Source organism: Catharus ustulatus, chromosome 3, assembly GCF_009819885.2.
Source record: "Catharus ustulatus isolate bCatUst1 chromosome 3, bCatUst1.pri.v2, whole genome shotgun sequence".
NCBI classification, from domain to species: Eukaryota; Metazoa; Chordata; class Aves; order Passeriformes; family Turdidae; genus Catharus; species Catharus ustulatus.
This window is the reverse complement of record NC_046223.1, coordinates 83,076,903-83,221,081: the sequence shown is the minus strand read 5'-3', so window position 1 is coordinate 83,221,081 and position 144,179 is coordinate 83,076,903. Positions and strand designations below refer to the sequence as shown.

Sequence of the window (144,179 nt, the reverse complement as noted above, 5' to 3'; positions counted from 1 at the left end):
GAGAGAGCCAACAGCAGAAGCAGGTGAACTGTGATGGTGTTTGCTCCAGCACAGTGTGGAAAGCACTGGATGATGTTACAGGCAGCGAGAGGAGTTGGCATCGTAATAACAAGCAGCACCTCCATGAATATAAAATGGGGAACCACAAGCCATAGGTGAAGACACTTACCTTACGCTTGCTGTGGTGGGGAAGGATTATACACCAAGCAGTTCCACGATTTCTGGTAATAATTTGAATGTCTATAAATGTTTGCCTCTGCTGTAAGCAAGGTGAGGTTTGTAGAAATGTGAGAAGCAGGCAAACCCCTTAGGGAGTTTTGACAAAACATACAGCTGAACAGGATTTTGTAACTGAGTCATATGTAGTTTTTTGTTTAAAAATCTTGGCTGAGCAGAAGTATGTGGATGGGTGATAATTCTGATGTGTATCAGTTTTCCATTACAAGTTGGGGCTATAACTTTCCATTTATTTTAACTCGCATGAAATTCATTCTAAAGTCAATCTTCTCACATCTGTTTTGTTTTAATGCTGTTACACTCTGCAAGCAGACTGTGGTTTAGAGAGTTAATCAGAAGCAAGAATTGTAATGGGTAAAGGAGGAGAATCTATGTGGTTATTGAATCCCCACCATTGTTTTTCTCTCTTGAGGCCTGCTACAAAGTGAAGTGAAAAAGAATCCCTTTCACTATCTTACTTTGAGCTTTGGGTTTGTCTCCCTTACCTTATTAGTTGTACCAGCAAGAAGACCAAATAAATTAATAGGGATAAGTATGATATTGGTATCAATTCATAGAATTGTTGGAGATGCCACTGAAGATGCACTCTCTAGTACATTTAAGTCATAATGCCATTCAAAATATGAAGTGTAGGTTTTCAGAGATAATAAATAAACCAATATGCTACTTTTGATTTGTTGAGATCTCTGAAAGTATTGGTCTGATTTAAGCTACTTCCAGGTGCTACTGGTGTCCTTCTCTGCACTGCTTGCACAGTGTGTTCTATTGTGTTATAGCTGAGACAATCTAGTAGAGAATTGTGAGGTAGGAATGAACAGAAGGAGAACTTTTCCCCAAAAAACTTCAGCTTACATCATAGTTAATTCAGATCTTGTTTTTCCAATTACCCTCCAGATTTATGATCAAATTTACAGTTTACCCAAGCAACATCAGAAAAACAAAATGATAACATGTTTTCTAATTTCTCTCATCTTTCTTTTTAATTATTCCGAGAAGTTAATGTATTTTGTTAATTTTCCTGCCACAGAGGAAAAAATGCATGCTGTATCTTCTTTCTTCTGTCTTTCCTTTGTCAAAGTACTGCTCCTTGGAGAGAGACCCCTGTGAGTCTTTTTGTGACTGCATGAGGATGTACCTTTCCTGAACCTGGCTGTATCATGAATGACAGTCAAAGGTTGCTAGACAGTCTTAGGACATGTCTTTACTAAGATAAAATTCAAATTTAGGTCAGACTTTATTAGGAAAAAAGGCAAAACCATCCCTCAATAGATATTGCTGTTTGTCTATAGGTTGCCTTTGAGGGTACTTCTGTCTGTAACCTCTTGAGAAGGATTCTAGATCTACAGAAATCCTTAGGACACTAGAATAGTTGGAATAACAGTCAGGAGATGTGATTCTCTTGAAATGCTACTGCACAAATCCGTGCTGAGAAAGTGCAAAGGGGTGTCTGATGAGGGTGAGACATTTCTGCTTTCCCTCTCCTTGTTGAACTATCTACTGGGTTGTTAGCATGTGGAAGTGATTCCAGTAGCAAACTGAAAACCTACAGACAGCTTAAAAACTATCTGAAATATGCAGAGGTTTTGTGATCCAAGAGGGATTGTTGTGAGTGATGACTTCCATCTCCTGTATCACCCACGAGAAAGATCTCCCATTTCTTTAGGTGCAGCTTGCTTTCCCACAGTTACCAACGTGACCCAGTCCTGGAAGACAGAGAAGACAACTACATGAAGTATAAAACAGAATATGGAAGACTGCATTAAAAACATGTCCTGGGCATTGTTTGGTCTTAGTTTTCTATGCCAGGTTCAGAGGCACAAAGGCAATGTACGCTTATCTGGGGAGCAACAAGGCATACTTAGCAACTTAGCAGCCTGGTGCCATATTCACCATGGGTTTTGGCAATCAATATAATGTTTTCCTAATAGTAATTATGGTTCTAAGAGGCATAAAATGCCTGTGTTCATTCCAGTGGAATATTAAGTCTGAAGTCTAAAGTGAAACCTTGAAATTTCCGCCGTTATTAGTTATTACACTGCTAATAATTTTAGCAGAAACAGACAGATTTTCCAAGCTTGTTAATGGAATTTTTAAACAGTGTCACCAGGTTTTCTTTTGATCTGACTTGATATCTACAGTTTACTAAGAATTAAGAAAAAATGTTTGGCATGAGATGGAATAATATTCTGGAAAGTGGTTTAGTAAATGGTCTTTTTAAAGTGTGTTTTTTCCTCTCAGGTTTGTATTAATTTTAAATGTTTGCAGCTATAGTTGAAAAATGGGTACTGTACTCTCCTGGGCATGTTTACAATGCCAGTAAATGGTTTATGGTCACCTTCAGTTAACACTCACAATAAAGACTATATTCCATAATACCCATGAATTAAGGCAAACATCCCCTTTTTAAATTTATTGTTTTTAAATGTAATTTCTGTTACTCTATGTTTCCCTACTTTGTCCATACTTCTAGAGGAATACTGCTTCAAAATTATGTTTGGAAGTTCCAGAGGAACTCAGTTTTATGCTGAATGTCACGTTTTTTCCAGTAACATATTGCTGTTAATTCCTCTGATTTCTCAGACTTTTTAAGATGTGCTTTTCTCTGTCACTTACCCTCTGCTGGTTTGAACAGTGAGATTAGGTGCCATGTCCCTTGCCAGTTCATCTTTCCCTGGATTCTCTTTCTCCTCTCTTGGGTCAATCATGCCGAAGGCAACTAAATTCTAATTTTATTTAACATGTCAATGTCACTCTATTAACTTTCCTCTGTGGTATGCTGTTTCCATTATAGGAGTTTAGAGCCTTGGGGAGGAGATGAATATCCAGCTTTAGCCAGGCAAATTTGGGGTTTCTTCCAAAGCTTCTCCGAGTTTTTGTTCATGCACTTCTTTTCTCCTTACATCAATATGTCATTTATCCACATCATGGTATGCTGCATTAGCATCTGTAATTCACTGATTTTCCAGCAAAGCTGCTGATGGACTGTGCAATGGGAATGCCACTTGGAGGAAACTATTTCTTTCAAAGTAGTATGCTCACAAAAATGGTGTGGGTTGGATTTTTTTTTCCTTAACAGTACCTGCTTGCAACCTGCCAACACATTGCATCCATAAAAACATTTGCCATCTGACACAACTCCAGAAGTACCTCTTCTTGTGGAAATTTTCCTTGAGGAAAATTACAGATATATATATATATATATATATATATCATTTCCAGCATGATACACATCACATAAGAACTGTAGGTTTTGTTTGTTTCGCGATGATGAATGGACAATTGACTCTGCTTGTCTACTAAGTGCACAAATTAGAAGAGTGAGACTGTCCAGCTTCATTTTCAGCTGCTGCTCTAGAGGGACATAAAAATGTGCTAAAAGTCAGGAGCTGGGTGGTGACTGGGCTATTAACTAACTTATTTCCTGCGCAGTTAGAAGAGCTTCTCTCCTGTGGGTCATACACTGAGGCAGAACCACATTTATTTTTGCTTGCTGCCTCACTGAAGAAAAAACCATAGAATCATGGAACAGCCTGGGTTGGAAGCGACCTTAAAAATTATCCTCTTCCAACCACACTGCTGTGGGCAGGGACACCTTTCACTAGACCAGGTTACTAAAAGCTCCATGTGTCTGCTTGATTTGATCACAAACTTGACACAGTTTTAACTCAGAAATGGGATTTCATCTGTTTGTGCTACTACAAAGTGAGGCTTTTTTCATGTCTATTACTTACCCATGTATCTAGTTCCTAAATCCATATTGTGAAAATCAGGTCACAACTAGACACCTCAACTTTTACATCCCTCCTTTTAGTCATCTGTAAGTCCTGTGTTGACAACAGTGCACTTGTGTCTGGCACCACAGTACTTTGTACACCCAATCCTAAGTGGATACCTCGCCAGGCTATACTGTGATAGCCCACTGGTCTATGCAGAATTCTCCTGAATTCTAGCATTTCAGGAGAGCTAGCAATGCTGTTTGTCACCCTCTCTGTCCCCATTGTGTGCACTGCTAAACAATTACGCGATGTATTGCAGTTTTTGCGTCTTTTTCAAGTTCTCAAAGGCAGGGTCTCTAACAGAGGCCTGTTTCATTCAGGGTTTTAGTCTAACCGGTCAGCACTGTGTCACAGGCACCTCTGAACAGCACAATAACCAACCCCACTGGTCCACAAAACAAAAGGGCCTCTGTGGCAACAAGCTGCCACAGAAGAGACACTGCCATGGAGACTATTCGTGATCCTGTAAGAAATATCCATTGTATTTCACATCCCTTTGTTCTGAAAGCAGTAGGAAATATCTCACGTCCATTCATCACGAGCCAATGAGTTATCCCAAGTTTAGAGTTTGGGAACTGGAAAAGTGTTAAAACTCACCAAAAATAGCCTGCCTGGGATAAGAAAAGTAGGAAGGAAGTGAAACATAGATCAGCTCAGCTTGAACAGTACCCACAAGTACTCAAGCTTCTACTTAAGAATTAAGGTATGAAGAAAAGGGAGTTACCTGAACTAACCAAATAATCATTAATTGTGGAATAAAGCACATGGATGCATGTATACATGAGTAGAAGAAGAACTGAAGAGAAAAAAGGAAGAGATTAAAGCTGACTTTTTGTGGGTAATACAGTAACTTTTAATTTGGTTATAGGCATTAGCATTCTTTTTTACATCCATGAACCTTGTTCCAGTTTACCTGAGTTGCACTGCCTGTCTTCCCTTAATTCAATGTGAAAGAATATTTTGTGAGCAGGTGCATTACAATGAATACAATTCTGATGTTGCAGACAAGGCATGTTGTTGCTGTGATCTAACATTTTTTGCATGTGTGCAAGACCCACGTGTTCATCCAGCACCGTAGGGCCAAATGACATTCCAGGAGCAGCTGCCCAGCCACTACCTCCACACTCAGTGTATGTTCCCCACAGGGAAAGTTGAGGCTCCTATCTCAAATTTCTACCTGAAAAAAAAAAAAACAAACCCTGGGAGAATCATACTTGGAAACATTTTGTAACCCATTTTGTGCATTATTTGCCCCAAGATGAGAACACAAAAGTTGTATGAATTCACTCAAACCCAGGCTACAAATCTGATGGTAAAAACTTGGAGTTTTTACTTTATATTCTTTGTGGATATGCAGGAAGAATTTTGACAGAAGCTAGTGCATTCTTGATCTTAATGCAGATTTGGTTTTATTTTTTTCTCTGACTTTGGGGGTTTTTTAAATTTAGGTATCAGTCTTTCAAAGTTCCAAGTGAACATCTCTCAGTTAGTACATGATCTCAATCTTATTTTTGGAACATGTAAAAATACCAAAGGGGTTCACTAATCTTTTGATGAGATAAAATTACTTCTGAAGGATAAAATTAGCATGCTGGAAATTTTCCAACAATTATATTTTTACAACCCTACCATGTATATTATACAGTGGATTTTTAAAGAATCAGTACTCTGAAATATACATTACTTATGTCTTCTGCAAACTGTATTTTGAAAAAAATATTAATATGATAATTATTTTTTAAATGTCTCATTATTTATGAAGAATGATTCATATTGTATGATCTTGTCAGTACAAGGAATAAAATATTAATAAAACAAGCATCCTGCTTTTGGCTAGGATAGAGATAATTTTCTTCCTAGCAGCTGTTTCAGTGCTGTGTTTTGGATTTAGTATGACAGCAATGTTGGTAACACACTGATGTTTTAGTTGTGACTCAGCAGTGCTTACCTCGAGTCAAGGACTTTCAGTGTCTTGTGCCCTGCCAGCGAGGAAGGACACAAGAAACCAGGAGGGAGCACGGCCAGGACAGCTGACCTGAACACAAAGGGATATTCCATACCATAGAATGTCATGCTCAGTGTATAAACAGGGGGGAGTTTGCCTGGAGGCACAGATCACTGCTCAGGGCTGTGCTGGGCTTCAGTCAGTGGGTGGGGAACAATGTGAACAATTGTATTGTGTATCACTTGTCTTTCCGAAGGTTTATTCCTTTTTTTGGTTGTTGTTAGTGATGGTGGGTTTTTTTTGGTTTTTTTTGTTACCTCCATTTTTCTTACTATGAATATTATAGTAGTTATTATTCCTATAGTGTCCTACTTTATTTTAATTATTAAACTCTTCTTATTTCAACCTATGGGTTTTAACTTTTTCTGATTCTCTTCCCTATCCCACTGTGGTGGGGAGAGTGAGTGAGAACCTGTGAGGGCGTTAGTTGCTGGCTGGGGTTAAACCATGACACAGAATTAAAGAAAAAAATATTTAAAATAATTAAAATCTTAAATTTAGATTCCAAAATCAGGAGGGAGGGGGCTGATGGGTCACAAGCACACTGATCCCATCACCCAGAGTTCAATAAACAGAAATGAACCTGTGCCATCCATATTTTCTGAAAAACAGGAAAGTATAGGACAAAGGGATCAGTTTTTCTACAGGTGATAGGTTACCAATAACAACCTGCTTTGTGCTGCACTACTCAGTGTATTCACAAATGGTCTGGAAAAGAGACGAGTAGTCAGGTGGCAAAGCCTGATGAGGCTATCAAATATTTCGGTTAATAAAGATGAGAAGAACTTGATTATCTGCAGGAAAGTTTATGGGATTTACCAAGCAATAAAATGATAGTGGAGTTCAGTGTAGATAAATGCAAAACGCTGCACAAGAGGAAAAGGGCCCTCACTTCAGGTATGAAATGTCAGGATGTGATCTGGTCATTACTTCTCAGGAAAGTGAATCCTGAAGTTATGAAAATGACCCTATGGGAACATCAGCCTGGTGATTACCAGATGAAAAAAAAAATATACTAATAAGTGTTAAGAAATCAGCCGAGAACAAAACAAATAATATCTCTTTTGCTGCCACAAAAATCCATATTTTGCTTGCATCTTCTGTATAGGTCAAGAATCACAGAAATATTGGTTGAGAGGGACCTCTGCAGGTCACCCTGCCCAACCTTTCCTTCGAAGCAGGACTACTGCCAACACTAGATCAGATCAGCTGTGGCTTTGTTTATCTGAGTGTTGGAAACCACCAAGGATGGTGATTCCACAACTTGCCTGGTAATTTGTTCCAGTGTTGCATGTTCCTTTTGGTGAAGAAATTTTTCCCTATGACCACTTTGAACCTCCCTAGCTGCAGTTGTAGCTCAACACAGCTGCCCAATGCAAGAAGATATTGCTCCTTGCTTTCTACTTGCCATTGCCAAGAAGACACTTTTCTGGTTCCTGAACTTCGCAAAAGGATGGAAAACAGGAATGTTTTTGATGTAAAGCACAGCAAATTTAAATAGAATTATTCAGGGTGGGAGAGGAGTTACAGAGTATATGATAGAGAACTAGTGAGCATCAAATGAAGATAGCCAGGTTGAAAAGACACTAAAAAAGGCAAGATTTTGCACAATATATGTTTGACCTGGAGAACTTGTTACCAGAGCAACTTGTAGGTGCTACAGGTCCATGTAGGCTAAAGGGAAGATGGGCAAGTACCTGACAGAGAACTGCAGTGAAGGTTACTAAGGTCATAGAAACTGCACCTGCCTCATAAAATCTCTGAGTCTGAAATATTGGTGGCAGTGAAAGTGCTGGAGGGAACTACTGCCTTCAGTAATGTCACCTGACAAAGCCCTTGGTCTCACCCAGTGTGGAAGCTCTCATGTTCAATAAATTGTTTGTAAAACTTAACTACTTTATCTGCATTTCTCTCTAGCTGAAGAGTTACCAATTAACAAGGCAAATTTTCTCTGGCACATGAATTTTTATCAATTGTTTTTAAGTTGTGCGTACAAACAACAACAAAACCAGAACTGCAAACGAAATCTACATTTTGAAGAAATACGCCTCAGTCTTCAAAATTAAACTGCAGGCTGCAGTTTGCTGGCCAAAGCCTTGTTTTCAACCTGTTTACAAGTTTGGTTCCACTAAGCTTTCGGAATTAAGACTTTTAAGGGAAGGATATGCCTGTGATTAAAACAACGAAGCAGCACTCTGGAGATCTCACTCTAATCTCCAGCAATGCCACAGATTTCATGCTAGTTTCGGCAAATCAATGGGCCTTCATTTAGCATGAAATGAGTTTTCAGCAGATGAGCTCCATGGAAATGCTCGGGTTAAGCACTTGCAGAACCTCTTAGTGAGGGTACTTTTCACCTGGTGCATGGGTGGCAGTGAAAAGCTTTGGGGAGGGCCCCGTTGTAGTGCCGGGGGGTGATCCAAGGAGCAGAGAGCACCTCACAAAGCCTTCTGCACTGGGAGGGGAGACCACAAACACACCGAGGGAAAGGCAAAGAGGAACAAAGAGCGATCAGGAAAGCAGGAAGGTGCTTCTCACCTGGCCTCTGAGGCCCAGAAGAGCGGGATGGTCCAGAGGAGCGGGGCAGGGAGACGGGCGAGGGCAGGGAGGAGCGGGCAGGGCAGGCTCCGTGGGAACGCCATTCCCCGCCGCTGGCGTTCCGCAGGAGCGCTCGGCGGGGCAGGGGGAGCGGCTCTCCGCGCTGCCCCCGCCCGCCCCGCCACCCGCACAGGTGGAGCGGTGCGAGCCCCGCTCCCTTCCCTTGGGACGGGGTCCCGGCACCTCCCCGCTGGTCCCCGCCTCGCCAGCCCGGCAGCCGCTCCCTGCGCGGGTCAGCCCCGCTCAGAGGAAGCGGCCGCCGGGGCGATGCGCCTCCCCGCCCCGCAGGCAGAGCCCCTTCTTCCCTTCCCACCCGAGGAGACACCGGGTTCTGCCTCCGCTCCCCTCGGCCCTCCCCCTCGGCTTCCTCCCTCTCGCCTTCTTTTTCTTTTTTTTTTTTTTTTTTCTTTTTCCATCCCCTCCCCCGCCTGGGAAGACCTGGCCGCTCCCCCCGCCCCGTCCTCAGTAGCCGCGGGCGCTGGGCGGCGGACGAGCGGCGCGGAGCCGGGAGCCCGAGCCCCGGGGCTGCGGCCGCCCTCCCCTCCGTCCGTCCTGCAGGCTGCCAGGTATGACCTAGACCCTTCCCGGTGCCGGCCTCTGGGGAAGAGGCAGTCCCGGAGACCTGGGTGGGCAGGAGCGGAGCTGGGGATGGGGGCTGAGGGGCACTGCCCGCTGCCGGGGACCGGGCAGTGCGAGCGTCTCTAAGGTGATAGTTTTCTTGCGATGTCATTCTTCCTACGCGGGTCGTTTTTTAAAAAAAGGATGGGGTTGAACGATGTCAATACGTTGAGCTGAGATGTTTTGTAGAAAGTTCCTGCCTCTTTTGCCTGGTGGATGTATTTTTGAGAGGACTAAAACGCCACGCGTTTATCTGGTCCTTGTTTTTCATATTTGAAGCCGGTTTCACAAGACGGCTTAACGGGACTGGAGGCACGGGGCACATTTATTGGGTTTTGGGAGGTTTGTCTCTGTGCTGTGCCTTCTGCGGGGAGCAGGCAAGGAGCCTCTCCACCCTTCAAAACAACCTCCTTTAATTCTGATCCATCCCCTCAGTATTAGCGCTACCATCTCCGCGCTCCTCTGGAATTGACACTAATTTCATCCAGATTCGTCACTGCTGGAAGCAGATTTATATTGGAATAGCAAAAACAGAAGAGCCGTGCCAAGGTATTTAACTTGTAGGCTTTGTAGAGGGGGGAAACTCCCTTGGATCAGGCGCGGAAAAGCAGAGCCTCGGGAAAGCAGGACCAGGGGATGCCTAAGGAGAGATAAAGGCTTACTCCCCAAATCCTCCTCATCTTCCAGGATAGCCCTGGGCTTTAACAGGCGGACACACAGGAGCGGTCGGCAACAGCGGAGAGGGTGGAGGGAAGGCAAAGCCCCGCTGTCCCCGCCGTTCCTCCGGCCGGTGGACCCGGGACCCGCGGGGCTGGAGCCGCTTAGCAGCAGAGCAGTGGGCTGGGCGCGATCTCCCTCCCCTGCTGCTCGTCCCGGAGCGGAGCGGGAGCGGCTCCCGGCGGGAGGGGCGGCGGGCGCGGGGCCGGAGCCGGGCACGGGGGCGCTGCCGGCGCTGCGGGAGCGCCGCCCCGCGGCCGCGCCGGGAACTGCGCCGCACGGGAGCCGCGCCAGCGCCGCGCACTCGCGGGCCTCGATTTCCCCCCCGTGCGGGATTTCAGAAATGAGCTGTCACACCTGCCGTGTAAAATTAGCTCTTCCTGTGAGTACTGAAGCTGCCTAAATTTTTGTGGGAGCCAGGAGCCGCAGTGGGTTTTTTCCCGCATGTCGGAGAGGAGGAGAACATCCATACATCACTGTACAGAGTGAGAGCACCTGGAGGAGGGAAGGGGAAGCTGTCACAGATAAAATTAGGGCAATGGTTTCTTCCAGGGAGTGTGAGAGATCAAAAATTTGCACTCTGTTTTGCTTTGTCAGAGTAGAACTGTGAATTCCAACTTTCAGGATATTTCAAGAATAAGGCCAAAAGCGGTTATAGGAGATGGTTACTAAGCAGCCTCTGTTATTTAATGGCCTGGAAATTGCATTTAAAATTGTGTAAGCTTAGTTTGAAATGTGTTGACTTTCCTCCAAGAAGAAGCAAACCCCAGGGTAGAGGCTGTACTGAACAGACCAACATTAAACACTGTCAGGAAGCTGGACTGAATTTTTCTTCTGTCTGAGCTACACTAACATGTAAATTTATTCCATGATAGCCTGAAGAGAAACCTATTCTAGTTCTGCTTGACTATAAGCCTTTATAGCCTTTCCTGAGCATCTGACATGCATTCAGCTGGAGTAAGATAGATTATAATGACAAAATATTTGAAGGATACCCTCAAAAATTAGGCAGTTTTCGTTCAGTGGGTACAGAAAGGTTTAATGTTGGAAGCAAGAAGTGAGAAGAACTAAAAATAGTTTTACTGCCAGGATACGCCTGGCAGCTGGAATGCCACCAAAGTTATCAGCTAAGCTTGGAAACTGGAGGAAGAATTTCAACATTTTCATATAGCTGGGATCTCTCTCTGGTTTCTATCCTGTCTTCTCTCAAGCAATTTGTCATATCTTGAAGAGCTGACTCAAGAATTCCAATTACTGTAAGCCAACCCAAAATCTGCATGGGAAAGGAGTAAAGGAAATGAGAAGGCAGAACATCCTGGGATGCGAAGGAAGAATGGAGAATGGGTAACACATTGTGGGGTTTTTCCTTGCAATCAGTTTGAAGCCTCCTCAGGACATTTCCTCCTCCCCCTGGAGGCTGTATTCTCTCCCCTCTTCTCCCACACTGCAAAGTTACCTTTGCACCACCCATCTACACATTTACATCCTCATCATCTGGCAAGAAGAGCTCTGTGTTTCCCTTTTGCCAGCAGCCTGTACTGGGCCATGGCAACTGCTGACATTGCCTGTGCTTGGAGCTGGCCTCCTCTGAACAGCAGAGATGGGCTTAGTAAACAGATCTTAAATGCATGGCTGGAAATGACAAAAGTGCCTAGCAGCTTCACTGCTCTGGTCTGTAATGAGAATTACCATGTTTATCAAGTTCCTTGAACTTGGTCCAGTTATCCTGAAGTGTAGTTAGTTCATTCCCAGTGACAAGTGGTTCATTATAAATGAAGAAAATCTTGGCTTCCAAGACTGCCTTTGTAAGTAGTGAGCACTTGAGTGTCGTGTTTCAAATGGAAGGCTCCAAGGCAACTATGGAAGGTTCTGTGCTTTGACTGTTTGTTTTTTTCTTTCTAAAGAGTGGCAGAAGGGAGCCATAGTACTTCACCCATTTGCTTGCTCTCTATAAAGCAGAGAGAAAAAAAAAATGGACTTTTCTATAAAGTTAGTTATGAGATCATCTGGGAAAACATCAGCCATCACAGCAGAATGACATCAACCCCAACTTTCTATGTGTACAAGCAGTTAATAACTGAACTTTCCTTAGGGCTCACAAAGTTCAGCTACAGAGGAATATCAAATATCCAGACTCTGAGGAAAAGCTGAGAAAGGGAGGAGTATTCTAGGGAAAAATAGAAAAATCATTCTCAAGCTTGACATTAGAACTATCTTGTTTCAGCAGCTATATTAGGGCAAAGCAAATTTAAACCAGCTTTTCTACATTAATATCACATTATTTATCCTCAAACCATGCTGGTTTTTGTCAGGCTGAAAATAAAGACAAGGAGATGCTTCCTCCTACAACATGTAGCTAAACTGTGTGACTCCTGGGTGCAGAACATTATGGCTACAAAATCCTATATATTCAAGGGAAGACTGTCAAACTATGGAAGAGAAATGAATTAAGGTTTCCTTACACTACAGAAACTACCTCTGCTCTAAAGTCCACCAGGTACAACTGGTTGTAAGTAAAGAAATTGTGAGGGAGGAGGGGCATACATGGTTGCCCTATTCCTGTCCTTATCCTCTACCTTAGGCAATCACATTTAGTCAGTATGAGAAACAGGATTTTAGGACAGGCAGGCCAGGAAGGTATTTTTGTGTTCTTATTACAATATTTTTTTTATTTTGGCACCTTCTAACTTACCCACAGATGTGTAAAATAGTAATTCCTCCTCAGATTTAGTGCTGATTGAGCAATAACTGAACCAACGCTTTGAAGGTAACTTTGTATATCAAAGTTAATGTTTAAATGTGCATATTTCTGCTATACCAATAAGCTAGACTGGTGTTAACAACTGGTGTCCCTCTGCAAAATCTTGTGCCTGGGGTGGTTCCCCAGCTCTGCTTTCAAAACTTCCAGATATCTTTTCATATGACCCCAGAGCTCAGACATGTGAGTCACTGTAATCTCCAGATGTCTTACGAAAGTCCACACATCTCCAAAACCTGAGTTAGCAACTTTAAAGCCAAGGGGGCTTTTCTTGTGTTGTAAAATGTGATATATATATCCTAGTAAGTGGACTCCAGCTCAAAGTTGGTGTTCCATTCTGGCAAAGGTGAAATGTGTCAAAACTATGCTAAAACAAATCACCCTCTGAACCTGGCATCAGAAGCAACAAGCTGTGGTTGAACTGTAGTGCTTACTTCACTAAAAATTATAAATATTACTTATTATAGATAACAAATATGTCTATAGGGTAAAGATGCCTCAAAAACCATAGGAGTCATTGGTCCATTGTCCAGATTTGAAATATTCCCATTTCTTTTTCCATATGCTCCTATTTTTCATGCTAGATCTTCAGCTAGCCTGTAGCCAGGCTGTTTCACTGGAGAGCACAATCTCTATTATTCGAAACTAAAATTAAGGAAAGTGGTTATGTTTGCCCTGGCCTACACTGCCGTTGCAATGTAAACCAGAGCACTTAACCACATACAAATCCTTGAATTGCTTGGCTTTTAAAGTTTGATCATAGACCCCTTCTTTCTTCACTGCTGAGGTTTCCCTGTAATTGGAATGAAGCATGTTGGAACTGAGTACAAGTTTCCCAGTGGCAGCTGCCAGTAGTTGGATAATGCCACTGACATCAGTGCTGCCAAAGGAGAAAAATGGTCTTTTCAGTAATGTTTTGAGCTCAGAATCAAGAGTTCTGGGTTCAGTTTCTGGCTGTGCCTCAGACTTCTAACAATTTTACATTTTTCCTGCGTGTTTCCCAACTACAGATGGGAATAATGCTTTTTGTCTTTCCCATTTAAAGTATTAGCTCTTGGTGTGGTGCATCATCCCATCTAAGTGGGGCATTCCACATGTGACCATAAGGCACAAACAGCACAGTTCCTTTGTGGGATGCTGAAAAAGGCATGTCATGAGTAACCAGACTTGTCCCTCCTACTTGGCTGAGCTTTGCTGCATGTGTATATAACCAGCAACCTTCCTCTTTCCTCATTTGCCTGTCTATCCTAGAAGACCTTGCTTCCTTGGGATAGCAGTTAGCAAAGTGCCATTTTTCACACAGGCAGATTCATAGTTCTCAGCTGGGTGGGTAATGGAGAACCACTGGTGACTTTTCAGTCAGCTAAAGCCACGTTTTGGCCATTACATGAAGGAGCTCAACTGGTCTGGTTTCCCAAGGGTTTCCCAAGAGTTCCTGAGTCTCATGAGCATGGTCTGTCTATCCATCTCTGCTTGGATCCCAGCTTTTCAATACACTGAGGGTTTTCAACTGTGTTTTGCTTTCAGCCATACAGCTATAGAAAAGTGAAGCAGAAACATAATAGGTAACTGCAAACTTCTGGAATAAATAAAACCAGGAGGCTCTACCCAGTGGAATGACTCAGACTGCTGTCCACTGAGGGAGAAACAGGTAAAACTCAGCTGGTTTCATCTTCCAGTAGGCAGCTCAGGATGGATGCTGGCTGAATTACCTGCATCCATCTTGCTAGAAACAATTGGAGGAGTCAGAGGCAATATGGGAATATCTGAAGTATTTCTATTTTGAGCAGATTGTAGGATTCTGTTCCACTGATGTCAGTTCTAAAATTGCATGATTATACTTAGAATATATTAAGATAATCGTGTATATTTCCAAAGTGTATTTTCAAATCTCTCTTTCTTGTTTTAGAAAAAAAAAAATAAAATGGAGCACATGTTACTGCTATTCATATTTTTCATACCTATATTGGGTCTCAGTAATGGCACAGAAACTGAACAAGATTTTACTTGGCACTTAAAGAAGATTCCCCAGATTGTGAGAGAAAGAACTTTCTCCCTTGACAGCCCTAAATTTGAAGCAAAAACCAAATTAGAGCTGAACAGTGTGTGTGGAATTGAATGTCAAAGAAAACTACCAGTGCCAAGCTTGTCTGACTTGAAGAACCTCTTATCCTATGAGACTGTTTTTGAAAATGGCACACGGACCCTGACTGAAGTGAATGTCCTCGGGGCAGTGCTTGACCCAGCCGCAAACACAACCACACGAAGGCCCTCGAGAAAGAAGAGGCAGATATATGGAACAGACAGCAGGTTCAGCATCTATGACAAGAGGTTCATGACCAACTTTCCCTTCAACACAGCTGTGAAGATCTCCACGGGCTGCAGTGGCATTCTGGTTTCCCCCAAGCACGTGCTAACAGCAGCCCACTGTCTGCACAATGGCAAGGATTATGTTAAGGGCAGCAAAAGACTGAGGGTGGGACTGATGAAGACGAAATCCAGAGGCAACGGCAGGAAACGCAAAGGTGCTAAAAGGAGTAGGAGAGAAATTTCTGCGGCCAAAGAGGATCCCAAAGCTGCCACAGAATTAAGGCGACAAGCCAAAGGGGATGAGAGAAAGCAGAGGAGATCTGGGAGGAAGCAAGGAACCTCAGATGGCATGCCCTCCTTCCAGTGGACCCGGGTGAAGAGTACGCACATCCCAAAAGGCTGGTTTAAGGGTGTCTCTGGGGATATTGCCCTAGATTATGATTATGCTGTTCTTGAGCTCAAGCGTCCCCACAAAAGGAAGTACATGGAGCTGGGAATCAGCCCAACAATCAAAATGATGCCTGGGAGCATGATCCACTTCTCAGGTTTTGACAATGATCGGTCTGGGCAGCTGGTCTATAGATTTTGTAGCATTTCTGATGAGTCCAATGATCTCTTTTATCAGTACTGTGATGCTGAGCCTGGCTCCACAGGATCTGGCATCTATCTCCGTCTGAAGGAGCCAAACAAAAAGAAGTGGAAGCGCAAGATCATCGCTGTTTACTCAGGCCATCAGTGGGTGGACATCAATGGCGAACAGCAGGATTACAATGTAGCAGTACGAATTACTCCTCTCAAATATGCCCAGATTTGCTTCTGGATACATGGGAATGATGAGAATTGCACACAAGGCTGAAGAGAGCCCAGCCTCACCTGCTTAGCACCCTCACTGCCATAGAGTGGACAGTGCACCAGTGCCTGGAAGAACATCGTTCCACACCAGAACGTTTCTGAACTCAAAGCTTGCAAGTAGTGCTGCGGTGACTTAAGGAATGCTGAATTGCTAGGGGAGGGGTAGAATTGTCAGACAAAATATTTCTAATTGTAATCAACCTAGATACGCACTTAAAATCCCAAACTATATTTATGTTTGCAATTGTGATAAATTCAAGTCATTCATGAGGAGAAAAATGGCTGCACCTGTTAGTCATTTTTTTCCCCAGGGAAAAGGTTGAAACATCTCAAACTGGTGTTGTTAAACAGTATCTATTTTTTTTTCCAATGGATTTACTTTTCTCAGGGTTCTGTTCCAATTCTTCAAATGCAAGTTGTGCGTATAGCATGTTACTGTATGTGCAGAATGATCCAGAGAATTGCATGAGAACAAGACATTATTCTGGCATTCTCTAAAGACCACAGGTCCATGAGAAGCAGCACTACAGTTAATGATTGTTAGTTTGGAAAACTTCCTCTTCTGGTTGCTGCAGGAACACTCCCATGGAAATTCCAAATTTATGTAGCTAAGGGTTACACCTTACAGACAAATTCACTTCATGGCTCAGTAAAAACAGCAGAAAAGAAATTAAAAAACATAAGTTTCCATGTTTGGAAGAAGAAGACACACCTGGACATAGTTTAATGCCTTTAAAGGTTCTTTGAGAAGCTGTAGAAATCTTAAACATTTGCATTTGCTTTCCAATTAGTATTTGGAGAGCTGTAGGTTTAGTTTCTAGTCAAATGTTTAGCTTTACCATTGGGAGAAGTCTCTGACTTCTGAAGTGGCTACTTGACAATCATTTGGAGCTTCACAGATGATATATTTTTTTGGGTGCTAAACATTTCTTCAGTTTTTATAAATCACTTTTATACGAGTTCAGCTTCATAGATAGGATAGTATGTATTAGACTGGGAGTTGAAAATCAGTGTTTTAGTTTGGCTTTATACAGTTTTGCAAAGTGTGTGGTTTTAATCGTGTTATATTCAGTCCGCCTCAACATGATTCACAAGGTTAACTAAACATTTCTCCCAACTAAATTATAGCACCTTCTGAATGGTAGAACTATCCTGTGCATTATAAAAGGTATCTTGTTAGATAGCAGCAGTAGTTAGCAAATAATTTGGTTCAATATGTTTGCAGAACCATGTATTTAATGAAGACACAAACTGAGCTTGACTTTTACACACCTTTAAACACAAACCACCTTCTTAAAAAACTGTTGTTGATTGCTATATAAATGTATATCTTTTATTTTATGTCAAGATTTTGAAATACACAATTGTTATGGTGCTACATTAATATAATAACATAAAAAGATACTGTGCCTTTCTGATCATATCCTTTGGGTTTCAGTACTTTCAGAGTATTCACTACTGTAAAATTTAATTTTTTTTACTTTAAATTTATGCTGACCAAAATACATTTTCTTCCTGTGCAGGAGGAAAAAATACAACAAGATTTAAAAATATTATTTCATTGTTAGAATCTTTAAAACATGCTTGTAATATCTTTTGATGAAATAAGATGATTTTAAATAACCCTTTTTTTGGTAGATGGTTGAAAGTATATAACCTGACACACTGAATGTGCAGGCAACTTTGTCCTATTATTGCCAAAGCATAAAAATTTAAGACTTGCTTCCATATCATAACCCTAACAAGATTTCATTCATTGGAAGAGATCTCATTTTAAAGGAAACAACTACTTTATGTCAACCTTTCCAGGGAACACTCAACTTCCCTTTCTTTATTATGTTTTAATTTTATTTTGTATGATTGTTTGCAGAAAACTAATGATAATTTTTTAAATTTAGAAATAAATCTCTAAGATTTTAGGGTTAATTATTTTTTATTGTTTCTAACATCTCTATTAACAAATGTGGCTTTGCTGTCAGTAATTTTGAATCACCTCAGTCCAGTATTTAATACTCTGGCTCTATGCAACAGATTTATAGTATTCTTTAGTCAGGTCTGTAATGTTTTTATCAAGTGCCTTTTTCCATAGTTACTGTGACAAATAACATTCCACATCATTAATCTAGTACAAGACAACCGAGGTCCATGGATGTTTTTACAATTATTGTCATTGTTGATTTGGGTCCAAAACTGATCAAGATAAGGGGGCTTAGTAAATTCCTTGTTTTGTTGAGCCTTATTTAGGTGTGCTCCTCAGGAGAATAAATAAAATCTATTTCTTTATCACTTTGGGAATTGGTAGCAAGGCAAGAATGAAAAATGTTTGATGTCAGCTTCCAAATGGTCGTGTTATAATAATCATCTGTTGTAAATATCTCAACTGCAACCTGAGGTTCCCGTACCAGATTGATAAAAACTCTTTTTTTTCAATGAATAAATACTAGATGCTCAGTGCTTCATTTTGTGCTACTAAGAGATTAAAGAGTTTGGCTTGGCCAGAGCAACATAAAAATTAATTTAAAACAAACAAATGAACAAACGTGTGTGTCTCAGTGGCCATGCACAAAGACATGCAATTATACATGCTTGGGGAACAGGTATTGTTTTGATTTGAGTTTTGGTGTTGTCAGCATCTTCAGGTCAGGGGATGCAGGTAGAAGAAGGCACAGACAAAGTGTTTTTCCTCTTGCCTCAGTACGCTAGGCAACATTTTGGCCTTCCTCTTGGCCTAATAGAGAAATAAATGCATTATGTAGGTATTGGGACTGCCTACTACAGTGACTACTGGAATAGTTCATAAATCAAGTACTTACACACAATCCCAGGAACTCAATGCTCTGCACAGAGCTCTTTGAACCCACCACTGTAAATGGAACAAGAATTTCTGAGCCATCTCAGATTTTCTTTAAAAACCTGCAATTACTCTCTACTTACCAATGAGAAAATATGAGGAGGAAAACATTATCTCAGTAGAACAAATCTTGCTGTTGTCTAGGACACCAGCAACATGGCTGGGTTTCCAGCCCTTGTGACGTACACCATTTGTTTTCATCAGAATAATTCTTTTCCATAAGAGTTGGTATAGTAGATCTTTTTATTTAACTGTATTCCTGGCTTTAGGAAGAAACAACCCCAGTCAAATCTCTTTTCTCCTAGAGGGCTACTGGAATTTGTAAAGTCAACAAGTAGATTTTTTTTAGGGTCAAAATGCAAGCCATTAACACACCCAGACCAGCTTCTGCAAGGTATTTGTGCATGTGTTTAAACTGAGGCTCTAAAACACACGGTGGAAGTCAAGGGGGTTGTCTGCAAGGTGAAAAATTAGATCTAAGTTTGTACTAACAAAAGCAAAGCACAACATTATGTAGGGAAATATGAGGTGTAGAGTACCCAATGCTTAAATGATTGCTTAAAGAAACTCCTTGACTCATTAGGATATACCATCTTAATTTTGCAGATTTATGTGTCTATATGGAATATGAATCAGCATGAATATGGCTTAAATTAAAAAAAAAAAAACAAAACTTGCCCACGTGTGGAGGAGAGAAGCAGCTGGGGAATTCTTTCTATTCTGCTGATAAGGGATGACCTGGCAGCAAACAGAAAATAAAACAGAAAGAAAGAACAAGTAGATGATATGGAAGACCAGGAAGATGGATGTGCTATGCAAGGGATAAAGGAAATGTGCAAAGTAGCAGATGAAAATGGCTGCAAGGTAGCAGAGGCAACTATTGTGAGAAAGAGTAGGCAGATGGTAGACAATAGTACAAATTAAAATGTGACATTCACAAGTTTAATACACAATTTTTCACTGTTAAAGATAAGGCTTTTCTTCCCAGCGAACAGAAACAAGGAAAGGGCTGTGAGAGGACTCAGGTTGTGGCAGGGACCAGTAGCAGGCAGGGTGTTGACCCTGATCTACAAACCATGCCTGAATTCGCAGGGGTTATGCTTCTGTTCATTCAGGGTCCTTGGAAAGCACCAGATCCATGTTCTGACCAAAAGGCTTGGCAGTAGGAACCTCCCAGTACACTGGATCACCAAGAGTGTAGTGAGTAAGGGGAGTTCCTCAAACCTGACCTTTTGTTGGGATTCCTGTAAAGACTATTCTCCACTGGAAAAAAAAAAATCAAACAAAAAAAATCTCAGATTTAAGGCGTTTAAATGTTGGCTCCATTTTTGCATGTATCTATAAATTCTAGGCAATAAATTTTTTCAAGTGTCTTCTGTTTGTGTTTTGCATCTGTAAGAATTTAATCAACTGTTTCTGATTTTAAAGCACAGATTATTGCAGATGGTTCCATCTACAAATTCCTGGATTAAAGAATGACTGGGGGGAAGAAGAGAATGTTATTAAATTGAAAGCTTCAAATTTCACTCTAATCTCAAAGGATTTGGAAGTATATCTGGGTCCCCTTTCACCAGCCTTTTGCTCCAAATGTCAGAGCATTTAGGTTAAAAATCTCCAGAAGTAGCTTTGAGGATTCTTTCATGTTCTTAGCTTTTTAAAGACCAACAGAGAACAGTATAATATTTTTAACTGTGCAAAATGACAAGCCATTTGATAAAATAAATGCAAACCTTTGCTCTGATATTATATGATGCACTTATTAATAAATGTTTTCTGTTGTTTTTCTTTTCCTCTCTCATGATGCAGTTTTTTAGCTATGGTTGTGTTACACAAACTTCATTCTCTAAGTGCCTGTAATGATTTATCAGTGAATCATCTGGGACTTGGTCTTACAAGATATTAATGTCTCTTTAAGCTTGCTCTGGGAAAAAAAACCCTCCCTGTCTTCAAGATAATTACAGTAGTTTCACGAATACAAGCCGCACGGATTATAAGCCGCACCCCCGGTGCCTCGACAATGTTGCTGTCTTTGTCAATAGATAAGCCGCACCCCGAATATTAGCCGCACTTTCGTTCGTCGCGAGAATCCGTGCGCAGCTTTCACAAATTGGCCAATTAGTAAGAGGATCGCGGCATAGCGGGCTTTACTGGCTCGGGGCGGGGCCAGGCAGGCTCGGCCCGCTCATGGTTGCCGACGGGGCCGGGTGGCCCAGCTCAGCGCCACGGCTCGGCGGGGCTGGCCGGGTGGTGCTGCCGCCGCCGCCGGGCTCGCTGGCCCCCCTCTCCCGTCAGCACCGCCCCGCTGCCGCGTTCGCTCGCCCGGCTGGCAGGGCTGCCGCCGCCGGGCTCGCCGTCCGCCCCGCTGCCGCTTTCGCTCGCCCCGCGCCGCGCCTCGCGAGCGCCGCGCCCGCCCCGCGCCGCGCCCGCCCCGCGGCGCTTTCGCGGCTCGCGGCGGCGCTTTCGCGGCTCGCGGCTCGCGGTTCGCGGCTCGCGGTTCGCGGCTCGCGGCTCGCGGCTCGCGGCTCGCGGCGGCGCGTTCGCGGCTCGCGGTTCGCGGCGGCGCGTTCGCGGCTCGCGGTTCGCGGTTCGCGGCTCGCGGCTCGCGGCTCGCGGTTCGCGGCTCGCGGCTCGCGGCTCGCGGCTCGCGGTTCGCGGCTCGCGGCGGCGCTTTCGCTCGCCGGGCGCCGCTTTCGCGAGCGCCGCTTTCGCTCGCCCCGCCGGCAGGGCTGCCGCCGCTGCCACCAGGCTCGCCGGCCGCCCCCTCCCGTCTGCACCGCCGCCGCGTTTCCTCGCCCTGGCCGGCACTGCAGGCCCCCGCACCGCCGGGCTCCCCCACGCTGCTGGCCCCGATTATGCTGGGCTTCCCCCGCTGCCAGGCAGCCCCACCCGCCGGCCTTCCTGCTTCTGCCATGCTCCCCTGCACTGCTAGCCCCAGTTCTCCCGGGCTCCCCCGCCCTGCTGGCTCAGGCTCTGCCGCCCGCCCCCGACACTGCTGGCCCCGCCTCTGCCAGGCTTTCCCACCTCTGCCGGGGCCGGCCGGGCTCCAGCTTGGCTTGGGGCTGCCGCGGGCTCTCACTTCCGTGTTGGCAGCTTTTAGAATTTTGTTAATAGATTAGCCGCCCCGGAATATTAGCCGCACTTCCGGGTTTCCACCAAAATTTTGGTCAAATTGGTGCGGCTTGTATTCGTGAAATTACTGTACTCCATGAGCAAATTTGATGAGTAAAAAAAAATTAGGTTCAGCAAGGAAATGACTCATAGTCCATGCTGCAAGTTATTAATTCTAAAATAAGTAATTAGTTCTGTTTCTGCTATTTGCTGTAGCTACACTTTCTGCCTTGGAGAGCTGTTGAATTAGGCCAAAATAGAAGTATGTAAAATATTATAATCTTGGTTCTCGGAATTATCTTAACTCTGTGCCCTTGAAACTGGTGCTGATTTTATCTCTGAGGGTAAAAGGCAAGATTTTTGGCAAGGTCAAGAGCTGCTGGAAATATTTAAGGGAAAGTTAAGAAATTATTACAGCTATGATTAACAGTGTGTCTAATACAAGCAATATTTACCAGGGGTCTGGCAAGGGCTTACCCACCAGCTCTTATATGGGTCTTCACATGGTGGAGAAGTAAGTGCCATAGGGAAATAAATAGGATTGAAAGGTGTTTGACCTGGAAAAAAGTCTTTTGAGGGCTGGTAACAGGATCTAAGTCTTTTCATTGCTGAAATCTACTTTTTGCCCTGATCTGGGAGAATGTCTTGGTGCCTGAGAAATGTTTCTCAGCTTTTGTTCAGGGGACACAGAGACCCAGGGGTGAAAGCTGTGTCCTCTGCAGACCATTCCCAAGCCACTGACACAGATGTGGTTTCTTTGGTGGAAAATATGTTCCAACACATGTTATGGATCACATACTCCCATGGGCCCTGGGGGACTTGATCTAGAATCTTATCCAAATGTCTATTCAACCCTGAAATGTCCCCATACAACCCAGATCCTTGAGCAGGTATTTTCCAGTCATATTCCCATTTCCCAGTGTTTAACAAATGCTCAAAAGTCTTCACCAAATAACAGACACTCAAATCCTCCCAAGAGGTGACACCTTATGCTGTTTATGATGCAGGTATTCCTGATGAATCATTCATACCTTCTGCTTCAAATCTATCTCTTGATCTTGATAATGGCTAATCCTGGAGTTGTTATTGCTAAGAAAAGAAATCAGATATACTGAAAAAAACACGCAAATATTTACTTGTGCTTCTTGATAATTATGTACACACCACACTTTTTACAGCTGCTATGGCTCTACTTTTCCATGTGAAAGAGCTTGAAAACCTTGGATTAAACCATATTGGGCTGGTTTTCAGACAAATTACTCAGCTGCCCTTTGGCTGCAGTTGCAGCACTCTCCTACCCCTCCTCTCCAGTTTAATTTCCAAATTTACGGATAAAATGCTGTTTAAAGCTTTGCTTAATTAAGGATGAAAGCACCCAGGAGACAGCACACAGCAGTGGACCCTTCCTGGCTGTATTTCTCTGTGGACATTTTGAAGCAGGGAGAAGAGGACAAGACAAGGCAAAGGTGAAGCCCATGAACAACTGCAAAAAAGCTCAGTGCCTTACTGAGTGGAAGAAAATGTGATATCTACTTTTTCCAGCTGTCAAAGGCAACATTAGTTTTTGTATTTTCAATTTCTTTTCTTGACTGTGTTTTCTTGAATGATTCATCACTAAATATTTTTGGCTTTGTACAGGAATGAATCAGCAGTAGTGGGGATACAACATGGCCTTGAATGCCAGTAGGGACTTCCCCTCCTCAAAACACACACAGTAAAAGAGAATGTTAAATTACCCCAAAGGGAATTGCTAGTAATACAAAGAGGGGCAAAAGTCACCTCTAAGAAAAGCACCAATGAGATATTTGGGGAAAAGTTTGTGCATAAAGGCAACGGAGACTTTATAGCTACATGGGGCACATGGGTTTTCCTGCCATGGTTGTCTGTGCAGGACCTTGATGAATTCCAGAGCTGTGGTGAGTTACATGGTGAAAAAAATTGACCTGCTGGCTGTCTATCCCACCACCACCCAGGCAACAGTGACCTACTGTACTACCAAACTCTCTTTGCTTATTGTGAGTTTGAGCTCCAACCTGGCCTTCATAAATGGTGCTTGTGAACACAGGCTTCCAAGGATGTGGTCCCTGCCATTTCAGGTTTTATACATTCTGCTCTGCATCTACGTGGAGGATGTATGAAGCCATTTTTAATAACGGTGAGTTGAAAAAGTAAGCTCTTGTAAACAAATGGTGCATCTCATTCTCCTCTCATTTACAATGCTGAGTCTTGAAGGCAAACTTGACCCTTCACATAGTATATACATTTATTGTTGTACAACACTATACACTAGCCATTTGTGACCTGTAAATTTCTTTCAGGAAGAAATAAAAAGGAAGCCAATACTCAAAAGGGAAAGTGGCTTTGTCCATGTTCAATTGGCTGCTCAATTTACTTCCTTGCTTGCCAATTAACCTGGTACAACAGTGATCTGTGATCCAATAATGCTGCTCATTCAATTGATATACTTGAAACACACAAACTTCACTTCTTGAAACGATTTTTCCTTACCAGTTCACACTAGATAATATCAGGAATCTGTGTGAAAACAGTGCTCACAAGTCTAAAAAACCCCACAAAATCAGCTGCCACTAATTGTATTTCATTATTTCATATCAATTTCCAATTTCATTCCATTATTTCCTGCCTATCTTGCATTCTTTTTAAGTGAGAAAGAATTCCACTTTTAATTTTTTTAACTGTGCCCAGTTTGGATTTTCACCTCATTTTCTTCACTAACACCAAACACCTAAAATTACAATAAAGGAAATAATCCCAAGCATTGCTGTATAATGAGGAGCTTGGGTTACTGTTTAAGAGAAGCCACTTCAAGTTGCTATTAAGGTAACAGCTGCAAACAGAGAATGAAAGGCAAAATTACTGAAAACAAACCAGTGTTCATAGCGCTAAGATAACACATCAGATCCGGAGCTAGCCTTGGGAAACGCTTTGAGTCAATGCAAACACAGGCTGCCAGTTGAAGGAACAACTTTGTGACATCCTTACAAAACAGCTATGGAAGCCCTGACAGCTCCTCCTGCCACAGATGCTGATGGAGGGAGAAACCACCAGCTCTGGACCCCAGGGGCAAGCACAGGGTTTAATCTCCTAGGCACATCCTGCTCTCCAGAGGAAACTGATTTAATTTCACTGATCTAACTGACTGCAAAAATAGCAATGATTTGATGCTATTAATCAAATTATACTAACTGGGCTGCAAATGGCTCCTGTCACAAGATCCACTCTAACTTGAGTTTCAAATAAAAGGCGAGTGATCCCTGACAGGGAGATCTGCCTGTGTGGGATCCACATCTGCTCAACACCTGCAGAGATTTGGCAGAAATGCTGTTGGTAGCTGGCTGAGGGTGAGGTTTATTGCACCAGCTATTTGAGCCTACTGCTAAGGTTATGTCTTGTTGCAGCAGCATGGCCTTCTAGGGCTAATCCAAGGACAAAGCCTGGAGAAGGGCAGTTACAGATGTTTCAGATAGGTCTTGCAGAATTTCTTTACATACCATTTGTGAAAGAGAATATCACAACTCTACAGAAAGGACATAATCTTCATATTCCAGTGTGTTGGTTTTGTACAATGCACCTTCCCTTCCCTCCCCTTCTCACCATGCAATTAAACAGCACAAATTAAAAGCTGTTTAATTGTGAAGAACTGCAAGTATTGAAAAAAACTTAGGAAATGCCATGCTTCATTATATCCCTCTTCCAGCCCTTTCTTTAATACTCAAGGTGGAGCCAGGGCTGTAAGCACAGCCAAACCCATGCTGGCCCTCATCTCTTGCCACAGCTGTCAGAGCCCACATACAGAGCCAAGATTACAGTCCTGGGTCAGAGGGATGCAACCACCTACTTTTCAAGGCCACAATGTAATTTTCTTTCTTTAATTTGGCAAAGACTAGGCTTCCAGGTAAGTATTTTTAGACACATAAGAAGTCACATTTCTAGATGCAGAAGCCATCTCCCTGTTCCTAATTTGAAAGCAAATTTTTTTGTAAATTTTTAGGCTTTTTCGGCAACATCACTGTGGAATCAGTGCTGGTAGAAACAAAAAAGATAGAGCTCAGAGATACAAGACACGGGAAACAAAGTTACTTATGAAGCAGATAATTGCTAAAATAATTGCTAAAATAAAATAAAATTAAATTAAATTAAATAACAGTCGTTCTTGAAAAGATCTGACAGGATTTTTTTCTACTACCTATTGACTATGTACATAGAAAAAAAATAGTTTTGTTTAGTTTTTAATTTTAGTGAGATTCCAATGTCATATCTTAGCAGAGGGCCTTTTAGGCAGCTCAACCAATTACAGTATTAGGATTTCAGCAGACAGTGTTACATGTCCTGGGACAATCCAAAGGCAGTAGGGAGAGTGGTGATGATCAACTAGCGATCCAGATATTATGGCCATTAATATCCACAAAACTTTCCATGAGAGCAGTTTGGACTTGTGTTCTGCCTCTCACTATTGTCCATTTCCATATTCACAGCTGTGGTGGTTTGAAATAGTTTTGGTTTTGGTGAGGATGGTTCTTTCTCTTTCACAGGTTTCTTTCCCTTGCCACTTGCCACATACATGTGCCATGGATGAGTGCAACTAGCAAGGAAAAGAAATCTGTGCTCTCAACCTGTTAATGCTACCCCCATCCTTATCTGAGAGGCATCTAAAACATGTTGTGTCCTGTCTCTTCCCTCACCTCTCCATCATCCCCCAGAGACCTGCAGCTGCTTCTGGTTTCTGTCTCTCCTGCAGGTGCATGAGCAAGCCACAGGTGGGAGAAACAAAGTTTGAGGATCCTGCATTTGAGGGTCTGAGGAGGGTGGATAACCCCATCTCTTCCAGAGCTCCTCTGCCCTGCCATCTTTGCAGTGTGCTGAATTCTCCCAGGACAGTTCCTGATGCACAGAGGAATACAACCATATGAAAAGCAGCATGTGGAGAGACATTGAGCCCACAGCTTCCCTCTCCCTACCCAAATTTCTTATTTTATAAAGATTTAGCAGTGCACTGAATCTTATTTATGTCACAGAGAGTCCAACAGTAATGCTCTATACCCGCTATTATTGAAACAGTCAAATTTCTCCCTTTTAAAGCTTTTTAAAATTACTTCCTTTCAGAATTTTCGTTTCTGTTCTTCTTTCACCTTTTTTTTTTTCCTTCCAAAATGGCTACACACTATGAACCAATGTATCCTGAAGGACAATTGTTTAAACTACAGTTCTTCAGGAACTAAGAGCACAGAGGAGCATAGGCTGACCATGGCCCAACAATGCAATCCTGCTGGGAAGGCACAGGTGCCACAGTTGAACATAGTGCAGAGAATACCAGGATTGAACTGATACCTAGAAAAACTTGATTGGCAAGGAAAGTGTGAAGACAAAGGGTATAAACCAAAAGCATGACCATGATAACTGTACAAATACTATCACTGCCACTGCAAAGAACAAAGAGGGTATCCCTGTGGACAGAAGAAATAACAGCTCAATGTGCAGCAAGGATGGTCAGGTAATATAGTAAAAAAACCCCAGCAACTCTTTCAGGGTGAAGGTGATGATGTTCTTCAGTGGTGTTTGGAAAGGCTGTGGAATGATGGAGGTCTTCTAGAAAAATCTCCTTTGTACTACCCAATTTTAGTTTTAGAGCAGGGAACTAGAGTAGATATATGTGATTTCTATCTTATCACCCTGCCAACAGTCTTAAAGTGGAAACTTCATGTGCTCTGAATGCATTGCCTTTGCAGTGGAATGCAGAAAGCTGTGTTGGTCTTGTTTATCTGCAGCAGAAAGCCAAATTTTAAATGGAACAGTATGCATAGTTATACTGATCTTTTATATTGGCAATAAAATTCTTTGGCTAAGAGAAAAATATTGTATTTCACACCAGAGTCTGTCCCAGGAAAGCATAGATTGGATCAGCTTAGGTCTTTAGTTTGGCTAGGGAAAAAATATTTCATTTCAGCTGCATCTCTCCTCCATCTCTGACAGATCAATCAAAGTACTGGATTCACCAGTTCAGGTTTCCAGCCACTGTAGGTTCAGTTTCAAATGGAAAAGCGTGGCTGGCATGCTGAAGTCTGCTACTAGAAAAATAATATTCTCAAAGACTGCCAACTATTTTAAAGGTCATTAAATGACAGAAGCACATCCATGAGAGGCTCTTCATGCAAACTGCTGAACTGGGTTGCAATTCATACATGAGACCAGCTACTTAATTTTAAGACTTCCACGGCAACCACTTGCAATAGTGCAGTGGTTACTAAAGTTAAATTGGTTAAAACATAAGTTAGGACTATTCCTATGTTAGCCTCAAAGGGGTAGAGGGTAGAGCAAAGACAGCAGTGCTGGTTTGAGATGGGGGAATTTTCTTGCTAATGACAGGGGCAGCCTGGCTTGGGTGTTACTGCTTCCAGGGCTTGCAACTCTTTTGCAGTTCTCTGCTTCTCTGAAATATGCAGTTAAATGGAATGTAGATGATTTGTTCATTTCCCAGTACACACTCCTCATCTAAACAGAGATGGAGCTTGTTAGTGATATGTTTGCAAATTCTTGGAGGTATTTTTAAAAGCTGTTAAAAGCACAAACCACCCAAATCCAGCCTTCGACATCTGTTGGAGGGGGGAAAAAATGAAGCTGTCTGAAAAATCCACAAGCCAAGCTTAATGACATAGTAGGATTAGAGTCAATCTTGATGATCAGTCATGAAGTCAAATGTCTAAAGAAAGAAAATATTTTAACGGATATAAAAGCCACTTTATTAGAATAAATAATTTCCAGGATTCTAAAATCCCAGGGAAATCAATCCTAGATACAAAATACTATACTATATGGACAGAACAGTGTAACACTTCTTTAAATTGCATTTTTTTAAACTGAATCTATATGTGCAAGACATATCTATCAAGACCTAGCATTACATCTTAGTAACCATCAGGAATGTAATCTGTCAGGCTATGTTTTAAATTCTCCAGAAAACAACTCTCCATTAAGAACCACAAGGTGCATTTTTTTGAGATAACTGAAAATATTGAAGAAACCAGGTAGGCTTAAGTATTACCTGTAACTATTACCTCTCCTCCAGCAGCATGGTTAAAGAGCTGCTCATGAGAAACAGGTTTACTTGGTATCTCAGACTAAAGAGTGTGCAGAGCACTAGAGGATTATACACACACACACACATTAGCTTTATCATTGCTACTTACAATACTAAAAAATAGCTGAGCATTTAAATAGAAAAATCTGTTTACTGTCACTATGTAATCTTCTCTATGTTATTTTGGAAAAAAATACCAGTATTTTTTTGTATAGTCTCTATTAATCACTGGGGATCAACTCTCATGTCTGTACAAGGACTATGGTAACAAGGTGCTTTCATCTGCATATTTTGGATTTTAAAATACAAAGTTAAAAAGAGAAAAAAAATAGCCAAAAAAGTAGCCTCATTTAATTTTACAAAAGTTTAGGAAGATGCTTAAAAATTGTCCATGAACAAACCCAGATGCACTGCTGGATCATGCATATACAACTGGAATTAATGAAGCTTTTATGACAATTCAAAATTAGGTTCAGTGTGTTGAATGCTGCCTTGCCTCTCTCCCTCTCTGGGCCTCGATCATGCCTTAGAGAACAAAACACTTCAGCCACCCTACAGGAATCACAGGCAGTCAAGCATTTTTGAGAGAGAAGCACATTTCCAGTGCGATTTGCCTTGGAGCCAAAGGTTCTTTGGGCAAATTCTACACACTCAAATCTTGAAGAAAACAAAAAGAGGCAAGCAGCTGGATTTCCATCAATACCATTTCTGAAATGAGAGTGACAGGAAAGTAATTCGGGCGCAACATTGCAAACTTTCACAAAGAGAAATGCAATACTTGGGACCCAAGCAGCAAGGAAAAGTCAGCAGCTACCTGCAATGTTAAATGTTTTTAATTATCTACATTTATTTGTATATTTAAATATATATTTAAAATCAGGACAGCTCATGTCCCACGAAACACAGAGCTGGGAAAGCTCAGTGTGTCTGCTCACCCCTGAGCAGCAGGGATGCTAGACAGGTGCTGGATACTGTCATGATGGGATGGAGGTGAGCTGGGAAGTGGGGATTTCAATTCACTGCTGAAAACCTCTCTTTTCAAGCACAAAGTGAATTATGTCCTCTGTGTCCCAAAGGCATGTCCATAGAAATAGATCCTAAACCAAAATCTCAAAAGTGTCTGTGAAATTCTGTGCAAAGGCAGATTCAAAGATGCTCTATTACCTAGGCCAGAATTCATATAGTAAGTCAATCTTATTCATGTAGTATGCTGGTCTCAGTGTTATTACTTTCCCCCCTCTTTCTTCCTTTGTTAAAAACTTCGTTTTTCCATGTTTCAAAAGAGAAGTGATCTATTTTTGGTGTTGATGTTTTTCAAACAAATTCAATACTGCCCTTTCAGTTGGCTGGAGACAGTGTGGGATTATTACAGAAAGGAAGAATGACTAAAACCCTTCTTGATTGATCAACCCAGACTGACAGGGTGTAATTACAGAATACATCATAGACACAAAAAAGGTATAATCTTAAAATTAACTTGAGAATTTAGCTTGTCCTATGCTTGTATTTCAGTAGCAATTTTAAAAATCCCTTTTATTTTTACGCAGACACACAGAGTACAAAAGGCTATTTCTTTTAAAGCTTGGTGCCTGCTTGTAGCTGTAAATTGTTCCTGTACACAAATTCTTTTTGCTGACATTGAATACCCACACTGCAGGCCTGCAGCAGCTTACAAGGCTGAGGGCACAGAGCTGCCCTCTTCCTGGGGTCACTCTGTACCCACAATGTTCCAGTGCCCATCCCATTCCTCAGTGACAGACAGCCAAGAGCAAGAGCACACCATCTATCCCCCACACCATTCCCTAGTGCATCCATCTTCTCTTTCCCCTCCTTAATGCACTACCCACACAGTCCCTCTCTCCCAGTCAGCTTCTTTTCAGTCTTGGACAGGCAAAAGTGCAGACAAGGACTATGGAAAGGTGAAGTGCCTGGGAGGGCAGGGGAGGATCCCTCCTGCCCTGTGTCAGCAGATCCCACCAGTCCCTGCACTTTCCTGGAAAACAACTAACCTGTCTCCAAATACCAGCTGAAGTCTGAAAGATTGGCTCAGATTGTGCAGGGTGTGCCTTCACTGGTGCACTTAGTGGTATGAAATCTCTGCTTCCTACAGAGCGGGATAGTGCTTTGTCAGGACCTGCAGGACCTCTTAAAAAGATGGCTACTTTAGAATTTTAGGATATTGAAGTAATCGGAGAAATCTCTTCCATCACAATTAAACTAGATTATGAAAACATGGCTCAAACTTGGCCATGTTCAACCACGAGCATTTTAATGTGGGTGCTTTTCAGCGCTGTGCAGGGAGGACACTCACCAACCCTTCCACAGGTTCTCCAACACCATCCGAGAGCAAGTTTGCTCTCTTTAGTCCTCACAGCAGATGTCACACCCAGACACACATTTCTTCACTTGTTTCAGTTTCTGTTTCTGGTCTGCCGCCTTTGCTAACTCCCAAAGGCTGCTATTCTTACACCTCTAATTGCATGCAGAGATGTCTTGGGCAATGAAACAAACATTGGGCTTCTGCTGACCATACCACTTACAGCGTTTAATTAAGGGAAAGGGAAGAGGTGGCGAAGCTTTAGGAGCCAAGATCTGAAGCAGAAAAAATAGCAATGCTGCCTGCTTTAAAATATGTGTAGCCTCTCTCCTTCTGTATTCCCATCTCTGAAATTCTTATTTCAACCCCTCATTACCACTCAGTGTCTGTCACTTCCCACACTGCTCACAGCACTAGGAGTATATAACACATGGAAAAAAGATTTTCTATTTTACTAGCATTTCTGATGTATTTCAGGTACTGGAAGATCTGAACCACAAACTCAGTGTAACCTTTGTGTCACTGCCACTCCTACCACAGCAAGTTTCACTTGGCTTGTCTAGGCATTGAGAATTACTGGGATTTTTTTGCTTCCCCATGCAGAGTAAGTTATCTGAACATGCAGCCCTAATTCTGGGATGAGAGCTGGGGAAGGAGGGGCAGGAGCAAATGTTCATATCACAAAACAGTGTCAGCTATGGCTACTGGATATTTCACAAACTAGATGCTGTCTGCCCCCAGTAAGTAATACCTCATAATATCAAAACAAATTGGAAGCAAATCTTCCTTTCTTTCCCTCTCTTTTTCCCCCCCATCCCAGAACAGCTTTTGCTCTTGACTCTCCTGCTCATTCTTAGGGCAAGTCACTAGCCTTTGCAGCTGCCTTGCTAAATCTTAAGAATGGAAATTCAGGTAGCAACCAGCCTGAAAGGCTAAGGTGGTCCCCAGCATCTTAGCAGACAACTTAACTTAGAGAATTACTTCTCACCACGCAAGATTTCATCTGTGCAAACACTGCATCAATCCAGAACCCATCAACTTAGGCTACAGTACATTTACAGCTAAAAATTTCAAATAAAGCCAATTAAAATTAATAAACAAATTAACAAAGTGGAGTAGGAGGCAAAGATAACTCCAAACATTCAAAAAAAGAGTCTGTTCTGCAGATTGAGTTGGATTTTTTCCAAACCTCTGCAGTAGGCTGAATTCAGGTTCTCCAGGTGTTTACCACTCCTTAAGGCACTCATGGCTTAAAGGGGGAGCTACAAAAGCTTCATGTGGCCAGAGGTGCCAGTTTTTAAAGAAGTCAGCACATAGGTCAGCAAGAACTTGGATAAGAGACATATCAGCTGTCTGAAATCTGTCCTCCCCTCATGAAAAATGCAGGGGAAGGAGACAGTTTCTTCTTTCCACAGATGGGAGCACTCCTTCCCACCCACTCTTCCCTAGAGCTTGTATTGAAAAGTGGTTAGTCATAGCAGGACACAGACACGTTCGTGCCTGGATGATGAAACTCAGATGATAACAAGAACATGTTCTTGTCTACAGGCCAGGAGACAACCACGTGGTCCCCTTGCAAGCCAGATTTTATAATTCCTTTGCACCAGGGAGAGCAAGTCACTTTTGTTTAGCCTTAGTCAGCATTTGGGAAATACACTTTTTACTTCCCACAGTGAACAAGCTTCTAGATGCTCTTTTGACAAATTTCCTTTTTGTCAAGGCTTCTATTTGCTCACAGGATAACAAATCACTCACACACAAACACACGTACACACACACACACACAGCTCTTGGCCACGACATCTACAGAAAACTAACCAAAATCAGAACCCAGGGTTGCTGCCATGGATAAAGCTGATGCAGGAAGTCACTCACTCTGTGTCAGGGGCATGCAAGGAGAAAACCCTCACCCTGAGGTCTGGCCCCATGAAACACGTGACATTCATTTGCAATTCAGTGAGTAGTAGCTCATCATCTCAATTTGAGTAAGACACTAATGAACTGATCTATATATATTTACTTGTTTGGTTATGATTCTCCTCTGAAAATGCTGTTCTCACTCTGAGAAGGCATGCACAGCACAGTGTATTTGGAAAGACACAGTACACAGGAGGGTAAGAAAAACCATGGTGAGTCTGTCTGGGGGTGCAGTTATGACCTTTTGAAGGTCTTCATGCTCAAATAGAGAGGAAACACAGTGATTTGCTGAGCCTTACCCATTTTTAATCCAGAATATTGGGATGCACTGTGAGTTCATCATCATAAGGCTGAGCTATAAGAACAATGTCCCCTTTATGCTGCCCTGGGGCATTGTGAATGCTGCAGTGCCAGGTGGTGGCACTGTGACACAAGGGTTCTGGGGTCCACCAAGGGCAGCCCTGCTCCCCATCCACCTTTCCACCCAGCATCCTTCCAAGGAAGGCCTTCAATGGTCCTGGGAGAGTCCCTGTGCCCAGGAGGGTGGCCTCAATCGTGGTTGCCATGCACTGGGCACAGCTGAAAACAGCTGGGAATAGTAGCAAGATGAAATTACTGATAGGGTTATTCAGATACATAAACTATAAAAAACAATCCTCTAGCACATGCTTGGTAATTCATTGATGCAATGAGTGCAGAAAGCTGTAGATGTGGCCCTTAGAGACATGGATGAGCAGGTGGTAGCGTTCGGTTAACAGTTGGACTCCATGATCTTATATGTCTTTTCTAATCTAAACAATTCTATGATTCTACAAAAGTCATTTCCACATACAGCAGACTCATCAACCAGTGTCAGGACCTAAACACATTTTTCCCCTCTAGAAGTATATTATTGTGGTCAACATCTTATTGAGTATAAAACTGGCAACAATATATTTACTTTGATCAAGGTGTTTATTGCATCTCAGAGGGCACACATGCACTGGGGATTTTTGTTTTTTGGGTTTTGGTTTTTTGGGGGGATTTTTTTTAAACTGAAATACAAAGAAAAGCCATTTTGAAATTAACTTTTTATAGAACTTTCCCATTACAGTGTATGTTATCCCCACAGCAAATTCAGATACAACCACTTTTAATGGTACCATACATTGATTAAATAGTTCATTTGAAAGACTTTAGGTGAATATCTTTCCAACCCAATATGCTTTTACAGAGAACTGCCAAGCCACTTGTAACACTGATCAACAGTGACCTCATTGAAGAGTCAAGATCTTACACCAAGCCATCAGCAGAAACAGTATGAGAACAAATAAAAATTAAAGAAACACAGTATGTACAGTAAAGGGCATGGATCTCTGGATCAGAATTAAATCTAATCACCAATAGTACAAAAGCTACTCACAGCGCATTCGGGGCAATGAGAAAACACTATCCTAAGGCATACACAGGTAAGCACTAAATTAAGAGATGTACAGAAGAACTGAACAGAGATGAGTAACATCACTTGTAATGTTTTGACTACAGATATACCAAAAAGTGCTCTCATATTTGAAATCCCTTAATGCCAGCACAACCATGGTTGCTTTTTTCCCAACTACATGGAGAGAAACTGACCCTTTACTTATTTTCAGTGCATTTAGCAAGAACTGATAAATATGCCAATTATAAATGCAAAAACTTAAACAATTAAAATAGATTTAAAAATAAAAACAGCAATAAATATGGTATTCTTTCAGATATGATTTTTCATTCTTGGTAAATCATTGAAAAAGTATTTGTTATGGAAGTTATCCTTTATATTACTTTAAATTATTTTAACATATACAGTGCCACAAAAATAAAACATTTTTTTCACGACAATTGAGATTCCTGTGACTGGGGAAAAAAAAAGTATTCTGCACAATTTTGTAAGTATTTTCTTTACTATCTGGTATTATCACACTATGTTTTGTAACAGATAAAGGAGAGATTGAGTCCTAGGGAAACTTTGGGTGTCCTCAAAAAGTTATATACATTGAAACCTTCAAAAACCACAGACATTGCTCCAAATGGCTCACCAAACAACAGCTGCATAATCTGCACCCATGGGATAGGTTCAGAAAAGCACTAGAAGGCATCAGAAACATACATCCATTGTTTAAATTGTAAAACACAAATAACCCAAGTACACAAATTTCGAGAGAGTAGGGATAACAGCTAAGGTAGTACACATTCCTAATGTTCACTTTCACAGCTGTGCTACACGTTTCAGGAGGAAGAGAAAGTCTGAGTAAGCACTGGGTTTGGTACTGGTGGCTCACTGAGAAACTCTGAGCATCCATTTGTAGACTCCAAACTCACGTTTTTAGCATCCAGTCAGAAAAACCGCAGCTGTGAATACAGAAAAGTATTAGATGAAAACTGATACAAGGAGTTAGTAAAGCATGTTCTACAAAGAGCACCAAATCAGCTCATCTCTTCACACCTCAAAGGATTTGCTATCAGATTCTAGTGAAGTAGCAGTCTTCTCATAGCCAGTGATGAATCTCCCTATTACAAATACAAGTTGAAAGCAGTGAGTTCCAGCAGTGAAGGTGTATCTCCACTCCTGGCTCTCTCTGCCAAGTGCCAGGTACACCTCCCTGGGGATGGGATTTGGAGAAGGGTGAAGTGGGACTGGGAGATGCCTGCTAAGAGCAGCCTGAATCATTGCTGCCAGCTCCAGCGCAGAGTGGGCACAGAAAAAATTTTAGAATTAAGCTCTAGGAAGGAAGAAAAGTGACTCATGAAGAAGGCTTTAAAGTTATGTAATGATTGTCCTCTCCTCACCTCATTCTAGACACATTATTCTAGTTTTAGTTATAAAATGCATACCTTATTTCTGCATTATTATTTTTAAATTGGCATAAGTGTTTAATTCAATTTTATATTCCTACTTGCTCCTCCAGAACCATCAGAATAATGTTTTGGCCTTCATTTCCTTCCATTATGTAGTACTCTTTTTTTGCTTCTTCTCCATTTTTCTTTTATTCCTCTCCATTTTTCTTCTTCCCCATTATTGCTCTATACAGCACTGCTTAGGACCTCATGGCCTTAGCACTCAGAAAAGCAGTGCCTTGAAAAATTGTATTGCATTAGCTGGCAGCACTAAAGAGCTGCAAACAACTTTCCCTTGATGACAAGAATACACAAGTTTTTCCCCTTTTGATACCCTCACACCTATGATACCAAATCTGTTTCAACACCCACAAGACCAAAACAAGCCTCTTCAGCAGCATTTCTCCTCCCAGTATTTGTACCCTGTTATCATTCTAGTGTTTCAGTAACAGTTTCAATAAAAAGACCAAACGTGAATGCTTGGACTGAATGGAAACAAGGTAAAAAAGGAAGTTATGCATTGAAGATACTATTTTTTCTTTTTTTGTCAAAAGTAACTTCAAGAAAAGTTATCTGTGAGTCAAGCTTTCAATTGTTATGAGTTACGAGTGTGGACAGAGAATTTGGTTTTTGTTACAGTGCATGTTTCTAGCTCTGCAGATGTGATTTTATCTGTCATATTCAACCTAAACAACATCTGTGTGCCAGATATGTACCACAGTGTGACATGCTCGAGCAGGCAGCCACAGAATACCTTATCATTTACAAGAAATCCTTGATGTTAAGATCCGCTAATGGGTCCTTTGTTGGAGGTTTCTTGGGGCTCTGAGTTGCAGGAGTTGGGCTTGGAGAAAGCTGACAGACGCCAGCCAGGAAGGCAGGAAAAAAACAAAGCAGACAAGAATACACAAGCGTTAGATAGGCATAGGCAGTGTTCACACAAGCACATTGCAAGCATACAAAGTTCTGATTTGTCTGCAAGCTCAGCGCAGTGCCTTTTTGCTCAAGCATTGTTTGGATTCCATCCTTGCTACAGGGTTAACAATGTTTGGCAGGCTTAATGGACAGAGCTACAGACACTGCAGATTCTAATTAGCATAACTTCAGATCACTCCCTCCCTGTAAGTCAGAATGGTGTTAGGATCTTCAACCCAGGCAGAAGACACAGAATTGTTAGATGTTAAAAACCAAAGTTCAGAGCAAGCAGAGCGCATCCTGCAGGGTACGACTGAAAATCCCTATGACTGGCACTTAAATACAAATTATTTGACATTGGTAATGTAAAAGAGTCCAGAACAGATGGGAAATATGACTAAATTATACTAGGTTCCTCCTTTGATAGGTATAAATAAACATCAGTTTTGAAGTTCCGCGCAACACTTCTGACTAAGCTGGTCAAATGGTTCTCTCATTCTTAATCCTCCCCATTCTTACCTCAGCTAAGGGCACAAGAGATATTTTATATGCAGCCCTGGCACCTTGATGACCACTCTTTAAAAAAAAAATCTTCTGTGTCCCACAGTATTATTCTTAGTAAGTGCAGAGATAGTTTAAGGTGGGAGGAAAAGCAAGACTAAGTATATTCTTACTCAAGAGGAGTTTCAAGTTATTTCCATTTCTACTCAGGAAACCTTGGCGAGATTCATTGGGAATGTAGTTCCCTTCTTTAAAAAGTGTGGTTTGCTATATGTTGGTTGCTTAGTTTTTTGCAAAAGAAGGGAGGTAGCCTAGTTTCCAGGGTTACCAGTGAGATTTTACAGCTGCAGCATCAACTTCCATCTCCCTCCTTACTTGAAACGCAAGATGGACTTATGACTCACAAACAACAAAATACTATAGCTAAATAACATCCTGCCTCTCCTCTGGAAAGGCCTTTCCATTTCAGTGTTGTTACAAACCAAACTCTATTTGAAGTACAGTAATTTCACAATTATAAGCCGCACCATTTTGACTAAAATTTTGGTCCAAACCCAAAGTGTGGCTTATAATCAGGTGCAGCTTATATATGGACAAAGAACAAAAAGTTGCTGTTTTAGTTTGGAGGACAGGTGTCTGCTGAGAAAGGCAGGAACTTCTCTTTGAAATGGAGAATATAAACCCCCTCTCTCCAAATTATTACAATTTGGAAATCAAGGAGCTTTCAGGCAAAAATATGGAAATTAGGAATAATAGTTCTTTTCTAGGGAAATCAAAATAGAAATACAGTACTACAAAGAAACAAACTCCAAACCCTGACAAAGTCAGAGTACAACCTGACACCCTGTCAGGCAGGGTGTTGGTAGCAGTCCCATTAAATGGTGGCTGCATCCTCCTGCAGTGACAGATGTGATTCAGTTGGAGCAGTGCTCCTGTAGAATGTGCAATTTTCCTCTGGAGGCCCAGTGGTGATGTGGAGAAATCCGGTTTTCCTCTGGAGTTCAGTGGAGAAAGGGGCTCCCTTAGTGTCCCAAAACCTCTGTTTTTGTCTTGGTAAGAAATGTTGGGCTCTTCCCCCTGGCTGGAGCAACTTCCAATGAGATGAAGTAATTTTATCAGTCACACAGTGGGACTCAATGGGCCATTAGCAGACAATGACTCGCTGGAGGAAGGATGGGTTGTGAAAAGATAAAGAACAATGCCCTGCCTGGTTTCAATGGATGGCCCATTAGCAGAATATCTGCCATTGAGATAAGGATCACTGCCCCCACCCTCAACAGATGGTGATAGAACAGATACCTTTTATCACACTCTGTATTGTAACGTGCGGCTTATATATGGACAAAAAACCAAAAAGTTGCTGAAACCCAGAAGTGCGGCTTATACTCAGTGCGGCTTATAATTGTGAAATTACTGTACTAGCCTGCGACAGGTGTTACAGCTTATGCTGCATCACCTGCTGAGTGTAGCTATAGTAAATTTTGGTAGGCTGTGAACAGAATAGCAATGCCTGAAAGTTCCACTTGGAGTTTTATTCAAATATCCTCCAAAACCAGATCTTGGATGTAGTTAGCTGTAGGAGACTTTTCAAACCTGTTCCATGGGTCTCATACAAGGCAGCTGAAGTAAAAAAATCAAGGTGGTTCATGTGATTTGCTGCAAGGATCAGACAGCTCATCCTTTACGACATGCCATTTACAGACCTAGAGAGCTAGAGTTGAGCTCAGCTGATGCACACACACAAAAGCTACTTCCTGGAGACACAGAGAGCAATTAAACATTCATGTAGCAGTACTCACCTGTACACCAGGGCCAGCGGTGGCTCCAAACGGGGGCCTCATCATGGGCTGCCCGTACATCACCGGCTGCTGGGGCATCATGGGCACCCCTGCACCTGCTGGGGGCTGCAAACCAACACCGAGTCAGCAGGGGCTGGCTGGGGGAAGGAGAGCAGGGTAGCAAAAGAGACTCACCATCCCAAATGCTGCTCCTGGCTGAGGGACAGGTGGAGTACCTCCTGCAGCAGGAACAGCACTTGCTGGAGGCACAGCTCCCGCCTAAAAAATAAATTAAAAAAAAAAGAGAGAAAAAAAAGAGGCAAAAATCTAACAGCAACGATCTGGAAACCATACAGAGTCTCCAGCATTCTCAGAGCTGTTCTGGAAAGTAGGACTGTTATGCAGCACATATGCAGCCTCAAAACCACAATGCTTCAAAGGATGAGGGAGCTGAATGAGTCCTTATGCTCAGCTTGTTTCTTCATAAGAAAGCAGCAGTGACAGACTCCATTCTCTTCATGAGCAGAGTCCATTTACTGACTACAACTCAAAATAGACCTGAGAAAACCTGAGTTTCCTTCTACATAGTGTAAGAAAGCATCCCAATTTCATAACAGCTCATACACTTCGATATTTATTGTAGCATTATTTTAGTAAAAGCTTAAGCAGATTAAAGCTAAAGGAAATAGCTGCTGTAATTAGTTTCAGTGAAGAAAACATTATGCACCAAGGTTGAAGTTAAAGAATAAGTTCACACGCTTAAACCACAATCAGAATCATTGCATACTTTACTAAAGACAGTTTAGTTTATCTTGCTATGATTTTCATTCATATGCTTGACTTGTTATGATATTCATTCAAATAATAATAATAAAATAAAATTTAAATAATAACCTTAAAAAAAGGTTATCTTCCACTAGAATTCAGGAAGAGAGAACTGTTAGTTGAATAGTCTGACTGGATATGAAGCACAAGAGCACCTTCAAAATGGCAACCCCACCTCACTTATCCAGCACAGCCTACACAACATCCCTTTTGGCTCTCTTTTCTCTAACTTCTCATGCAGTCTTCTTATAGCCTTGAAGGCATCTAAACGTTTCCTTTTCACAAAATATATGATCAATCAATATATGAACAATCCAAATTACTAATAATTCTGAAAAGAGGCAGAAATCATTCAAGGAAGGGATGTAAAAATGGCAGTAGGATTTCATTGCTGCTCTTGTCTGGCCTAAGCATACTGGCAAATTTCTCAAGCTATTACAGGAGCTGTATGGTCGTGCCTGTGCCTCCACATCCTTGAGTCAGTAGCATCCCACAACACTTGGAGAGTAGCTAGCACACTTACAGTTCAAAGTAGAGTGTGTCTCTGGAGATATGCTGGAGCTACTCACTGTACAGTCCACTTCTGCATTTTAGTGCCTTTAGTTCATCCTTGCTTCCAGACTAAAACATGCCAGTTTCTTAGGAAGTGGAGACAAGCCAAATAACCTGTCCCAGACTCATTATTCAAAACCACTTCATTTTCTGGCTAAGAATTTATGAACTCTATTCCAGTCTGAGGAGCATTTCAGTTAAAAACTACTGTGCTAACAGAGTCCCCAAACTAAAACCAAGATCTGGACATTCCGGTGTGAAAAGCAAGAAATTAAACCACGCAGGTTAATGACATCAGATGCAGTGATCTAACTGCTTTTACAGGAACACATCGTAGTTCAACACCCAGCTGGGCAGATGCCAAGAAAACAGCCACACAAACTGAACCCACTCTAAGCACAAAGTCATTCGAGGGAATGGGCTTTGATGTGATTCTGCTGATTTTAATCCTGGAATTGAAAGGTCACAAGAAAGGGAAGAAGTGACCAAAACTTAAGTGGTTAATCACTGACATGAAAAAAAGCTTAATTTTTGTCTTCCTATTTATTTTGCCTGCAGACCTGGGTTTCTTTGTATTCAAAAAGTACCTAAGTGCATGACCTTTAAGAAATACATGCAACACATACATTTCATGAAATGCTATCAAATCTACCCAGCTTCCTGCAAAAACTAGTTACTTATCAGATGGTAAAATCACTACAAGATCAGGTTGATGCTGCAGAAGCTTGAAGTTTCAGGCAGTACAAGTCATCAGGTAGTTCACATCCAAGTAAAGCAATAAAGAGATAATTTTCAAGCTTACAGCACAGAAATGGTTATCACCACTGCCATGTTCAACCCACTGGCTGAGAATTGTCTGTTGGACAGATAATCCAAGAAGAGGCATGTTAGAAGCTTCTAAGTAGTTTTAAGCCAGCAGTAGTTACTGTAGTGCAGGTGAGGTGCTGTTAGTATCTTCATGTTTAGTAAGAGCAGTAAGAGATAAAAAAAAATAGTTCACTTACACTGTACAGTATTGCCCAGCCTTTCTATTAAGAAAAAAAGTTGATGTTACAACTAACACATTAGGCGAAGGACAGAGAATTCTTGTATCTTCCATATATGGAACATGCTCAGAGTCATGTTAACACCTGGATGTGGCAGCAAGGAACTGAACTGGTCATGGTCCCCCTCCAGAGTTCTTTCTTTCCTTTGCCAAATCAGCCTCATTCAAATGGAGGCTGTTTTCAGCCTTCTGAGATATTTGATGGGGTGAGGTGTTACCCCTCTTCAGATTACTTTTGTAGACTTTTCATGATCAAGTTGCTCATGTGCCAGGTTTAGATTTTTAGCTCAATTCGACCCTCTTCTCTCAAAATTAGAGCCTTCTGATACTTTTTAAAGCATAATCTTACCTTTTCCAACTGCTTTACCCAGCTAAATAAACTACCCACTCCTGATCTAACATCAGTTACCTGATCAATATGAACAATGTGCAGTTTTTGATCTACTTAATTCAGTAAAACTTGAGAAAAACCTATTTATTTTCTCTCCTTATAGTTCATCAGCTTTGGATCAATAGCATTTTGTTTTGGGCACTTGATCTGGATCTGATCCTGGCCAGTAATGACTAATCACACACTTGGAAATGCCCACAGGTATTAAATGTACAGGTGCAGCAATATCTTAATACATAAGCTAGTGTATGTATTTTTTTCATTACTACTCAATGGTTTATTTATACCAGTTTTAATTCTGTTCTTTAAAAAGTGACTTGAAATACTCATATAATTTACACAGAGGCAAACTCTTTAGCCTCAGTAAAGTGGAGCAGTCCCTACAGGTACGCTTGCACACTCTCACCAAATATTGGAAGTCCGATACCAGTGTTATCCATGGATTAACCACCTACCAATGGACCACCTGGGACACCACCAGTTGACCATGTTGCAGGTGCTACTTTTGGTTGCCAGTTTGCTCCTCCTGTTAACTTTCTCTCTCCAGCATTCCACTGAAGGTCTCCCCTAACAGAGAGGGAGAGAGGCAGGCTATTATTTGCATACTTCCACTGTGAAAATGAAAACCAGTCACAGCATACATTAGCATTAGACGTGCAGCTACATTAGCTTATGGTGTATGTAGTTATTAACAGAAAGATAGACTTATAGTGACACTCAGTTTCAAGGGTTGTTAGCAGTAGACACCAGAACACTCTAAGCTGAAGTCAGTTACATGGTTATGGCCTTTGTGGTGAGAATTAAAGAGTTTTACTTAGTATTGACTGAAGGTAACATATGGCATATACCCTTGCAAAGTAGGAAGAGGGACTGCTACTGCCTATTCTACTGGGGCCAGGCAGGAGAGCTGCCTGCTAGATGTCTTTGAAAGGCCATTTCAGTGCTGGAAATCTTGCTCAGACAGCTGAAGAAGGAAAGCATTCAGTTCTGCAAAAAGTTGATAGATACAAGAGAAACAAATCATTCACAGAATAAAAGGGTTGTTGCAAAACCAGATTTTGTTACAGGCTGCTCTACCCAGAATAAAATACCAGTTGAAAAAATGTAGATTGAAGGAAGCTACATTTTGGGGCTAAACCTCATGATGTGTTTGTACATATCCCTCCATATCCCTTCAGTGCCTCCACAGAGGCACAAAACATTCTAAAGTCTTGCATACAGAGGAGGACTCAGGGCACAAGCAGGCAGTTAGATTAGGAAGATTAAAAAAAATGCAATGTTGTAGGTATTTCTTTTTGCAAAAAGAATCTTATCACTGCATGGAATGAACCTCTTTTCTATTTTGGAAGTATTTCAATGCCTATACAATAAGTACATCCAGTATCTGTAAAAATACAACAAAACTACTACATATTAGTACAGATTACTGAGGGGAGCTATACAGTTTATTATCTGGACTATTTGTTCATTATAAGCTGTTTGGAAATCAGCTACTCAACATGAAGACAGTAATTTACAGGAAAAAAAATATTTCTAACATTCAGATTCAAGACCGCAAGTTTATAAACTATATCAGGAACATTGAACCTTAATTATTCAGGGAGCCTGTAAAGAATAGAATACTTGCTTCAGAATTTTTCTGGATTGGGAAGTTGGGTCATATAACCAATCCATTGTTTCTTAACAAACACTGAAATAGATGTAGGGCTACACAGAAGAGTAGAAAACTTCCTTTTATCTTTAAGTACAATTGAACTTACTTTTTAGAAGTAGTACCAGAAATTCCAAGATCTGAAAATTGTAAGGAAAAAAAAAAGGAAATAAAAAAGAAGCCACATGTTTAGTAAATTGAAAAGTGTCAAAGTAACAGCTTACATTTAATTGCACCTGGCTGATCAAGACAAAAAAGTTTTGGTTGTCTTCATTTAGACAGTATCAGAGGACTGGCCACATCTACCTAATCTTTAGAACAAACATCTGAGAAACCTTGCAGATATTTTGCACTTGAGAAAGTAATTTTTGCTTCATAAGCAAACCAAAATACAGTAATTTCACGATTACAAGCCGCATCATTTTGACTAAAATTTTGATCCCACACCAGAAATGCAGCTTACACTCAGGGGCGGCTAATACGTGAATAATTTTCTGACATTTCCAACCCCAGAAGTGCAAACCGAGGTGCTGAGCTGAGCACCGGCCAGTAAAACCCGGGTTTACGCGATTGTTACAAATTGGTCTTACAATTGTAAGGATCCCCGCTGGCAGCGCAGGAGCGGGTGGGAGGCAGGGGAGCTCCCTCCTTCCCTCCTCTCCCACAGCCTGGGGGAGGCAGGGGCTCCATGCTGCTATCCCCACAGCTCGGGAGGGAGGCAGGGGCTCCGTGCTGCCATCCCTGCGGCTCGGGAGGCAGGAGGTTCCCTCCTGATGGCTCCCGCCGCTGCCGTGGGAGCAGGGGGGGGCTCCTTCCCCTCCTGCCGCTGCCGCCATGGGTGCCGGCGGGCTCCGTGCCCCCCTGCCACCGCGGGGCAGCGCCGGGCCAGGGTGAGTGAGCCCAGAGGTGGCAGCCGGCCCCAAGCGGCTCTGCTGAGCGGCATCGCCGAGCTGGGGCACCCCAAGCGGGCCGAGCCCTCATGGCCTGAGCCGAGCCCGTAAACCCCCGCCCCTGATCCCGCGATTCTGTTACTAATTGGCAACTTTGTTGCACGCCTGTCCTCGTTGCGAACGACAGAGCGGCTTATAATTGGGTGCGGCTAATTTATGGACAAAGAATGAAATGTTTGCCAACACCCGGCGATGCGGCTTATAGTCAGTGCGGCTTGTAATCGTGAAATTACTGATAGCTCTACAAAATGTTATTTAAGAGCACCAAACTGTTTACCATGAGTGACAAAACTAGTTTCTGTTCCCCATTACAATATGGAAATAAAAAGCTGTATTCCACATATACGTAAATGTATTGCCTATAAGTGTTGCATTGTTTTATCTGCTCTGTCATACACAGAAACTCCAAATAGTTTCTTTCATTATGGCCTGGAAGAAGTCTTAAGTTAAATTATAAAAAAAAAAAAAAAAAAAAAAAGATTTCTCACAGGATCAGTATAAGTCCTGTAACTCATAAATTACTGTTTGATTTTCTCTTCCAAACTTGGATACACCAGATGACTTGCAGAAGATGTTTCAAGGGATTAAGAGTCTTGGTTACTTCTAAGCACAGTATTTTCCCCCACACCTAACAGCCATGTCTGCATCATACATCTTTGTTGTGGTGTGTTTACATATAGTAAGGGAGAATTCCTTTTATACAACTTCAGCAGGATTACACCTTAGCCTAGGAGGGTTTCTGTTAGGTTTCTTTGGCAGTTGCAGCTACTGATCTCTGATTACAAAGGCTCTAGCCCATTTTCCAGCTACAGGAAAATACATATTTAAATGTAGCATGTCAGTAGCATGTTTGGTAAGTTCTCTGCCTGAGAGAAGGCCTGTTCTTGAGTGCACTCATCATCCACTGCAACTCCTTCTTTCTTTAAACACCAAGTCACCTATTTGTGTCCATCAGCTTTGCTGAGTTTAAACTGCCATCAGACACTTTGGGCAATTTTCACCTTTCCATCTATTACAGAGGGGCACATCCATTAAGGGTCTAATGTGCCTCTGAAATGCTCATGGGATGGTCACACATTACAGATCATACCTGCCAAACAAATGCCATTATTTGACTCAGATCCTGGCTCCAAGAAGGACAAACCTAGACTAGAGTGAATCAGCTATCTGAGCCAAGCCTTATTCCTGCTGATAGCTTCCCTAGTTTCCACAGTAGAACAGGAGGATACTGAAGCAAGCTCAAATAGACAGGTATTTGGCCCCATGAAAAAGCAACATGCATACCATGCCACTTAAACCCAAAATTTGTCACTTACTGCCTACTAAGTTTGCAAGAGACGAATCAAGATCACTTCCAAGGCCTTTGCTTGCTGCTGCAGCAGGAACTGTTGCTGTGGCTGTAGGTGCTACAGGTTGACCAGAAGGAACCATTGTTGGCATAAGAAGGTCGCCTAAGCCATCAAACACTGGAAGTGAAAGCAAAGTGAGTTAGAAGAGCAGCTGTGATTAAAAATACACTGCCTGCTACTCTGCTGTTGCTCAATGAACACAGCACAGACAACCACATCACAAGTCTTACCCAAACAACATTTGACATTAAAAGTAATGCCAACAAGGGCATGCATGTCATTTTACTAGACACTGAATGTACAGTAATCCTCAAAAAGCTATACCAATGAAAACTAATATGAGAAGACATGCCTAAAAGGGATTTAATTGGAGTGTTGAATCTACATAGATACAGCACCACTTACACATGACACTATTTTTCTTACAACCATCCGTACAGAGATGTCAGATGCACACATTTGTCAGGAGATATTCATTTAAAGATTTTTAAAATGAACATCTTGTGGCAAATACCAGTCAGAATTACTGTGGCAACGGCAGACTTATACCTTGACATCTCACAGCAACAGGATTGGCAGTCCCAAGATGTTACTATTCACTTGCAAGCAGCAGGGAATTGGGAAAACCTACTAACATCTTTTGAGATCAGAAGGAACCAGAACCATCCACACAGACAGTGCTATTCTCCTTAGTCCAGTCATCTAACTCAGAAGTTCATTTTTTAGATCCCTTGAAGTCAAACTGCTTGGTATATCTCATGCCTGAGTTCTATCTTCTGATCTGTATTTGAGGTACATGCCAATGTTAAGTCAACAGGGAGGGGTAGCATGTGCACTGGCAAGCAACCAAATAACCAAGCAGCAGTACTATTTCCAACTTTTTTTTTCCCTTGTACGGTTGTAGAACTCACCAATTTTAAGTTTGTAGCAAGGACCCAGCATGAAAAATATAGAATGGAAGAGATGCAAACAAAATGATAGCAGTGATAAAAGTTTAAGCTTATAGTCAGGCAAAGAACTCTAGGCCAGTTTCTGTTTTATGTACTCTCAGGTGCCATGCAGGCTCCAGAGCAACATCAGCAGCAATGGCAAGATGACTTGCCTGTATACTTGATACACAGAGTATTGTTTTCCTTGTGTAACTCCTGGTTCAAGCTATCAAGCACATGCAAGGATGATGTTCTGCTAGTTTGTTTTTTACTGACATGGTAGAATAAAAAATGGGTACAGAGAGCTCTTGGGCACACACCAGCCTCATCACCACCCTAAGGTTCTTCCAGCAAGAAAGAAAAAGGAGGTCACTGATATTGCTTGCACTCAGAGCCTTAACATGGTATCATTAACTCATCTACCACACAAAACACATTAGAAAATTCACAGGAAGAAACCCTGTGGCTCACCTGATGCATCAAACGAACTGCCAGTTGTTGGAGCTGTTGTCCCAAAAGCTGCATCAAAGTTAGGCTGTAGTAATCCAGTTTGAGCTGGAGTGACTGGGGATGGTGATGGAGAGGGAGCAATAAAAGAACCTCCAAAGCCTTTTAAAAAAACACATAAGAGAGGTGAGGACATTACAGACAGCCTTGTTAGATAGACTGTGTTTACCAAAATCTCAGTCTGTAGAGGGCAGAATAAAGACAATTCTTACTAGACCATTTTATATCAAAGAACATTTCAGCAGCCTGTGTGAGCTTCTCTATGTTTATTAGGCTTACTTCAGTATAATGGAACCAAGAAGCCCTCACAACCCAAATCCTAGCCCACAGCAAGTCTCATGCTCACAATTGCTAACCCAGAATATGGAATAATGCACTGGGATCAGAGGTCTGCCCCACTCTGTTTTCACCATGAGTTTGTTATGGAATCATGTAGGTTGGAAGGGATCTCTGGAGGTCAGCCAGCCACACACCCTGTTTAAAGTCAGTCTAATCAAATCAGGTTGTCCAGATATTTGCCTTGGTACCTCTAAGAGATTTTACTGGCACTCTGGGAGGCCTGTTGTCATATCAGACCATTGCAGTATTTAACGAGTTTCCCACACACATTGCCTTTTTTTACTATCTTTGTGCACCTCCAAGAAGAACCTGGATAGTCTCCTCTGCATACTCCTGTGAGTTTAGACATCTAAAAGGATTCCTTTTGGCCTTCTCAAGGCTGAATGAGCCCAATTCAGCCTCTCTACATATGCCATATGAACAAGTCACCATCTCTGTGGCTATCCACTGAACTCACTCTGGTATGCCTTGATCCACATCAAGAGATTCTCTAATGCATTCCTGACTACCCATGCCCAGCTGCACTCCCTGTCTCCCTTCCAGCACATACTGTGGTGGTTCCAGTTGCCCAAGTGCCAAAGCTTGTGGTAGTGATGCTTTCTCTAGCTGCCTAAAAAAGGCTTCTTGTGCTCGCCTCCTCTTGAGGAGGTGGTCTGCAGCAGACACCTGCTAAAACATGACTGATGCTAGATCATCACCTGCCCAAGGCAAAGCTCCATGCATTCAACCATCTGCACAAAAGTGCTAATCTCCACAGAATCAGACCAGAAGCATGTTGACCAGATCCAGAGATGACAAAGGCAGTTCCCTGCAGCAATTCCTAAAGCACAGGAGCCATCTAATTAGCCTGCCTTTCCACTTCCTGAGTGGGAACAAGGAGCCTGGCAGAAGGGTGTGATCCAATATCCATTAATAAGATTCTGTTTAGAAAGTTCTCTAACCTTTTGCAAAGCCCCACAGAGTCTTTTTTCCACCTGCAGAAGAGAAGACTCCTCAGCTTCTGGTAAAAATTTGTATGATGACTGATCCTAATTCCATAGCTTGTAGCCTTGCACAACTTAATACCAGGCACAGAAGCCATAAAAATTCTTTAACACACCAAGTTCCTAGTTGTCTAGAGTTGCACAAGACCCCAAGAAAGTCTGCAGAAACAGTAGCAACCTCAGCTGCCTGATTTTGAAGTTGCCTTTACACAGTCAAGTAAGATTTCATATAAGAACACATTATTAGAATACATACCAGGACACACATGCACACAGTTTAATTGGATAGAAAGATCTAGAAATTAAAATGGCTAGACTTGTATTTATCAGCATAGTTCTAGCTTTGTCTGCTGAAAGGCATGGAGTAAACATTTCTTTCAAATTTCCTAAGCAAGCCAAGAGCAGGAATTTTTCTGACAGCAGAACACTTGAGACAATTATGAATTGCATACTCATAACACTGTGCATATAAACACTTAGTACAACCAAACACTCATAAACCATGAAGGACAAGCCTTGAGCCACAATATGAACTCCAGACACTCTTAAATTTAAAACTGGATTACGCTACAGGCTATACATCTGCCATTATCTAGAGTGAACAAATGCTTAGCAATATGCTGCAATGTTTATAGATTCCTTTTGTCTCAAAAAAAAATAAATCAAATCTACTTAGAGCCCTTTGGAATGTATATTCAAAGCATAAACAAAATAATTTTTAAAAAATCATCTATTTACCTCAACTGCTTCAGATCTGCTTGAGTATTTAGACTGAGAACATCCCTTTTATAATTTAGGTTTTGATTTAATGCCACTCATCACATTCAGAGAGCACATTGCTTAAAGTTTAAAGCCATCTGGAGCACAATTCCTACTCGCATTTAGGCTTAGTTATGGATAACAATATAAAATATTTTATATTGTAGTGTTTGCATAAGCAGAATTAGCTTCTGTCCAACAACCTTGTTGCACCCAGTTTCCTGATATCACAAGTAACTGCAAAAGACAGTCATGTTCCAGAATCTATTAGTTAAAACCTGATCTATGGCCTTAAGCCATCCATAAACTAATACAAAGAACTATTGAGGCAATATGAAAAAAAGGTGGTCTTCTACCTTAAAATCTGAAGCAGTGTGTCCTAAAGCTTTAGCATGCATTTATACATTATATCCCAGTTTAAGAATCTGGCTTGCTGATTGAGAATGGATGTACACCTTATTATCTAGACAACTTCTTCCTTTCTGTGGCACAACTAGGCAATGTCCACACTCCAAGCAGGTACTTGAAAATGTATTGATAAGCTACCCATCAATTCTACCAACTGTGCTGGTTTTGGCTGGGGTAGCATTAATTTAAATCATGACACAAATTCCCCTTTCAGAAACATGAGAGAATTTAAGACAAATCTCCAAGCCAGAAGTGCATGTGTTGGGATTTTACTCTCTACAAACTTGAAACTGGGATGGGGACAAGTCACAGTGTTTAGCTCAATCACTGCAGCTACTACAATACACGGTATACCACGAATTTTGGAGAACATTACACACAGAATTCAGCTGAAGCTGCTTGCCTGTAGAGTACAGACTAAAATACAGTTATCCAACCTTTGATATAGGGTGTGACAGTGATGCCACATTCAGCACTAGCAAAGACCCCATCTCACCCAGTACAAGGAGAGGGTCTCTATCACTTCTCTGCCCTTGTGCTCAGAAAAGCATGCTCTTATCATCCCACTCTGCTAAATGCAAGACTGCTACCAAGCCAGTCATTCAAGCTACTAACATTTAGGTGTTCGACCCAATTAAAGAAGCCAAATTGAATGAACTCAAAGTTTAATTAGCAATAAGGAACAAGAAGTATAGACTGAAATATTGCTTAACTTTAGTACTGCTACAGAGAGCCAAAGAAACTTTATGGAGACATTCATACTCAGTGAACAGTACAAAAAAATAAGGCTGTGGGGGAGGTAGGAAAACAAAGAAGATAATCTAGGAAATTAGCTTGTAATTCAGTATATTGCCTCCATTATAAATCACTCTAGTTTTAATTAAAACATCTAAAGTACTAAGAAATCTTGTTAACAAGTATTTTATTCCACTATCTACACCCAAGGAACATAAAATATCTCAAACACCATTTCTTAGTATTGCTCTAAAGTAACAAGTTTTTAGAAGTTCTTTATTACCAGCAAGTAGGTCTGCAGAAGCTGAGGAACTAGAAGCAGCCTGGGTGGTAGGCTGGGGTTCAGAAGCACTACTTCCAAAAGCATCTAAAGGGAATTCCAGAAAGCATCAAGAAAAAATGAGGCATTCAATATTAAATACATCAATTCATCACTTATCAAAAGATGACAAAAGAATAGCCACCATACAACAGAAGAAGAAAATGAAACTGCTTGGCCATCCTTTTTGCAGAGCAGTACCATGGAAGCAAAGTTCAGGTGGAAAAAAGGATGTACCACAAACCAGCACTTGAAAGAAACCTCTTCTCTTTCATTTGGACATTGTCTCAGATACAAACGACAGCATTCAAGACAACAGGGCTTTGGAGATGAATGCAGTGGTTGGAAGCCTGGAGAATTCCAGCCAGAAGCCAGTAGCTCAAATGAAATCTTTTTAGAGGAATATCTCACTGTTTGAAATTCACTGCTTCTAAGCACCACTTCTGTTCTTCAGCATGCCTGGACCTGGTAGTGCCCATCCTAATTTCCACCTTGTCAAATCCTGTGATTCAGATATACCCAGTTTGAGACAAGTTACCCTCAAAACTTCAGCTGCTTTGAGAAACGGAACTGAGAGAAAACAGCATGACCATGGAGACGGGCAAAGAAGGAAAAAGGACAGAGCAGAATTTCACTGGACATCTGAGGAAGAGCCACACATGCACTGACTGGGGACAGAATGGCAAGTGTTATAACAACAGAACGACCACACCGACAGCTTATTTGCAGTTCTTATGGCGCAATTTAAGGAACCAGACATGCCAGGCTTGGCCCTAAAGCCACACAGAAAAGTTGTGAGAAGGGGAAACCCGCAGCTTTAGCAAAGCGCAAAGGTAATTGAAATGAAGTGATTCAACTCTGAAGTGGTGAGGAAACAAAAATACCCACCACCAAATAGGTCAATCACACCTGAAGAATCCACCTTTGCTGGAGAGGCAGTGGGTAGAGGAGAGGGGGCTGCAAATGCATCCACTGCAGTAAGCACAGGATAAATAATATTTAGTATCAGCAAGGCAATAATGATAGCTAAATATTTCAAAGCCACATGGGCTCCAACACTTAGAACCACAGGTTTGGTAAATTCAGGTAATAGTCTCCAGAACTGCAAACAGAAAGTGTTACATTTCTCACACAGCAACCGAAAACCACAGTACTTTAAAGAAAACATTGCATATTTTCTTATGCTTAGAGGAGGATTTCCTCTCTCAACAACCACATCACTTACTTAATGAACTTCAGTGTCAGCCACTTCATTACTTGCTTCTTCAACAAGTGCACATCTTGTCACCAAAGCAGCAAACCGAAAACTTAATATTTCTTGATATTTCAGTTTAAAGAGGTAAATTGGCAGTAAGTTGATTATTTCTTTTACTTTGGAAAAAAAATCCAAACCCAGGAAGTATGTGGAATGGCCTGTGAAAACAAGCACTCACCAGACAAAAGATCACCAGTGAGAGAACTCTCAGGCACAGGAGAAGCTGCAGGTTGTGGAGACGAAAACGTATCTTCCAGAAATGAAAGAAAAAATGAGAAGTAATTATCACTCAAATCAGTTTACGCCATTGCACAGCCACAAAGCAGCAGAGTATCAGAAGAATTCTCTCATTACCTGTACCAAAGAGATCTATGCTAGGAGTAGCATCTGGTTTAGGTGCTGCAGGTGCATCAGGAGCAGACTCAAATAAATCTAAGGCAAAGAACACAACACATCTTTAACTCATTTTTGAAAGGCAGGACTGAAAACAGAAGTTTCCAATTTTGCACATCATACTTGAAATTAATAGGCTCTCTAGTTTGAAAGCCTAGCACACATCACGCATGCAACAACAAATTGTTCATTTGGTACTCCTGACAGATCAATCCACCAGAATCAAAGAGTTAAAAACAAAATTACCACCAAATATATCTAGAGCAGGAGGAGCGGAGGTGGTGGCGGTAGCAGAAGTGGTGGCAGTAGTAGTGGTAGTGGCAGTAGCTGTAGTAGCAGTAGCAGCAGCAGCAACAGCAGCAGCTGGAGAAGGAGTTGTTGCAGGAACTGGAGTGGCTGCACTAGTTGTAGGGGTAACTACAGGAACAGCAGTCTCTGTTGGCTTCATAGCAAAGAGGTCCAGCTCAGGAGCAGCCTCTGCACTACCTTCGGATGGGGCAAAGGGGTCTTGTAAAAAGGAGAGGGGAAATATATGTGTATGCATACTTAGGATCAGTGAGGGAGGAAGTCAAGAACACAGCAACTATAGGCAATGCACATACTGCAAATACACGCACGCACACAGAGGAGGTCGCTCTAACATCTAGTTTATTTATCCATAAACGTTACTTAAGTTTGTCTAAAATAAAGGCCGCTGAGCAGTCTAGTTACTAGAGGGGAGAACTTTCAAAGGTTCTTTTTCAAATACGACAAAGGACTATCCAGACTACTGCTTTACAACTCAGCACTGACGGAACTATTCATTAGCACTACCAAATAAACACAAAGTCACTGTGACTCAGGAACAGGCAGTTTTGTTAAGCATGCTCTTCAGTCTAAGGTTTGTTTTTACCAGTTGCAAACAGTATGAAATTTTCAGAAAAACACACTGCCATGTAGTTTAAAAAAAAAAAAACCAAAAAAACCAAAAACCAGCAAAACAAGAGACTATCTAATGACATAAAACCCACCATTTCCTGAACATGCATCAAGAGCTGCTGCTACAGGGGTTGGGGTAGCTGGTGCTGCTGCCCCTTCAGCTGCTGCAGGGGCTTCCCCAGGAGAAGCTGCAAAGGCATCTTGGGTGCAGTTTAAGAACAGAAATTAAAAAAAAAAAAAGAATAAAGAGAAGAAAAATATAGTAAAAGAACCAAGTTAAATTGCATAGGTAGATCCCCTTATACAACATGAATGTAACTACTCCAACAGCAAGACAAGTCATGCAGCGCAAAACGCTTTGTCTCACCCCCAACCCCACACAAGCAGGTTCTAGACAGGGTTTGCAGATGGAGCTTCTTAGGTTGCCCACAATAAGCACAGTGAGTATAAAAGAAGGCATTATTCTCATTGTATAAGGGTTCAGAGCAGCATGCTCATGTACTACCCCAAATTAACTAATTAACAAAATTAAGAGCAAATAGTAACAACTTGCATGCTCAAAGCCTGTATTACACGTGATTAATCTGCAACTGAGTTTACTTGCATAGTGCTTTGCACTGTTATGATAACAATCTGATTACTCTGGTAGATATCTGCATCTACCATTTTGAGTCTTTGAGCCAAGTCAGTCATGCAACATCTGAAAAAATGGAACTTACTTGTTTCTTAACAGTATTCCAACTGGATCTTTCTGAAGCCATAACCTGATGCATAGGTTATATTTACTCAGCTTGCTTCAAACAGATCAAGACTGTTCATCTTAACTGATGGTTGGTGAGCCATAACATGTCTGTCCTTTTAGGATCACTTCTAGGCCAACCAGCCAAGTTAGGGAAAGCAGCTAGTTTGGTGTTTTGGAATGACTTGCTCATGAGGTTTCTTTGAATGTTTTTTTTTTGGTTTGCCACTTGCTCTTTGACTGTTTTTTTCTTTTTGTTTGTCAGTTCCTAAGTGGCATGCTTAAATTTTAAACCATGAACAGCATTATTTCTAGGCTTAAACCAGCATTTGAGCTCTTAATTCTATGAAGTAGTCCTAATGGATAGTGCCATTTGGACTATCCTCATAGGCAAGCATTTTCTTCACAAGAAAAGACTGCATGATGAGGACTATGTACTTCCAAGATGCTTGTAAAGGACATTTTTCTACTGCTACAACAATTAGCAAATTAAAAAAATCTTTTGGGGAATACTGCAATTGAACTGTCAAATTAGCACAGGAAAAAGCTTAACATGCTTTAACTTGAATGTCAATTTTAAAATGAAAACAACCATTTCAAAAACAAATTCGTGCCAGATAATCTAAAAAGCTCAAAAGAACATGCATCGAAACTTCAACAGAAGAAAGCCCACTAGTCTTGTACAATAGAATTAAAATGAGTTAGTAGCAAAAAAGGCCTGCTAATAAGCCATTTCAAGTATAATTCTATTTTTCAAGTAACAGGGTTGTTCAACAACAAAACTGGATGGCAGTTGTCCAAGTACAAACATCAGAATGAGTCAAACATCCCAGTGCTGTATGTGTACCAGACACTGGCATGCACCATGTGGAAGGAATTCAGCACAGAACTGAAGAGTTTTGCACCATCTTGCTTGAGAAGATGCTTTGTGTAACATCATGTGTGTTCAGTTTTGCAGTACAAGGTGCAAGAGATGTTTCAGATGAAGGGGCACCCTGGGCTCTTTCAAAAAAACGTATTTGTGCCCACACAATCTTGTAGGCCAACAGCACAGACATTGGTAAACCCTACTTATAATTATTTCCCAGAATGAAAGGAAAGACTCCAGATAACATGTAAGGCAGAAATTCCGTATGTATAGAGCTAGTCATTAGTTCTGTGTTGGGATCACTTCAGCCTCAGAGCGACACCTATTCCTGTCCAGATGTGGGCTGTTCAAGTTCCACATGTAACAGTCATAGATATTCTGGTGGACACAAGTTCCTTCCAGCCCACAGATGCAAGGAAACAGTTTGGCACCAGCTTTATTTTTTACTGACACTTCTGAGTAAGGTTCTTGCCAAGTAAGGTAATTTTTTTTGGCATCAGACTTGTGTTAAATGGCAAGTGGGATAAACACCTAAGTTCATACTGGAATCTAAATGAAAAATGTCATAGTAAGAGCTCCTAATATTGGTTACTCTGATTAGTTGAAGAAACCTATATGAACATAGAGACAAACCAATCTGAACAGGTGACCCTACAACTCACAGCTTAAACCAAGGGTTTGCTATTGGGTTTTTCCTAAGTTGGTGCTTATTAACTTCTTTCCAAAAGGCTCTGATGCTCCTGCACAGTTGCCCTCTGCTAAAATCTAGTATAACATGTAAAAATGGATACAATTGAATCTGAATATTTTATTTTTTTTTTTAATTAATTTTTGTTCCTCCATATTGGTGTAGTAATGCTACATTTGCACATTCAGAAGTGGAAGAGATTTTCTCCCTTTAAAACAGTTACTGTATTCTTTATATTTTTGCATCTACTGTTTAAAAAGTGAATTTGTCTTTTGACTTCTAGAATCAAGTAACATATGGTCCTCACTTGATTTTCCTGACATCCTTAAAACTCAAAGTGATGTTGCTGAAACATTTGCAAGTTCACACTTCATGGAACATCCACCAGGAGTGATGGGTATAAATTATGTGCTGAATTACACCTGAATTCATAAATATAGTTTTTACTGAAATGATGTGCAAATAAGGGGTTTTCAAAGTTGTTACACTCTGAAGTAGTGCTTCAATACATATTGTCTGCTGCAAAATAAGTGCTCCTGCAGAGTGATCACTTTCATCTCATAAATTCCGCCTTTATTTGATGCCACGGCATCAATACATTACAAATTTACTCACATAGGTGATACAACTAACTTATAATCATTAATGTATTATTAAACATGTGACTTCCACAGGATTGTTTCACAAGAAGAGGAAAGATCATAGAAACATACATAAGAAACTGTTCCCAGACTTTTTTCCCCTCTTCAGTCACCCTTCATTACTTTTTGACATAGAAAACCTGACCTGAGTTATAAAGAAATATTTCACTATGCTCAGAGCTAGGAGATAATAATAATTATGCAAAGTGTTTGTTGTTTGTTTTATATTTATTAACTAAATGCTAGCTTGCTATACCAGCATGTACCAGCATAAGGGACACTCATTAGCCCTTAACTGCCAAAACTCTTCATCACTTTGCCTGTAGTTTCTTTGCAGGAAGACCATAGGTCTGCCCACTTACAATTCAAGTCATCCTAATAGCTGACATTTGCACAGTGTCTGCCGTAACTTGTTACTTGCACTGATTACAGAGTAATGCCACAAACAAAATGTAACTCAAGAACACATTACACACGTCCAGAAATACTGTGCCCAAATTCTACTACTGAGTGGCATCTCAAGGCATTTTGCCTTCTTCTACTTTTGCATTGCTCTTTCACAGGAATGATTCCAGCTGCACATTGGAAACAGCCTCTTCTTGTTTATCTCTGAAACACGATTAGGAGTTCCTCAAGTTGGCCCAGGTAACTGAAAGCTTGCCTATTAATCAAATGGAGTTCTTTAAAAAAACTATGCTGGATCAATCCTGAATTTCTCATCTGCTTTCCAATACCATATTAGCAACGAACACATAATGCAGAGCTTATCTCTGACAAAGCCCAGTCCTAGGCAGCATGCAGACTCTTATGAGCTGAAGTATCAGCCATACAGTGCAATCAACAGTTAATGCAAAGCCTCCTCTACTGCTTCTTTCCTCAGCTTGGCTACCTTTTCCCTGCAGCTTTAAGCTTCTTTCCCTACACAGACACTCCCTGAACACTCTTTACATTCTTTCCCCTGAGATAACTACTTCTGTACCTTCTCCTACCATACCTGACCACAAGAAATCATGTGAAGCAACAAAGCACTGGCAAGCTGCAAGAAGTAAAGGTGACCTTAGACTGTACCTCCAGCAGACCTCAAAGGTGAAATACCTACTTAATAGGATTAAGTGTAAGCATGTCTAGCATCACAAAACCTAGGGAGCAGCAGTGTCTGCCCAAGAATGACCTCTTCTTGCACTGGACATAGTCTCAAGGTTAAAAGGAATGTTAGTATATGATGCTAGAATATATTTACAGCACAGTCTTCAGGAAAAAAACAAAACAAAGGAAAAAAAAACCTCAAACAATGAATAGAGAGATGGAAGTTCAATACAGACTCATGGATCTTAGTCTGTCCACTAGGTATCTTGAAGGCACTGCAAAAGTATCTTTACTGCTGAGTGTGTTTAGAGATTTTTCTTATTGAGAACTAGAGGCTTTCTGCAACCATAAATAATTGAACCTTGCTTCATTCTGAAGTGTTCCAGGAAAAAAAAATCTGATGTATAATCCAGTGGAGATCTATTGCATTTGAGTGACAAAATACATTCTCTTTAAAGGAAGAGATCAAGTCACAGAAGTCTGCATACCGTAAGAGTGAAATTCTTTCCATACTGAAGGGTGAAGCTCCATTTCTTAACATGCGTCACTAAGTTATCTAATGATCAGTTAAATCTCTAGAAACTAAACACATCCAGGCCTCTGCCTGACAAGCCTGGAAGCAGGCACATGATTTGGCAGTAGCTGTTTTTCCAGGCACAGAGAAGTGGAAAAGGTAGAAAAAAAAATTGCACCTTGTTGCTGTGGTATGGAAGAACAAGCACAGGTAGTTGTTTTTCTAATCCTGTTTCAAGTTCACAGTGATTTCTATCCATTTACCTATTCTTTCATTTTTCAAAAAGCCATATACCTATTACTAAATTAATTAATTACTAAATTACTAAGTTAATAAATTAATAATGCAGTTTGAAGATGTAGTATCCAAGACTGGCTCAACCCCAGTGCTTACATACTGTTAAGTTTCACACTCTATGCATCTGCAGGGTTGTTAATGAGCACAGGCCCCAGCTTCTGCAACAGACTCCTCTCGCTCCTAATGGCATCCAGAACCTTGCCCATGACAATTTTGAAGATGCTTCTCAATTGGCTGATCTTGTGGCACTTGGATTATTACCAGTCTTTGTAAAAGGAGGGGTAAGTAGCAAGTACCAGTTGTATTCCTTTCTTACAGCTTTACAGCACTTTACCAGGGGATATTTTGGTGCTGTCTGTTGAAGGCAGCCCTAAAAAAAAACTTTCTAACTGGGAACTTTCAGTCTTAAGGAAACACCTTTGTAGTCAAACTGCTTATTTATGAGACTTCTCTGGCACTCCTGTCAGTAGAAATGATAGATAAACATACCCCACAGAGAAGATACTGGATTTCAGTCTTGATAGCAAATAGGTTATTACCTATTCCTGACATCCCCTGTCATGCTGGCAGTATGCATAAGAGAAGAGAAAACTAGAAAAAACACCGTGGTCAGGTGATCTTAAACATCCATTGTAAATGAGAAGATTTCTCCATTATTGGGCTGGTATATTGTTCAAAAGAAACATAATTTCTGGCATGCTCTTGGGAAGCCTCCTGCTCCACAGGACTACCAAGAAAACTGACAACATACAGTGGGAAATGTATTCTTACTCAAGTGGATAGCAGATAACATTGGAAATTGAATGAGCAAGACTAAACTCTAAGAATATTTTTTCCTTTACGTATGATTATTTGCATAGCTGGCATTTAGTACAAGTGTCAGTACTTGAAGCACCCCTTCAATTTACTGCAGGTATTTGTGAAATAAAACCCAGATTCAAGATTGCTGAAATACAGTCATTTCAGCTGGCTTGTTACTCTATTTGCAGGAAATACCCAAAAGAAACACAACAAAGCACAAGCATGACAAGTAACGAAGGGAAGGACATCATCACATCCATCCTCTTCAACTACAAAAGCACAGCTGCTTTTCTCAGAAATTGTAGTAGAGTGCATAGTTATTGTATGATGTGGAAACAATTCCTGCTTATCCCCATGTGGACCTGAGAAACACTTTTCTTAGTTACTCAATCATAAGGTAACTCAGTTTTAACAGTTACAGTTTTCCATATATTTTTCCATATATATATGTAGAGGAATCTATTAGCTAAAAGCACAGCAAACAGAGGTAGTTGGGCAGTTTATATTTCCTGTTCCATCTAGCATCCACACAGGCACTTCTGGAAACCAGAGGCCTTGTTACACAGCTGAGCTCATTATTGCTTTGACTGCATCATGAACTGCTGTAGAGCACTACAGCAACCAAACTAACCTCCAAAGAGATCCACTTCAGCAGTGGCAGCAGTGACAGTGGTGGCTGTAGCAGCAGCAGCCGTAGTAGTTGTAGTATCAGTAGCTGGAGCAGTAGCTGCAGTAGGCTCGGGGGCAAATGGATCTGAAATCTGTGGCTCAGAGGTAACACCGGAAAGTGCAGCCAGGTTATCTATATGCAACCGGGTAAACAGGAAAGGTAAGGGGAAAGGCAAAGACCACACTGGCTCAGCTCCAGAAAGATGGAGCTTTTAGTAAGGAGTCTTAACCTACAGAGGTCTTAGAAATTGAAAATACTACTCACCCTCTCCCAAGAGGTCTAATGATTGTCCATTAAAATGACAGCAGAATAAAAAAAGAGTAATTAGTAGAACTGCCAGATTGAAGATGTTCATTAGCCAAATGTACATTCTAAATCACATGTCTAAGTTATGTCTAGAAACATAATTTCTACACTTGCTTTTTCAACATTCAAGCAGTTATTCTGGCATGACAAAGCTCATTCTGTTTAATAACTCTTCAAAAGAGAAACAGTACATCTCTAGAACCCTTCACAGAACAGGCACTAAAGCAAGGGTACTTTATCAGTGAGCAGCTTGCAAATAGTGTGACTGTATAGGATGTGATACAGGATATGATACATGGCATCATTAGTCCCCAAATACATTCTGAGAGACAAAACAGGTGGTGGTTCTTGGACTTGGGACAACTGTTAAGTGCAAAATAAATAAATATATCGATAGAGCAGCTCCTCTTCAAGAGCTTTTTCTGCATTTATGATAGAGCAAACATGCTCTGCAGGAACAACTAACTCTTTTAACACTTGCTACGAGGAGTATGAATGTTGACAGCATAAGCATAAGCAGACTGGCTGTGCTCCAAGTTTGGCTCCTCAGTCAACTGTTTCTGGAAGCCAATGAAGCATCTTTAATGACAGACTTTCCTACAATCTGATGTCCTCTAAGATCAGCCAGATTCAGCTCAAACACAGAAGTTTTGCCTACATAAAAATCAACTACAAGATATAAAAACATGTAAAAGCTAATGAGTTTGTCCTATTAAATTTTTATTCTGTCATTAGGATAGTCTGAGCTCAGTCACTACCTATTTACTAACCAGTATCTCAGTGCTGCTCCTAGATTCTTTGTGCACCTAACGGGGTCATGGGTTCATCTGATCCACACCAGACAGCAAGCAGAGTCCTGATGCTTGACTGTGGGTCACCATTTGGAAGCAAAATGATTGAGCAGGCACAGACCTATCTTCACAAAATTGTCTTTATTTTAGAATACTTGTAAAAAAAGGCAGCAAAACCCTACATTTTGGATTTTACAGTTTTCATATTTGGTTCTTTGGGCAAGCTCTACTTGAGACTGATGGCACAAGCTGAGCTAAGTCAAAATACCATTCTGAAAGAGCAGAACAATACATTAAAAATGCAGTACTCTGGTATCCCATTACTGCACATCAGCTGAATGGCTCACAGCTAGACTTGAAATAAGCAACTGTTGGCAAACTTTTAAGTTCTATTAGCTTAGTCTTCAATGTCTTTTTGTTATTCAGTTATGCTATAGAACTCAATACAGTGAAATTACAATTATCCAGCACAGCAATCTACACTTAGTCTTAACGTGGGAATGATTAAAACCAGTGGTTTTTTTGTAGAGTAATATTAAAGTAACAATATTGTTAGCAAATCCATGTTCTAAAGCACTCTAAGGGAGTTCAGAGCAGAAATTCAAGTCAGCTTGCTTTTATATCCAGGAGTAAAACTCCACAAAGACGCAGACTTTGACCTACTGTATTTTTTGTAATACTATAGTCTACTCTACCTGCTAAATGGCTATCTATTCTCCTTGCAGTATGCTGCAGGCACCATATTACCCTTTCTTGATGGTCTCCTGATAGCACAGAAGTGTAGATTTTCACGAGTTACAGTTCATTTGCTAGATGACATATTGTGTATTCAGAAATACAGTAGGTATACAACAAGATGTGTAATGTACTGTACATAACCCCAAATATAATCCACTATACTGAATATACAGCACATGCCAAAATACATAGAATCTACACTGCCAGTGAGACTAAGAGAAGCAGGATTGTTTACTGTTGATATATATTGATGCTGCAACATGAAGTATGTGATATTCACATTTTCCTGGCTATTCTGAACTGCAGCACTTCTTCCTGGGTAGAAGGAAGGTCATCTTGTCCAGCCTCCTGCTCAGAACAGTGCTCCCAACATCAGATCAGGTCAGCCATGGCTCAGACTACCCAGGACTTGAAAAATCTCCAGCAATGGAGAGTTCACTAGCTCGCATTAGGAATCTACCTCCTACCCTCCAGGTGAAATATTTTTATTCTTTCAGAGAGTTAAAAGAGGAAAAAATAAAGCAAGCAAGATTCTAGTGCAGTAACAGCTCATCATATCTGGATGGCTGCCAGCAGTAAAGCAGACAAAGTTGAAGCTTACTAAGTTACCAAAATGCTATTCTGTAAGATAAAACTGAAGGTACTTAATGGATAGTAACAATTCTGGCCATAGGAAAATAATTAGCTGTCCATTTCTGTCATGGAGTAAAAGTCCATTACTAGCCAATTTTAAAGTTTTTAGTAATTCAGAAGAATAAAAGCATGTAATTTCCAAACTATGGATGTTTTGTTTAAAAAAAAAAAACAAAACCAAAAAAAACCCAGCTTTCAATTTCTATGCAAATCAATACTTTACAATATTACTAGCTGTTAATTTTTACTTCTATTTTTGCAGGAATGAGCAACTGCTTAAACAATTTCATGCTTTCAAACATCTCAAAAGCTTGTATTTCAATGCTTGGCAATGACAAAGTAAGACAAATAGGACACAATCAAAATACTGCAGAATAATTAGTCCCAGGCACCCGAGAATAGATCGCTCTTTGGTCTTGCTGTCTGGGTAAGACTATAACTCTGTTAATAAAATTGACATTTGCAGGGACAAAAAAAGAAATTAATTCAACAGATTAAACTGGAATATGCAATACAATGTCTACATCACAGCCCTAGCTATCATCTCATGAGGAAGTGGCTGAAATACAATGTCATCTTTAATGAACTACAACTAAGAGCAGAAACAGGGACTGCAGAAGCCACCAGTACCCAGTATGAGCACTGACAGCAGAGTCAGCATGACTCAGTTTTGCATTCCTGCCGGGAGAGGGCTGATGAGTTCATTAAGTTGCCACACAGGATCTCTTCAGATTATACCACAATGGGTTTCAACTGTGTAAATTAAATCACATTTACTGGCCTAATTCCTTGTTTTAACAGGAGAGGAGTGAGCACTGCCTACATTTACTGTGGTCCTCCAGATCACCAGCTGCTACTGCTGCCTGGAACAACAGGGTCAGATTTCAGAGCACTGGTGAGTTACTGCTGTTTGAAAGCAGTTAACCCTCTACTTCTATTTCCATATTATTATTCTAAGTGCACAAGGAAGATACTTTATTAAAATATGTTAAGACTTGTCAGAGGAAATCACACTTGCAGCAGAACTAAATTGCCACCATCTGCTTTACATGCATTTTTGTTGCTCCTCCTATTGATCTGTGGGGGTTTGCTGCATGAACAGAAGAGCTGGTTTCTGCCCCCACCTTGCCAATAAGCACATAAGAAGTTCTGGTTCTTCTGTTTTGAAGTGCCTACCCTACCTGCTCACCTTCATCCATCCCCTTCCTGCTCACTTTTAGTCACATAATCCTGGCTCCCTCAGCTTTGCAGTCAGGCCCTTATAAGCAGCTTATGCTATTATGCATATCCCTGGAAAGAAGTAGCCTTGTGCTGCAGAGGGATGCCTGACTGTCAGGTCAGCAGAAGCCTGGGAGTGAGTTGGGAACATCCTGTGCTAGCAGAGAAAGAGGCAGATTTCAGTTCAGCCAGGCAAGGAGATGGAGACTGCAAGAAGGGATGCTGATAGTGAGGTTTCTCTACCTCCCCATGAAGTGCCTCCAGCAGCAGCAGCAGCAGCAGCGCCCGCAGGAGCAGGTGCTGGAGCTGCCTGCCCAGTACCAGCAAAATCTGGCTGAAGATCCAAAAGATCACTGGATGGTTTGGAAGAGCTGCCAAGAAAAGGAAGAGACACATTAAATACTGGAGGAATTTGTATCAATTTTTTTAAAAAAGCTCATGATTGGATTAAAGAACCAACCTTAATTTGGATGAAATAGAGATCTTTTTTTCAGGCTTTAGGATTAGAGTGGTGGCCATAAGCACCTCTAGTGTAGTGAGTCTCAAGAATATGCTACAACCCAGGATAGGAACCTTAACTTACTTCCATTTCCTGATGATGGCATTGCAACAGATCTATGAGACTTAAAATTTTTAACTCCTCCCCCAAATAACCTAAACAAAAAAAAACCCAAACCCAACTAAACAAACCAAAAGAATCCCCACCACAACACCCAAAACAGAAAATACAAAATGTCAGGTGGTCCTTAAAAACAGAGAAAATAATTGCTGTGACTGAAACCAGTACCATTCTACTTCCATACTTCATTATGCCATGTTAGAAAGCAAGAAACCTGCGTTTCCAGGCAATGAAATTTAGGTAGAAGAGAACTGGCAAAACTTCGATGGGTTAAGCCTGTCAGGTATTTACTTAGGAAACCAGATCTTGTTCATCTAGAGCATTTAAATAACAAACAAGAGAGGCTCTTTCTTAAGTTCTTCACTTGACACTTAAATTAGTTATATCTTACAGACTTTTTGTTCAAGTTTAAGAGTTTTTACATCTCTAGAGTTCAATCACTGCTGCTCTTTACAATGCGAAACAGTGCTTTGTTCTGTTTGTGACTTGAAAGCAAGGTTCAGATTTTTCTCATGGTAAATGTTTATTTTTTATTTCAATCTTCAGAAGTTCATTATCTTTGTGTTTCATTAACTGATTTGAAAAGAAAGAAAAAGGAAATATTAATTCAGCAGTTTTACAAAGAAAATTCTGAAGGTCAGCAAACACTCCTCTGGAGTCGCATATTACTTCAATCTATTCAATTAGAAGTTTACGTACAGCACTTTTGTGGCTTTTTGTGTGTTTTTTTGTTGTTGTTTGTTTGTTTTGGTTTTTTGTGTTAGAATTTATTTGTGATCTATACTGGTAGGATAATGTATCCCTTTGAAAACTGATGTAAACTACCTGTAAAATAAGCAAAGCCTTTTATGCAAACCTCCTCTTACAAGTATGGCTTTGGTACCTACATCAAGCTCAGTAACTCAAATACACTTTTTAGCTTACCTGACTGGAGCAGCTGTAGATGAAGTTGCAAAAAGATCGACTGGAGGAGATGTATCAATAGTTTTTGCTGGAGTAGAACTAGGAGATGTAACAGTTGTGGCTGGAGAAGACTGGAGAAATATTTTAAATATACATTCAATATACCAGCATTTCTCCCCAACCAACTCATACACAGATGCACATACTTTAAAAACCCGATTTTGTCATCAGGCCATTTTATCATGAGCTGTTTTCTCCTCTGAAAGAATTTAAGGAAGACTGGGTTAAGTTTTCAGATGGTAGTAGAGCTGAGAAACCCCACGGTGACTCCAAAGAAGGAAAAAGGGTTCTATAAAGGTTTATTCTAAAGCAGTTGCTTCTGTAACTGTCAGACTCTTCATTTTGTCTATGGAACGACATAGTTGTTTTTCCACAACAGCATCTCAGCACTCTAACCACAGAAATGGTGAGAGGAGAGAAATGGTTAGAAGCTAGTTAAAAGTGTGTTTGTAAATGTTCAGAAGAGAGTTTAAAGAGCCATCAACAGCACTCAAGGTTAAGTCCTTGGGAAGATACAAAAGACAGCTCATCCTATGACTTTGCTTCAAGTATGGCAAGGAAAGACACCCAGGAGAGTCTATTGCAACTCCTCTGTGAACTTGAAGACTCAAGTTACCTTGCAGAGTGTCAATTCTAAAAGACACTGTAAGCTTTGGTACAGCATCTCACATGCTAGAGAGATTCTTTTCCTAGCAACTGAAAACAAGGCCTAATTTTAGTACTTTTTTTCCATTCTGACCACTTCCAAGAAGGAAAAATAATGGTAAATTTGAAGAGATTTTCTCCTGAGTTCTTCTACTGCCTTCCCATCATCATAAACTAGCAGATGGGTGTAAGCTTTTTAGACTCTCCTCAAAGCTTGAGTAGGTTTGAGACTACAATGGTCCCAATCCCTCATGTGCATCAAGGAAGATGTGGCTAAAGCTGTAAGAACACTTTCTGAGCCATCACATAGTTCTCACCAGCTGCTCTTGTATTAAACAGCAGACTTGTGGGGGTTACATTTTGTTGAGGTTTTTTTTGTAAAGGGATTTTCAGAAAATAAATTTAAGAGCTTTCTCTAGAATCAAGCATTGAACTCCCTGCATTAGATTCAGAAGATTTTATTGAGTTTTTCCTTCACAACAACCATTATGAGACCAAGCTATGGCACCTGGCAATGTTCCAGGGATACCAGGAGCTACTATTACTAACACCATAAAGCTCATTAGTTTATCTGACACTCAAACCAAGGCATTTTCACTGGCAACTCTTGCTTTGAATTGAGGTCAGCAGTCTCACTAAAGAAGGTCATTTCTGAAACTAGGCATATTGAATGAAAATCTTCTTCCTTTCTTCCTGGCTCTTCACACGAATATGGTTTTAAAAGAGCCAGAACCTCCTCCTAAAAAGCTGTGGAGGGAGTGAGGATTTGGAGGAGAAATACCCTGAAGCAAGCTTCTTGGTGACATGAGAATTAAGGTGGAGTGAAAGCAAAAAAACCCAAAAAAACAAGAAGCTGAGATAAAAATATGTGTATCTTTTATGCTTTCACAGGGAGCAATCATCATATCCAAGTGAAGTTCCTTTGCATCCTGACTGGTTCAAGCACTGCAGCCCTTCAGATCAGTGACACACTCTAATGGGGCCACTGTTTATGAAGCCATTAAAAGATAAAATTTTGTCAATTAGGTGGCAAAGTCTAAAAAGTAGATTAAGAGATTGAAATTCAACTCCTAACAATATTCTAAACCATACTACCTGAACAATAATTATCTAGTATAGCAACTGATAGTATTTACCTTGCTCAGAGGAGAAGGAGCCCCAGATCTAGAAAAAAAAGTGGGTTTTCAGATAAGTACAGCTTTAAAACTATGTTTCTGGTCATCAAAACTCCTGCAAAAAGACCAAAAGCTAAGCATGAAAGCTTTCTGAAGATCTCTTCAATTGCATGCCCTCTACATTTCTCAAACTTCCATGTGCCACTTTAGACGAGGAATACAAGTTTTACTTCAAATCTTAAATTAATTTTTTTGAGATAACTGGCATCACAGGATTATTCTGCTTTTTAAATAAGCTCTACTAAATGGAAGAAATGCAGAGATGCATGCAAATACCTTGCCTTGGGGACTACAGGACCCAGCAGGGAAGAATTACTGGGGCAAGATGACACCACATTAGAAAACCATGCAACAGCAGCAAAACACCACCAATACCAAAGCAGTTATCTAACATAAGCCTTCTGAGGATGTGTCAGCAAATTTACAAAGTCTACTTTCTTTTAAAGAAAGTCAGGGTTACTTGAAAATAACTACACTTTAAAGTATGAAAACAGTGAGCTTGGAAAGTTCAAGCTGAAAGTTCTCCCACATGCACAAAAATCACACTAACAGTAACTGACAGAGCCTTAATCATAACTTAAAATGCACGTCAGTGCATTTGTTTGCTTTCCTTATGAGGTATGAAAATACTGCTAAAATATTTTTAGAGCTGCTTTGATCTAAGAGATGAAAGGAGGAGTTGAAGATAAAGCTGCACCAGTATTGAACTAGCATCCACCCCATAAGTTACTTGAATTGGATAAATCCTAGGGGCTGTAGAACAGATTAGAAGATTTCCAGATCTTCTAATCACAGAAATGACAAAAAAATAACTTAATGACTATATACAAAAGCAAAGAACAGTTAGCTCAATTCAAAGAAAATGTCTATTTCTAAGTGTTCAAGAAAATATTTTAAAAATACACATAACTGAGGCTACAAGCAAGTGATATGTAAAGGTATGTACTTACCCTTCGCTAAATTGCAAGGATAGCAACAGTAAAAGAGAAAACAGAGGTTTAGCTTAATCCTTCCTAGACTTACCCATGGCAAGTATCTAGTATGAAGATGCAAAACCATTAGAAAAGAAAGAGATTTTGATGATAAAAGCCTTAGCAGCATGCAAACCCTGAGTTTCTTCTAGTTTTCCTCAAGTAATTGTAGTTCATTTTGGAAAGTGTCTGGTTGTTCTGTGTTTTTCCCCCACCACCATTAATTAAACAAAAGTTGCCATTAAGATGACTTTATAAAGGAAAGGAAAAGCCTTGTCTTATTTTCTAGCTAAGTGACAAATGGAGGTTGGGGGAGGCAAATCTAAATATCAGCTAATCTCATACTGTCTCTGTTATGCCTAGATACATGGTGCAACATATATACCTACTTGTTGCCAGGTTTTTTTCCTTCCAGTGAGTTTAGATGTTGCTCAAGGGTCTCCATGAGACTGCTGGGAGCCTTGAAAGCAGAGAGAAAGATACACACCTCAATGTACTGCAGTGATCTAACCATACTTTGAAATCCAGCATCAACTTCCCTGAAGTCCGTGATGTATGTGCTCGTGCAGTTACTTTATTTACATCAGTGTGGAAACAGTGGGTTTCCATGCTAGGAGTATTCGGGCAAAGCCAGTTTTAAAAAATATATTACTGCATCCAAATTTGCAGATGGAAAACGTTTACCTCCACTATGCAGCACCTGAAGCCCAAATCCAGGATGTGCTGCTCATCATACTTTAAATCACTGTTAAACATTGACAACAACACAGGCATACACAGGCTTGATTTTAAGGTTCATAGGTTCAAGGTCACACTTTCAGTTTTGCTTGTAGTCAGAGCCCTCAACACTTCTTTCAGGACCAGAGGGCTAGAAAGCATTTGCAGCCTAGACAGAATAAATTCCTTTCCAATCCCCCCCAAGAGGGAGCTACCTTTGGCTCAAGGTTCCCAACATCACAAAACCTTACAGCTGTTCTCAAAATGGCACCCCGGCACAGGTTACTGTGCAGCTAGCTTGAAATGCAGAAAGATTGCTATTTTAGACATCTAAAAAACACTAGGCTTTTACAGACATCCCTGGTCTTAGGTTTTATTTTAAGCAACCTTTTTGTGGTCAGCAGCCAATACCCACAGGCACTAGCTGTTACAATGGCAGATAGGAAAAGTAGTTGTAAATGCACACTGGGCTTAGTATATAAATAGAGTCTGGATAAGTAGACTCAGAAGATCAACAAGCAGGGAAGGAACCCTTGAGAGACATACTAGCATATAATAATTGAATATCAGGGTTACAAGTTCATCAGTTCCTCAGTCTCTAAACAGGGAATTCTTTTCATCAGTCTCTTTCAGATCAACCACAATTCCTGACAGCAATACCTATGAAGTTTTAATAAATAACATCTTTGATTTCAGGGCAGACATAATTATCAAGCATTCTTGTTAACAGCCTATACTGCTCCTATACTGAAAAAACAGCTGGCTGGCTGAATCAGATATTTCAGGATGCACAGCACCTGCTAGTACCGATGCACAGTTGTGTTCTTGCAGTGCCTGCATATTGATTTCAGCATTAAAACCAGTAACTTAACACATCCAGAAATTTAAAACGCTCAAAATAATCTTAAATGACAGATTGAGTTTAAATACATCCTACGTATATAAGCAATGAAGAGACATCTTGACCTTGCTGCTTTCACAGGCATATTTATTAACTTTAAATTCATCTGGGCATAATAAGAATTGGTTAAACACAAGTGACCTAGTTATAATAATTCTCCAGCAAAAAGTAAAACAAACTAAAAAATCCAGAGAGATTCAGACTTTTACGTATTTTAAAAGGCTATATTGTAAGATACCCATTGTGAGACTAACATGTAAGTAAAAGTTATGTTAAAAAAATTAACAAAAGAGATTGCATGATTTACTGTTACTAGTTACCTCTAGACATTTTAGATAGCTTTCCAATACATTCATCAATGGTTTCTTAAAAACCAGAAAGGTCATATAAAACTTTGCTATAAAACAGAACTCAGAGACGAAGCTTCAGAAAATTTCTACCCAGACACAAACATTTGGAAAGGAAATACTATCTGGTACCTAATTTGCAACACTGAACATTGTTTAATTTCTTCTAGATACTGCTTTAACATTAGATAATCTATCTAATGTTAGATAATCCAGCATTGTGCTGGAACCTTAGATATGGATTCCCCACTAGCTACTAGGGGCAAAACTGTCATAGTTTAGGAAATGCTAGTAGACAAAAATGAGTCACTATTTTTAGCTGCTAAGATGCCTTCTCAGCCTCCAAAACTTTGCAGCCAAACTAAAAAGATGACAACTATCAACTTGAATTATACCACTTGTCTAGATTTACTGAGTATGTACAGTAATTTCACGACGATAAGGCGCACCAGACTATAAGGCGCACCTCCGGGAATCGGCAAATTTCGCAACTTTGTACATTATATAAGGGGCACCAGACTATAAGGCGCATTTTTTTTTTTTTTTTTTTTTGCAGCGAGGATCCACCCCCGGCTCCCCCCGCACGGTTTCTGGCCAAGGCCCCACCTCCACCTGGCAGCCGTGGCCCTGTTGGCTCCCGGCTCACACTTCCAGGTTGGCAAATTTCCAAACTTTTGCCCATATATAAGGCACACAGGACTATAAGGCGCACTTCCGGCTTCGGGCCAAAATTTTAGTCAAAAGGGTGCGCCTTATAGTTGTGAAATTACTGTACACACAGAGTGTTAACACAACCAACTTCTTGCACAATACCTCTTACTAATGCCATGGCTTGCTGTAGGAATTTAGGTATACAATTGATACTACATAGAATTATGTACTATTTGTTAGCTGAAATTCAGTTTTATTGTTCACTTTTAATTTTTTTCTCCCTGAAATATGCTGTCAAGGTCTTATACATAGGCTATACAGCATGTTTCAGGCTAGCCTTAGCAAGTGAGTCCCAAGCAGCCTTTGGGAGAATGCAGCTGTGAGGGACTACCTGAGCAGAGACTGAAGAGGTCAGGAAGTTGGATGAGATGGTCATTGTAGGTCCCTTCTTTCCAAATGAACTGTTCTATTTTAAAGTGTTGGCTCATGGGGTGGAAAGCACCATCCAGCAGCAGTAACTTAGGTGCTGCTGAGCAACTGCAGCACTGACTGATGACACAGAACAGGTTGGGTCAACACAAGCACAAGCAGATAAAAGTGCCACAGAAATGTATAAAGTATATTTCATTAACTGGGTTCCAGGTGATTTCTCCTGGTTTAAGGACTTAGCTCATCACTGACTGCACTGTGTTAAAAAAGACCTCCTGAGGGACAGAGGTAGGGGAAGATATTATGTCAGCTATTTCAAGATTAGGTTTGGTATTGCACATGCTGATTTTGTCTGCTGAAAGAGTGACCAGACTTTATAGCCTCATTGTATCTGAAATCCACAAAGATTATTAATCTCCACCTTTTCATAATGTCTCACTTTCAGAATTCTTAAGTGGCATTTAAGTGAGAGAAACACCATTCTGATGTTGATTTAAACCAGGCTTTCAAGAGGCTATCAAAAACTGCATGAACAAAAACTATATGAACGGTTGGGGTTTGCAGCTGCTAAGCTTCTGGGGTTGCTCTTCTGTTCCAATTTCACTGGTATCAAAAATACCATAGGTGCATTCAGCATGGATCTCCTCTAAGTAAATACCCTCTTCACATTAAACACAAAGCCAGGCACCCCAGCCAATTTGGAAGTGATACTTAAAATGGACCTGCAGCTACAGCTTGTTAGGTGGTATGATTTCACCAACGTTTGCATCCCTGGTGCGCTTCCCTAATTACAGAACTTTCACTTATTACATGAATCCAAAAAGACTACATGAGAAGCTTACCTGTGTAAGATCAGGGATGTCACCTTTGTCAATTCCAACTTGCTGTGAAGATAAAAGAGTAAAAGTAAAATATGAGTGCATTATTCCACTGCAGCAGGCATTAATTTTGAGTAGAACTGCTCTTCAAGTTATAATGCACCCTGTCTTTAGAAAAATACTACAAAGTTAGAAAGATGTCCATCTTTCCAGTAGCTACCTTCAACAACCTACAGCGGTCTTTTTTTCCCCCCCACAAATTAAATATCCATTTAAAATAAAAGGATAAGAAAATGGAGCTTGATTTCACACACACGAAACTCACACTCTATACCGAATACACTGGTCATATACCATTGTCTACCATTGTCTCAGAGGACAGCAAATTAAGGTCTAAGTCTACAATCTTCTATTAGCAGCCCTGTTGCTTCACACTATGGCTCTTCAGAGTGACTGTTAGTTTAGCTTTTGCAGAAGAGCAAGCACCTCACAATCCTGAAGTAGTCATTATAACCCCTCTCCAAAAAGCTGATCTGTGTCTCTAAAGTATTCTACTCCCTCAAGTTCAATATTCATATCTGACATTACAAGTCATTAAGGAGTCTATCAGGCTTCTGCATAGATAAGTGAATTAGCAAAGAAACAAAATTTTTATTCAGCTCATTACTACTGTCCATTATAATGAAGTATGAAATGTGGAAAATGTGCACCCTGTGCCAAAGAGCCAGCTACCACAAATGAGAGCCCAGCAAAGGAGTTAATTAACCATGTAATATTCCTATTATCCACATAAGAGGATGATAACAAGGAACAAAACCGGGAAAATCTCACATTACAGTTAACTTAATGTTGGCTATAAAGACTAAAAAAAGCAGACTTAAAAAACCTGCATGCTTCTATTACCAATTGCTATATCTTCCTCTAATGTTCAACCCTGTCCTAGAAGCATGCATTTATCACATTTCTCAAAAACATTGGAACGTTTGAGGTCATGTCATCTGTTAATTTAACCAGGAAAGTTGAGTTTGGCAGCACCATAGAGACATGTGGAAGTCCTAACTGGGCTTAACTACAAGACCTGAAGAAGCAGATCCAAGATCCAGATCCGCTTGGATGGGTCCAATGGACCCAAGATCCATTGAGACAGATGCTTAAAATATGCAATTAATATTTTACATTGGTGCAAAAAACCAATCAACCAACCAAAAAAACAAAACAAAAAAAAAAAAACCAAAACAAAAAAAACAAAACAAAACAAAACAAAAAAGCCCCAAACCAGACAAAATCACAAAAAACTTAAGTGCCAGCCTCCAGAAGACCGAAAGCCACTTACCTCCGCAACTTTAAGAAACTCTGATACTCTGGTCATTCGAGTTAGAAACCGTTTGTAGATTTCAAGAGCATCTTTACATTGTCCCTTTTTCATTTCAAAAAATTTCTCTAAAGAAATAATGTGGTAAATTTCAGTTAAGATGTCTTACATTAGGTCTTATACCTGCAAGTCTCATTTAAAGAAAAATCGCATGTCAAGAATATGATACTATATTAACATTTACTACTTGGACATTAATCTAGTGGCATCTCTTGCCTAATGCAGTTTAGAAGTTGGGCTTTCTGAGCTGCTAAAGAATTATGTAGACCATAAAATTGAACCCCACTAGCTACAGCATTGTGTGTGATGTCAACCACTTTTTTAAATGACCAAAAAGTAAGCAGGTGAGGTAGTCACCCAACTGAAGTTGAAAATAATTAAGGATATAAACATAAACATATGTCCTCTCCAAATTATCTTCACTCCAAAGGACTGTAATTTTTTCACTTAAGTAGGTCTCTAAAGTCCATTTCTCTCCATTATTAAACACAGCTGCCATGTATTTCAACCCAACTTCAACAGTGAAATTTCAACTGCATTTTTATGCCCAACCCATTGTGTCATGCTGGTGATCCCACCAGGCTGCCTGAACTTCAGAATATGTTCACAGCCTCCTTTACACTTCGTAGGCTGACGGCAGGTAGGGTTGTAGAGAGGATTCAGTTTTGGCAGTCATGCTTTCAGGCAGATCAGGAATGTTATTCAGGAGTATATTACTCCGTACAAGGCTGTCACACAACAATGTCACTCTCTACAACTACCTGAATGGAGGGCACAGAAAGGTGGGGGTTGGTCTTCTCCCAAGCAACCAGCAAGAGGACACAGTAATAAGCTGTGCCAGGAAGGTTCACGTTGGACATTAGGAAGAAACTCTTCACAGAAGGGGTGATCAGACATTGGAATGGGCTGCCCAGGGAGGTGGTGGAGTCACCATCGCTGGAAGTGTTTAAGGAGGAGCTGGATGTGGCACTCACTGCCGTGGTCTAGGTGACAAGGCAGTGTACAATCACAGGTTGGACTCAATGATCTCAGAGGTCTTTTCAAACCTAATTGATTTTGTGATATGTAACAAAAGAATGTGGGTATCTTAAAAATGCAAAAGCTTCTGACTTTGCAGGGCATATTACACAAGCTCACACAGCACTGTACATTTCTTTAAGCACAGAGATGGTCACTGTCTTTAAAGTATCCAGCTACACACTTTTAAGGACATGTGATGATCCTCTTACACTAATGTAAGAGGGTACAGCTTAAAATTTTCTCTCGCTTCAGACTAGAAGAGTCAAGAAATATGCAGCTTTAATGAAAGTTTAGTAAAAACTGAAGCAGATCTGAAACTGATTTTTCACTCACGTATGGTATGTGAGATAAAAGCCAGGTTACTTACCTAGTAAGTTAATAACCCCATCATTGTAGCAAGCAAAAAGTTTGATGAGATCTTTAAACAGTAGCATGAATGCAGCATTTATGACACCATTTGTCAGTTCATTTGGATGAACCTACAAATAAAATATCAGTTATTTACAAAACAAGTGTCGAATGCAATCAAACATTTTGGCTTACACCAGGTATTTGGTGCTGTTATAGACAGAATCAAGCAGTGAAGTTTTCATGCTAAGACACTAAACAAAAGCTTTGGTTAGCAGATCAAGGATTGCTTTCTTCACAACTCCAAAACAATCCATTACAGCAGAGGATTATCCACATCAACAGTAAACATTTTAAGTCTTGTCTCCTTCACTAATAAAGAAGAGGAAGGCAGAGATGCTGTTTACAGTTTTAATGAAATGGATAAAACATGTCAGTTTACAGCAGAGCTCAACAAAAACTTAATAGTCGATGAGATAATGTATTTATCTCATAATGTATGACATAATGTATTTAATGTATGACTAATGATGTCAAGATCCTTTCCCAAATTAACTTGGGAAGAAAATATGTGCTCATTTATTAAAAGGGCTTTCTTTTCTTAAAAATATCTCCTCTTCTGAGAGCACTATCACAATTCCTATGCCATTTAAGGGATGAGTGAGACATGCATTTCAGAGCCTTTCCTCTGAGAGTGGTAGTGGGCTTTGCCTTCCACCTCAAAGTGTATCTTGCTGGCCACCAACAACAGAACCAATTCCTTCAAAAAACTCTTTGAAACGTTACACTGTGGCTCCTACAACTGACTCCTGTTTTTATCCTTAGTTCAGATAAATAACCTACCAGCATTCATGATATGATAAATATATTGTAAACACTTACTTCTATGAACATTCTAGATTAAACTTTAGCCAGTTTAGTTCACAGCTGAAAACCAGATGAAGATTTTGGGGAAGCCAAACAACATACATGTGGCATTTTAATGGGGTTTTCCCAGCCCCCCCCCAAAAGAAGTTGATTGCCAAGAGACAGAAAATGGAGTGTTCAGTCTCCTTGCTTCGTCCATTTCTTCCCCCTCACTGATGCAGAAGATGAAACTCCAAATTCTCTCTCCACAAAACCGAAAGTACAATCTTTACATTTCATACATATGGGCAAGGGCCATCCTTGGCCACAATACCTCAGTGGGACTCTGAAAAGAGGATTTTTTGGTCCTTCCAAGGAATGATGAGTAAAGCATTACTTACAAGGTGATATGTGTTCATTATAATGCATCATTTATAAGTCACTGCCCAGTGTAAATCCTAAGTCAGCTTCAATACATACATCAAATTCAAGTAGTGCATCGATTTGTTCCTGTAATATTGGCATACTCTTCAGCAGCTTTTCAGGAGCCATTGTTCTCATTACACCTTCAGCTCTGAAAGAGGAAATACAGATTAGAAGCCATGCTGTTTCTTCTCTCCCTTTCCCCAAACTGAACTGTTGTCTAAAATTTATGCTTGAAGTACCTGTAACTCATTTCAAACCATTTCAAAAGCACAGTATGATTCTCCTACTTCTCATGTCATCCTGAGAGCTGGCATGAAAAATCCATTGTCCAGCCACCCTTCCTGACAGCAAGTGAGAAAAGGTTTTGTCTTAGAGTGATGAATTCAAGAGATTGATATCTCTATGGAAAGATGACATTGGGAGCTTAAATGACTAACTAGAAATACTGCCACAGAAGTACTTAGAGAACTGATATAGTTTGTGCACAAAGTTTGTTATGAATAACTAATGACAACTCGTTGCTGACATGTCCATGGATGTGTAGCACTTCTTAAGTGTCATCCATAGTCTTAGAGCAGTCTTCAAGCATGGTCATTTTTATCTCTGATTATGACTAACTTATTATGGTCTACACAACCATCATTATGTATTGCCCTGTCCTGGCTGCAGACAGGTGTATATATGCTTTCTGGAAATGCATACCACCATTCTTACTTATTTTATGCTTTATTCTGAGGCAGCACACCTTGTTCTGAGAAAACAATAGGAATAGAGGCCTTTCCAGGAATTCAGAGCAAGGCAGGAACAGTAGGATCCCCAGCAGCCCAAATTTAACTTTACTTAACATCAAGTGTTCAAGACTGAACTTGTATGGTCCCCACTAAGGGAATGGCATCCAGCTATACAGCAAGGCTGCCATGGTAGACCCTACATTTTCTGTCTGTTTGAGAAGCAGGAGAGAACAGCCTGGTAGTGATGCCTGCATTAACAGGTCAGAATCCCAAGCTGCAGAAAACACCAGAACTGCCAGAAGGATCCTGTATGCAACTCATAATCAGCAGGAGCATCTTTAGTATGCACTCAATTAGGCTGCACCTTCAGTGGGTGTTAAGCCACATGCTGTGCCAACTGTGCTTCAAGAGAACAACTAGAGCCTTTAAAGTCCCAGTAAGAGGAGTTAGAGACCAGAGAAGTATTCTCGTAAATACCAACACACTACACTAGGCTGGGTCAATTTTTTTGAAAACACAGTTCTTGTGGGAAATAAACCCAGCAGTTTACAACCTTATGCTGTTCAGTTTATAACTGTTTGCTCTGTTGCCTGCTAAGAACTTCAGGCGTTCACTTCGGGCAATGTTTGCAATCCGCCATCTTTCTTAGGGAAAGTCACTGGAGAGTAATAAAACTGTTTCAGAGTGTTTCCTTCCCCAAATCCTAAACACAGTCTCACTGCAGCAAAATTTAATTAGGGTAAGAATTAAATCTAGCACTAAAAGCTCACAGTTTCGCAAGGCACCTTATTTTAGTCTTCAATATTTGTCTTTCTACCCAGTATTTCCTCTCATCTTTGGGCAATTTTTAACCAATTACAAGTACTTTAAGAATCAGGTTTTTCATTGTAGTTACATGAAGCATATAACAACAGCGTCACTGAGAAACTAAAACAAAGTGTAATGCCCCAAATAAGATTTTCATGGGTCAGACAATCTTGTTAATTTACATATCTAAATTTTGCTTACCCTTTCTTCACTCTTGCAAAGTCAAATGCCATTTGTCTGTAGGAAAATGCTTTTTCATTCAAGTATCTACTATAACGCCTTATGAAGGTGGACATGTCATAACCTGCAAAAACAGTTTCACATTTATATTTAATTTTCATGCTTGTTCAGAAGTTCTTCAGTAAATGATAATATACTGCCAACAGACCCCAAGACTATGTGGTTTCTGCTACACTATGCAATTTCACATACAAAACAGGCATCACAAGACGTCTTTCAGCTTCTGAAGAAAAATCAGTAGTGGTACACCAAAACAATCCACCACTGTCCTCTGTTTCCAGCAGATTCATGCAATGCACCAGTGGCATGGTTCCAGGGGAAATCTGCTAGAAGCCCATACAGTTATGGGGTAACATTACTTGATGGCCAGAAAGTTACCCCTCTATTAACAGGCAAAAATACCAATTTAACAAAAACTTTTTACTGAACTGGTGCATAACTTCCAGGACAAAGTTCAAGTTCAGTTTAAACACTCTTGATGTTTCATGTATGTTAGCCACTCTGACTCTTACATGGATCTTCAAAATTTCCGACTTCGTTTACCAGAACAAGGAAATCATGATGACACCCCTCAGTTTAGTCATTGACTATATTTTCCCTTAATATCTCTCAGCATTAAGCATCCCTGCCAACTTAAGCATAACACTACCAAATCTGATGCCTCATTGTCTATGATACTCTGTGTATTATCTATGAAATGGTAATTTAACTTTAAAGAAAGTAGTGAAAAGCACAAATACATGCTTTTAATAGAATTGTTGCCAAACACCAGTGTCTTTGAGCATATGTATATATACACATATATCATGCTTAGCTTGGATGAACACACTTTTAGTATTTATTTAGCTTTGTTCCTTCTGTTACTACATCTAAAAGATGCTAAACTTTTTTTGGTGTCACATGTCTACACTGAGAGATGAAATAATGTAGCATTGCCTTGAATTTGCCCATTATTGTAGCATGTCTGTAGTCTGCATACAACTTACAAATATTCTCTGACAGCTGAAGAATTATATTTTCCCTCTTTTCTGGTAGAGCTACCATGGAACAAGTTTTTCCTCTGTTAATTGAGGGCACAGGAAAATTCACTAACAATTCCAGAGGGAAAAGTAGAAAAGCAGGCTTTGTAAGATTCAGAGGGAACAAGTCCTTAATTTCTGCCTAGACCTTTCTAAATTCATTACTCAAATCAAATCAAAACCAACCAGTTCTTTTGGTGCCAACAGCCCTACCATTAGGAAGTTATAGACAATGCCTAAAAAGCACAATGTCCCCAGGAAACTGAATTACCATTTAAGACTGAGTAAAACCCAAAAAACTAAATGGAAAATTTTCCATTTCAACTTTTAACACCCATAAGATTTAAGGAGATAGCTGAGATTTCAACCAGCTCTTAAAGGATTTGTACAGTTTCATCTTTTGAGTAAAAATATGGCAGAAGATGAGAAATAGTGTTCTGAAGTTGTTCATCAGTTCACTTCTGCTCCTGTATTTAAGTACTTATGAAAAGGCTTTAGTAGCTCATTTTATATTATTTATATCTTACAAACTAAGGAGCAAATTAGCAATAGTATCTTATTTAAAATCTTGTTAAGATTATAGACATAATTAGGCTTACCATGAGATCCACTTTTGTCCAGAAAATTGCTGAGGTTGAACAGTGTGTTTCTAGATGCCAGGTACTGAATAAATCTCTGCAACAGAAAGTAATTTTTCTTATCACAGGCTGTATCTGAAGGCTTTGTACCTTCTAGCAGCAAGATTACCAGTCTACTTTCAGCATACAACATGAAACCACTGATTTTTAGCCCACAATACCTTCCCCAAAACATTTTGTCCATTCAGATTAACTACTTTTAGTCAGAATCTCTACTAAATATTCTACTGTATATATAAAAAATAGATTATGCACAAAAACCAAAAAATATTGTGAAAGGAACAATCAAAATGTTTAATTCTCAGGGATTTGAGGGAGCTCAAGATTTATCTGCTTACAAAGCACATATCCAGGCTAGTCCTAGACTTCTCAATCCAGCAGCCCTCAGTTTCAGCCAAGCAGAGGGCCTGTTTCAATAACAAGCAAAGCCCCTCATCAAATATAGGGACTAATGGCCTGAAACAGTTAGAGAAATTGGATGAGAACATGGACCAAAACTTGGAAAAGAAAAATAGGACTAAGAATTTACACTGTGAGAAGTTCATTGCATAAAAACACTTTACATACAGCCGGGGAGGAATGGTTTCACAGTCATACTGAAGTTGTTTCACAGTCATACTAAAGTTCTTTAAATAAGCTGTCTCTTTTTATGCAGACATACCTGTCTATACAGGTCAAAAAAAAGCAAGGATCAGGAGAACTTGATCTAAAAGGCTATCAAGTTAAATTTACAGCTCTAGGAAGACTTTAACACTCATGCAGAGAAGGCAACTATTTGGATGGCAATATACACGTGCCAGAACATCAAATTTCACCTTAGTCAAAAAATCCCAGGTAGTGTTTTATACTGTGTAGCTGTTTTCAGATTCAGTGCATAAATTGCCACCATCCTGGCACAGGCTGCATCTTGGTCTTATGTTACAGTTTTATATATGGAGAGACAGTTGAACAGTCCAACTCTGCTGTTAACAGTAAGTTTTCTTTTCATCAAGAATCATTCTCGCCCTTTGTTCTCTCGTCCTTTCTGGATCAGACAAGATGCCTCTGCACTACTAGCACTTTTGGTTTGGAGTGTGCTCAGTGCCAAGGTGGCCTTGAGAGAGCTGTTCACACTTACCTCATTGCCATGGACCATTAGATGATGTGTAGTGACTAAGGCTTTGAATACGACCACCCAGCTACTATTCGTTGCTCGCTCAAAAAGTGTATCGGCCATCTGAGGGATATTCACGTTTGTTTCATTAGTAGCTTGGATCAAGTCTGCAGGGGAGAGAAAAGGAAGGTGTTAGGTGCTACAAGTACGATAAAAAGTTTGCAGCATGGTCAAGTTCTCAGACCACCAGGCTGCAGGCCATGGTTGTGACAAACAGGAAGTTCAGCGCTTACATTCCACATTAAAAAAAAAAGGAAACAAAACACCACCGACAACAAAAAACCCAAACTGAGACTATATTAGTACATGCTGACAGCCACAGTGGTCTCTTTCATCCAACAGTACTAGTTTTCCAACAATTTGTCCCGAGCTATGACCAAACATTTCTCCATCTTTATCCCAGATGAACCTAGGGTGCACAACATCATATGACTTTACTGTTTACAGGTGTTTAAGTTAATTGTCACAGTTCATTACCTCTGGGTTAGAGAAATAAGTACAGTAGTTTCACGAATACAAGCCGCACGGATTATAAGCCGCACCCCCGGTGCCTCGACAATGTTGCTGTCTTTGTCAATAGATAAGCCGCACCCCGAATATTAGCCGCACTTTCGTTCGTCGCGAGAATCCGTGCGCAGCTTTCACAAATTGGCCAATTAGTAACAGGATCGCGGCATAGCGGGCTTTACTGGCTCGGGGCGGGGCCAGGAAGGCTCGGCCCGCTCATGGTTGCCGACGGGGCCGGCTAGCCCAGCTCAGCGCCACGGCTCGGCGGGGCTGGCCGGGTGGTACTGCCGCCGCCGCCGGGCTCACTGGCCCCCCTCTCCCGTCAGCACCGCCCCGCTGCCGCGTTCCCTAGCCCTGCCGGCGGGCTGCCGCCGCCCGCCTCGGCGGCCGCGCCGCGTTCCCTAGCCCTGCTGGCGGGCCAGCCACTGCCGCCGCTGGCACGCATGCCGGCCGCGTCGCCGCTGCGTTCACGTACTCGCCCTGCCGGCGGGCCAGCCACTGCCGCCGCTGGCAGGCATGCCGGCCGCCTCGCCGCTGTGTTCACGTACTCGCCCTGCCGGCGGGCCAGCCGCTGCCGCCGCTGCCAGGCTCGCCGGCTGCCCCCTCCCATCTGCACCGCCGCCGCGTTTCCTCGCCCTGGCCGGCACTGCAGGCCCCCGCACCGCCGGGCTCCCCCACGCTGCTGGCCCCGATTCTGCTGGGCTTCCCCCGCTGCCAGGCAGCCCCACCCGTCGGCCTTCCTGCTTCTGCCATGCTCCCCTGCACTGCTAGCCCCAGTTCCCCCGGGCTCCCCCGCCCTGCTGGCCCGGGCTCTGCCGCCCCCCCTGCCCCGCCCTGCTGGCTCAGGCTCTGCCGCCCGCCCCCACACTGCTGGCCCCGCCTCTGCCAGGCTTTCCCACCTCTGCCGGGGCCAGCCGGGCTCCAGCTTGGCTTGGGGCTGCCGCGGGCTCTCACTTCCGTGTTGGCAGCTTTTAGAATTTTGTTAATGTATTAGCCGCCCCGGAATATTAGCCGCACTTCCGGGTTTCCACCAAAATTTTGGTCAAATTGGTGCGGCTTGTATTCGTGAAATTACTGTACTATTGAATTCTTTACTTACAGGTAACATGTCAAGCACACCGAACCCAGTCACAAAAAGAGGCATAAACAGAAACAGATACCAGACAACCAGTCACCCCAGAGGTTGTTTTAATCAGCAAGCTCCAGCACACCTCCTGGAGTTTCTACAGACCCAGAAAGCAGAAGAGTGTCTTCAGCCATGCATTAAGACCTCTTCAACAGCAAAAAAGAACACGAGGAATGACACTAGTGCATACTGAAGCAACTGCACCTTACATAGAAGAAGTAAGATGTTAGACTGTCTCAGGGAAAAACAACAACGTACAGTTTGGTGTCCTGTACATTAAGAATGTGTAAACTTGCACAGAAGAGTGCATGAAATGAAGGTAAGCAGTTAAATCATAAACAGTAGGGCAGCAAGCTTTCCACTATCCTCTATATCCCACAGGATCTGTGATTCCTACATCCCCTGTTATCTATTGACCTCAGTTAGGCAGTCAGCAATTACCTTCTACAAGCTATCACCTATTTTTGAGACACGGCTGGAAACCGCATACTGCAACTGCATGCCCAAAACCTGTGTAGTGCCAGACACAGCCCTAGCAAGACTCAAGGAGCTGACTTCCTGCAACACAAAGAACACAAAACACAGATCTAATTGTAGGGCTGATGCTTAATATTTGAAGACCTAAGCTGCAAAAATTTAAAAGTTTAACCACTAGACTAAGCATTATCGGAAGCAAAAATGCTCATCTTTTACTTTCTCTCAGGGGAATCATTGTTAATGATTTCTTCCCCACCTCCAGACTAGAAATTTTCCTCCAACTATTCAAGTCATTCAGTGATGACAGATATTCTACCTCAAAAGCAGACAGGATATTTTGTGACTGATCCTTACACACTTAAACTATGCAAGTCTACAGGAGTTCGATTCACTTGGGCAGTAGGATCACCACTTGGCAGACTTTCTTTCCCTCCCCTACATAATCCCAGGCAATGGAGAGCATTAATGTTGCTAAGAGTGGAAAGTCAAGGCTCAGCATTAAACTACTGCTTCTGCCTTTGCAGGACAGGAAAATTCCAGAGGACAAATCTGTCTAAATAGATCAATGAGTCACATCAGTGACTGAGACCCACCTGGTGTGTACAAAACCTCCACTGTACCAGAAGCATTCAAAAGTTCAGGTTTTGGTTGGTTGGCTTGTTTGAGTCTTTTCAGAATTCCTGGCACATAATCTTCATGGGTTTTTTACCTTCTACTACAAACACTTATTTTATTTAAGATCCAAGAAATCTCTAGCTCACAGTCACAAGCTTGGGAAAGCCATAGTCCTTGCTTGCATATGAAATTGTCTATTGTATGGGCATAAAAGCTGCAAGTTGTCCTCAGTTTCAGGCCAGAGGAATGATTTTCTGGGATGATACAGGAGACAAAAATTATGTGATCCATTTGCAAAGTTTGAATTGAAAATGTATGTTGTCATGGCATTTTGTTGTCTTGGTTATGGAAATTGGGTCTGAAGTTTTTTGCAAACACCTTCTGAAATGTGGTTACTTCTATAACCTCAGTAATACTACCCTTGAAGGAGGCAGTTCTGCATACTTTATTATAGTAGCAAAGCCATTCTATTGAATGACAGCAGCTCAAGATCACAGAGCTCCAAGGATTCTCCTTGATCTTGTGGTACAAACAGGCCAATGATCTTTTATTCTCTGCTGCTGTTTAATGCATTACATTACTAATGCATTAGTAAAGACAGTGGTTTGTAAAAGCCTAGAAGCAAGTCACAAGTGGCTTACTCACTGTTTACCCCGCTCAGAGATTTTACTGCAGGTAACAGCATTTGTCTTATTAATATAAGGAAATACATCAAATTTGTAAGCTTTCAGTCTTGGTCTTCAGTATGTAGATTTCTGTGAAAGAGGGACACTAAAAATTGTGCACCATTGGTGCACTTTAGATAATGAAACCTCAGAGGAGTCCATCCACAGAAATATTGGCAATGGAGGCAGCAAGGCACTGCTGTATGATGCCACAGCACTGCTTCTGAAGTCACTCAGTCATTTCTGTCTCCTCTCCAAACTGCTGGAGGGTACAGCATCTCAGTCTGCAGCTCTGAATGTTTTAGGACATGAGTAATTATAGTGCGCAAAACAGAAAGGCATGATTAAAATTAAGTCTACTACTTTCAGTGCACAGAAAAGAATTAAACCATGCATGAAGATGTCACTTGTCATCTGAGGCCAGAAAAAGGAGATTGGGGGTGGGGGGATAATACTTGCAGAGCTGTTTCCCATTTAGTCACACCACAAAGATAAGGTATTCAAATTTCCTGGGTTTCTTTTCCCAGGGCCAGAGAGTCTCAGCTTCACCAGCAACCATCAGCATCTGGAATGAAGCACCAGCACAGCTAACTTTAAGAAACTGAGAAGCAGAGTTTGGTGGCTAAGCTGAATTTTAAAGTAAGAGTTGGAAAAATTAATTTTACTTCAATGTATTAATGAAAAACTGATACAAGGAAAAAGAAATCATATGCAAGAAAAAAGTCTAGAAACTACATTTTCAAAATATACAGATTCAGATATTTTCTGGGTTGACAAGAGACAATAACGCTTAGTCTTCCAAGGAAGTCACAGGTATATTTGCTAATACAAAATAGTTAATATTAATAAGTAACAGATGAAGAACCCTACAGAAACCATACGAAGCAATCTTGAAAAGTTGATTCCATTTGGGGCATATGCAAGTAGGGCAAACAAGGATTAAAGGCACCTTCCTGAAGAAGTTTCTGATACTGGAGGCATCCAGTACACTGACAGCTAAACCCCAAACCCAGACACTGAGCTCAAATATAAATTACAGGCACAGTCAGAAATCAGAATTGTACTGCAGTAGCAGCAAATGCTTTTACCAAAAATTTCACAGAAGTTAAGTAATTGGGCAATGAAGACCTATATACTCTTTATTTAAATCCATTTGTTTACTGTGGGACTAAATCACAGTTGCCAAATCACCTCTTTTACTTCTTCTACAAATCTCCTACTTCCTCTCTTCACATTTCCATAGTTGCTATTTTAAAGATTTCTTCAATTAAAAAAACTTTTAAAAATTACAATTTTACTTCAGTGTAGTTTTTCTAGTTAAGCTTTGAGATGGAAAATCAATGCAATAGAAGAAATAAATGGTTATCAATTCTCTGACACCTAAATTTAAACCTAAACAGCAATCTTCAAGCTCTTGGGCAGGCCAATTTTTTCACCCAGACTTAAGACAACTGCAACTTAATCATACTCTAGGTTTACTTCTCTTCCCTAATTAACACCTCCATCAACATAAAGACAAACCTGAGAAATAGAGGAAGAATGGTGGAGGGTTCACTGAGGGAGACTGAAGTAAGTTAAGAGACCTTGGCTCTCCATTTTGAAGAGCCCACTAAAAGATGGGGCTAGCTTTAATGTTTGCTAGGCTCACAGGTTAAAAAAAGGGAACGGTAAGAAGGTTTCAAAGGTTTCAGAATTTCAGACTCTTTCAGTCTTATTAAAAACTTGTTTCTAGTTCTTTTTTTTTTTCTTAATGAGAAAGATTATACAATACTTTAAAGAATCTCTAGTCCTTTACCTTTCCAGATGGTATTCTGGATCTGGGCAGGGTTTTTTTTCCTGTTTTGTCCCCCTAAATTCTTTAATAAGCAAACCTGGGATTTCCCAGTTCATGCTTAATTATTCACTATTTACATTTCAGTATGCAGAGAAACAGCAGCAGAGGACAGGACCTCTCTGTTCAGAGGAATATCGGTGCCAGCTTCAGAGCAGCTGTCATTCCAGACTGAATTAACACACAAGCTGCCTCAGCATCTGAGCTGCATTATGCATTCAGTTCCTGAACCTTGCTAAATCTCCCCAGCAGAAACCCCCTTACAGACCCTCCTCACTATTACTCAAATGCTACAATAGTCTTCAGTTTTTTTCTCACTTGTAAGTATTTAAATAACCTATTGAAAAGGAAATGCAGGATTGTTCCAAATCAGAACAGAGTAAGAGTTTACAAGCCTCAACCAAGTAAGTTAAATAGACAAATAAGAGTTCAGTCCCTCCCCTGCAAGACAACTGTGTAAGGAAGCTACTAGAGCACTGTGCTAACCAATGCAAGAGCTGAACTTCCCCATCTACAGAAATCTGACCATAAAACAACATCGGAAAGCAGAACAAAGCCACTAGTTTCTGCTTCTACAACAATTACTCATAAGAACATTAGATAATTTGAATGTTTTTGGCTTTGGCTATGAGGCAATTCCATTCCAAAAAGAGTTTGGTATTAGTTTCTGAGGTTATAATTTATCATTTATTCTTTTCTCTTCCAGCTTGCCCTGTCTACATAAACATGTACCTTGATCTGGCTTGTAACAATCACCCCATCAGCAGTGCATACTCTCTCCTCCTTCCTCCCCAAAAGTCTGCCTCCAGGCTGGCTGTATCTCACCTTGATGCCAGCAAGCCTACCCTTTATCAAAGTCCAGCATCTTTCAGATATTGCCTTGGAACTTCCCTGCCTATGTAAACTCAACGAACCTAAACACAATCTTCCACTGAGCACGTGCTCTCCAGGTTCTTTAGACTCCCAATAATGCAGTTGTAGCTCTCAGGGGCTACCTCTTCACTCCAGACTTACTTCAAATACCTCCTCCTTCCAAAATAAATCTCAGACTCTTGTGAGGACAAATACCTGCTGCAGTTTGAGAGGTCACAATCAATCTTTGAACCACACAACAGTACCTCACACCAAGACAAACTTTTATATTCAATTTCCTCCTCTCTGCCTATTCACAGGCATATTGTACTACCTGAAGTTTTAAGTGTTTTGCAGAATCTATCAATCACATGAAGGGTCTGCAGAGAGACAGGGTAAATAACTGAGTACTAGCAAATTTCTCTTGAAGCATCCTCCAATTTCTCAACCTGAGAGTTTAATTAGTCCTAGAATTATCTCATTATCTCCTTATAAATACAACAGTGCACCACCTGCTATATTATCAAATACCTCTTGTGAAACAAAGTGAAAATCTACTGCCCATACACACTGCTGGATCTTATTCCAGCATGCTTCCATATGGTTTGCACCCCTCCTTAACCAACATATCAAGGAAAGATATTTGGCTTTAAGTCTTCTACAAAAATCACCCTGGCTCATTAGCAGTGTTACATCAGTTATACTGCACTTGTGTCATGCTGCACTTAATTATTTATATGTATGGCTTTTCCTCCTGAGAGGTTCAGGTTCAGCTCTCTTGGAAACAGGAAATAAAAGCCAACCATCAGATGGCCTTGTACTGGATCTAAAAGGGTGCAACTACAGCAGCTCTCTCTGTAAGTACTAAAAATGGGGGGAAACTGTAATTACATTGCGTTAAAAAAAAGATTGATCTTGCTTTAAGCAATTCCTTTAAGTTTCATGAACTATGAATATTTTTTACATAAAAGTTCCCAGAACTCAGAGCTTCACTGCCTCTGGGGGAGAACACTGTGCACTACCTTAAATGTTTACATTGGAGTTCTCTTAAGGAGAGTAGTAGAACTGAAAGGCAACATTCAGGCCAGCTGCAAAAGCTCAGTGTTAATGAACAGTCAGTGAGGTTTTAATTACAGTCTTTAAGACTGCAAATTAATTAGCAATCAATCTATTTTATGAACAAAGTCTGAGACCTTTCTGACACCTGTGATCCAACCAGTCAGAAGAATAAAAGTTCCCTTTTTACTCAGGAATTACATACCTGGAAAAACAGAAGATAGGCTACACAAACTTTCTAGAAAAAACATACTATGGAAAGCATCTTTTTAGGTTCACATGCAAAGCCAGAACACCAAACAAAGGGGGACAGGACCCATGGTCCAAGAATTCTGCCTGCTTTCTTCCCCACTGCAGCTACCACAGCTTTTTAAAGCATCTTCACTATAGGAAAAGTACTAATCATCAAGCATGAAATCTTCTCCTTGTCCAAAGTCATAAGAAGCTCAATATTGAACCTCATTCATACAGAATTCACTCACTTTGAATACCAAATAATCTGTCTCAGGCAATAATACGAGTTCAGCAAAGTACAGGAAAGATAAGCAATCACAGCTTTAATGATCTTTTCCTTTCATCCACAGAACCCACTTCCAACCCTCTTTCCACACAAATCCTGCTCCACAACTTGCTCAACAGAAACATGCATTTTTCTGCTCAAATACAAGAATTACGCATTTCTGCTTAAGTTGATGTGAAACACCAAGTAATTCTGGAGCTAAATGTGCCACTTCTGTTTTAATTTACTGGAAGTAAGAGCTGAGCCACAAATCATTATTGTAGTGCCTTTTTTGCATAGCTCTTAATAGTTTAAGATATGCAAAATTCTATTTGCAGTTGGTGGACACCAAATAGTGGTTGTAAGGTTGAAACATAACAGCAGTTGTCTTGGAGAAATGCTATTTTCCACCCTATTGTAATATGGCATCTTAAATGCCAAATTCTAGGGGAAGAAAAGACATGGAAAAACCCTGCTAGCTTTTGACCAATAACTTTGCATGAAAAGGAACTTTTATCCTGCATGGTGAGTCTCAGACCTCATTCTATAAGACATTTCCTTCAGCACTTCAAACCCGGACGCCTTAACCAAAATACACATTAATTTAGAGACGAAACTGCAACCACCAGCCAATCTTCTGCCAAGTCTTCAAAGCATTTATTCAATTTCCTCTAAGGGAATTGTTCTCCCCACCAATGCAAGCATTAAAGTGACAGTTCTCTTGCATCTCAGCTCTGGCTGCAAACAACAAAGCAATTAAAGGCATTATAGAGTTGCACGATTATTGCTTAGAAGGAGGACAGTCAATAAAATCTACTTAAATGACTACTGTCAATTGGCTATTGACATTAGGCACATCCACAATCTGACACCAGGATGCCAGCTGTGGCCTGTGATTATGCTTCCATGGAAGTGACCAACCCCTAACATTACCTGTTGGTTGTATCAATTCATAACTCATCCCTTGGGTGCTCTCTGGAATATCAGTGACAGGATCAACTGCAGCTTTTAGGCAGAGAGTACAGCTACACTAGAAACACAAGGATTTCACTTCCGCCACAACAGCACCAGGCCATTTACTGTAATCTCTGCACTACAGCAATTTCTAATCCCAATCAGCCTTTACATGCTGGGCTGATCTTACACTCCAAACAATCTGGCAGAAAGTGGTAATCAGCTGAGGGATGGTACCTGAGCTCTTTCAGTTGCCATGCTGCAGTCTGAGAAGAATTCTACCCCCAAATTATCTCCCTAACCCAGAAAACCATTTGTTTTTAATAAACTTGTAGAAATGAAACTGTCGCTAGACTATCAACTCTGCCCAGAACAGCAATTTAGAATCCACTAAAAAGCTGAACAAGACTGAAAATAAATTGCAAGAAACCTGATGTTCCAGCTCCAGTACTTAGCTGTTACATTTTGGGAATACATTAAGAAAAAAAAAATTGGGTGGGGATGAGACAACATGCAACCTTCAGTGACATGGTAATTAGCTACAGCCTTTGTGCTGGAAAGATATCAATTGAGTAGCCAGCCTCAGAAGCTGACAGATCTGACTCAATATCCAGAGCATGGACCATGCTTTTACTACTCCCTCAACAAGGTTATTCTCAGAGTCCAGTTTTTTCATCAGTGGATGCCACAATAATTACACAACCCGAAATTTTTAACGAGGAATGAAATGACCACAAGCATGTAGGCAGCCCTGTTGAAAACATGAACATACGTGTGGGAAAAAGAAGCCAAGTGTAATGCAAACCTCTGTACAAGCCAGTGCAATAGTATGACCTCCTGGAAGCACACTGAAGCAGCTCCAACCAAGCAACAAGTACTTTCTTACATGGCTGCTATCATTTCAATCCATTGCCTTTTATCTGTGTATCAGCCATAAAGCAGGAGAGTTCATAAAAACAGATGGCTGCCTTGTGAATGTTGTGCCTTAAAAGAGTCTTTTTAACAAAATTACGGATATCCTTCACAGTTAGACACAGCTTTATTCTTTTCTTGCTGAGAAAAACAAACAAAAAAAGGTAAATTATGAAACTGCAATTCCTTTATGTGCATTCCTTTGTACTACATCAGTTAAATGATAATCCTTTTCTTCTGCCAGACAGACAGGTGAGTTTAAGTCACAAAAATCTTGTAAAAACTGAAGTCTTCTTCCAATAGACTTGACTCTTCAACATGAGCCAGCAGCCTTTCACATACTGCAGATTTCTTGATGATGCAAAAAAAACCCCAAAATGCTTAAATTCAATGGAACATCCACCTGAGTGATAGAAGGTGCAGTAAGGACTACTAATGTTTAAAAAAACCTGACAGGACTAAGTTGCTATCAACAGTTTGAAGTCAACAATGCCTCTGGATGATGCATTTGCCACTGGCAGTAGAAGTCTCCTATCAAGCTACTGATGAGTGAGGAACTTGGAATCCATCACTCAGGCTCACATCCAGGCAGCACAGCTTTGTGCAGAGTCAGATCTCCAGACTGGAACACCCAGAAGTGTCAATTTAACTCTTAAGCATGATATGGAGTATGATATTTGAAAGGTAGTTTCTCATAATACTGTCTAAGCAATTTCCAGCTGTCTGATGAACAAGAAGTAGTTCTTTAAACTCATATATTACAAATATAGCAAACCTTGACTTAACATTCTTGCCATTCACCAACAACAAAGCAATCAGAAGTTTAAATAAACTTAGCAAAACCAGAAAAACTTGAATGTAGAGTCTTTCATGGTCATTTCATATGAAATGAAAGATCTGAAAGTTGCAAGTAAGGCTCACGTATGAAAATACCACTGTTTCACTTGCCAGCAACAAAACATCACTCATGATAAAATGTACATATTTTCAAAACGCTGGCACACTAAATATGCTCAGCTGCCTCTAGCTTGCTGTCCCTTAGCAGAATGTACACTCTCCTATAAATACATTTAGATTAATCTATAAAACTTAGATTAGGAGCTACAGGCACAATAAACATACTATAGATTCCAGAGTCTGCAAAAGGATCCAAACCCAAGTCTCCATTTGAAAAGGCTGGATTTGAAAACTCCAGGGCTGCTAAAGGACTGATGTAATGATAAGTTAAAGTTTTCATCTATATTCGGCCTATATGTAATGAGAAACAGCAGCCTTTAGAGGCAGGAAACAGGCCAGCTGGCTTGCCCCTTCCATACAAGTCCAACACTCCCTGAAGCAAGAAATGAAAGGAGGAGTCTTGTGAAAAGCAGTTTGAACTCTCACTGAAGTGCATCTAGGTTGGCCCTTCAATTTTATAAGACATGCCCCTCCTAGTTCTGTCCTGCACTGTGGCAGGATCACCAAACACTGCCTTACTCCAAACTTGTAAACTTGCATACATTTAAACAATGTGGGCGACAAGTCAGCATGTTTTATTCATGCTTCAAGCAGTCATGTCTTTCTCTCACTTCTGTGGAGGGCCATTTTAGCACATTCTGGAAAGTATCACAGTGATTTAAGATATATAACAAAACTATGCCAGAGGCACCAGGAGCCTTCCAGGCTCTGCAGGCTAACCCCTGACCATCTGCTATGGAAGCACCCGCTGTCACCATGTCACCTGTGCTTGTGCCAAGCCAAAAGCCAGTTTGCACTGTATTGTCAGCAGTCAAGCCACAGCCTCGTATCACTTATTAGGACAGAAAAGTTTAAGACGCTCTCTTGAAAATACCTGTATTTTGGTCCTTTAATTGTATGGTAGCTCAAGTGGACACCAAACTCTCCAATCGACCCTTACCAGTGTTTTGCATCTCAGCCATAACCCAGTCTCCTAAACACCTAAAAACAATGAGCAAAGAATGCTGTTTTCTTTTACATTCCTTTTTTGAGTCAGTAAAGCAACCTCAAAGCATATGGCTCAACTGTTTTGTCAGAACTCTGCAGCCCAATCGCAACATAGGAGTTCCTGCCAATTTGTTTTTCACCTGTGGTAATGTTGCATATTGGCTTATGACCAAAAGGAGTTGATTGCCACAAGTCAGATCCAAGCTGCAGACACGTCCTGTCAGCAACCTGCAGCTCTCAGTGCACGTGAGAGGCAGGGTTTGGTGGTCTTCAAGCATGATCATGTTTATCTACTCACAAAATGCCCTCTTACAAAAAACACCATAACACATCTGAGAGTTAGCAAAGGTAACCAACTGACGTGCTGCCTCTGATCAGATGGCCAGAGTAAAAATTACATTAAGACACAACATTAGCATAACATCAGGACTAGCATTCAATCCCTTTCACTAAACTAAGATACAGATATAATCTACAACCAAGCATGAGATCACATTATCTCAGGCAGAAAAGAGAAACAGAAAGGTGCTTAGAGTTGGCTGGTCCAGAAGTCAGTGGTAATATTGTGTACTGTCATTTCCTGTGCCTATAACTAAGCTGTGAGCCTCAGATGCCCAGTGAATGTCCCATTTGCCAGCAGCCTAGAAAATACTGTTCTGGTATTCCACCTACATTCATTTCAAGGCTGATGTCCAATATCACTTGCGATGTTAGTGCAGATGGATAGTATAGTATATTCCCTCTCTTAGAACTACAAGTCTCAACTGCTTTAATAATGTGTTTCACAACCTGAACAGAAGACTTTATGAGCACCAACAAAACTTGTTTTGTATTGATTTTGAGTATTTTCAGCCAGCGCTGAAGCAAACATGATGAAAATAGCAAGGTTAAAATCATTAAAAACTGTTTTAAGGGTCTAGCATATGGTTTGCAAGATTCCAGAAAAAGCAGACTTTATCATACTCTGCAAAGTGACAAACAAGCCTCTGCCAAGCACTCCAATTGCCTTCCAGCAATTGCCAACATCTGGTTTATTCAGGTTAATTTAAGCCACCAGCTTCTCATCCAAGCAAAATTTTGGACAGAAGGAAAATCAAGCAGCCGTGCTGAGTCTGATGGGGTGGGATACTCTAGTATCAGCTTACCAGTGAGGCTTCACACTGCAATCTTGCTGATACTGCTGACTCAGAGGAACAAAAGTACTGCTGCAAACCCTGCGCTACAGATCACTGCCTGCAACGCTACCAGGAAGGCTTCTTCTATCTTCTCATTTAGCCCAATTTGAGGGTTCAGTCCTGTGCCAGATGACCCATCCTTTTCTTTATATGTCCTGCAATGAGATTCAGATCCTTTGCTTTACTCCTTGCTTTTTTATTTTCACGGTATTTGAAACTCCTCTCTCCAAACCAGCCAGAATACGATTCCTAATCTGCATGCCTTGCTTGGAGATGCAAGGCTTACCACTTTTTGGTGAGACTCCTGTATTTACCCAAGGCACACAACAGAACTTGTGCTTTTCCACCCTTACCAGTATCCCAATCTGCGCTCCTAAAAAGGAACAGGGCATGGCAACTTAAGGATACAGTTTGGTACTGTTTGCTATAGTAAGGCTAAGGGATTTTTCCCCAATTTTTCCCCATCCTCAGAAATACTGGAGACAGCCCTTCAGCAACACTGTATGCCCACAGCTCACTGAGGAAGGTGTATCCCTTTGTTTTCTTTGGCGGCAGGGAGTGAACTCGATGCACCTGGCAAGGTTTTGGTGGCACTGGGAAATGCTGCAGCTGTGACTTTTGAGAACAGGGGTCTCCTCCAGAGGTTGCAGAGGATATCTGCTCCAGCATCATGGACTGCATCCTGTACCTCCTGCTCCATCCCTAATCTTGGTGTTCTCTCCACCACTTCTTTTTCCCACTTCCTCTGTCTGTCCAGTATTTTCTGTTTTTTCTTAAGTTTCTTTACCTTGAGGTGCCACAAACTTGGTGGATGGGCTCAGCTGTGTATTGGCACACAGCATGTCCTGTTCTCTCACAGAGGCCAGCCCTGAAGCGAACAACTTGTCAGGAACACCCAGCACTGGGGGAAGGTAAGCAGGGCAGGAAGAGCAAAGTAGTCTCAAGAATCTTGAGCAGCAGTAGAAAAATACTAAAAGCAGTGTGCCCTTACTACACTATCATTTCTTCAAAAATGGGAGCTGCAAGAGGAGGAATTTCTCTTTGGCGACAAATCTCTCAGTCCAGCAAGAAACAGAGAACATGGGCAGTCTTCAAAATGCTTTATGCCCTTCAAAGATATGCTGTCATCTACTTTTAAGCAAGGATCCTTCACATGGCAGAGACACAGAAGCATGGACTGACCATACCTAGAGAGAGCATTTTCTCGGAGACTTCACAGAATTCCTCACTTGTGTGACAGGACCGTGTAAGGCATGCACAGAAGATAAAGGGTTTAAGAGTGAGGCTGTGAAATCAGAGACACAGATGAAATCAAAACACAGAAAATCAATCAAACCTGGAGATTTCTGTTGTAATTTAGAAGATGTTCAATTGTTGCCAAGATCTAAGTGAGCAACACTATGAGACTGTTATGAAACATACTCAACTACTAAATAGAAGTGATTAAAACCATGCTCTGGTCGCTGTCATCCTGACCATCTCACCAATAGATACTTCATTATGAAAGTCCACAATAGAAGTCAGTACAAGGGAAAGACTTGACTTGTCCCAGAATTTGTCATCCATGACCTTGACAAACCATGTTTAACAGCAGGATCTTGCTTACTCTTGAAAAAGACTAAGAATACCTGCCCTCAGGACTAGTCAATCTTTATCAAGTTACACTGCTTACATGAAAAAAAGTTTAATATTACAGTGCCTACTCATTTTCCTGTTCTCTCATCTTCGCTCTTCCTTTCCTTAGGCATTGCACCACAAGACAACTTACACACAGAACAGCTGAAATGCACAGGATCAAGTGATCCTGCCAGTATTTCAACATTTGAGTCTTAAAATGAATTCAAATTTCTACCCTGATTCAAACATATTTTGAAGAATTGGCCAACTCTTAGCTTGATTAGAAGGGCAGTCTTTCAGTATGGGAATGGGGGGAATTGTAAGTTAATGCCACTTAAATACTCAAGAATAACTACTCTAAAAAGTGTTCTTACTACCTTTCCTTACCCACGACAGACATTTATTTCTACTCCTATTCAGAGATCTCCATGCCTCCAAATGAAGTGTGTCCTCCACACCCTTTTGGGAAAGAACAAGCCCACAGAAACAGCCACTCAACATAAAAACTGATGATGAGTCCTTACACACAGTAAATGTGCTAATCCAACATCAAATAAAGAAGAAAATAAGTGCTTGCTTGGATATTTTTTTCTTTTTGGATGTTAGAGCAATTCATTGGGATGACAGAGGAGTTTACAGTGTAAAGCCCGCACAAGCTATGACAACAAAAACCGAGACAAAGTATTCCAGCTGATATTCAATGGTAACATATAAACACATAGAAACTGCAACAAATTACTACAATACAAGATACAGTGAGACATAAAAGCAGTTTCATTAGTATAGTGTGAGCATTAAGCCCAGAGTGTAGGGGGACTCTGTTCTTGGCAATTTTCTTGAAGGTACTGCCACAGCTGTAGAGGCTGAGTGTCACCTGGACTGCAGAGCAATGCAGTACATCTGCACTACTCCCGCCAGGAAAGGGCCACAAGTGCCAGCAGTCTTGGAACACTCCCCAAACCACTTCAGCACCAAACAACTTCTGAAATACACACATCCCAGTTAACCTCATCCTTTAACCCACTGAGTCAACAGACACTGAAGTCTAGGGGCTCAAGGTAGCTCCACCGACCCCCAACTTCTCCCAAAAAGCAGGGACAGACATATTCCTCAGGAGTAAGACAGGTTTCTAAGACTAACCTGTGGGATCCAGCAACATCATCTTTACTGAGTCTAGACAAAAATGTTTCACATTGCTTTTGGTCAACAGAGACTTCTGTTTCAACACTAAAGACCACAGTGATTCAAACCTGTTAGGTCAACACCAGAGACTGCAGAAGAGAGGTAGAACACTGCAGGAAAGAAGTGTCTGTACAAGCAAAATACTGACACCAGCCCTGCAGTTCAGTTACCACCATGAATTAAACTATACATTTATTCCTAGAGCCTCTGCTTGCTTGCCAGGTACAAATACACAAAATTAGACTTGGGAGGAAAATAAGTTATGGAAGATAAACGGGTCATCTCCACAGCCATAGAAAATCAAATCCTGATATTCATCTGCTTTGTTTTGACTTTTCACAAACATCTCTCAGCTCTTGATCAGGCTTCTGGGAAGGTCCTCTACCTTATGAAAATTATTTTGAAGAAGTAAGGAGACACATGTGGTCTTTTCAGAATACTCACTGCAGAACTTCCTCCTGCTGCAAAGCAATTGACTCAGCAAAGTAAGTCAAGGAAAATCCCAGCCATTTCTGTCATTTTCACAAACAGGAACTTGTTACAAGCACCTGCAGATGCAACAATCTCACTAGTTTTCAATTCACTTCCCTAAATGAAAGCTTGATAGTCTGTTTCTGAGTGAGATCCTATAAAAAGAGCTGAGTTGAGACCTACCTACTTTTCCCTCATCTGTCATGTGTTTTCACACTTGAAAGTCATGTTATTTCCCTTCTCCAAGCATCTCCCCATTGATACCATCAGAGACATTCCCATTTGAAGGTGGAAGCAATCTTTTACTTGGCCCACAAAATTAAACCCTGGGTGAAGCCTTAACACATCTTTCAGAACAATTCTAAGAGTCAAACTCCCATGCTGTGCACAAGTATTGCCTTCCCACTTGAATTATCAGTTTATATATCTTAATGCGACCCATATGCCTCATTCACTCACTCTGCAAAGGCCCTTCTCACTGCATCAAAATAAAGTTGCTAATCCCCCACTTCTTCACAGAAATAATAATTTAGATAACGAACATGGGTTAGCTGAGGGATAGGAATCCATATCATTGTGGTCATTTTTAGACTACTTTTGGATGACATCAGTTTTGTAAGCCAAAATGGTCAGAGCTCAACTGTCCCAAACCATCAGAGCATCCTAGATTTACATTCCTTTTCCCACCACAGGGACTTGAGAAGCTAATTTAATGCCATCTGGCACTACTTCCAGCAGTTGAAAATTCACTAGTAGGAGATCTGGAGTTCAAGAAAATGGTAAATGCTGTTAATGACACAAGATAGCAGCTGAATGATACTTTAGCTCTCCTTCACATGACCAGCCTGTCCAGCACTGAGGGCCCATGCCAAAAGACAGCAGCATCTATATTACAGCCTGTATTTGAAAGCTATACCAAGTATAGAAAACCACACAAAAGTAAACATTTAGCAGCTCAGCTTTTCTACACTGGAGACATTAATTCTGTTATTTTCTCCCTTCTTCACACACCACCTTTCATCTTGTCACCTAAGATCTCTGCATAACCCGCTGGAATTATTGTCTTCTGCAGAAAACATATAAAAGCAGGCATCATTGCGTCCTATCCTCACAGGACTACTTAACCCATGTTAAATAGTTGATCTCTCAATTTAATTTACAAAGCCCAGTTGTTAAGTAGGGCAGTGGAAGACAGGTTGTGTGACTTGACACCTGGCCACTAAGACACTAAATAAAATTATGGAGTTTCCCTAAGGACACAGATCCCCAGCATCAATACCAGAATTATAGTTCTTCATAAGGCATCACCCCAACCATCACTCTGTGAAATCTGAATTTTTAATCATCTAAATCCTTTATACTTTGTCATAAAACTTATTGTAAAGCACGTGGAAGTTTTACCTTTCGTCACATCTTCAAATGCTACTTATCCAACTTGAAATGCACCCAGCTAATTAAGCTCTGAACTGCTGTTTACAGTTTGTAAAATAGAAAAAAAAAAACAAAAAGAGCAGGCATTTGTCTTCCCAGGAAATGATAACTATTTTTCCTCTGTATGAAATTCTATGGAATTCTACTGGCTTCTGTCTCCAGTACACCCACTTTTTTGAGTAGTAATATTAGCACCAATATCCAAACACAAATCCTTTACACTCCTTACTATAACACAGGTAGAATACTTCTACCTCACTTGAATCCTGCCTATGCCAGATAGTACTTTTATTTTTATATGTATATACACACAGAAACACAGAGACACATAGACACAGCATGCTTTCAAATACATGATCTATGCTTTTTTTAAGCTAAAGCTTCTAATAACAGATACAGTCTGCATAGGACAGTTCAGACACAGCCTACAGATTAAAAAGTGTTGACGGCTACCAAACAACATAGAAGAGACATCAATAACCAAGATGATTTTTTTAGATATATAAGAAAACATGACAGAATACATGATATCAAGACGAATTATCTACTTAAACAACAGTTTAGACTCCAGTCAGTCTTCAGTCGATGCTGCTTACATCAGCATTTCTTGGACATACATGCAAGAGCATCTAGATATACTAAAAGTCCAGCCTGCTGTTTGTCACTTGGAGGGTAAGCTACAAAGTCATTAGAAGTGAAATCTGGAATTATTTTCCAGAAGTAATGCTACCTCCTTTTAACAAATACTGCATCATCAGAACTGCACTTACAAACACCTGCACCAGCATTACTTAGTAGTGGCCAGCAGCCAAGAGACTGCCTGGTATAAAACCCGCTGATCTCCACTTGAATGTATTTCTTACCCTGTCCAAAAAAACCATGGGAAACCCACTTAGTTTTAGATATTAACACCTGCTGTTGGTCTGCCAAGTTCAATGCTGGACAGAGACACTACTGGTAAACAAGGTCAATCAACATCACGCCACCAAATGTTTTCACCATTCTACTACTTGGTGTCTCCAAGCAGGGGCTGGCAGTGGAAATGAAATGGACAGGATGAAACACCACTAACTCATTGCTTTCCAATTAATGCCTTGCCTCAACCTTGTTTCATGCTTAACTAGCTAATGTCAGTCCAGAATACATCAGAAATCTGAGATAAAGCCAACAGCTATCTTTAATAAAACGATGCAAATTACCGGACAGCTCACAAAGTTGCTGTCAGATATCTGGAACCTGAACAACAGCCCTTAAACTCTCCAAAGGTTGTCCCAATCTACAGCACTGTTATCCCAGAGCCATTTAAACACACCGTCATCCCAAACCTCTTCAGAAGTGGAGGCACATTGCTGTGAAGATGGCCCCACTCATATTGGTTCTTGGCCAGCTCTGGGAATATCTTTTATATCATGTATATCTCATCCTATCTTAATCCTGACCGAAGTAGGCAGTGACAAGAGTGTGTCCATCTGCCCCGTGTCTGATTCTCTCCCCTCTTCCCAAGCCCCTGCTCCATAAGGCGCTCTTTCCACTGTCTTTCTGGATAAAAGGCGCGGGGTCACGAGCAAAAAAATGGCCGAAAGAGCAGTATTATGCAATAAGAGAAGAAATGCAATAATAACTCATCCTCTCCTGGAGATTTCCCATCACCCTCATGCTCTGCAAGCTGGATTAGAGCAAGCGTGACAGGCAGCCGGCTCAAAGGCCCACTCAAGTGCCCTGCGGGCAGGCTGCTCAGCCCCGGGCCTTCGCTGGGGAAACAAAAAGGGATGCTCACAGTCCAGGTGCTTTTTCTTGGGCCCCATCACTTCATGCGTGGTGGCTTTGCAGACGGCTCTGGCTACGGCCGATCCCGTAACGCTGTACTGAGCAGCTGCGATGCGATCTGTCAGCGTCTGACCCGACATCTTCGAACGGCGTGCTGGCTGCTGCCCGCTCTGCAGGGGCGAAACACACGGGAGGGGAGGCGGGGATGCCGGGTCTGCGGCCGGGGGGAGGCACGGCAGGGAGGCGCACAGGGCACACGGGCACTCGCGGCCCCGCCACACGCACAATGGTCCCTCGGGCAGCCCGGCCCCTCCCGAGGCGCAGCCCCCCCGCCCCGTTGTGTAAGCCTCTGCCTCGCTAGAAGCCGCCTGGGGCAGGAAGAAGGGTATTTTAGGCGTTGCGCGGAACGCACGAAGGGGAAATAATGACGGCAGCTGCAGCAGGCTGCACACGAACAGGGTGCGAGCCGCCGGGATGGGGGAAGGAAGGGCAGCCCTCCCGCACCTGCCTGGGCAGCGCCCGCCCCACGAGCCGACCCGCGGGGGAGCCTCCGCCGCGCCCCGGCCCCGCTGCGGCGCCCGCGCCGCCGCCTCCCCGATGGCAGATTATGGCACGGTTGCGCCATGTTCTGCCCTCCCGGTGCCTCCCCCACCGCCGCCACCCCCGGCCCCGACAGGGACCCCCCCCCCCCGCCGCGCCGGGAAGCGGGGTGCCGCTGGATGCGGCGGCGCCCAGCGCCATGCAGCATCCCGGCGCGGGGAACAGCGGGATGGACCGAGCGCCAGCGGCCGACCTGTCAGCGCGTCCTTCCCTCCCGTCCTCCTGCCGCCGCTCCGGGGAGGGCACTGCCGGCCCCCGCCGCCACCGCTGCCCGGCCCGGCCCGCTGGCGAGGCGCAGCCGCCCCCCCCGTCCCCCCGGCCCCGGTAGCCCCAGGTGCCGGGCGGGCCGTCCCCTCCCGCCGCCGCCGCCGGGGATGCGCTGGGCGTTCACGCCCGGGAGCCGACGCTGCTATTTCCAGCCGGCGGCTTAATCCTCCCGCAGCCTAATCCCCGCGCTACTGCCGCAGCAGCGCCGCCCCCAGCCCGGTGCAGAGGGCGGGACGGAGCGGAGCGAGCGGCGCTGCCGCCGCAGATCGCTGGCCCGGCGCAGTCAGGTGACCCCGCTCCCCGCCCGCACCCCGGCACGGCCCGAGCTGCTCCCGCGCGGGGCTGTCCCGGTGGGATCCGCGGCTGCATCCCCACCCCGATGCTTGCCCGGTCTGCGTCAGGGTCCTGTCGTGAGCGCTTAAAATAGTGCCTTGAGGGATCCCAGAACCGCACATAGACTAGATTTCTCCGGAATGTTATGATGCTATTATTATCAAAACATCTCAAATATGTCCCCAGAAGGGTTTTCTCTCTGTTATCTAAGGTACCCTAAGTGTCTTGGTTACAACCCAACCACACTCGGGAGGATATATTGCTAACAATTTTATTGTGCAATTGAAGCCTCCGGAGTGATCCGTGGAGTATTGGGAAAGGTGGTGTACATATATTACCATAAATTGGCTGAACTTAGTTTTGGAGTAAAGTGATTTAAGTGGGTGGGGTCTAAACGAAATGGCACTGGTAGCAATTAGTTCGAGCCGCCGGTAGAACAAATTTCAGAAGACGGTGTCAGCACATGTTATTAATCAGCTTGAGAAAACACTACGTACAGTCAGTATTGAGGAGTTGATAATTGGGTTGTGTTGCATACAAAGACATACGGCACCATTTTCATTTGTTATATCAGGAGCAGAACATAGACAAGGGATTGTGGTCTGTGACAGTATGAAACAGCAGGTTTTTTACCGCTTCGTTCTTTCTTATTTTCTTTTTTTTTGTTTGGTTGGTTTTTTGTTTGTTTATTTTTTACCTAAAACCACGGAGATTTTAAAGTCCTAGGTAGCCTGAAAGCTTGGGAATGACAGTTAAAATAATGTTCAAAAGTTCAAGGTATCTTTTCTGTGGGAAATCTCTTCCAAAATACTGGTAAAATGGTGCCTTGGACCACTGAAGACAGGTGTTCAGATTTGAACGTTTTCGATATTGGTTAAGTTTCCTTCCTTTTTGCAGAGCAGATAGAGATTTCTGAATTTCAAGACTCACAGGTTTTCTCAAATATAGTGTTTGACTATGGAGAGGGATTTAATTTCAAGAAAAGATGTAAAGTGTATATCACTGTTAGCAATCAGCATTAGGAGTCTGCAAACTTCAAATGCTCCCACAAGAGACACTCTCATATGTGCTTCTCACCACTATTCCATAACGAGTAGCAAATAAATAAACCTTGGAGTTGCACAGAAAAATAATACTGTGCTCTTTAGCATTACTATAGTCCACTGTTCAAGTATGGACAAATTTTAGTAATACTTAGAAATTGTTTCTGTTTCCACAGAAATGTTAACTTCAATGCCTGGGAATTTGTCAGTAATGACATGACATGTGGCAGCTAGAAGCATGTCTTGGCAGAGGCACACAAACAATTTTTCCTCTGTACTTCACAACCAGTTAGTGGGGTCATACTCCCAACTGATTTCAGAGGTAAGGAACAGTTGGGATCTATTGATATTTCATGTTCCATTACTGGCATTAAGAGTGACCCTGAACATTTCTTGGTAATACTGAAAGGAGTTTAGAACAGCTTGACTTTAAAAGAGAAACTACCTTTTTAACTGGTATATTACAGAAGAAAGAAACAAAACTACCCAAACTGTTTTGGAATTTGTTGGCTTCACACAGCAGAAATTTAGAATGGTTTTCATTCCTGCAAGCAGGATAGTTTTCAACTTTATGCTAGCAAAGTATTTAATTAGTGATGCAACTTTTATTAAATCTAGTGTACATCTTCAGTGTGAAGGTCTGGATACTTTCTGAACTAGTCTGTATTGTTATCAGTATTCACATCAGAACTGCTATACAAGATTCTCATCTGTGTCACCAAAAGTTTTGCTTGTTAATACTCAGCTAATTTTATATTTTCATATTGCCAAAATATTAAGCAAAAGATAAGTCAGATAATCTGTACCACTGCCTTAAAATTTATGCAGTTTCTTAATGAAAACCTAAGGTGCTTTAAGAAGGTAAGACATTAGTACTCTTTAAATTGAGAGTGAAGGGATGTGATCTACTGAAGCTGTATCGCTTTTGGATTTAAAACCAACCACCACTCCCCCAGAAATAACCCAACCCCAGAAAACAGGAGTTCATGTTTGTAATGAAAGAAACTCAGGACGTAGGAATCATCTTGAATAAGGATACATCACAGGACTAAACGGATGGAGAGCTGGGGATTGCCATTTCACAGGGTAGTTTTAGATGAAGTCCCCGGAAGTGGCATGGTATGCTGGCTCTGTGAAACCCAGGTTCACAGCTTGGCTGGTGGAAGTCTAGATGAGGGCCATATAAGTTGCTGGAAAGGGTTCTTGATGTTAAAAATAACACGGAATCAGTGATGTCTTTCTTCAGTCTTTGTAACTATGCTTTCAACTTAGTAATGAAAGCCTTAAAGAAGATATATTAATGACAAACTGAATTGCCATTTTGAGGCACAAAGATAATTTGAAGTGAGAAAAACAGAGTTGGTCTGTGTTAATCTCAATTCAAGCACACTTGGAGGGAAAGAGGCATGTCTAAGGGCTGATTCATCACAGCTCTCACCTGAATTCTGTCCCAGAGATGCCCATGTCTAGGGTGATGTAAAACATGTAGACTCTATTTTCGTGCACTTAGGTGCATTAAAAATTTGGGGTTTCGTACCATAATTCTGCTTTTTTCCATTTGTTTCCCAGTTTCTCCTGTCACGTCTTCCAGTTCTTCAACCAGCTTCGATGCCCTTTCCTCCTACCTTCACAGGCCAGGCAGAGATTTAGAGCCCACCCCGTCTGTGTCTGGGTCTGCATCAGGCCCAGTGCTGTTGTTCTGCTTCTCCCTCTTACTCCTAGGGCCAGTGGTACAAACAGAGCTCCTGGAGAGGCTGGCTGTAACCATAGTGATAGCAGCAGTCCTGAACAGATCTGTCTAGCTTTGGGGAGGGGGAAAAACAGACTTTTCAAAGGAGAAGCATCCTCCTGACTTTATATCAGGTGGATGGAGCCAGATAGTTTGCATTATGCTTTCTGTACAGCACATGCAACAGAAGTTGCAAAACAACAGTAGATACTCAAATCATGCAACACTCAGGAGTTTCTGTGCTTCTGCTTTTAAATATAACCTCATTGCTTGGTCTTGTGTGGGTTCTGTCCACAGATATTTGTTCAGCCTCTGTACTCATTCTCCTTGGTGGCCTTTGTTTCAGTAGTTCCTTTGGTTGCTTTGATATAAAGCAGCAACGTGAAATTAAAGCAGTTTGTCAATTTTTCAGTCAGAATGACGGTCTGAGAAGAATGTAGCCTGAATATGTTTGTACATCCCAGGCAGAAGATTCATTACATTTTGGAGAAGTACTGGAGCTACTGAATCTAAGAGAACAACCGTACACAGGGGTAAGGGTAAAGGCTTGGTGGCGTGAGTGTATACTCTACATCCCAAAGGAAAGGCCTTTTTTGTGCCTTTAAAGAACTTTGAAATTAAAAAGTTAATTTAGATAAGAGAGAGAATTAATAGAAAAGTTACACGAATAGCTAATGAGCTCTTTTACTGCTCGTTAAGCCATGTCAGAGTGAGGTCAAGTTCTGCAGAATATGGAGTGACTGCATATTACAGAGTTGATGGTTACAGAAAGGTGGTAACTGGTGTATTGTGTACAAAGGAAAAATGCTGGTTCCCACAAGGACAACCTTAAACTGTGTAGTATCTTAGAGACCTCTGTTGACTGATGCTTTAATGCACCCCATCGTCCACATCACAAGGACAGCTTTTGCTGCTGGAGTAGTTTTTGGCTTATGTCTGGCAATAACATTGAGGTTAATAGACCAGAAAGGGGACAGACGGACATATGTATCAGAAATGGAGTCAAAGTCCTGCAATTGTCAAAGTCATTATCTGTGAAATTCCTCACTATTTAGTATTCATTTTGGTCATTAATTTTGTAATGCTGATAGACCTTCCCATGCGAAAGTCTGGAGGTATGAAGTGTATTGCACTTCCACACAACATATTTAGACTAGGCTTAAATTTCTCTTTTTTTCTTTGTTTTTTTCTTTTTTAACCTTTCCTTTTACACAGAGGACTAATCTTTTGCAGATTTATTTTAACAAGTCTGTGTACCAAAAGCAACCTAACTTACTGTTTCTATAGGTAATCTGTATTCTAATACAGTCAATGTGGAAATAGCAGCTTTCTATTGATATTAGTCAGAGGGGAGAATTAATTTAAGAAAGTTGCAAGTCAGCTTCAATACAAATGTTTTGCAATCCATTGAAGCTGTTGATACTGGAAAGGGGAACATTAATTAAAAAATTTAGGTGAGGTCATACTGTGCTTCACAGATCTCATAAAACAGATTTGCAGGATTATACAGACAATTGAGTACTAATTGATGTTTAAAATTTGTTACTTCTTGACTAATTGACAGTCCTGTCCTTGATTACAAAATAACTCTGAAGGCATTCACCCTAAGTGCGTAATTTCCTCAACGAGGGCAAGATGCTGCCTGAAATAAAATCCAAATTTCATGTACCCTAGAAATTTTGATCCATGGAAAGACAATAAGCTTTTAAGCTACCTTGGCTTTGTGGACATTCAATTTTCCTTTTCAAGCAAAGCCAAATTTTTTGGTAAAGATGAATTATTTTGGTATTCATATTTTGGTATTCATTCATAGCAGCATTTTGCTGTAAATGTTGAATTGTTGTATTAATAATAGTAATAACTGTACAGCTGTAATAATTGTGTTTTATTACAATAGTGGCTGTATCCTGGCTGTGACCATCATGTATAGAACCAGGAATGCTTCACTGAATTCTGTCTGCTCTGCCTGTGGAAGCATTAAATGCTGTATCTTACATTGAGCACAACCGGTACAAGCTGGACCTGAGAAGCAGATAGCAATAATTTACAAGGGAGAAGGCCTCTCCATATTCTTCCAAAGAGAAAAGGTTTTCAAGAGAAGGAAACTCCATTTCTTTGCTCTTCTGAATCAGTCAAGGCTGCCCTCCTGAAGTTGAAGCCTGGTCTCTCACCTGCTTCTCTGGCTCTTGGCAAATTCCCCACTTCTGCAAAAGCAGGACTGCTTTTAGCAGTAACTGTTAACATGCTGAATACTCTTTGCAAATGATGTGCATTTACAGCATTTTTCAGTTTTACATGTTGTCCAGTATCTGCAGGAGCTGCTGGACAAAGAGAGTTAGGCAAAAGCTATTAAGACAGTGGGCCTTCAGCCAGGTCCAGGAAGGGTGACCCATCTTCTTTTTAAGAGCTCTGCCAGGTGATGTGAACTGTTTATTTGAGCTTTTTGATGTCCTAGAAGAAGGTTTTAAACACAGAAGAATTTGGTATGTCTTAGAATGAAACTACAAGAATGACCAACAAGAAGGGGGCTGTAGGGATGCAATAATAATTTTCCTCATGGTCCACTTCAGGACTGAGCTTTCAAGCATTTACTGCCTGCCCCGTCTGTTGCTGCTCTAGGCTCAGAAATCCTCAGCTGTATAGAAAAGTGACAGTCAAAATCTCCTAGGAAATTTCTGAAGTTATAATTTCCGTGACAGATTTGTTCAGCAGAAGTTCAATAGATGCCAGATGTATGTCAAATAAGAGTACAACTTTCAACCCAGAGGGTAAAATAAATTTTAAGCAAAGAAAGATAAAGATGTATTTAATAGGGAAGGGAGATTATGAATTGTGATACCTTATGACCATATATGACCTCTGCTCACTTGAAAAAACAGCTGATTTATGCAATTAGATATATTGACATATGCTAAAACTTATATATGCAAATATGTATATCATAGTAATGTTTTTAGCAGTAGTTAATTTCTAGTATTTTAATAGTTTTGTTATTTTCAGTACACATCATAATTTTGCTAAGGACTGTGAGCTTAAAACTCAGTCTGCTAATGTAAGATCAAATTCTTCAGCTATTATGCTTTTGAAGTGGTAGTGTGACTTAGTGACTTCGCTTAGTGAGTTCTCACTTCCTACTCTTCCAGGCTTGAAGTTGCTCTTTAACTGAGTCTGTACACCCACAGAAGGACATTTTTGATTGTACTGGCCTCCAGTGGCATCCTAAGAACAATTTTGGTTGTGAGATGTAGTCAATCAACTCCTTCACGCCTTCTTCTTGACTTTATGACTCTCACATTTAGTTGGTCTTGCTTGCACAATATTGACTGTGTCACAACTATGTAGAGGACTAAGCCCTTCTGATTTTGGATTACTTGATAAACTAGGATCATAAACTACACTTTAATGCAGTCAAGTGCAGATATCTAGAAGCAAATCCTATAAGATTACTTGCTGGAAAGCTTTTACTCTGAAAAAGGATTAGGGGTCATTGCAGGCAAACAACATATTTGAACTTTCAATGTGATGTTGTGTGGAAAGACCTTGTCAGGCTTAAGACTTTGTAATCAGATACCCCCAACAGGACTGGGATGTCATTTCTGTTTCTATATATGACTGGAATGACACTGGAACTACAAGACTGCTTAAATTCCTATTTTCATGTCCTCTTTATGGAATTTTGAGAAAATGCATTAGAGTTTTAGAAGGTTCTTTCTGGTCTCCATATAGAGAGGTCCATGCATACCCTCATGATAGATGTATATCATGGTTGTAGGCTGCTTTCCCTAAAGGGGAAGAACTCTTCTACTCCTCTAAATTGGCTGAATTATTTGATAAAAGTGGAAGCAGAAGAGGACAAATAATCTTTGTCAGGAGCACCTGTAGGAGGTGCTTTATTTTTCACTTTTTCTTTTTTCTACCCAGATGTAGACGCTGCTATTAGCCCTGTGGAGAGAGAGATTTATCCTTTTGCTCAGAGTGGTTGGTCAAATTACACCCAAGCCAAAAGATTTTCCACTGGCTCTCACAGCGTCAGGACTGAACTCCGGCTTTTTTGCAGCATCCAAACACAGACAACTGTAATGAACTTACATGTTAAGTTCCCCTGCCCATTCTTTAGCTCACTGTGCAGTCTGATAATGACCACCTAATGGGAAAAAACATTCCAGCACAGAAAGAAAATCGGCCGCTTCTATGTCCACACACACCTCATGCAAATAAGTATTTGGCATAGGCTATACCAGTACAACCCTGATGCTCATAGCTGCCCTTCCTTCAGCACTTCAATCTAGATCACACCCTGAGACCCTTCTTTCTTGCCCATGGTGTATTCCTCATTTCTTTCCAAGCATCTTCCAGTTGTGTGATGATTTTCTAGGTTCATCAAAACTGCTTACACTTGAAGAGAAATCCAGAAAAGCCATCCTCAACTTCTTGAAAATTTGGACTATAAAAAAACCAGTGTCATAGATGAGGAGATGAGCTCATTTTATTCTTAAAACCGTGGTAAGAATGTTTCCTCACACACTACACAGTAAGGTTATCACAAGAAAGCATAATTTCTACAGGAGGTACAACAGCTGACCTTAGTGAACTAAATTACTACTTAAAGAATATTCATCAAAGTTAATTTCTTCTTGAGTTTAGTGCAATTGGGTAAGCATATTGTGGAAAAATACTAATTATCATAAGAAGTGCTTAAGCATCATCCTTAACAATGCCAAACTGCTTTATCCTGCTGCTGTGGAATACTCAGTGTAGGAGGAAAACAAATTACCTATTAATTACTTTGAGTAAAGAAAAAGGGACAAATATTTCCTGATGACACGTTGAGTTAATCCTGTGTGAAGAATAAGCACAACATTATTTATATTTTTCAATCTTTATTTAGTTATCTGATGAGACAGTTTTCTAGAAGCACTGAGCGCCAGCACTCTCCCTGAAAGTGATGGTACTTACGAGTATCTTGCAGGTTTAGAAAGTGTTTTTTTAAGATCCAAAGATTGACAGGAGCAAGTTATTGACCCTAGCTCAGATTAGAAATTACATGTGTGAGAGCTAATACTGTGCTAAATTTGGGGTGACTTAGAGAATTCAGTGCTATTACTAGAGAAATGCAACGTTCTTTTAGCATGAACACTTTCTATGTAGCCTGCATGGTCTGATCAAGAAATGCTTCCACTGGGCAGAATAGTGAAAATTATTGCCAGGAACTGTGATAAAGGAAGTGATAATCCAGTACTCCCAGAGCAGAGCAACATAAAAGGAAGAATAGCAGAGCTTGCAAGAGCAGGATGTTAGATAACCACAAATTTTTATGCTTGAAAGAGAGGAGCAGCCTCTAGAAGTAAACATGGATTGAGATCAATATGTAGACAGACTTTGCCTAACAGATCATGTTTACTGGGCTACTTATTTATATCCCTGTGTGTACAATCAAGTGCCTAGGTGGAAAAATTCAGTCTAAAGTAATAACTGATCCACATCTGGCAGGAGCCTCATTTCTACTTGTTGCTAATAGAAAAATTACAACCATTACCGAATAATGATTGTTGACATTTTTGCTTCACAATATAATTTGCTTTAGCCTTCATCTCTGTGGTGTCTTGAATTCAAGGAACTCCAAGTGCTTCACAAATGCTAATTTAACCTCCCAGCTTCTCTGTAAGGAATGTAAGTATTACCCCCAGGGACTGCCTTCTCTTTGTGTCAGAGAAGTGCTCACCACATTGCTGGTGTTGCTAGAGACCTTCCATAATAAGTTGTTTGCAGCACAGGAGACCTAAGGAGCAGAACTAATAAAAGACTATCTTTGTTCAACATGAAACAATTCTGATAATAAATCTCTAGGCACTAAGTCTAAAATTGGTCAGAAATATTCAGCAGAATGAAAAAAAAATTAAAAATATGCAGCAGGGGTGGTATATACAAAAAATGCATATTGTGTTATGCTCCATTTATATTTTGGTGTACAAACAACATTGATAAGCACATGGATGAACACCTGCATGTGGCTTTCAGGTGTAAATTACAGTCAGTGAGTCTTACTGCTGTACTTAGCAATTGAGAGTGTGGAAGTTCATCCTTTTATCCTTTTTTTTTTTTTCATTTACAGTGTCAGACTTGGCAGATCAGGGCAGAACACTCAGTATTTGTGGGTGTTTCATCTTGTGTGGGACTACTGTAGAGGGAGGCCAGCTCATTGCATAATGCTAACATATTTACATGTCTTTTCAAATAATTGATCACAGGTACAGTAATTTCACGATTATAAGCCGCACCATTTTGACTAAAATTTTGGTCCAAACCTTAAGTGTGGCTTATAATCAGGTGCGGCTTATATATGGACAAAGAACAAAAAGTTGCTGTTTAGTTTGGAGGACAGGTGTCTGCTGAGAAAGGCAGGAACTTCTCTTTGAAATGGAGAATGTAAACCCCCTCCCTCCACATTATTATAATTTTGAAATCAAGGGGCTTTCAGGCAAAGATATGGGAATTAGGAATAACAGTTCTGTACTAGGGAAATTAAAATAGAAATACAGTACTACAAAGAAACAAACTCCAAACCCTGACAAAGTCAGAGTACAACCTGATACCCCGTCAGGCAAGGTGTTGGTAGCAGTTCCATTAAATGGTGGCTGCATCCTCTTGCAGTGACAGATGTAATTCAGTTGAAGCAGTACTCCTGTAGAAGGTGCAGTTTCCCTCTGGAGGTCCAGTGGTGATGTGGAGAAATCCAGTTTTCCTCTGGAGTCCAGTGGAGAAAGGGGCTACCTTAGTGTGCCAAACCTAAGTTTGATAAGAAATGTTGGGCTCTTTCCCCTGGCTGGAGCAACTTCCAATGGGATGCAGTAATTTTATCAGTCACACAGTGGGACTCAATGGGCCATGAGCAGAAAATGACTCGCTGGAGGAAGGATGGGGTGTGAAAAGATAAAGAACAATGCCCTGCCTGGTTTCAATGGATGGCCCATTAGCAGAATATCTGCCATTGAGATAAGGATCACTGCCCCCACCCTCAACAGATGGTGATAGAATAGATTATCAGCTGTATTGTAACAGCTGATAATCAGGTGCGGCTTATAATCGTGAAATTACTGTAGTAAGTATTCATAGAATTAACAGATTTTTCTCTATAACATGGAGACATTGCTTTTTATTTACATGGATTTTCACCTAGATTATAAAACTATTTGATAACTACTTGTCAAGAGGCAGAATCTGCATACCTTTCATTTAGACCAGCAATGTGTAGTTTTAATGTACATTAACAGTAGAGTCATCATTAAATAAATTCATTTTTCAATAGGAGTGAACTAGTCTTTCTCTCTCAATACTGACATTGGAGAGTTCAGTAAATCCATTATGATGATTTAATATCCAGAATGCTTGATAGTCATTCTAATTACCTATATTGATTTTGAATAGATGTAGTGAAGTGGAATAACTCATTTACATTGAATCTTGTCAACATTATTATTAATTAAAACCATCCTTTTTTTTTAGATTAAAAGTAGCTTTTGAGGATCTGGATTGGCAAACAAATAACTGAGCAGAATAACTGAACTACCAATGCCCTTTCATGCCACTCCTGCCCCATAAATGATCTGGAAACCTACCAGGTTTACCCCACAAGTATTTTTAGTGGAACAAAACTAAGGTATGGATAGCATGCTGTCTCTTTCCAGCTCCTCAGCAGAAAAGATGTCTGATGTCAACTATGAATAACAGTAATGGGGATGCTACATCCCCTCATCATGGTTTTTCTAACGTGTATCAGCCAGAGAGAATCTTAGTGGTCACTGCAATGCATCAAGTAGATCCCAGCTCAGCTTTAACATTGAAATTAGTCCTAAATTATGTGGTAAGCCTTTATTTAAAATGCTAGAGTAGTTTGTAGAGTTAATTCAAACTTTAGAAATTATCTCTATGTTTAGACTGTTTGGATGATATGAGGCAGTGCAGGAATGTCCCTGTGTGCTCTGATTTTTAGTGTGTTGCTTCTTCGCTACACTCAGAAACCCTTGAAATGTTATTGAATTGCCTCAAAGAAAATCTGAAGGGAAAAAAAGAAAGTTTCTTCTGTATATCACTGCTCACAAACTGGGAAAAACAAAATCAGAACTCTTTAAACTTTCTTTTCCATAGTGCAGTGGCAGAAAAAGATAACGAGGTAACACCTTTTTGCCTGAATAAATCAGATACAGGCAGCCTTGCCCATGCATCCCTCACACACTTACATCCTCTGCACTACCTATCTTGGAGGGTTAATGTGTAATTGCATTGTTTTACAATTTATTTATGTAGAAAGTTTTCATATAGATGCTTTAGGAGAGCATAGAATATAGGAGTATGTAAAAGTAAATATAAATTATTAACTTTTAACAGCTTTTCCTTTTATCTGTTTGATGCAGATGTAAAAGAAGAACCTGGGTCTTACAGATTTCATTACAGTAAGACCTTGCACAAAGGCTCTGTAAGAATAACAAAATTCTCCTGAGACAGAGTAGGGTTAAGAAAGGCAGAAATCTCCAGAATAATCAAGCATAAGTGCAGGATCCAAATAAACCAGATAGAGTAATGTTGGGAGGGGGAGGATTATTACTGTTTTGTCATTTGCATTTCTAAGGATTTTATGGAAATTTTCAGAAATGTCTCTATTCACAGGTCTGGAAGTCAGATTTGATTATTACCTTTGCTATCAATCCTGACACACAAACCCGTAAATAAATCAGAATTCCCTCTGAAAGTCACCAGCCATCTTGAAGTTTGCACTGGATTTGCAGATTTTAAATAGATGGATGAGTAGATTCTTCATGATCTCTCAGCACTGTGAGTCTGTAAAGTTGCTTCTGGCTCATGTCCAATTCAAGGCAACAATAATTTTTTTTAGTCTTTTACAGGAAAATTATATAGCCAAGATATCTGTTCAAGTGCATATGCATCTTCAGATTGTGCTTTGTTTGGGTTTTTAAGCATGGATAATTAAACTTTCTTTCTCCATGTAACATACAGAGCAAATAAAGAATCACATAATATTTTTGAGTGTATGTACATATATTTCAGCTTGGGTCATTATATTTCTGTTTTCCCAAAAGAACAAGACTAAACAACATAAGGTTCATAGCAAAGAAAATAAAATAGGATTTTCTTAAAACAACAACAAAAACTGCAGTCAACCTGCTTCAAGCACCCACTTAAAACAATAATGAAAACTGCAGCAAATCTGCTTTAAGCACCCACTCAAGGAGCAAGTGAAAAACCAGTCACTTAACATTTGATGATCTAAAAATGATGTGTTGAAATATATTCAGCTTGAAATCAGGCGAAGATGCTTTGGGGATAGTATGTTAAGAGGAGATTTCCTAAATAGATAATGCCATGATGTTTTTCCCTAGAAAAATAATCACTGGGGGGAAAAAAAAGGTAAAAATTTGTCCCACTGCAACTGGTGAAACACGAGATTATTACAGAAGCATTGCTCTCCAGTTCTTACTCAGAAGGGTGCAGTCCTTGTCTTTGGCTTTATTTCCTGTATTCTATAATCTTCAAAGCCACATGTGGTTTCAGCTCTCATTTTCACACTGGTCACTTGTATGACAGAGTACATTGTGCTAGCAATGCCAAAAGTGTGAAGAGATGGAGATTTACCTCTAGGAATGTGATTAATTTGTTGAAATTTGGACACTGAGCTAAGCTATATATCTATTTTCCAGCCAAGAAGACACAATTCTGACCTACACTCCATTTACCATAAAATAGATGTCTTCATAAAGATCAGACAAATCCTGCAGGTATTTCTCCCTTGACAATAAAGGAAAAACAGATAATGAGTTCACACACAAATATCCTTGGTGTAGGCACCTAAAATGACCTAGGATGAATGTTAGTCCTAACCTCACAAACACAATTTCAATTCTGTGATCTTTACTTCTCCATTAATACTGTTGTTTTTCCTGAATGAATCCTGCCAAGCAGAAACAATGGAATGGGACACTTGAAAAGTATTAGCTCTGCAAATATCTGTCCGATGTCTTTGTACAGTGTTTTTGTATCCATCTACCAGGGATTTCAAAAGTGTCAGTAATTCCTTGTAGCTGCTAGTTTCAAAGGCTTCTCAAGTGCAGGATGAACACCTGGTCCTCAGTAAAAAAAAAAGGCTCCAGGCTGTATCAAAGGTCAAAAGATCTGAGACCTGCTGAGCTGCTGAAAATACTTCAGAACATCCTCCTTTGCAGCCCTCTTTTATGAGGAAAGATTTTAGAGAGGGTGATTTAGAGCTCTCCACAAATTCTGAGTAAATAGGCTTTAATATTCTTCCTTGAAACTGAGTGGGAGAGGTGGGGAAAGACAAGGGAAAGGAAATTCCTTCTGTTTTTCAGATGCAGATGGAGGAGGAACAGGACATCTGCTCCTCCAGCAGGCTGCAGCAGTAGCAGCTTCCATGGAAGAGACGGTCAGGAGGGTTTCTGACCTATTTGTGCCAAGCGCTTTTATCTGCTGTTACTTACATGACCCAGTAATGCTAGAACAGAGAAAGTTATGATGTATTGTCTGCATACCTATTTCAGGGACTTCCCACTCGCACAGCTCCATGTCACACAGGTAAGTACAACTCCGTAGGATGGGTAAAAGAGTTTTACCTTAATATCACAATCCCATTCCCTCAGCAACTTCCCTTTAACATGGAAGCTTTTGCTAGAAATACATCTCTAAGGTCTTCATCCAATGTGAATTGGGGTTGTTCTACCTCAGGAGAAACTGCCCGCAAAATTTCGAGAAGACGCTCTGTGCTGTTGTACCCAGTTTGGTGACACTGGGACCCGGTGGCAGCTCTGTCCCTCTCAGCTGGTAAGGCTGGGAGAAGAGACACGGTGAGAGAATGTGTGTGTGCATGTGCATCAACGTACAGACAAGCACATGTAACGTGGTGGAAATTTGAGTGGTCACGATTGCACAAACTGGGAAGGCACCACAAAACCTGGGAAGTATGTCAAGATGTAGCCCTCAGTGCTCTTTCTTAGCTTAGATGAATGGGAAAAAAAATCTTCCCTTGATGTAAAATAGAATTAAGTTTCTTATATGTAGGCACTGGGGAAGCAACTGGTAGGAAAGATGCAGGTCATTGCTTGTATCTGTTGACAAGTCCCTCCTTGTGGAACATGAGCACTGACTGTAGAGCTGAAAAGGTAATAAACTATTCCTTGATGTGAATAAAAGTTTTAGAATTTGAATCTAAGAGAGAATCCTGATATGTTTAGATTTCCTGGCCCCAGTTCTTGAACTTGTCTAGAAGCACCAGAAATAAATCATTACAACAGAGATTGCTCCATCACCTTTGCAATCAAGAGCCAGTACAAAATCTTTCAGAACTGAAAATAATTGCTGTTTTATTTAATGTTTCTCTCTATGTTTCAGTACTGTCTGTGGCTTCAAGATACATTTGATTGGTGGAAAATAGACATATTTCTTGCATTTAGTTCTTTAATTTAAGAAAACATGATGTTTTCCCTCTCAGGGTATTCTACCTTCTGAAAAAATTATTATTTTTTTTTTAGTTCTAACCGCTGACTAATAAGGCACATATTTCACTCCATGTTTCTATAACAAAATTAACTGGTATTTGATCACCAGCTAGCCAACATTCCTGCCACAGATTTTGAAGCCACAACAAGATGTAATAACGAATCCCACCATCAAAATCAATGATGGAGCAATTCACCACTCTAAACCTTTAACTGAGCCGAATCTGTGCACAAATGGGAGAGGTTAATTTTTTTTTTTTAAATTTAAAAACCTGTAAGGCCAAGGAACACAATTAAATATGATATTGATTTTATAGTCTTGCTCTCTTGCTCACTTGGGATGGCAGTGCTCAGAGCATGCCAGGCAATACCTGTTTAACATGATTCACATGTTGCTATTTTTTTCTGTAAAATCCAACTCATTCTGTCATTGGTAGGACTAAATATCAAAAATATAAATCAGTGCAGTAGTTAAGGGTATAATATACTTAGAGAGTTTTAAAATAAGCTATAATTTAATTCAGCAAGCTAACAATCAGTAAAGGCTAAGTCTTATTTTCCTACTTATGTGAGTTACTACATTGCAATGAGATTAGTCACCTAACATAAGTAGGAGTTGGTTCTGTAATAAATCTGCAAACACACACAAAAAAAATTGAGTTAATCCTGAAATACCATTTTTAGCTTGCTCTCATTGTGTCTTTTTAATATTGTAGAGGTCTCCCAGTAGTGACAGTTTTAACCTTGGCTCTCCTGCTTTTTGAGAGATGAAGTCAGCCCTTCATCTGAGTGGTTTTTTCACAGTTTAATATCCTCATCCGTTTTACTTGAAAGCTAGGCTAAAAAATGAATAATAAATTTGATGAGAGCTGGTTAAAGAAAGCATTGCATTGAATCTGGATTGCTCCCAGCCATCTTAATTGAACAAAGGGAAATTTTCCAAATACACCTTCTATATTGGCATACTGCCTTAGAAGTTCTCTGAAGCTAGAATAAGAAGTCCTTCCTCTCCAAATTAAAACACATACTGTAAAAAAAAAATTCTGAACTATTAAAATCTGTGTATGAAGTTACATCAGAAATAATATAAACCATATTCTTTCATTAGAAGCTGGCACTAGAATTAAGCTGTCTGGTTTGGTGCTGGAATAGATAACAGGGTCTGGTTTTTAAGATTGTGTAATTTTGTATATTGATAAAAACTTGGATTTTAAAAGAAAAAGTTCTCATTATAGTTGGATAGGTGTAAACTGTTAAAAGTACCAGTACTATTCCCTGGCAATGTGGAAGCTGGTCTGCAAGGTCTGACCCCAAACTGAAGCTGGGGCTGCGAATATCTGACAACAGTTGGAGACAGCTGATGGCATCAGAAGAATCAACTGGAGCTTGGGTTATTTTATTTTATAATATTAACCCAAAATGCAGAGTTTCCTCAAGGCACATCATCCCTTTGATGTATTACCCCATGGGCTGCTGTGGCCAGAGGTCTGCACAGCCTGATTTTCCAGCAGCAGTTGAAGGGCAGTGCCATAAGTAAGTTGATGAGTATTAGTGAAAAAAATTCCAACCTTGTTATACTGATGTTTTCTGACAGTGGGATGGGGTTCTTCAACATTAAGCTGCCAAGGAATTCCCTCTGATGAAGGGAAGTTCTCGTGATGCAGGAGAGGCAAAATCAGATTGGCGGTGGCAAAGCCTCACAAGGGCTTTTCCTGGGGTGGAGGAACAGCAGCACGGGGCTTGTGAGCAATCGGCAGCTTCCCTCTGCCTTGTGTGCTTTGAAATACAACATCCATGCATCATTTTGCAAAGATCCCTTTTAAATTAGCAGGTTGTGTTTTTGCCTGTTATGGCACTCCCAGGATGGGGTCTACCAAACCCCGTGTTGGTGGGATGTCCAGGACCTTGCACCTTGCTCTGTAATGCAGTTTTACAACGCAGTGCTTGTGGAGTTGAAGGCAGTGGTTTGTATGTCGCGTCTAACATCAGCCTGTGCTCCCACCATGAGAACAAGGGGTTTTTTCCATTTGGAAAGTGTACCTGCTTCTCAGGACCACCAGCAACATGTGATTTTCATAGTAAATAAACCTGAGCAGAAGAAAGCAGCAAAAATATACATATTTAAAACTAAGGGGAGTTATTGATTATTATCTGTACGTGCTATTTCTGTCTGCTCGCAGGAGCAATCTGCCTTGTCTGCTCTAGACATAATGCTCTGTACTTGTTACATAAATTGCAAGTTCATGGAAGCTGCAATTTATCATTTGGTGTATGGCAATTATAGCCAAATTACAGTGAAAAATTAGTATACATAGAATTTAGTTTACAGATGCATGTAGTAAAGGATGGTTTTAAAGAGCTATTCAGATTCTTAAAAGTTAGGGAGTGCCAAATTTTGAAGAGCAACTGGAATTCAGCTCAGTTGTTGGTAATATCATACCTAATGGCACAGTCACATCTGTTTCCCACAGTGCTCCTGCCTTGCTTCTCTGAAGGATGGAGAGACCTCACTGAGGGGCAGGTAATCAAATATTCCACTTTTACTAAGCTCAAGCATTACTTACACATTTTTTAACATAAATATTCAAATACTGTATGGAATTATTAATCTCCTCAGGAGATATACTATGATGATCTCTTTGCAATATTATAACTGTTTACCAACATTATTTCATGTATGCTTACAGCTCTCCTTTGAGGTTACTCTTCCTGTAATTTTATGTCCAGGGACCTGACACAGAGAGACCTGAAGAACAGATGTGAAACCCAAAATTATCAAGTATTATCATTGAGAATGCCCAATTTTAGAAACTCAGAGCCTGATTTTTTTTTATCTGTTCAAATTGCAGCTAGCAATTTTAAGTGCAGCTGTGACTGTTCAGCCTTTTTCTAATTTAGACCCAGATGTCTCCAATTGGACCGCAAGAAAATGAAAAATGACAGAGGCAGGGATAGCATCAATCTCTCCAGGGCAGCATTCAACTGCCTGCAGTCCCCTGCCTCATTTTCTGCACATTTTGTAACTTCTGGAGCTTGTGAAGCAGGAGTCATGCTGACAACAATGAGAACAGATACATGACCCTGAAACTCTCTTTAATTACTTGATTGCAGATAATTTTTCCTGGCTTATTCAGTGCAGAGAAAGAATCATCTCCAGAAAAACACTGTGATGCAAACAAAGCAGGTTGCACACACATTTCCCGGCTATTAAGAGCCTTGCTTTGCAAACTCTGCCTTCTCTAGTACAACAATGGGAATATCTTCATGCAAAATATTCAAATAATTTCTTAATAAAAGGACCTTTAATCTTTTTTTTTCTTTCTATTTCTTATCACTGCTATGTTCTGGAGAAGAATGGTTGTGTGGTGAAAGCCTAAGGCAAGAAATTAGGAAATTTATTTCCAGAATCAGTTCTGCCATAGACTTTCTTAGTGACCTTGGGCACTTGTTATCCTTGTTGTCATTCCCTTTCATCATCTTGAGGCTTGGACTAGCACAAGAGCTGCTTCAGGGTAGTTTTTTGGAGCTCGACTTATTATTCTTGGTAGATGGTCAGATTCTCAGGTGCTATGAAATTGTGAAGTATTGTGCAACTACATCCTGCAACAGATGTGTCAAAAACAAAGTGTTTTTATGAAATACTAATAATGGCATAATTATATTAGGAGATAAGCTCTTAAAAAGTATTTGTACAAGATATCTTTATTAATATCACTGTTTTGCCTTGGCCTGAGCATGATGATTAGGTACCAAGGCCCTGATGGCAAACATAAAATGTTCAGCATCACTGCTTGGCTTCAGAGCTGTACTATGCAGAAAAACAAACAACTACATGCTGTAGGGCTGTCTCACACATTGATCTGAACTACTTGGTTACCTGCACCAAAATATATTTTGATATAGCTCAAAATAATCTTACACAAGGAACAAAAGTACTCAAGCTTGAGAACAAAGTAGCCAAGCTGTGTCTTTATGAGGGCCATGTGTTTGGGACAAGCAGACAGGCAGCTCTCCAGGAGAGCTCAGCACCACACAGGATGTGCTTGAATGGGGTTGCAAGCAGCAGAAGTGTGGGAAGATAATGCTGTAGGTGGAGCTGGTGAGATGGATATTGAAATACCACAGAGTCCTTTGACCATTTTAGGATATAGGGGAGAATGCAGGCAAAAAGCACAGAAACAAAATTTCTGACAAAGAGTCAGAAATCACAGTTGTTAATTTGGGTAGATGTTAGAATTTTGCAAAGAGATTAAATTACTCAAAGTAATTTATCTTCCTGGACAAAATATCATAGATGGGATAAGTCTCTCCCTTTTGAGAAGGAAAGCTATAAGAAAGTCAGTGCCTGGAATTTCAAACTGGGTAAGCCTAACAGCATAAAATTCAGGGGGTTTTTAGTGAGCTGGTAACTAATCATGGGAACATGTCACCACCAAGGATAGTGGTGGATTTTCTGTCCTTTAGGAGTCACAGCTTGGATGCCATCTGGAGGATAGGCAGTATTCCAAGACAAAAACATCAATATCAATGATATACAGGATAATCTAATGATCCCTTTTGGCCTGACACTCACAGAACTGAAGTTCACAGGAGTCCTGCCACAGACTTCAGTGAAGGCAGGATTTCATCTTCTGTTCCCAAGGCTTTAATAATAGAAAAGGTATTAATTACCTCCTCTCAAATGAAAGGAGTCAGAGTGATGTGCAGTACCATGAAAAAAACCTGCCAACAGAAAGCAGCAATGATGCAATTTTTTTTTTTTCTTTTTTTGTTTTTTTTAAAGTGAGCATTTTTTGCATTTCAGCTGCATAGCCTCTTGAAGCACATCTGTGTGGTCAGTTCTAATTATAGAAATCTTCTGGGACATAGCCCTGCATACAGTGGGAACCAGAGCTGCATCGGCGACTTTGAAAAGCAGCAGAAGAGAGGGGGACATCCTAGTGATCCAGATTTTGTGAAAAGAATGGATGCAATTTTGGTAATTGAAGGCAAGGGAGGTTGTCAAAGATGGGTCAAATTGAAGGTCAACTGCATTCTCAGTGAAGAGAAGCAGGATTAACAGCAGTGGATAATTCTGGACTCTGGAGACGACTGCATCTCTGTCAAAGAGCCAAGAGAAATGATAGATTCTTCTGCTTCAGTGGGGTTGACTATCACTTCAACTTCAGAAACTGGCTTATTTGTATAGCTGCAGTTAGGTGCCTTGCCAGAAGTGAGGCTGCTGGCTATATACTACTTTCTTTTAATAAGACACTTTCAAATGTTACAAATCTTCACATCTTCTATTTCTTTCTGTCTCTGTTGAAGGGGTGAGGGGGAATTCACCATGACAGCAGCATACTCTGCTTATTAATGGCTGATGAGCTATTTACCTTCTTCCATGGGAAGAAGAGCTAGAAGAGCTAGAAAACTTTCTAAAATAAAAAAAAATATGTCTAGTCTAATATATATATGTGTAAAAGGTAAAATACAGGAAATACTCTGATGATACTGAAGATACTGAAGGAATACTTTTGATTTTCCTGTTTTCATTTAGATTTGCATTTTGAGGTACTGGTTAATGAAATGCAGGAGGTCCCTCTAAGGTATGAGCAGGATCCAGTGAAGTATGGATGTAGATCCAAAGTGAGTACAGACAAAATCACAAACATGTAATTGATCAAAATGTCTATGAAGTATCCTGTAAGAGGATTTCAACATCAATTATTTTTGATCGTGAGTATATACAGTGAAGCCATCAGAACAGTCAAGCAATAATATATATATATATATATATATAAATACTGATATGCTTTAGATCTTTGAAAATGGAGAGAAAAAATACATATAAACCCATATAAATGGGTTCCAGTTTATCAACTCTGCTTGGTATATGCCTTTTCTCATTCAGAAAACTCTGAAATTCCTGAGTTTGTAACAACTTCATTCTGCAACAAATATTATGTGACTGCTCCACTGATAGACAATCAGTGATTCACTATCACATTTTATTTGCATGAAGTTGCACTGTTTTTTCATGATAGTTAGAACTAGGACATACGAATTTTGCCTTGTTCTTTTCTGACATGACCTATGATCGAAAGAATTCCTGTAATCTCAGTGCTTCTTGACCTCCTTATCCAAAAAAACAATGCCAGTTTAGCCATATCAAGAATCACTTCAATAGAAATATTTGATTTTAAAAGTTCATTGCACCTTGCTTTTCCCTCTACTGCTTTTTTTCCTTTCTATCAGGTGCTAGGAGAATGACAGCATGTCAGTGAGGTCTGGCTGGTCCAGCTGTACTTCTGCCTCTGGGCTAAATTGGAAAATAAGAAGATAATTGAGTAAAAGTCTTCTTAAGAAAGGATTACTAGATTATTAGGGGATAGTTTTGCCATCACTGACCAAATTCAGACACTCATGACAGTGCCATATCCAATCCTATTTTCTGTACTTTTGATATTACAAAAACCATCAAAGTCTTTATAGGTGCTGCTGTAATGTTATATCTACTCACCTTGAGAAGAAAAGGTCCCAGTACTACAGTTTTTTTTGTTGTTTGACAGCTTCATCACATTAAACTCTCAGTGTCTCTGCACCCACTTGTGGTATATTCACAGTTGGGTTTAACTTATCTTTTATATTCTATATATTTTTCTTATATGGTGTGTCATGGATACACATTTTTTTCCCCTTATTCCTACTCCCCAGCTACATTTACTACTTTCTTTTACACATATATCTCTTACGTAGTTTAGGCAACTAGCATTGTCTCATTGCATTTGGTTCCTTCTGATCCTGGAATACTTGGAAGCCATACCTGTTGCTAAATATCATCATGTTCTAAAATCCAAAAAGTAATTTAGGATTTATTTGCAAAGCAAATGTCATGAATAATGAGGGGATTTCAAATTCTGAACCTTGAAGCCCCTAGATAGTACTATTTTGGCTCATGTGCAGTCTAAAGCAGTGTTACCATCAATGTGACACAGCTGATCCTACTCCAAACACAGGAATGCATCTTCCATGCCTTTTCCCTGGTTCACACACAATGTATGCAGATGCACAACACCTTTACTTGAGTATTACATCAGAAACCTCACTGATGTTGTCAGGAGATGTGCTGCATGGTGAACATCAGATGACTGAAACTATAGATGTGGATCTGTAGACAATTTTTTAATAATTAGGCCACTTAAATAACCCATTAAAATATCCTCCTTTAAATTCAGTAGCAGTTCCCACAACCTAAACTGACTAACCATTATTGCAGCCATTAGTCATATCAGCAGAAATTATTGGTGCAATATTATGAGTAACTGGAGGAAATTCTGAAATCTGTTTAGTGTAGACTGCACCAGCTGTTTGTGGTTGCTCAGAGAAGATGGCAATGCAGTCAGTGTGGTCCAGCTCAGGACAATATATCTGAATTCATGCACCTATTGTAGCCCACACACAGGCATCTACAGCCCTTCGAACATCCCTCAGGCATCCTGCTGGGCTCTCAGCTCCTGCTGCAGAAGGGTTTGGGTCTCCTGCAGGTCTCACTGTCACATGTGGCAGCTCTGTGTAGATGAGTGAGATGCACAGAGGCATCTTGAATAGCACAAGTTGCAGTGGGTGCTGCATCCCACTCCTACCCTCTCTCAGTGGCTGTGGGAGTTTGGACAATTGTCTCACACATAGACTTTGATATGCAGACTTCTATCTGCAGATGTTTGCCTCCTTCCCTGTGTGCCATTGAGGGAGAGAGATTAATTTCAAGAGGTTCTTTAGACATACCTAGGGCTGGTCCTAGCTGTGATGTGCCCTGCAGAGCACATTTCTCCACAGACCATTTAGGAGATCTCTCTGCTGTCCACAAATTCAGAGTCAGACCCTGGGACTGAACTAAGAGGGAGTAGAGAAAAGACATAGACCTGTGACTTGGGATGAGCAAACTCTCCAGGCAGTGTTGGGTTTGTGCACATCCCTTGCCAGCACCACTGACTGCTCCCCTCAGAGGAGCTGCTGCTGGGGCAGGAGTCAACAGGGAGCACTGCCAGCAGTGCTTGCTAAGAGATGAACGCAGACACACTGCAGCACAGCTGGGCATGGGCTTGTCCAGTCAGTGGTTTCTGCATCTGAGAGCAGTCTTGGCAAAGCCATGGCATGGCCAGACAGCATTCCCAAAACAACACAGTGATATCTGGCTGTGGTACTGAAGGTTGGCTCTCCTTGAGGATGCATGGGAGGAATAAGGGGATGGCACAGCAACTAACGTCTATAATGAACATATCATTTGTGTCAAAAAACAAACGATGTATTTTCTCTAGAACTGGGCTTCCTTTTTTCAGTAAAGAAGAAACTAACTTCCTAACTTCCTGTGAAGTTTCCTAACTCCATACCCCAAATTAATATTCTGTGCTTTGTATACAAAGGCCAATCTGAAAAGTATTCAGCCACTCCAGAAGTTAGGAACAGCCTTTAGGAGCTCACATCTAGCACCAAACAGTCGGCAGAGAAGTGACATACTAATATCCATGCTCAGATAAAAAGGTGTATTGTATATCAATGTCCTTACTGATCTCATTAAGCTCATCCATATGCTTTCTTGTCTTCCTAAAATGATCCTGGGGTGTGGGAGCCAGTCTCCAGCCATAGATGGCACCAAACAACCACACAATCCCTTCTTACAGATGGAGCAGCCGGCTGAGGTTGCATCCAGGGCAGCCCCAGCAAGCAGACTGCCTGCCATCAGGGGCCAGGAATGTCACAACTTCTTCCAAGACACAACTCTATGTATCCACCCAAATCAGGCAACCTTTCTGAGAGTCACAATTTTTTTCCCCCTACCCTCGGGTTATTCATTTTTAAATACAGTGGCGTATAGAAAGTCCTACATTAGTCACGGATGGGGAATGTTGACACTTTGAAAAAACTTTTTGCATAGGATTGTATGCCATGAAGCCTAATTTTTGTATTTGCATGCGATTAGGTAAAGTAATCCTATTCATAAAATGATGAAGCTGTCTTTTAAAACCTAATTACTGTTTTTTATTCCAACAATAGTTACTTGGATGCATTACCTGTGTTTTGCCTGTTTCTCTCTGAAACTCAGAGAGTTTTTAATTTCCAGCCAAAATTAATGTGTAGTCATGCTATTCTTTTTCATTTTTGTAGCAACATTGTGTTTTAGTTTAAATAGCTTTTCTCCCTACCCAGCATTTCCTGCTCAACTGAGCTTCCCACCATTAGACAGTGTGACTTACAGCCACATAGCCACAGGCTTAGGAGAGACATTAGTTCTTCTAGCCTTCATTTCTGTACTCTGAAGATATGCCCAGAGATTTTCCCCCTTTGTCTCCCAACAAAATATCCACCTGCCATTGGGGCTAGAGCATCATGGACTGGGTAAAGGGCTTATGAAGACATCAGCTTGATGGGGTCATCTGGAGGGCAGGAGTCAGGTAAGGTCAGGGGAGGGATGAATAAGTTATAAACAGGAAAGGGAAGAAGTGAGGACATGGGATCTTTAAAGAACAGTGGTGCACATAGCTTGGGGCAGACTCTTGATTACCTTTGGAGGCTTCTGGTTTTGCCTACTTGCAGGCATACCAGGGAGACTAGAAAACAGACATTTTGGGTCACACATGAGGTCAAGGACTTTCTCAACTCACTTTGTGCCATTACCTGTTGTCTGGAGTCCTGCCTTTAGGGTCTCTAGTCTCCTGCAGCTCACTAGCCTGATGGTCCCCTGACCCACTGCTGTCTCATGGCACTGTGCACCTAGGAGCTCACCCATTCCTCAAACCTGGCCACTAAACGGGATCCCAGCGCTGGCTTCCATTGTTTCTCAGAATACACTCTCTAATAATTTGCTTGCCTTCAAGCACACTGTGCCATTATTCTCCATCCCTTCTCCTTCCCTCAGTCATGGCCCTCTCAGTGCCTTCCTTGCACAGTTGAGCTAACAGCTTTTTGCATTTGGAAGGCTTATAACAAACAGTGCAGGGGTAGAGTCAGGCTTCTCTCCTCTCTGAAATAGGTCACTTATTTTAAAATGAGAAATGTTAGACTAAAATTAAACAACAATCTGATAACAAGCAAAACTTGGGGATTCATTTGCAATATTTACCCAGAGGTGGGCAATTTCTATCAAAGCAGACATTCTATATTTTGGTTTAGCTTTACTACTCTCTTTGCAAACTTAATTGCACACATTGAGTGAAGTTTTGTATATCCTTAGTTAAGAATGGAGGCTAGAAAGACTGCATATTGCTAGGTCTGAATGTCTGCTTTCATAACCCTCAACTTGGATGCACAGTATTACATTTGGGAAGACTCTTTTCATTACATGTCCATTTCATTTAACTCAATGAATATTGACTGATACTGATTGATTGCTACTGGGACTGAAAAGGGGAAAGTACTACATGAATACAGCAACAGGATAAGCAAATTTTAGTTTGCAAACACAAATTCGGATTTTTGAGACTTTGTTAGGGTATATCATTAAACAATAGATAGTAAGTTCCAGAGATCAGGGGTTTGTTGTGTATTCTGTAGAACACTTTAGCTGTGAAATCAATTATAGTTGTAGTGTGAGTTTTGCCTTGGTAAAGGAGGTACACAAAGTGCTGAAGTAGAATATTAAAAAAGTTCAGTTGGCTTAGCCCAAAATTTTTGTATTAACAGTGACTCCCTCTGAATTAAGAAGACAATATTTCAGTTTGGAAATATTCAATTCATCTTCAGTTTGGAATTTATTTTCTGTAAATTCCTTCACAGAAATTATGCCCAAATCAGAGCACCAGATAAATTCACCTGCTGATCCCAGGACACCTAGTATCAAACTGCAGCCTTTTAGATAGGATTAATATTACCTGCTTTCCAAAACCTAGCAGCAGGTTTTGTATGACCTCAGGCAATAAAGCCATCTCCACATGCACAGGTAGGTAGAGTGTTCCCAGTGTCCTCAACATGCCTGAGCTCATAGAAGATGAAAAGGCTCCCATGTCAGACCCCAGAGGAATTTGGAGCATGTACTGATGGTGGCATGGAGGGTGTTATTTTTTCCTGACCCTGAAGCCTTGAAGTATGAGATTTGATTATAATCATTGTCCCATTGCGGAGCTGCAGAGAATTTATGAGTATTAAGAGCATGGGAGAAAGTTTCCTTTTCTCTATAGAAGACCACCAGGGTGGGGAGACCCTCACTCAGATTTCAAATGTACACACACAGACATGCAGAGCTTTCCCTAACACACCCACAGGCAAGACAGGCACAGCTAATTCATCTGAAAGCATGTAGGCATCTCTTTCTCTCCTGGATGAATAGTTGAGGCATTCACCCCGGTCTCTGTTCAGCTAACCTCAGAGGGAAATTCCTGAACCACATTTTGTTTCTATTTCCCAGGATGAAACCACTGCAGATTCTCCATATGAGACATGGTTTTCCAATCACCTCCCACCTTTCTTTTGTGAAAGATTTTTCCCAATCTCTGAATTATTTGTGGATCTCTTCTCAAGGCTGGTGCAGTGTGGGCACTGTCCCAGCTGGGCTGTGTGTGGGGCAGGTTTGCCCCCTCACTTACAGGTCACCTTCATCCTGACATGACCTCCCCTTCCTTACAGCACCATGATTTGTCTTTCTTATTTGTCCATTTCTTCTACTTGGACCTGCTAATTTCCAGCATATTCTCTTACAATGAAAATGTGTAGAAATATGCTTTCCCCCCCAATAACTGCATCTTTCTTTTGTAGATGTTAGAGCAAACACTACTGTGTAGCAACTGTGTACACAGCAGAGCCACAGCACTAAGTAGTTGATTCCTGATACACATTAGCAATGTAATCTTCCCAGATCCAAAATCTTGCCAGCAAAGACTTTGTGACTCATCCTGTGAGTCATCAACATATTCAAGTGCTGAATAGCCTGGGACCAGAAAGTGAGTATTGGAAACCTATCAAAACCTGCCCCATTCATTGGAGGTCTCCATTCTCATCTACCTTGGGACCTGTCTGTAAATTTCTGGATTTAGTACTTGCCTTCTTTCACCACATAAAAGTTTTTAGATCTAAACATAGAAATAAATAATATAAATTGAATATGTTAATATATATTAGATATGTATCAACATGCTAAATATATATAAATATCTTGCCAAAACTCAAGCAGATCCTATTGACTGATTGTCACTATTGCCCAAACTGTAGTTAAGTCAAAGACAGTGAAATTTGATTTAAGAAGATCTACCTGCCATGAAACCATAACATTGATTACCTGCATTTTTCATAGAATCATAGAATCATTGAGGTTGGAAGACACTTTCAAGATCATGCAGTCCAACCATTCACCCAGCAATGCCACTGTGACTCCATAACCACTAAATCACATCACCCAGCAGATGCAGGCACATCTTGAACACATTTCTAGCCTCACCTCTTTGCTGCTACTTCCTTACAGAAACCCTTCCAGTATTTTGCCTATCAGGTTCCATGTATTTTCCCCATCTTTTTAATATTGCAAATGAATAGAATTAAATAACTCAACACGTTGAAATATTAGTGTTAGTAATGAAAAAATCTCTTCCTTTATTTCCTTTAAAATCCTAGGTGTGACATTTCTAGGATGGTATATTTGAAAAGGTATAAATTTGATAGACAGTGCTTTGAATTTTTCCATGTTCATTTTATAAAAAGGAAAAAGAATACTTCCATGCCAGCTGAAAATTTGTTGCTGTGGTTTATATTTTTCTTTTTCCTACACAGTCTGAGTATAGAACTGGTCTTTTTACACCATTAAAATATGCAGAGAAGATCTGAGCTTCATGTGAGAGCTCCACCAAGAGGGTTTAAGGAGTAGGTTTGGGGACCCTCCCTGCTGCTGTGGTTGGGGGTGCTTGGGGCTGCCCATTCCTCAAGGCCTGCCACACTCACCAGTGCCCAGAGCACACCCCTGGCTATTTCAGCTTCCTCTTGAGAAGCTGATCTAAATTGAATATATTTCAGCTACATGGTTGGCAGGTTTTGTGTTTGCATCCTGATTGCATGTGGTTCAACAGACGGTTTTTCTAAGCATTTAAAGAGCTGTAAAGAAAGCAACATTTCTGGGTTTAGTACTTTAATCACTGTTCAATGATGCACTGTGCCTTGAATGCTCCCTTGTTCTATAGTTTTTCTTCCCCACCACTAGTTTCTGATCTTCAGGATGTATTTAAGCTGTACAAAATTTAGAAGATTGTAAAGCACTTACTGTTTGTCTTGGCACTAATTGCATTACCAGTCCTGGTTTTCTCTCCACAGTTATTACTTATGATACCTATATGATGCCTTCCCCCAGATATTTTAATTGATATTGATGTTATTAATGACTGTGGTTCGAGAACTCTTGCCTCTGTTGCTGTAGGGCATTTTGCTCTCAGATTGCATCAAATGCTAGTTACCTTTTTTACTGTATTGAATTTTAAACCACCTAGATGTTAGTGGGTTATTAAATAACTTTTCCTCCAGTGTGGAAATAGGCTTCCTACAGGTAGTTTGAGCTCATCACTCAAGGGAAGTTTGAGGAGATATCACAGTACAGCCACAGTAGTCCTGGGAAGGTTGGGGAGGGTCAGGATCGCCCTGTGCACTCCAATATTTACCATGTGAGCTACAACCACCTTTGGCTGTTTCTTGTCACATTGCACAATGACAGTCAGCAGGTTTTTCCCTCTGAATTAATGAAAAATCACAACAAAAAGCTTGCTGCTTTGTAGAATCGCATAACAATTTGTGTTGGAAGCGATTTTAAGGGTAGTCTTGAACCCCCCTTCAGTGAGCAGGAACAACTTCAACTAGATCAAGTCTCTCAGAACCCAGTCCAACTCATGTTTCTAGGGATGGACTGTCCACAACTCTCTGGGTAACTTGTTCCAGAAGCTTGAGAAAGCGTCACTTAACCTGATGGACAAGGTTCATGGCATGATATAAAAGTTTCCAGAATTGTTTTGGTTTTGTTCTGACCTAAGCACCAGCTGCTTCAACTGAAGTATTAAAATAAATCCTAGAGGCTTTCTTCAGTCAGTTGGTTTTGTAAAACACTTCTGATGCTTTACCAAAATTGTCCACAAGAGCTAAGCATGCAGAAAAATTCATCTCCAGTTGAGATAAGCTCAGATATGCTTAAATATTGCATTATATTACTTTGGACTTTAGCTTCCTGACAACATCTTTCTAAGATAACTGCTTTGAAGGCATTTGTGTGTGAATTTAACTAATTCTTACTATGTTAGAATTTTTGTGTATAATCTCTTACTGCTATTAATTGAGACAATCAATTCTCAGGGAACTTACATAATACTAAGTGGAAAAAATAGTACAAATTAAGATGTGTCCCCAGTACAGATGAAAAATGCTAAAATATGTTGATTAAATGTTGGCTTATGAGAGCCAAGCATGTGAATCAGGTGAAGAACAGTATAAGCATAAACATGCAATTAAAGGTGAATTTTTTGTCCTAAAGGAACCAAGCCAGCCCTTAAGAAACTGCAATACCTGTGAAGTCTCCCCAACACTGGAGCCATGCATGAGTTGAGAGCAGTTACTGATCCTCCATGAGAAACTATGACTTGGGAATTACTTCTCATTGGCAGTTGAGGAATAATCTGAATTAATGATTTGGTTTTAATAAGTTTAAAAAAGGATGTTCATTTCTAATATGTATAAGCTACTTGAGCAGGAAAATAGAATAAACATTCAAGTACAGGACATGTTCAAATGAAACATAATCACTAAAAAGCTTTTTAAATCAAGGGCCCAGTGTAAATAAGTCTGTAGTAGAACAAGCTGAATGGGCATTTCTGAGACTTGCTTTATGGCTGAGAAGGTAAAAATATGGTTCCTGATTTGTGCCATTACAGAGCTTCAGCTTCAGATTTTGCTGCCTTAGATGCTCCAATATCCCTATGAGTACTGGTCTCCACTGAAGTGAACTAGAGGAGATTTGTAGGGGAGATTTAGTTACAGATCTAAGACCTGTATATTTTTTTTACTTCTATCTTAGATTAAGTTACTAAGTTTCCCTTTTTCATATTTCTTATTTCTGCTTCTTGATATCATAAAAAATATTAAAATGTAAATTTAAAAATTATAAAAATGTAACACATAGTTGTATTGGCACAGCCTGTAAACCACAACTTTGATACTTCAGTGATTGTAACAAATGTGAAATGAAAAAAATTTAGGATAAAATGCCTGTCAGGTACGCCTCAAGTTGAAATTCTCGAGACTTTGCTTTATTTTTTGGCTGCTAAGACTAGCTGTAAGAAAGCAGGATCTTTGTTTCTTAAGACTTCTTTTCCTTCCACTATTTCTTTTCTCTCCTAAGCCACAGACTGTAAACTTGCTGTCATCATGGTCTGTCGTGGGAATATGATACAATGCTGTTCTCACTGATGGCAAAATGTGTTTCAACTTAGAAACACAGGGAACCACATTGTATAATCTCTTTCCTCAGTTTATATGACATAGAGTTGAGTCAGCCCTCAAGTAATGAGTAAAATGTTGAGATAAGGAAAAGAATTGGAAAGCAGAATGTTCTGGGTGTATGAGAAATAATCTCAAATTAATTTTTTCAAGAGTGTCAGTACCTCTTACTTACAGAAAGCTAGTTTGTGTACCAGGTTCAAAGTATTCAAATATTTTATGTAAATCTCTTCAGCCTTGAGACACAAATTTCATCCTAGGCTCTACATTTTCTGCATAAAACTGTGCAAACCGTCTTGCACATGCATGTGATGTGCAGTGGCAGGATCCCCTAGTCAGAAGGGCACCAGCACTGCTCAGCATAGCACAGTTCATGGCAATGCAAAGGGATGTTCTGGAAAACGAGTGAAGCCTCAGGACCAGCCTTATGTCATTTGCTATCTTGACAGGGTGTGACTCCAGGCTTTGCATTATTTCATCACAAAGATGTCATGACCTCTTTCAATCCCAGCTGCTGTTTTCCTCCACTTCCTTCTTGTTAAATCAGTACTAGCACAGGAAGTGAAATTTGGCTCATAAATATTCACATCTAATCTTAATCAGCAAAAACAAAAAAAAAAAGAAAAGAAAAAAAAACCATAAATAACCGTACAGATTTTTTTATTAGACACAAGGAGCTTTGTCAGAAAAGTAAGGTTATATGAGAAACAACATATAGGACCACACACATTTATGCACCACAATGATCTGCAGGTTTCCCACTCAGCTTTTTGTGCACCTGGAACAAGGAATGTACTTAGAATCTACTTTTATTTCTCATTATGAAAATATGAAGCCTAAGAAGAAAGCTACACAAAATCTCCATGGGTTAGGAAAGAACATGAAGATCATCCTCTAAAGAACTGCTCACCTTGAATATCTCCATAGGTTCTGGCCAACAGGAAGAAAAGAAGTCTCTATACTTACAAGTAATCATAGCTGCAAACTCTATATTTTACTTGCCTCATTTTGTGCACTGAGCTGATTGAAGGTACAGCAAGATCTCTGCAGGGAATTGTCAAGATCATCAAAATACACTCCCAAGGTTTACAGCAAGGAAGCAAAATAATGAAAGATTTCGTATACCAGCACTGTTAATGAGGGAAGAGATGCAGACAGCACACATTCAGCTTCTTTTCTCTGCTGATGTCTGAAGAAAAGGCAGGTCATTCTCATCTTGATGAGATGTTGAAATGCCAACAGGTGGAGTTAAAATTGGAACTCCAGGAAGAAACAAGACATTGTTGGAAATAAGTCTGCACAAGGAAGTCTCGAAAGCAAAGGAAAAATAGATATATATTCTTGAGTTACAAAGTCCATTTTAACTACCTAATCAGTGAATGAGGATCTTGAGAACAGTGTGACTTTCCTGCTCCCAGGATAACTCTCCCCCACCAGCATGGCCTGGTGCTTCTTGTGAGGCCATTTTTTGAGGAAGTCGAAAACATTAACTTCAGTCCTTTCAGTCTGAGATAACAGACAAAAAGATATATGCAGGTGCCAAACACAGCTGAGCCCTCCCATTTGGTTTAAAAGGATCAATAATCCCTTCTCAACTTATAACTTTAGCAGATAAAATGGACATATCCCAGAGCAGACCACAGTCCACCCTGCCTTGTCCCTGAATTTAGCACTCCAAAGGCAGTGACTTATTTGTCTGCTCAGTTCAAAATACACAACCCTGTGAATATGAATAGGAAGTTCCTGTGCACGTTATGTCTAGAGCATTTCTAATTGTAATATGATTTTGAGTTTCAGGAAGGCTGGTCAGATGTGAAAATGTAAAGGGAACTGATCCTGATGATAACGATAAGGACAAAGGGGCGTTTGGTGTTTAGCTCGTGTTCTCTTAGAACTCAGCCTGATAATAAAAGGGAACAAAAGAAGCGTGATGAATGAGAGTGGGGCTCCTAAGAGGAAACAAAACACATTGGCAAACAAAGATAGTGAAATAATAGGAATCCTTTAAACCAGTTGGCACTTTCCCCACAGAACCTAAAAGACACAAAATTCACATAGGCCAAAAAGGCTGATTGCTAAACATTTGTATGTTTGTAAACAAGGTAGAGTTTGGAGTCAGGAAGAGTCAGGGGTGGATGATGTGCTGACTGAATGGAACATTAATTCAGTCAATTGAACCTTCAGTGCTCCTAAAACATCAAAGACTTATTTAAATAATATAACTGTATGGCAATCAAATGAAAAATAACCTTGGTCATGAGCATTTTCCTGTTTCCAGATTTTGCAAAATTAAATCTGGCACTTAGCAGTAGAACACAAAATGACAAGCATGAAAACTCAGCTAGCAAATCTGCAATTTTGACATCCAGTTTAGTTGAAATGAAAATAATAAAAAGTATCAAGACAAGTAACCAGGTCAAGGCCTGATGTCTTCCAGTGCAAACAGATGCAGGTGCTTTGGTTTCCTTTTACAGAAATACTGACAGTATAGAAACTCCTTTAGCTTTTTTGTGTCCATTGTAATCAAAGGCATAAAGAAACAACAACAGAAATCGCACTGCAGAGTTTAAACATGGATTAATTCAAAAGCAACAATTGGTACATTTCTGATGCATCACTGAGCCAGTGTGAAGTGCAGTCATCCCCACAGTGCCCCAAAGATGTCTGGCCTAAAATCCCTAGGGAAGACACACCAGCAGGTCCCCAGAACCTCGGCTGTGCTGCCACTGGTCAGATGACACTTTAGCACATTGTAGCTCCCAAATACTCTTCTTGTGAATGAGCTCATGTGATGCTTTCCTCTCTGAGTATGGCCTGGGCAGTGCCATTCTTCCCCAAGAGAGCTCCAAACACGTGAGATCATGTGGCACTTCCTTACTCTGAGGATCAATAATTCCTGTACAGTTCCTGTGCACCCCCAACTCAAACACCAGACAGTAGTTAAATGAAGGGAATTCTGAAGTGTGGGGTGTTACACAGCCCCTCAGATGGAGAGGAATGTCTGCTGGGGCAGACTGAGCAAGTGGCTGGTCTGGCACAGAGATGCAGCCAATGCTCATGTGCCAATGTTGGCCCCTACTGACCAACATACAAACTCACATATAACCGTGCACATCGGCATGTATGTGCCTTTTATTTCTCTGTGTAAGATGTAGATTGGGCTCATACAGACTTGTACAAAAGTAACTCTAGCCCCTCCAGACTGTGGTGATGGGGCTGTGCAAATCTGACCTTCTTGCAGTGGGGAACAATATCATTCTAGTTACTTGAGGGTTTGGGTTTTGTTCACTTGTTTTTTTAGCTGTGGGAGGACTACCTAGAGTCTTCTTAGCACAGATCATCCCCTCCTGATCTCAAATAAATAGTTTTACTTATTGACACAAAAAAATCTACTCATAAAATACAGAAAAACAGAGTAAAGTTAACTTCCTAAGTGAGAAGTGTGATCAACACATGCTAGAAAACCTTTCAGGACCATTTGTAGAAATAGCTGTAGTTGTGTTGTTTGCATTAGCACTCTGAACTATTCCCAAGCTGAGACCAGATCTTTGTGTTTGCTCAGGCATAAGGGGAAGTGTTAATGTTTACTGAGACAGAATGCTGTTGCTTAAGGAGCTTAATTAAATTTATCATTCTTGGCCCATGGTGTCTCACACACTGAGCACCAGAGAAAGACAGATAAGGACAACCCCATTTTCTGTGTTTTTCAAGTAACTGTGACAAGTGGAAACACCAGTCTGAAAATTACCCTATTCTATTAACAGATTTTCTTACCAAATCCTCATTATAAAAGAAGAATGCAGAAGTGGAAATAATCAAATTGTGAATTGAAAGAGATATATTTAATATTAATTAAAGATACTTATCTTCATTAAAATAACCTGACAGAGAGCTGCTGTGCTTCATTTAGATAGAAAGACTTGGTATTCATGTTTCCATTGGTATTCATTTTCCATTTAAAAATGAGAACCCTTCAACTTAGCTGGGGTTGTTAATCTTGAAATTTTTACTTGGAATCCAACCTGGTTTGCAATAATCAAAGGTTATTATCTGATGGGTAGAAGTGGAGAAAATAATATCTTGGGTTTTTTTTTTTTTTTGCAATTTTTAAATTACTTCGGTTAGAATGTGAGAACAGCAACCTCCCATAGGCAGGGCACCATTCCAGCTCAGTCTCTGACACTGCAAGCTGAGAAGGATGTGATGGATCTGCCTTATCTGTGTCTGGTAGTTTGTTAAACTTCTCCTTTGGTCTCTGTGACACCCTCTAGCGATGAGTTTGTAATTTTAATCACATATTATATGAAAAAGCATCTTCTGATAATTTTAAGCCTGTGATGCCCCACAGCTGTTTACATTCTATATCATTAATGATTTACAGATACCCAATAAAATCCTTTAAGATGCCTTTTTTTTTCTATGCTGAAGAGTAATACAAGAGAAAACAGCGTGTAATATTTCTCACCCTTGCCTAGGTGTTGTTCCCATTCTCTGATCCTAATTGTTGCCTATCTGTATCTTTTTTTAGTTTACCGTATCATGGAGACAAAGTCCATGCAATACTCAAGGTACAGTTTCACCAGTGGCTCAAAGGGTGGTAGTCACGATTTCTGTTTCATTTTGATAGCTGCACTCAATGAGTTTCTGATAAGCAATGTTTAGTTCATTGGCGAAGTGTGGCTTCAACCTTTACAAGTCATGCTAACTCCCTTACATATAAAGCCATTTATTTTTTTATTACTCTTGTCATTTATTTTTGACTAATTTGACCAATTGCAAGCAGCTCCCTTCTTGAACTTGGGATGTTGGTGCCTTTTCTGTTTTTTTGCAGGGATACTATATTTGAATACCTTAGACTATTACAGAGCTATTCTTCCACAGTCATATATAGAAATACTTCCTTTAAATTGCTCAGGATTAAATCTAGAATGGCTTTTCTTCTTGTGGATCATCTGACTAGTTGGGCCAAGAACTGAAACTATCTAAACCGGTTGTCTCTGAATAATAGCGTGCTCTGAACTCTTCCTAATCCCCTGCAGACAGCTGCAGTCTCTCCTTGCACCTATCTGACCCTTGCAGCCTTTAATCTGAGGGTTCTTTGCAGCTGTTGTCACCCTCTGTGTGAGTCACCAGAAGCACAGCCTCGATCATCAGGTGGATTTGTCATGCTGAACTTTACCCACCGAATGGGTAAATATTTTGTCAGAGTTTGCCAGGCAGCCTCCCACGCTGTCATCAACAGAGAGGGACAGGCATGCACAGTGCTGCTGGTTCTACCAGTCCTCTAGATTGTCCAGGCTGACTTTCCAGTGCAGTACAATTGGTTTTTTTACTATTTTTCCTTCCTGGATAGGAAATATCAGACCAAACTGATTTTTCAGCACATATTCTTTCTGTTACCAATGCAAAGCTGAGCTTTCTTTCTAAAAAACACTATTGCTCCTCCAATGCTGTAGTCTTCTCTGTTACTCAGATGTGTTTGAACTCCACTGTATTACATTGTCACACTGATTATTTTCTATCAGATGCCTACTACTATAAACATTTAAAATTAGATATTTCTGTTCACTAACCTCCATCCTCAGACTCCCGACAGCCACACAGAGCACTTTCGTGTGGAGTACTGACCTAATCCCTGTTTGTATGTCTGACTTCTTTTGAGTGTTTGCACCAATCTTTGTTGCCTGCTGTTCGGATTTTGTCATCTTCTCTCAGGCATGCAGAGTGTTTTCAGTTTTGCCCTTCCAATAATGAGTCACTCCAACTGGCATGCTCTCCTGCATCTGTCACCTTGTCCTCAATCCTCCATTTTAAAGCACTCCTACATTCTTTTCTTTTCTTTTGTTTAATCCTGAATACTAGCAGACCCTTTCCCTTCTACACTGAAAGCTGGAGTTTTCACACATTCTGTATTTGCCTCTATTATATTTACTGGAACGATGGTTTATAGAAATAAAGACTCTTAAACACAATACTTGAGATGTCTAGGGTATAGAAATCTTAAATGAATCCATGTAATGTCCTCATGGGACACTCAATCATAGCAACCTATTTCAACAAGAGAGCAGAGGGACATGGTGAGTCTGTTGATCTTGCTGACAGAGTTCCTTGGTCCACATCAGTTTGGTTAGAAGGAACAAACACAGTTTGTGCATAATTTATCAAAAATGGAGATTTTTGTTTTTAAATGAGCAAAAAATATTCAAGTATTTCTCAACCTGTACACAGTTATACAACAGAAATAAAGGCACAGACACATTTTCAAACACAGACATGAAGCTTTCAAAGTAAATGATTTATTAAAAATTATATCCTTGGCTTGGGTGCTCACTGAGGCATGTTATTAGGCTGAGCTAATTTCTTATGTCTGCCTTGGAAAATAATTACCCAAACTGTCACTGTGATTTGCATGTGCAGCACAGAGGAAGACACAAAACCTCCCCCCTCCAGGGAGGGCTCCCAGAAAGCTTTCCAGCCTTGAGTTCCACTACAGATTGGTCCTGCTACTTGGCCTGTAGGGAGTGCCATGTCCATGTAAAGCCATGGAGATAACACAGCCTTGTGCTGCATGTGCTCCTCTACACAGTCAGCCTTACATGCATACTTAGAGGGTGTGCTGGGGAGGCTGAGGCTGATTTCATTCACAAATCCAAGCCCTTGCAGAATATTCACCGTGCTTCCTCTCGTTACACTACACCAAGGACACCTTGAATACAAGGGAGGATTAAGCTTGGTCAAGCCAGTACTTTCAGGAGCAACCCCCCCATGACACCCCCCCTTTAAATCCCCTCAATCCCCTAAATATTTAATTCTCCAGAAAATTAAAGGTATTTGTATTTATGACTAAGAGCAAGAAACTGAAAACTCGATGTGGAACTTCCTGTATGTGTTGTGCATGCATAAACCCTTGGGTATTTTACACAGAAATGTTGATTATAATTATAGTACTAGAACATTTCTATCTGCCAAAGCGTCTGCCTCACACCTGCTCTCCTACCATGGAAAGAGAGCAATGAGAGAGAACAGAAGCTGCAGCAGGAAAGGGAAGAAAAATAGTAATGTCTTTAGAAAAGCACCATCATTTTTTATTCAAACAAATTTTTTCTTGGCTTTAGTGTGGGGAAAAAAACCAAATATGGATCTTCCACTCTTTCCCTGCTCAAGTTATAAGCAAACTCATGAAGGGCATCTCAGCTCTACAGTTCTTTGAATAATTGAAATGAAAGGATGGATCCTCAGAAACTGGTCTTTTCTCTTTGTCTGACTGAACAGTAACAGGTCTTGCAGTGTTCAGACAGGTTTTCTTTCCCTCCCTCTGAATGGAACGTGTTTATTGGCACTGTGACATCACCTGAGAATTCACACAGCTCCCTTGCAGGTCAAAGTGAAGTCACTGCAGGTTTCAGAGGGAGCAAGGGCAGGATTTAAAATGGCATTTCCTTTTGAGGCCATTGAATCCTTTATAGATTTTCTGTGCGCTGCCTGTCAACATAAGGGTTTTCCTGATAAAAGCAAAATGTGCACCTGGGAATGAAGCCCTCAGCTATTCTGCAATCAATAGCAGAATAGCAGTTAACAGCCCTGGGTTTCCTATATTGAAAATTTTATATTAATATACATACTAATATATGTTCAAATGCAAAAAAACCCCCAACTTTGTCTCAACAAGGTGCTTAAGAATGTTTATGGATAAAAATTGCTTTAACAGAGCATTGAATTACTATTTTAAAAAATTGTGCCTAGCACTCCATATTCATATCTGCTTAATCCTTTCTGTGTAACTCAGTAAATAAATAAATTAATAAACTCACAATTAAATATCCATGTTTCAATGTATTTAAAGTATTTATTTTAGACAGAAAGGTACTTGGTGTGCATGTGAAAACATATTTTATTATGGAGTATTTGCCAACAAAATGATAGATGTCTTGCAGTGCTGAGAAAATGAACACCCAAGGTAATAGTTTCCAGGATTAGCTCTTCATTTCAGGTGGAAAATGCTCTTAAAATTGTTTGTGTTTTGAATTTCCTCTTAATAGCAGCACAATTTGAAGAAATACATATTTAAAAAAATTTTTATTTAGGAAGATACATCTGACAAAGTTTAGATTTCCTATTTTTCAGTTTCCAAACAGGTCATATATATCCAGGCAAAAGTTAATTTAATATGTACTTCATACATATGTAAAAATTCCATATATATTTCACTATATATGTAAGTATTGTTGAATCGTAAGAATATATGTATTCTCCTATACAATGCATATTTTATATACAATATATTTTTACAGTATAAATGCAAATATAGCTAGAGATCAATATAAATTCTGTGGAGGTAAAAAAAAAAAGAAACAACAAGAATTTGCCATGTCTGTTATATCCATAAAGTATTTCAGCAACAAAAAAAAAAAAAGAAAAGAAATTTTATATTATATGAACTGTTATTTTGAAGAAAGAACCAGTTTAGGAAGATGAAAGGTAAATGTAATGGAAAAATGTCAGACTCTTATTTTATACTCATGCTGCAGTAATGCCTGGAGGCCAGAGAGATACTTGGCTGACTAACAAAATGCTAATTACCCAGAGACTTCTGTTTCACAGAGTAAAGCCGCATCACTAACTTGGAAAGTGGGATCTGTGGAATTTTTGAAGCATACTAATGAAAAAAATGCCAGGAGAAAATTTAAAAGATGAGACAATAAAAATTTTTAATAATGTGATACCACACTTACTTGCTATCCTGTATTTGATATTGTGAATACTAGGATGTGCAGGAATGCAATGTCTCTTAATGAGACTGTGGCTGTAGCTCAAACAGGAAAGAAATCAGTGTAAATATGAGCAGGGGAAGGCGATCAAAATATTGAGGATGCAGCTTCAAAAACATTGTGATAGTGTTCTTCAATGTCTTAAAAATGACAGATTTATGACTATCAGAGAAAATTCTCAATCATCTACTTTGAAACTTTCACCTGCATACGATACCCATCTGCATTCATGTCAAAACCAAACATTGTATTCCATAGTTTTCTCTTTATATAAAATATATTGAATATTTTGATAAATTTGATAGTGAATAATATGTTTGGGCATTTAAAGATATGCACAAAAGCTTTTGAAGGAAATTCAAAAGGGGAGGATCTTGGGGAAAATCTCCAGATGGAATACACCACAGACACATCTTACACTCACAGACAATTGTGTGTCAAAACAACCTTAGATAGACTGTGAGAGTGAGCACCAGAAAGTTAGAAAAACGCCAGAATTATGGTTTTCTACAAAACTTAAATCCAGCTTGCATGTGTATATGCATTATGGCAGTCAATGGCATCAGCACCTCCTGTTTTTCACAAGTCCCTTCCCTCTCTCAGTGCTCAGAACAGGGTGATGAGAAGGTATTGATTGGCTTTTCAGAATATAATTTTTGTCTGCTCAGCCTGCACACTCTGATGGCTTTCTTTTATAGCAAAAACAAGACAAGATTTCAAAATGCTGGTCTTGTGGCCAGAGGAATAGGACCTAGATGATTTTAAAGGTCCCTTCCTTCCCAAACCGTGCCATTCTGTGATACTAAGATTCTGCCAGTAACCACGGTGGCTGCAGGAATTAAACAAACTTCACAGAGCCTTCAGGGATTACTGCTGCCATTTTATATCAGGTGGCTAATGTTAAAAAGGCTCTTTAAACATAGCTGGCCAGCTTGAGATAATGAGCACTTCATTTTTCCATAGACTTGAATTATATAGTATTGCATTTAAGAAATGATTCTCATTAATTTCAAATGCAATCCTGAGCCTCAGATTCATGCTGTTCAAGCTATTTAGGACATAAAAATGCAAGAGGGAATTTGCACTTGCAAACTCTGGGAGGAGTGGACTTAAACACTTACAAATCATACTGTAGTCTCTTGTATCAGATAAACAAATACAGAAATATGCCATTTGGATTCACATTACCCAGCTTAAGACATCTAAAAGCTATTGTCAAGCTAAACTAGGCATTTCTAAGTTAAACAGGTCATCTTTCAGACACAGTAGAGACACAGATTGTGCCAGAGAGCTTGTCATCTTGCTTGTCCCGTGCATTTTAGGACATTTTTAGAAGACATTCTCTTCTTCTGTAATAGTAATAGGACACAATCAGTTGTCTGAAGGTTTCTATCTAACAGCAGCCTGAATTCATCAGGTTTGATTTAGAGGAATAACTGTTAAACACTCAAATTTGATGGGCTATAACTCACATGTGAACCTCACAGAATTTTCTTTTAAGTTTCTGGGTTTTGGGGTGACTGACTGCAGCATTCAATTGTTCTGCATTATAGCCTAGAGGTGAATTGCTATGTTATACAAATATAAATGGAACAACTAGGAAGGAAAAAATCATTGTGTCATGCAATAATAGGACCTGGATAAAAAACTTCAGGCCTATGATGCAGGATTTTGTTGCTTGAGCTAAAAGAGTTAACTGTCAGTGGTACCTGACAGTTGGAGTCTCTCTAGAAGGTGATGGTACCTTCACATCAGGTTTCTCAGGCTTTGCTGGAATAGGGTCTCCTGTGGTTCTTTGGAAAGGATGTACACTGGAGCTCAACTTCTACACTTATTTTATTCCCAACTCAATTCCCCTCTCCCTTCCCCTCAATGTACTAATACTTTAGTCATGTATCTTCTCAATTTCGGCTTTTCATCTTACTTCTTATCACCCAGTCCCAAGTTCTAGCTTTCAGACCTCTCTTTAGACCATGTCTGGGAACAAGACATCCAGGCTCAATGTCCTTCACTAAGAAGTACCTATCTTATGTCTTTTGACTGTTTTCCTAATATTTTCACATTTGTAACCACTTGGAGGTCTTGCTACCCTCAGTCCTTCACCTCAGTCTTCTTCCCCTGTTCTGACATCAAGTTATTCTTTTCCAGTCCAAATTGTCCTTCCCATGCTAAATGCTTTCTTTTCCAGCTCCTGTTCGAGTCGCTCTCGCTTTGCTTCTGCACCCTTGCTCCTTGGTGACTGTCCTTCCCCTTCCCTCTTCCTTTTCTCTGCCGCCTATTTGGGACTTGGATCCAGTCTCATTGCTCAAATGTTGTCTGTTATTCCCACATCCTCAAGCTGCCCTTCCCCATATCTACCAAAACCTACCCGTCTCCAAAAAAATGCACAGAACTTTTTTATGTTGTAAGATGATTTTTCCATCCCTGGAAGTGTTCAAGGCCAGGTTGGATGGGGCTCTGAGCAACCTGATCTACTGCATGGCACTGCTGACCCTGGCAGGAGGGTTGCAGCTAGAAAGGCCCCTTTCAACCCAAAATATTATTTGATTCTTGAAAATGGTTCAATGATTGAAGCTGTCTTATTTTGATTGCAGTTCCCTCCCTCCCCCACAACTTCCCCTACCACAGGAAAATTGAGCCCAAATAAAATTTGGAAAATTATAAGCAATGGAAATTGTGATTTTAAGAGTACTGACAAGCAGCCTTAAAAACAAGCTGCATCAGTTTTTACTTTTGGTACCTTTGGCATTTATGTGCATCTTCATTAAAACAGACAGGCTAGCAGCCTATCCCTTGTGTTCAGTGCTACCACTAAGGATCCCTGAGATGCGAGCATGCTCAAAGAAGTGCTGAAATTCTGACGTGATGGAATTGGCAGCCCCATAACATCAGTCACAAGAAGCCAGGGAGGAACTGCAGGCTTAGAGGGTGTCTGTCAGCACCTATCTGCAGGCACCTGTGTAAGAGCTCTGACTTCCCTGCAGTGAGGTACGAGATACTGTGTGTACTCCTCCGGCTGGCACTGTTATCTTTAGGACTCACATCGCCTTTCTCAGGTGCCTGTTTTTCAGAGGTACAGCTCTGTTTCTTGAAATTCATTCCTTTCTGACAGAGGTTAAATGCCCCATTATATACATCATGCTTAGTGGCATGCATCTTTTTGGAGAGCTGCGCTGGTAGCTTGGAGAGACAAGGGAAATTGAAAAACAACCACTCTGCCTCTGTCACTATCTTTGTAGTCAGGAAAGCAACATATCTGAAGAAACAGTTAATTGAATGGAACACTGTGAAAGTGGAGATGACATTGCTAGGGACTGTATTACCAGAGGGGTCAGCTCAGGACATTCCAATGATTATCTAAATTTCTTCGTCTCCTCTGTCAATAGCTGTTGACTTCATTTCATTTGGCTGCCTTTCATTTCCAGAGGCAAGAGGGTAAATCCTGCCAGTGCCACACTGCAACACTGTGTGCTCCAACTGCAGCAAACACTGTGACATTATGCTGCATTATGCTGAGCCAGCCAGACACTTCTGCTGAGCCCTGGCATCAATGATGTATCAGTGTTTCACTGACTCCCATTCTATTAAAAGAGGTTAACAAGATTGGTGTTCAGCACTGATGTCTCTGCTTCTTATCTGCATGGAATTTAAAGTGCCCATAACTCAATAGCAAGTGATACTCCTATTTTTTTGAAAGATCCCTGTAATTGGTGGCTGATTCCATTACACATTCTCAGTCCCCTAATGTGCTGCTTTCCCATGTGGATACATTATCCTTTACCATTTGCCAGCCTGGGCCTGGGAGCAGAGTGCAGAGGGGGAGGGAAATGAGGAAGCCCAAGCTGCTGTGTGCAGTCACACTTGGCCACATGGATGCTCAGGGCTCTCACGCGTGCCATGAACACAGCACACTGCTCATCCCCCAGCAGATTCTACCTAAGAAAGTCAGAGGGCTTCAGTCCCATTGACAGAGTGAATTGCAGAGCTGTGCCCCTTCCAGTGAGGCCATTCCCTCCTGAATTACCAGGAGCTGGCTCCCAATAGCAAAAAGAGGATGAAAAGATATCCTTTCTCGGAACTGCATCCCTCCTTTTCACAAAGTTTTCCTTCCAGTTTTTCAGTTAAATAGAAGAAGGGGAAGAATAATTTTCTCCATAAAATGAAAGAACAATGATTAATACCATTACAACCTAGTCAAAATCCAGAAAAATAAGGGGACATGGGATGGATGTGTCCATGAAAGATGATTCCATCTTTAGACCTCTAACATACACCTCTGTAGGAATCACCTGGCACTTTGGTTTAAGTGGAATTACACGGTTTGATTATATACTGCATTTTTGTACATAAATAGGATGGAAAAAATACACACCAGCATAAGGACAAGCACAACATTTATTAGCCAAACAAGCATTTTATAACCATTGGTAAGTCTGGTAATGTGAACAGGCTGGTCTGCTGACTTAGTTCTGATCCTTTTATTTTTTTTTTTTTTCTTAATAAAAAGGGTTAATTTCTATTTATTTTATTTCTTGAAATGTAGTTTGGATCTCATATTATTTACTGACAAATATAAATAATTTTGTGGAAATGCTGAATGAAACCCACTTTCAGGTACATTAGGTCTATTGAAAATACTTATCAAATCCAAAGATTCATGAACACATCTGTGGTGGTCTTTTTTCTTTGCAAATTGATATTTTATTTTTAAACTATAATAGAAAGAATGCCCTTTGTGTCATATCACAACAAAAAAATGCTAAAGGCCTCATAAGACACCATTGCAAAGTTTTCACTAAATTGTCATTGCACACACATGAACATCTATCAAAGTTGTTTACAAATTTCCTGTGCAAACTTTGCTTTTAGTGGGAAAAAAAAGATCAATTTATGAGCTAACAGACCAAAAATGTAAATAAATGACATATGCATGTACAGTCAATACCTATATGCAAATATCAGGCATACACTGAATTTCAAAACCTGGTCCTGAGGTGTTGCTAAAAGTGGAAGCATCAAGATGATGCTGGGCTAGAAAATAATCAAGATCAAATTTTGTC

General features: G+C 40.6%; 2 protein-coding genes across 11 annotated transcripts; one reads left to right on the top strand and one right to left on the bottom strand.

Moving 5' to 3' along the window:
• The first annotated feature begins 9,098 nt into the window (after positions 1–9,098).
• On the top strand, positions 9,099–20,505 carry PRSS35 (serine protease 35). 2 transcript variants are annotated; one of them, XM_033056131.1, is made up of 2 exons: positions 9,099–9,182; positions 14,619–20,505. In XM_033056131.1, the coding sequence occupies exon 2, from the start codon at positions 14,634–14,636 to the stop codon at positions 15,873–15,875; it is 1,242 nt and encodes a 413-aa protein (XP_032912022.1). In that variant the 5' UTR covers positions 9,099–9,182; positions 14,619–14,633; the 3' UTR covers positions 15,876–20,505. The 2 variants fall into 2 exon arrangements, with proteins under 2 accessions (XP_032912022.1, XP_032912024.1); XM_033056133.2 differs by lacking the exon at positions 9,099–9,182 and adding an exon at positions 9,242–9,783.
• Positions 20,506–34,095: 13,590 nt separating this feature from the next.
• Positions 34,096–100,323, bottom strand: SNAP91 (synaptosome associated protein 91). 9 transcript variants are annotated; one of them, XM_033056502.1, is made up of 30 exons: positions 100,219–100,323; positions 99,436–99,595; positions 80,309–80,451; positions 79,153–79,228; positions 77,496–77,598; positions 75,811–75,904; positions 74,504–74,615; positions 73,078–73,184; positions 71,769–71,810; positions 68,271–68,341; positions 67,861–67,866; positions 66,872–66,899; positions 65,052–65,161; positions 63,752–63,879; positions 60,087–60,101; positions 59,784–59,954; positions 53,611–53,718; positions 52,847–53,107; positions 52,562–52,639; positions 52,386–52,457; positions 51,841–51,924; positions 50,917–51,000; positions 47,374–47,511; positions 45,941–46,090; positions 43,784–43,814; positions 42,479–42,590; positions 39,406–39,489; positions 39,232–39,336; positions 36,771–36,871; positions 34,096–35,530 (listed from the first exon to the last, which is right to left on the bottom strand). In XM_033056502.1, exons 2-29 carry the CDS (start codon positions 99,563–99,565, stop codon positions 36,779–36,781), a joined length of 2,736 nt encoding a protein of 911 aa, XP_032912393.1. In that variant the 5' UTR covers positions 99,566–99,595; positions 100,219–100,323; the 3' UTR covers positions 34,096–35,530; positions 36,771–36,778. The 9 variants fall into 9 exon arrangements, with proteins under 9 accessions (XP_032912393.1, XP_032912395.1, XP_032912396.1 ...); XM_033056504.1 differs by having other exon boundaries at positions 45,941–46,075; XM_033056505.1 differs by having other exon boundaries at positions 52,847–53,086.
• Between the last annotated feature and the right edge of the window lie 43,856 nt (positions 100,324–144,179).

Excerpts from the sequence above, each read along its gene's own strand:
- PRSS35 (XM_033056131.1), top strand. The coding sequence starts at position 14,634 with ATGGAGCACATGTTACTGCTATTCATATTTTTCATACCTATATTGGGT.
- SNAP91 (XM_033056502.1), bottom strand. The coding sequence starts at position 99,565 with ATGTCGGGTCAGACGCTGACAGATCGCATCGCAGCTGCTCAGTACAGC. Across the intron at positions 77,599-79,152 it reads GGACAAAAGTGGATCTCATG|GTTATGACATGTCCACCTTC; the intron begins GTAAGCCTAATT and ends CTGTTTTTGCAG. Across the intron at positions 52,458-52,561 it reads CATAGATCTCTTTGGTACAG|ATACGTTTTCGTCTCCACAA; the intron begins GTAATGAGAGAA and ends CATTTCTGGAAG.